This window comes from Acartia tonsa, chromosome 5 (assembly GCF_053477335.1).
Source record: "Acartia tonsa isolate MP-2025a chromosome 5, ASM5347733v1, whole genome shotgun sequence".
Taxonomy (NCBI): domain Eukaryota; kingdom Metazoa; phylum Arthropoda; class Copepoda; order Calanoida; family Acartiidae; genus Acartia; species Acartia tonsa.
In genome coordinates, this window is record NC_137264.1 from 24,029,256 (window position 1) to 24,166,702 (window position 137,447).

General features: G+C 32.3%; 1 protein-coding gene across 1 annotated transcript; it reads left to right on the plus strand.

The window, feature by feature from the left end:
- The first annotated feature begins 6,676 nt into the window (after positions 1-6,676).
- LOC145319100 (uncharacterized) lies at positions 6,677-71,747 on the plus strand. Its single transcript, XM_080160955.1, has 10 exons — positions 6,677-6,843; positions 33,297-33,354; positions 33,897-33,947; positions 34,250-34,545; positions 34,689-34,759; positions 34,973-35,125; positions 35,552-36,572; positions 69,331-69,588; positions 69,790-70,547; positions 70,825-71,747. Exons 2-10 carry the CDS (start codon positions 33,298-33,300, stop codon positions 71,469-71,471), a joined length of 3,312 nt encoding a protein of 1,103 aa, XP_080017081.1. The 5' UTR covers positions 6,677-6,843; position 33,297; the 3' UTR covers positions 71,472-71,747.
- The last annotated feature ends 65,700 nt before the right edge of the window (positions 71,748-137,447 follow it).

Consider the following 137,447-nt stretch of genomic DNA (forward strand, 5'->3'; position numbering starts at 1 on the left):
TCTAGTGTTTTACTCTAATCTATCCCTCTAGTGTTTTACTCTAATTTCTCCCTCTAGAGTTTTACTCTAATTTCTCCCTCTAGTGTTTTACTTTAATTTCTTCCTCTAGTGTTTTACTCTAATTTCTCCCTCTAGTGTTTTACTTTAATTTCTCCCTCTAGTGTTTTCTGTAAATTCACAAGTGAGGATACACTCCATACTACATACCTTTAAACCAACCTGTGCATATAAAATAACCAACACTTCAATTACACAACTCTTATCTGAAAGTCCTATTTGGATATTTCGTGCCTGCTTACAGGCCTAGGCATTCCAACCATTTTGAAGCCGTGCTTTTAATATTAACAGACAATAGTAAAGTAATAAAAGAATATTTTTTTTATACATAATATATAATATTATTGATGATGGCCATTATGTCGACGTAAATATAAAGAAAAAAGATTATCTATCATTTGTCATTGGCAACTTTTTTCAAATATCTTCAAATTCCTTATTTATTGACAGACTTTAGAAATATATTTAATACATAATTATAATAATCTAAAGTAGAGTCTAATTTGTAATAATCTATGTAATAAAACGGCCTGCCCAAAATTACACATACTGTTTTAATCTTATAAAACTTGATATTTTGCGCTAATTATAGACATATTTCTCCACGTTTTTTTTTGTAAAGTGACCGAAAAAATGATGCGAGTTTATGTGAACACCTTCCTTATATTTTGAGTGTAAGATAATAAAGTTGTTGATAAGGCCAGCGATACGGGGATGTGTCAGTTGATAAAAAAAACCTTAGTCCCCTCTTCTTTTCTTAATTATAAAAATTATGCCTTTTGATTGTGTAGAAGAATTATTTATTGTTATCAATAAGAATATAAATTTATTAGATAAATCCCCTTCTTTAGATATCTATTTTTTTTAAAAACGTTTATTATGCATAAAGTTTCCAAGGATCGTCAAATTAATAAACAAGAAAGTTTCCATCAATGTATACAAGTGTAACACATGAACGGACGGAAAGACGGTCTTGTTCTAGCTACAGACAGGGTACCTACACTTACCAAAGGAAAAAAATAAGGTTTTATTTGATTTTATTACTATAATGACTCTTCTAATTAATTTAGAATATTAGAATTGTTCAATTGATTTAAAACTTATCATGTAGATTCCTGTAACAGTTATGGACAATTTAGAAATCGAAGCAATATCCAGTATTGAAGTATTTTTTTTCGTTCCTACTAATAAGTAATGCTGTAAAAAAATAGTTTTTACTCTATATTTGTTAATGTTCGTAGCATGATTTGTTCGCTTTTGTTTATATTGCCATCTTCGTTTTCACAAAAAAATACTTTTATCCAAAAACATGAAGAATTTAATAATTGATGGTTAGCATATTCAGCATATATATCATGGTATATATTCAATTCCGCTCATCATCATAGATTTCATATTCGCCAAAACATATTATACTTACAATAAAATAAAACGATCTTTGTCTGTCTGTCTGTATGTACCAATGTCTCGCTAATCGCTGAACCGATATGGTTTTTCTTTACAATGTTTTTCTCTTAGGTCTTTGGAAAGCTAAAAGCTAATTGTTGGAAGGGTACGTAACACCACCCTCCCAAGATAAATCAACAAAACTAAAAATATATATATATCAGCGCTTAAAGGATATCTTTGCTAAACAACTGATCTTAACATAGCTTGAAAAAAAAAACATTCTACGTGCCCATAGATGCCTCTAGGGGCGTAGAAGTAGTAAATCTAAAATAATGGGTTTGATGAAGCAAAAGGCAAGAGGAAGCATGGCATGTTCCATTTTATTAATATGAAAATAATATGAAACATATGTGGCAATGAATGTACACCTTATATCATAAGAGAATCTAAACATCAAAGAGTCCAAACAATACTACAGGAAAGTATTATAGTGGTCAACAAAATTCAATGTTAAGAATGATTCAATTAGCACAACTGTACCTACAAAATGCGCATCATTGGATTATTAATACAAGTATCGTATCATAGGCAGTTTTTCGCAAGTAGTAAAATGAAATATTATGGGATTATTTTTAAATTTGTTGGCTTAGAAAACTATAATTTTGTTATTTTTTGTTGAAAACTGTCTATAATAAGATACTACACATGATTTTGTAGTATGGCTAAGAACCGGTTTTATTCCAGCGAAAAATAATCGGATATTGAGCCAAAATAGAAATAATGGTGAAGCCTCTAGAGGCTATGGACAAAGAAACTAGTCAAAAGATACAGCTTATAAGCAGTCTTGGTAAGCGGAATCTACACACAAAAAAAACACAGATAACACTATTGCAAAAAATGTGCAGAAAAATTGTATGTATTTCATAAACGTATGTAATAAGATCTAAACAACAACATACATAAATTATAAGAATGGATATAGAATATTCCTGGATATTATGACATTGGAAACATTGTCGTCAATTTAGGTTGCTACCTTCTACATAATATGTTGATTAGTTCCTTCATCCAGAGAATGGGATAAAGGGGTTGGATGGGGCGGATCGTTATTTTAGTCAGCTATAAGTTTTACTTTAGTAGAGTACGTGATAATCTGGTGTAAGATCCATGTCATAATAAATCCATTATTATAAGATGATAATTTTACAAAGATGATCGCTCACATATTATTATTAACGTATAAAAATTTCCTCTTTATGCCCATGATACAGGGATTTGTCAATGGAATTTAAACTATATGCTTTTAAAAGAAGGGACGATTTCTATTGGGGAAAAAATCCTAATTCTGGACATATAATTGGCCTCGCTGTTAAGGATATCCAATTCGGATAAGCTTTTGGCGAGACAATTCGGTACAAAAACACTCGACTAACATTCTAACTATCGATTCCACCATTCTCCCTGAAAAATTTCAAGGAGGAAGGTAGCACAAAATAGTGTGTCACTCCTGTGCACGCAAGGAAATACAAGCCTCCCCCCGACCCCATCCCCTCAGAAAAAAACGTCCTTGTGTGCACGCCCCTATCTCTTTTCATTCTCTAACTTTTCCACTCCCCTATTTCACACCCTTTTTATATGTTGAAATAATTTAAATATTCTTTTTTAATTGGGTTATATATCACTAATTATCGTTGGGGCGTCACCCAAATAGTAAAATGGGCATTCAGACGCCGATTTTATTTAGTCTTAAATTAGAAATTAAAGTCGAACTTTGGGAACTAAAAAGATTTTATGGGGTGGTATTAACCCTTCCTCTCCCTCCCATTTCCGACAAAACTAAGAATTTAATATAAAGAAAAAACTTTCACAAAATTTCCTTTGGTTAACCCCCCCCCCCCAATCGTACCAATAAAAAAACTTGGACGTTCTTGCATAGGCGTCCAAGGGGGGGGGTAATGGGCCATTTGGCACCCCCAAACGATTTTGGGGGTGCCATAGGCACCCCCAAAATTTTGTGAACAATACCCCCCCCCAAAAAAAAATTACCCCTACCTTGGGGGTGCCGTAGGCACCCCCAACGATTTTGGGGGGGGTATATACCCCCCCCAAACGATTTTGGGGGGGTAAATACTCCCCCCAAAATAGAAAATCTCTAACAAAAAAAATTTTTGCGCGCTTCGCGCGCATTTTTAATACTAAATTTTTTATAAAATTTAAATTACCCCCCCAAAAAAGTTTACCCCGGGGGTAAATTTTGGGGGGGGTAAACAAATTTTACCCCTGCCAACAGATTTCAGGGGGGGTAATTACCCCCCCCAAGCAAATTTTACCCCCGGGGTAAAAATTTTGGGGGGGGTAAAAAAAATTTGCGGCGCGCTTCGCGCGCCATTTTACCCCCCCCAAAACCAAATTACCCCCCCCTTAAAAAAATTTTACCCCCCCCAAAATAAAAAGCTTGGACGCCCCTGCGTTCTTGTTCTGCTTGCCTACAGAAAGTAATTGATAAAGAGTATAATTATAATACTAATTTTTCCAGCTGAAAATTGTTTTCTTTTTGGATTAAAAAGTTGAACCTACAAATTAGGTATGTGATTTAAAGTTAGTTTCATGTACGCCTGTCTTTACAGGACAATGAATTACGTAGTTATCAAATCATAGATACTTGCTCAGAACAAAATATAAAATATAACCCTCTCCAAAAAGTCAGAACCTTGGACACGCCAATAATTGTCAGTTTGTTGTTGAAGCGTTACTTATTGACAAAACTCTACTTATTGCATTTCACGATTTAAAGCAACAGTCAAATTTTTTTAGGGATCTTACACCCCCAATCACGGTAAACATAAAGACACTGATAGATTTGAATCAACCATCCAATATTCAATAAGTGTACCCAAATTTGTTAAACTAACAAATAAAATAACGTGGTTCTAAGATTTGGGCACCAACCAGTGTAATTTACGGTCCAACAAACAGACAGACTGAACCGAAATGTAGAAAAGCTTAAACATCAATAATTTATAATACTAACTCTTTTGATTAAGTATTGATAAGTTATCAAAATCAGCACGAATTTTCTTAATCTTTTAAACAATATACACATTAGTCCGGATTGCACATACAGATCCAGGCCTGTATTCAATGATTGTAGCAACGCTATTCTATGATAGTAAATGTTCGTACGTCATTCCGTTTGATGTACGATTCGAATTGTCTATTTTGTTAATTTGAAAAGAATTGGTGTCCTCTGATTCAAGAATAGGCTTGAATGAAAGCACCAGCGTAGCTTCTTTACAAATACTTATCAATTAAGCAATTCCCCCTTAGCTCTCTTTCAACATACAAAAATTTAATGAAAAAACAAGCATGACAAAAACCATAAGTAGCGAAGCAAAAAGGAATTATTGTTGGGCAAATAGACAAAGTTCAATATAGCAGATGTTTCATGGTCATAAAATAATAAAAAAGATTATTAGAAAATTGTGAAAATTCATAAATATATATATATTTATATATTTTAGCCGTCTATTTTCAATGGTAGCTGATAGATTCACTCATCCCAATATCGTTTATAACACACTGACAGACAGACAGATGAGCTGTCTTGTAGAGTAGCTTTACTTCTGAAAATATTTTGTTTTGCCACAGCTGTAGCATTAAGCCCCTTGCATTTGTTAATATTTTTGTTTGATTTTTAAGCTTTGCTTATTGATACATTGTATCATTGTATTAGCAAAGTTTAAACAAAATTTAGTTTATGCTTATAAAAATTGAACCATAAATGTGTTAAAAATTATTAATGGTATTATTTCTTATCACAAACTTTCTCCTCAGTTTCATACCCATTAAGATTTAAATTATTCAAAAATTTTAGCATAAGAAAAGTAGGGTTGGTAATATTACATTTAACTAAAGTTCCCAAGGATATTATGCCAGCCAACGAGAGAACGTGTTTACTAACATTACATATGTCTCAGACAAATATATGAATCTTTGCTGAAAATTGCAATCCTTCAGTTGTCGAGATCATATGAGACAAACAGGAAGACAAATATCCTTGCCAATGCAATGGTGATGGTAATATTTTTTTCAGGCGCGATTTTTCTTTGTAGGGTGGTGCATATCCCCCCCCCCCCCCAACACAAAAAAGATTTCCTGAAACTAAATCGGTCTAGCAGTTACTGAGATATTTCGGAACAGATAGACAGAAGGATATCTTATCTCTTATAAAGTATTGTTTAGGATACATACTTAAAATTCTTGTTTTGTAATAAATGTAATGTTTTAGAAAGGGGGTGAAGGGAGGGTGGGTGGGTTTTGCCTATCTGTCGAAGTAATAACAAGTCAGCGCATCTTCAGGTCAAACAACGAAAGTCCTTCTCCCAAATCCCCCATCCCCCCCCCCCCCCCCCAAAAAAAAATAACCCAAAAATGTTGCCTATAGTTGTTGGGTAGCGCTGACTAAGCGGGACTGTACAAACTATATTATTTTTTCGGTGACAGTACGGCAGACTAAAAAATATATAATTTTTGAAATAATATCTTTTAGAGGAAAATTATTCAGTTGAAAACTTAATTATATTTGTAGTAACTATATTTTATAACAAACAGTTAATTAATCTTTGCTTTTATATATTTTTTGCCTAGTTAAAAAAATGGTTTGTTGCATGGCGTGAGAGTACAACCATAAATTTTGAGTTATCATAAGAAGTTCTGGCTTGGCGTATTTTTTGTGTTGTTGCTCCGGTGAGCTCCGTGCGCTGAAAGCAAATTCTTATAGGTGAGAATACGGGCCAGTACACCTGTTTATAGGTGCAATTCGGGTGTTCTTATAAAGCGGTTTATTTTTTTTATCTATAATTAGCACAACTTTTTTTTAGGAAAAGTAAAATAAAAATGGAGAATGTCTTATATATTACTGGACGTTTTATACATTATATTTATGTCGGGGTGGGGTGAGGGGGTGGGGGAATGAATAATCTAGAAATGGGGGTCCAGTTTCACTCCTAGAATGGAATGTTGATTATATTTTTATTGCTTTGTTTATTACCTGCGTATACAGAAGAATGCTTCCACCTTTTTTGCTAATTTATAAAATTGTCTTGCAAATAGAAACACCGTAAACGTCTGAGACGAACGTAACCAAGTATATGCCCCCTTTCTTAAATCCTCCCACTACTAATGCGCCCCCCCCCCCTCTCCCCATAATCAAATCAATCAAGTTAGTTCAATATTAAATTTGAGGGAGAAAGGACGTTAAAGTGTTCTATTAATTTTGGTTTTAAAAGAAAACAGAAATATAAAAAGTGATTTTGAATATATAAAAAGTTAACATTTGAAAACTACAAATAGTGATTTGATTAATAAAAAGTGATGTTTTCATGATTAGTTTTACAGGTTTGTACATATTATAAAAATCTAATTTTTATAAAATTTTTTGATTTTAATTAAATATTAAAAATTATTATCATAAAGATTTTTACTTGACTTTGAGTCATAATTGTACAGTAATTTCGTTCTTTATATTTAAAAAAAAACAGTAAGGTTAAACCCATTTACGATAAACAAAACTAACCCTTATGTAGATTAAAATTACAAGTGGAAAAGTTTGAATACAAAAATCTAGTGAAACCCAATAAGATTTTATCAATGTCCCGAAAGATTTAAAGCCAACGAATTAGAGAGAGTATTTATAAAACTTAAGGAACTAGTATAATTTTCAGTCTAATGTCCCCTCCCTCTAAATGCTAAAATGTGACTTTTTCTCTTAATATGCAGGGCTCTGTAGGTTACAATTACTGGTTGAAACGTTTGGACACTCAACTAAATTAACTAACCAATTAAAATTAAATTAAAGTCCCCAAAGTTGCGAAGCCAACAAATAGGAAAACGTTATTATAAAACTCTGGAGCCTAGTTCAATAAACAGCCCAATGACCCCTCCCTCCAAAAGCTAAAATGTTATCTTTTTGGGTATTATTACAGAACAGCTCGATAGATTATTATTTAAAGTATTAAAAATAGATCTAATTGTTTATCTATAGAAAAGCTTCGTTTTTGAAAACATCAATTTCTTATGTTTGAAGTAAAAACTTATATAATAAAATCAAGTTTACGCCTTGACCAATAGATCAATAGAATCAATAAAATCAGCTAGAATAAAATATCTAAACCTGCGAATAAGAAGTACTTAATCATCTTAGAAATCACCTTAATGTAAATCCATCAATAGCTCTGTCATATGCAAAGTATTGTGAAAATTGATAAAAAAAACCAATATTTTTAAAATGGACGTACGGAATTTTTAGTGATAATTATAGAGTTGTTTTTGAATTATTTTAACGCGTTTTAATGGTCTTAAGTATTATTTACTTTAATCTGTGCTTAATCTATGTCTGCCCTATTGTACAATTTTTCATATAATTTTTATAAAATTATGGATAGTTTATAGAATATTCATTAGAACTCAATTTTAATAATAATAAATTTTCCAGTGTTTATTCAATCCAGCCAATAATAGCCTAAATTATGTAGACTAAAATACTCAGAAATTATTCAAAATAGTAGGCGAATATATGAATTAACGTTTAAAAAGTTGATTTGCTTGATATTTACGTCGATATTTTGACCAAGTATTTAAGTTTTCTATTAGAATCTTATTCCAACAATATTTAACACTATTCTAATAATGTTATTATGACTAGAGTATTAAAAGACTAGCAGCTACGCTCCTAGCATCTAGGACTTCTGTTTTTGAATGAGTAGGGAAAGTAGGAAAATGTTCTAAAATCAAACTTGCTTATAAAAATTGAATAGCCCAAAACCACCCAGGAACCTCTAAAAAGCTTCTGTAATTGGAGAACTAAATTGGATATCAAAATCTTAAGCTACAGATGAAAAAAACCTTATGTGTGTAATTGTGCCTTTGGTAACTCCAGGAGACGCAAGGATTGTAGATTAATTTAAGCTGCATTGTCCTCTCTCTACCTTTGGGACTTTTCTTCCCAAAATTGCTGTTTTTAAAAATCAGTTTTAATTTTAGATGAACATTGTATAAATTTGATAATACCAAAAATAGGTGAGTTATTACCTATTATTATGTATTGAATTTTATTATAAAGTGAGAAAATTTTAGATTAATATCTAGTGACTCCATCCCTAGATTCTAGGGACTTCAATTCATATAAATAGAAGGACCCAAGACACCCGCCACCCCCGCCACCAACATGTCACAGCTACTATTTTTTTGTTTCAATTGAATTTTTTGTATTGGGTAATTTTGTGGGACCGTTGACCTACCCCTATAAAAATGGCCTAAAACCTGTTCCAGAGCAATAATAAAACAAGAAGGCGAGATAACTTACTATAGAATTGTAGAGTAGCTGCGCTATTTAAAATTATTCCAAAGATCTTTTATCTTAATTATAAAAGTTAATAATCTGACTTTAAAAAAAAGCCCATTCAAAGGGTTATTGGAGTATTTTTATGAGCACAGCTACTGTATAACTTATTATTAGGACGTTTGTCTGTATATACAACGTTCTTCACTCTTCTTAAAAGCAATTGTAGAAAAATATAGATCTAAAAAAGAATATAGGTATTATAATAAATTTTGTGCTATGCAATATAGGCTTCGCTCGTATGGACAAATTAATCCTAGTTTTAATGTCCATTACTTAAAATGATCTACATATACGAGGGGCAGGAATAGATATTCCTACAAACGAAATAGCTAAAAACCATCGGTTGGTATCCAAAATACTTTAAATCTTTACTGTTTATTTTGTGATTCTATATCTTTAATAATATTATTTGTTAGGTATATCTTATCCTGTATTGTACTTAAAAAATCCTCAAAAACAGCCTGAAACCTGAAAAGGACTTATTTTAAACCCACTGAAAATTTTAAACCTTACAGCACAGCTGTTTTTAAGATCTTAATACACCCAAACAACGGACTAATTAAAAGTTTTTATAACATTTTTCTCTATATATGCATATACTTATAAATTATAAAATGCTTTAGGGTCTTAATAGTTTAACAAGTACTTACTTTAAAGTTAAAAAATACAGGAATAATATCTCGAATCAGTTTAAAGAAATCGATTTTATCTTTTTTCATAAGTTTTCTTACAAGTATACATATGTATTATAGTTATGTCATATTCAGTGATTTATTTACAATACCTTTCATACAATTGAAGATTTATTCTTTAAAATTATTTTTTTTGTTGAAAATTTTGATAATAGTATTTTTCCCAAACAATTCATTGGCAAAACATTTCCACTAAGGTTGCAAAATTGTTTATGATTATTTCCGAGGTTTAATTTTACACATCGTAAGAATACAATATAGTTTTCTTGACCATTAGTATACAATCCTTGAGTCAGTTTACTGACATAAGATATGGATCTTTGCATATAAAACTATGGTCTAAAATTGGACAGAAAATTTGCAATTTTTTTGCACTTGCTGTTTTTCCCCATAAAAGAAAGATTGATGTTGCCAGTCTGTCTGTTTCTATCGAAATATATTTCTTACCACATAATCATTTTGATTTTTCTGTTGAAGAAAGATTCTTATAGGTTATGGGCAGGTTTTAGTGTATTTTTTCCACCCTTCTAAGATAAATTAGCTTTAATTTTTTTCTTCTCCTGAAGTTTTATGAAGCAATATAAAGTTTGATTTAAGCTACAAAAATGTAAATCATTGATTTTACACATTTTTTGTCATTACCCTTAGTACCGTGGCCATTGTTTGAGGTAACAGTTTGATTGTGTCCTTAATCTTACTGAAGGCTTATAATACTGAATTACACCAATTTGTGTGTGCTGGCCCTAGGAGTGTTTATACGTTGGCGCTAAAATCATATATCTGTCTGTAATACGCATTTTTAAATCATGCACAACTCTGCACAAAATCAGTAACAACTGCAACTAATCTTTATACCCCTTATCCACAAATAGCACAAAAATAGAGAGCAAGTGAAAAAAGACCTGAAAAATATAGATAAATTCGCAGATTAGATCATTAAATCTTAAGCAACGTGTTTTAAATTTAAATTTATATTTTTTTATTTAACAATTGGTTTGGAACTGTCAAAAGAGCGTTCAAAGGAATTTCAGGATAATATATTTTTAAACGTTCAATTTTATTTATTTAGCTAAATTAAAATATGATAATTTGTTGTTTTAAATGCACGTATTGGTATAGGGTTAAGGGCCCCCCACCACAATAAACCTATTATGGACTTTGTAGGTAGTCTTTTTTTAGACGTGCTAAAGTAATCAACTAACTAGGACCAATTGACCATTAGGAGCGCAGCTATTTGCGCTTAAATATTGTTTTTGGATATAAATAGTCTATTTGATGGTTGGATTGAATTATATGCGTAATTTGTTGGGTTTCTATCTGTATAAATATCCAGTAAGATCTCATAAACGGTTTGACCAGTTATTTCAAGGAAGCTTAGTATTAGTCCAGGAAGGTTTTAGGCTTTTTAGTATGGGTATAGGTAGTCAATTCTGTTGATAAAACCTCCCACCTTAAAAGTAATAATGCGAACGGACAGACATTGTCAAACAAAGTAATTTACAAAGTAGCTTTGCTACATATATCCATTGTTAGGCTAATATTGTCATCAGATGAACTGAAATTTAATTTCCGAATGTGAACACAGTTTCCTCGGTGTTTCCTCATCCTATCTCAATATTTACTACTAACTTAAAAAAATCTAAATTTTAAAAATTAAAATTTTGAATGAATAATGTATAAATCGTTTATACATTCAAATTTAGATATTTTTGGAAGTTTTTTAGCTAGTAGTAAATATTGAGATAGGATGAGGAAACAACGAGGAAACTGTGTACACATTAGAAAATTAAATTTCTGTTCACCGGTCATCAATATAACTATGGACCCCTTTGGTGAACTTTTTTAGTAACGCATCTACTTATGAATAAAGCTTTTCTATTTCTAGACAAGAACAAAAATACCTTCTATATTGACAAATTTAAGAAATTAAATACATAAATAAATTTGCTAACTGATAGTATATTGGCGATAAAAGATAAATTTGCTTTTTTTTACATGCTTATAATTTTATTTTTCCTTTAGATTCTCTCTATTTTTACTGTGTAATACTTTACTGTTTTATTTCATAAGAAATATTTTTATCTTGTTTTTCTGCGCTAATTATTAACATACAGATTATAATTTTAAAGTATTTAATGGATTATCAAAAAAATCTAAATTTTGGATGTTTATATAATATTGAGATTATTACAAAATAGCAATTTTTGTGACGTGTATCTTCTGATAGAGATTTAATTTTAAAGGAAAACTGTTAAGCTTCCTAATTTTCAGCCAGTAGAAACTTAATTACTATGGTTCTATTTTTTACTTGAAAAGTACTCCTATATTTCGGTTATACAATATGTATCATATGGAGTTCTTTTATACTAATCTAATCCCCTAAGATAAGTAAGTCTATGCAGTAGGGCTTATTTGAGAGATAGATACACCTAATTGGTATTATAATAACGTTGTATAAGATAGTGAAACCTACGTGGTATAAGACATAATTTTTATAAAATATTATACACATATTTTATATTTTACTGCTTGTAACATTTTTAACTGTGATATTGCTATCTAAAAATATTTGTCTACTTTTAGTTTTATTGAAAAAATGGCGTTATTTGATGATATTATGGTGTTTTAATGACCCCCCTTTGATCAACTAGGTTCATTATATATATCACAAAAGGTGTGCTTAATCAATTCCGCAGAAGACAAATTGGATGTTTGTGCTGTTGTAATAGTTTGCAGCCCAGTTAAAATGTGTAGATACTTGTGCAGAAAAATGCCTTATTCAATGCTAAAATTTTTGTTCCTATATGATACTTTTACTAAAAAACCATGTTTTTATTATTGCTATACTGAATATTATTAAAAATTTAATTTAATTCTGCTTTGTTTTCTAAAATAATTTTCCCTGTCTATTATTAAAAGTTCATAAATATCAATCTATTCATTAATAAACAATAAATGTATCTATCTATCGGTCCATCCAATATAAAATATAAGTATATTTTTTATGTTGATCCATTAATGAAGTATAAATAAGGTCTCATTTTTTACTTTGACCATTCGACTCCTCCCCTATTACATTAAGCTCATTAAATAGGAATTTTGGTACCGAAGCTACTTTTTATGTCTAAATGCCAGTTCGTATGTTCAGTACACCAGTAGCTCTGCTTATCCGTCAGATGGCCTCATTTTATAAAAATTTCCTTGACAAATAATTTTCATTGTAACTAACATTCACCGTTATATTAAATCAAAGATTATACTAAAAATTATTGATCGTCCCTTTCCCTATCACTGTATCCCTTTGAAAATAGTGTCCCTACAATTCTGCATAATATAACATCATGTTCAAATAGTGTTTTTTTTTCGCCAAAATAAAACGACACTATAGCAAATACCGTAATTAATGACAAAGCGAAGGGCGCATCTTTTGCTGTTGTGATGATAAACGATTCTGGTGATTTGCTGATGTGTTACAATTGTTGAAATGAATGAACACTCAATGAAAATGCATTACTAATTTTTTTACAATTTTATCATTTGTAAGAATCCTTAAATAGGCTGAGGAAGAAAAATAGGAAAACAATATGAATAACAAGATCAATTATGTTCATACAAGTAGCACAGCAAAGACACGAAAACAATATGATATATTTATAATTAACAACTTAGTAACTTAAAACCAGTAGCAGTAAGTAAATTAATGGGTTAGAACGTCATGGCATAAAACCACCCAAAGGCATTAATAAAGCATCCTTGAAAGTTTGATCGATTCAGACCAGCAGTTTTAAAGATCGTTAGATTCAGACAAAAAAATACTGCTTTGTATTAAAAGTCTTGGATCTTGGAAAGAATACGAAGTATTTTCACAGTAGCTTTTCTCCTATTTCTAGCAAGGTGTTCTAACCCTGCGGGGTAATCCTTAACATTTACCTAACCTATTCTGAAATAAACTATCAAAAGCTATTGTGAAAGTACGACGAAACCCGCTACTTCGTTTTCTTTCCATGATCCTAAGTCTTTACAAAAAACATCGGTAATGACTACTATAAAGATATTTCCTTTCAATTTTTCTCATAAATAATCTCTAATCGGAGCACCTGCAGACAAAATAATTTAAAAGTAGCTTCGCTACTAAAAAGATTAAAAACACATTTAGAATCTAAAACTGTGTTTCATTATTATTCATTACCATCAGAACAATGGATAGGTATTTTTTATAAATAATTAGTAAACAAAGATTTTTCTATAAATCTATGCTCAGGTAACTTTTTCTTTTATCCAAAGGGGACAATGGGCTGTTTATTACACTACTCCCAAAAGTATTGTTATCCGCTTGCTTTACAACTTTAGGTGCACTATAAACTGCTTCCTTGCAAGTCACAATTACTAGTTATCGAATTTTTTCGCCATGACATTAAAGGTTTTAAAACTAGCAAAACATGAATTATAATTTATCATCAGTATACTTTCCCCCATCCTTGATAAGAATCCCAAAAATAGAATAATGAATTAACAGATAAATGCATTAAAAAAAAGAGCAAAGCCCCACTCTAATTATTTTTTTAAAAATTTTTCTTCAATTTTCATAAGTTTTCTATCATTTAAAGATATACAAACAACTTTTGTATATCATTTTATACCTTATTTTTACTATAAACAGTATTTATTCCTGATAATATTTCTATTTCTGAAATAAAACTTTATTTGAACTTGTCTATCATTTCAAGAAAAACTATGACGCCTCTAAATTTTTACCCATCAAACTATGACAATTGGATTATTTTCATCATTGATACCATAATGTCATTAATATCAATGAAGAATTTTTTAAAAATTGGATAAGGAAAAACTATTATTTTTATTAGTGGGAAGTAAGGGGTAGAATAATATTTCTTCTGATGGAGTATCCTTCCATCAAAACTTCTAAATATGTTTTGTGAGCAAAGCTTTTTACACAATAAGTTTGTTTCCATATGTCTGTAACGGATAGCAAAATCATAATCTTAGTTTAGACCCTTAAATTTATATACTTGCGGGGTGATTGCTGTAACAATTGAGTATAATCTTAAGATTTTAGCAATAGGTATATAATAATCACTAGAAAGACTAAGTATATTTTTTAAAATGATGATGTTTTTTTTTGTAATTTTGACATTCTGATAAGTATCCTTTTAGTTTCATTTCGAATTGGTGATTCTCATGATGATATTTTATAAGCATAGCAACTCCAAAAGTTTAAATAATTTACAGACTGCAATTTCACGTCAAATTCATCTAAACAAATCTTTTGTTCTCTTATAAATGATTTTTAAAAAAATTCAGGAAAATGAATGTGTTATTGTCTAATTTATTGAGCATTTTTTCTACGGATGTTTCCAACCTTGTTTTTAATATGAACAAAGGTGGAGTTTTGATTGTAACCTAATTTGACAGCAATAGGATTAAGTGCAGTGTTCTTTTTAACCAACTGTAGATGAAAATTTAGTTAGTTTGTTTATACAGTAATAGCGGCTACGCCTCTAGGGGCAATTGAGGGTGGTGGGTGGTTAAATCTCTCTCCCACTTTCAATTTATTTTTTAAAAGAAAATTTGGGAGGGTGGTGTTATCTAACCCGAAATATTTATAAACCCACCCCGGACCTATACAAAGCTGCATAGTAAAGGAGAATTATATCGGTTTATCGGTTAGCGAGATCCTTCGATACAGACAAAAAGCTTACAACTTCATAAAATAGGATACCTATAACAATGATTAATACATCTAGTAAGATTTTTTAGTCTCATTGTATTTACACCGGATTGCTCTAACTCTTTTTTTTCTTACGTAGCGCAGTAATAGGCGAGTTTTAGAGTTAATCTTCATAACCTATCACATTATGATATAGGTTTGTAATAATATTGAACTTCAATGAAATATAAATGTAAAATAAGTTTTTTGAAAGAGCTAATAATTGAAAAATGCATAATACGTTTAACATGTGCTAAGTACTGCTAGTTTTCTTGGGGTGGTAAAACAATAAAGCAAAGAAATTGTTTTAATGGACGCGAGAAAAAACTAAAGCATTTCTATACATGAAATTTATCCGCGATGGTATGTTCGAAATTTTGCTTCAATGGCTCTTAAAATCTGATTAAAAAGTGTTGGTTTTCATATTTTTCTTTACATTTGAAAAATGTTTAAATTTTCTAGCAATAACAAATCTAAAGTTTTATTCAAATCAAAATAATTCAATTCTTTTTTAAATGTTTAGGGCTTTTAATAGATGATAAGAAAGATACGAAAAAAACTAAAAATACTTTTTTTTATACCTAGAGTAGATTCTTACGACAAATTTGAATTTAAAAGAAATATGTTAGAGAAATGCTACAAAATTTTCAAAAATTAACTTTCAATGAGAGTCTGTCCGACAAACAGACCTAACCCTATGTATAAAAAGAGCTTCACTAGAAAATGCGCGACCACTTGAAAACAGAAGCGATAATGTTTAAGTATAAGAAATACGACAATAATGAATGAAAATTATGTATTTTTAATAAATCCTTATAAAAGATACAGTTTTATATTCAACATAGTATAATAATTTTTTATGTTGTAACAAATGAACGTACGGACATAGGCAAGTTGAAGCGTAGCTGCGCTACTAACAATTTACCTTGTACGTGCATATTGTCCCAAGTAAGGGTCAAGTTATTTATTACTCATTTATTTTACAAACTAAATTTTCTCCGCTAATTTTTAAGATCCTGTTCAAAGATTGCAGGGAACAATATTAAGATTTTTTTGCCACAAACTTTTCTGCAAAAATTGCAATTATCTCTTATTATATAAAGTAGAAAGCTTGTTAGTTTCTTTGTTTAGATCTCATTCCCAATAAACAATAAACCGATTTAGGTTTCTAGGTTAGGGAAGCTTACATTTGTCCAGAGATGGTTTAAGGCTATTCTATTTTTTACAAGTCTTGTAATGATTTTAGGGCATATACTGCTTTTTCTCTCCTAGATGCTAGGGTTGCAACCGCTATTCTAAAATATTGAATTTTTTCTCAATATCTAAGTTACCAACGTTCAAGTATTTTTTCTGGGGAGTCATAATAATATTTTTTCCTATTTTCATAACTCAAACAAACAAGGATGACAACATATAACATGTCCATAAGAAGCGGAGCTGTATTTTGTTTTAATTAAAGATTCGATAAATGTAGTATAGATATACCTTTTAAAGAATTTACACACCTATCGAGAATTCATTTTTTTATTTGTTCGAGCTACGAAAAAGAATATGCGATGATAGGCTAATTAAGAGTCCGAATTTGTACAAATTATTTATTTGCAATCCTACATTTTTCGATCTAATTGGCCTATGTAATCGAAAATATAGATAAATCCTAGTTTAGAGAAGCTACGTTGTCCAAACAATCATTTATAAATTTAATACTGTAATTTAATAATTTGCCCACAGAATAGCTGGGTAATATCAGGGGGAAAGGGACAGGAATAACATTCTTGAGACAATCAAACATTTGATTTTATGGATTTGACTGGATGTCTTTACTAAGCGTGTTATCTTAACAACTTAAACTGTAATGAAAATGACGTTATCGTTAGTAAGTCAGTCAGGTCTATATTCATTTAAGCCCTATTGTCGACAATAATAACATCAATTCGTGTAACCTGCTTTACATAGAGGCTGTAAGAATCACTTATAACGTCTCTTATATGATACCAAGCGACCTTCAGAAAACATTTTACTTGTCTGTATTTTTTTCTATCCGTTTACCTCTGAGTAACGTACTAACCATTAGGCCAAAAAAGTGCTCATTTTAGTAGACCTACATTCGAGTTTTTTTTGGGTGTTCCATAAATTCATCAAAAAAAATTTTTTTGAGGATTAAAATAAAAATATACTAGCAAGAAAAAAATTAAGTTTTTCATTTGATTATTTTAAATGATAAAATCATTTTTTCATTCTTTTAAAAAAAAATTTTTCTCGAATATTTAATATTTTTGAAGATTTTTTTTGGACACCAAGTTTTTTTTAACTGTCCTCTGGTTAAAAATAACCATCAACCCCTTGGTAAATCATGTACCTTGTCCTTTGTAGTATATTTTTGCAATTTATTCTAGGATTTGGTGCTCAATATAGACGTACTTACAAATTAAGACGTGATCATTGAGATGCTCTGCTTTTTACATTATTCTTAAAATTACTGAAAAATCAAGTAATTTCTTCTATTAAAAAAGGCAAAAAAAATAAAAATGAACGTATAAACTTTATGTTGAGGAGTTGTTAGATTTTAAACGGTCTTAGCCTAAACTTATTAAAGATACGCCTCAAAAAATCCTAGACTCAAAATGTTCCAAAAATATTCAATAAAATTGACCTCTTAAAAACAAAGGAATCCATTTGACCGCATAATAGGGATCTTAATGATCAGGGAAAGAAATGGTTAGTATAAAGAATCGTCGTAGAATAAGACGGAAAAGATTTTTAAAATCATATTATCTAGGCGGCAGGGGCGAAGAAGGGGAGGGGGATTTTCGGATTAACTGTAAGAGAGATCTTTTTGAGCAGACAGACATACAATTTTAAGTTCTACATCTTTATATCTATTGATTTTTCTATGAGACTTTTATATGGTTATTTTGCACTTAATTTATGAGAACACCTATTCCCGTCCCTGAGATCTTAACGTTATATACAAACATATCTTTTTATTGTCCACACAATCCACATATCTAGATTAAATCTTAAACTACTGGGTTTTTAGTAATTTTAGCCTTTTTTGTTGAAATTCATTAAGAAGTATATTTAGATTTTATGCCCAATGGCAGTTTGGGGTTTTTAATTAATTACTTTTAAAACTGAGGGTTAGAGGATATCCATAAGTAGTGCAAGAATAAAACGATTGAACGTTACAATCGGTCAAAACCCAAGACCGTTCATAAGGACAAACAACCCTTGGTATAGAGATATCTTGGGATGGTTTAAGGTTATTTTCTGCCTTCTCTTTTAGAAGCAAGGCTACTATTAAGTTATTTAATTGCAAATTTTTAACAAATTAAGTAAATTGAATAAAATGGTAAAAAGATAGAATTCTTTAATCTAATCTAAATCACAAAGGAACAAGACAATTGATAAAGAAACCCCAACTGATCTTAATCTTTGTCCACTTTGTTCTACTTTTTAAACAGAGTGCACAAATAATGACAAACAAAGTAAAATAATGAGTATCTACGTTTATAACTCAATAATAATAAGAAAACATTCTTGTAAGGTTAAAAAAAGTTTATACCTACGTATTTTGTTAGTTTAAAAAGTTCTAAAAAAAATCTAGGAACAGTTTGACTGACAGTTTTTATTTTCATTGATTTGTTTCATTTTGATATAGAAATCTACACAAAAAATCATACTCATATCTTGTATAGCAGCTGAGAAATTTCCATTCAGATAACTTACATTTATTAATTAAATACTATTTTCTTTTTTTTAAAACCAACTGTTTTTTTCTTATTAAAATTTGTAGGAAGGAAATTTGTCCATGCTAAATCTAAATCTAATACTTTATGTAAAATTTCCTTGACTTTTAAGTCTCAATTTGTGAATTGCCTATTTTTGTATTGTTAGAAAATAGGGGTTACTAACATTGATTAAAGTCACGTTATAACAGCAGATCTGCAGTCTTTTCCAGCTTGCGAAGATGATGTGATACTATTGTGTAAGAATGTTTATAGAAACCGCAGTAAAACTGTTATTGCTTAAAAAGTCATTCAGAAACTGCACGAACTTTTTTCTGTGTAGAATAGCTACCCTTAAATTTATACTATTGTCCGTCCGTCTGTCTATCCTTGCTGTAGTCGGCTTTGGTAACTAAGTATGAATTTATATAATGATGACAAATCGTGTTTTAACAGTCAAAATAAACCAACATCGTTTGTTATGAATTCGAAATGGGTTTACAAAGCTTCGCTACTGTATAATGTTATTATTCTTGTTTTTTTAATCACAGAAAGGAAGTTGTAATACTGAAAACAAATACAAGATGAAAATATTTAATTTTAATTTTATTATTGTTGGAAGAATTTGAAGACTGCTAGTTTGTGACACCCAATCATATTAAAAAAAAATATCCAACGTTTCAAGAAAATTATATCAGAGAACAAGTTATTAAATCTTTGATCTGTATATACTTTGCAGTCCATTATCCCCTTCCTCCCTGCATAAATCGGCATAATATTAATTGCATGTTGTTATTTGATCATCTATGACCATTTCAAAGTAGTTTAGTCATAAATAAACCATTAATTTTTTTTATGAAATATTGTCACAAATTTTCGCAAACCATTATTACCTATTTAACGACCATAAATTTTGTTAAGAATGAAAACTTACTTTTGTCATTATAATGCTTTTTAAAATTAAATTAGTCATTTATTTTTTGGGGGCTTTTTAAAAGAAAAGAATTAATTTCAAAAAAGCATCAGTAGAAAATAGTCTATTTGATGGTTGGATTGAATTATATGCGTAATTTGTTGGTCTGGTGGCAGGGGTAAGGTTTCCCCCCCAAAAAAACATTTTCCCCCAGGGTAAAATTTTTCGGGTGGGGTAATTTAAATTTTATTAAATATTTAGTATTAAAAAAGCGCGTGAAGCGCGCAAAAATTTTTTTTGTTAGAGATTTTTTATTTTGGGGGGCTATTTACCCCCCCCAAAATTGTTTGGGGACGGGGTAATTACTAGGGTTGGGCCGGATACTTTTTTGGCCGGATACCGGATATCCGGCTGATTTCAAATGCCGGATATCCGGTTATTCGGCCAAATTACCGGATATCCAGCCGGATAACCGGCCAAATTACCAGATATTAAAGTAGTAAAAAAAAAATTTCTTCAGAAATCTTATATAAATTTACTTATTCAGAAAAAATGTTCTTCTAGCTTCAATAATAAGAAAATTATAGCCATTTAAGATTTTAAAAAGCAGAGATTTTTGGTGTAAAGTATAAAAAATTATAGAGCCGGATAGTTTCAATATCCGGTATCCGGCCGGATATTGAAAATGGCCGGATATCCGGCCCAACCCTAGTAATTACCCCCTCCTAAATGGTAGGGGGTGCCTACCGCACCCCCAGGGTAGGGGTAAAATATAAATGGGGGGGGGGGGTTAATCCCCACTTTACCCCTCCCCCTTGGACGTCTATGCAGGAAGGTTTTAGGCTTTTTATTATGGGTAGAGGTAGATCAATTCTGTTGATAAAAACTCCCCCCTTAAAAGTAACAATGCGAACGGACAGACATTGTCATACAAAGTAATTTACAAAGTAGCTTTGCTACATATATCCATTGTTAGGCAATATTGTCATCAATATAACTATGGACCCCTTTGATGAACTTTTTTAGTAACGCAGCTACTCATGAATAAAGCTTTTCTATTTCTAGACAAGAACAAAAATACCTTCTATATTGACAGATTTAAGAAATTAAATACGTAAATAAATTTGCTAACTGATAGTATATTGGCGATAACAGATTAATTTGCTTTTTTACGTGCTTATAATTTTATTTTGCCTTAAGATTCTCTCTATTTTTACTGTGTAATACTTTTTATACCGTTTTATTTTATAAGAAATATTTTTCTCGTATTCATTCGAATCCGGTGGATAGGAACCGGTTCTCATCCATACGAAAAAACTATGTCTAGCATCGTACATTCTATATCCGCGGAAAGCCGTTTATAATACGATGCGAGAAATAACTATTATATTATTTTTCTGCGCTAATTATTAACATACAGATTAAAATTTTAGATTATTTTATAGATTATCAAAAAATCTAAATTTTGGATGTTTATATAATATTGAGATTATTACAAAATAGCAATTTTTGTGACGTGTATCTTCTGATAGAGATTTGATTTTAAAGGAAAACTGTTTAGCTTCCAAATTTTCAGCCAGTAGAAACTTGATTACTATGGTTCTTTTTTTTACTAGAAAAGTACTGTAAGTATGTATACCTATCATAGGGAGTTCTTTTATACTAATCTAATCCCCTAAGATAAGTATCTATGCAGTAGGGCTTATTTGAGAGACAGATACACCTAATTGGTCTTCTTAGATGGAGAAACATGCGTGGTATAAGACATAATTTTTATAAAATATTTTACACATATTTTATATTTTATTGCTTGTAACATTTTTAACGGTATTATTGCTATCTAAAAATATTTGTCTAATTTTAGTTTTATTGAAAAAATGGCGTTATTTGATGATATTATGGTGTTTTAATGACCCCCCTTTGATCAACTAGGTTCATTATATATATCACAATAGGTGTGTTGAATCAATTCCGCAGAATACAAATGGGACGGGTTATTTTGTGCTGTTGTAATTGTTTGCGGCCCAGTTTAAATGTTTTGATAGTTGTCAGAGATCTAAAGGAATAATACAATGGCCCATAAATTGATGTACATCCCAATAATGATACACAATATTACCCGTTCTGTAGATTACAATTAGTGGTTGAAATGTTTAGACACACAATCAAATGAACCAACCAATCAAAGTTTAATAAAAGTCCCCAAAGTTGTTAAGCCTACGAATAAGAAAACGTTATTATAAGACTGGGGAATAGTGTAAAAAAGAGCCTAAATGTCCCCTCCCTCCCCGGAAACTTGTGCCGAAAAAATCCTTAATTTTTTCCCTCCTATATGATACCTTTTATTTAAAAAAAAACTATGTTTTTATTATTGCTATACAGAATATACATTTAATTTAACTATGCTTTGGTTTGTAAAAATAATTTTCCCTGTCTATTATTAAAAGTTCATAAATATCAATCTATTCATTAATAAACAATAAATGTATCTATCTATCGGTCCATCCAACATAAAATATATGTATATTTTTTATGTTGATCCATTAATGAAGTATAAATAAGGTCTCATTTTTTTATTTGACCATTCGACTCCTCCCCTTTTATATTGTGCGCATTAAATAGGAATTTTGGTAGCAAATCTACTTTTTATGTCTAAATGCCAGTTCGTATGTTCAGTACACCAGTAGCTCTGCTTATCCGTCAGATGGCCTCATTCTATAAAAATTTCCCTGACAAATAATTTTCATTGTAACTAACATTCACCGTTATATTAAATCAAAGATTATACTAAAAATCATTGATCGTCCCTTTCCCTATCACTGTATCCCTTTGAAAATGGTGTCCCTACAATTCTGCATAATATCACATCATGTTCAAATAGTGTTTTTTTCCGCCAAAATAAAACGACACTATAGCAAATACCGTAATTAATGACAAAGCGAAGGGCGCATCTTTTGCTGTTGTGATAATAAACGATTCTGGTGATTTGCTGATGTGTTACAATTGTTGAAATGAATGAACACTCAATGAAAATGCATTACTAATTTTTTTACAATTTTATCATTTGTAAGAATCCTTAAATAGGCTGAGGAAGAAAAATAGGAAAACAATATGAATAACAAGATCAATTATGTCCATATAAGTAGCACAGCAAAGACACGAAAACAATATGATATATTTATAACAACTTAGTAACTTATAACCAGTAGCAGTAAGTAAATTATTGGGTTAGAACGTCATGGCATAAAACCACCCAAAGGCATTAATAAAGCATCCTTGAAAGTTTAATCGATTCAGACCACCAGTTTCAAAGATCGTTAGCTTCAGACAAAAAAAAATACTGCTTTATATTAAAAGTCTTGGATCTTGGAAAGAAAACGAAGTAGAAGGTTTCGTTGTATTTTCACATTAGCTTTTCTCCTATTTCTAACAAGGGGTTCTAACCCTGCGGGGTAATCCTTAACATTTACCTAACCTATTCTGAAATAAACTATCAAAAGCTATTGTGAAAGTACGACGAAACCCGCTACTTCGTTTTCTTACCATGATCCTAAGTCTTTACAAAAAACATCGGTAATGACTAATTTTTCTCATAAATAATCTCTAATCGGAGCACCTGCAGACAAAATAATTTAAAAGTAGCTTCGCTACTAAAAAGATTTTTAAAAAAATTTAGAATCTAAAACTGTGTTTCATTATTATTCATTATCATCAGATCAATGGATAGGTATTTTTATAAATAATTAGTAAACAAAGATTTTCTATAAATCTATGCTCAGGTAACTGTCTCTTTTATCCAAAGGGGACAATGGGCTGTTTATTACACTACTCCCAAAAGTATTCTTATTCGTTGGCTTTACAACTTTAGGAACCTTTATTGAATTTGATTGGTTGTTTCATTAAGCTAAGTGTCCATAGGGGTTATTTTTGGTATCATTATTGAGCATGTACATCAATTTATCGGCCATTATCTTATCCCTTTAGATCCCTGCCTTAATCTTTTTAAAATCAAAGTAACTTCTATAAAACTTAGCTTCCCTTTCTATATCTTTCTGTATATATGTTGCAAGGATATTATTCTCATTCATTTTACACAAATTCTAATAAGTAGTTATATCTTGCAAGTGAAACAGCTTATGGTGTCTATTAAAAATTTATATTTGTATTGTATGACGTAAATTTTTATTAGGCACTATAAACTGCTTCCTTGCAAGTCACAGATTACTACAGTGTGTTTTTTTTATGAGAACTTTTTTGAAAGCAATTTTACCCCACTTATAGTTATCAGAATTTAATGATTAACGGCTTGTTTTCTTCGTTTTTTAAACCATTTATAGAACATCAAAAAAATATTTCAGTTTTTATTAAAAAAGTACAGTAAAATCAAAAATTCAGAACCTGGGTGTCAACATCTAAAAACGATTTTAGCGGATTTTTCTCATGCTCAAATCTTCTACCCTTTGCAAGAATGGCTGCAAAACGCTTCAAAGTTGGGATACAGAGTTAAAAATTGATACAGATACCTTTGGGGATATGTACTAGAACATATTAAAGTTTGAAGGCCATATCTTAACCAGGGAGGGAGTACTGGCCCCCCAAAGTGGACTACTGAAAATCCAATTTTTCCTTGCAAAGGGTAGAAGATTTGAGCTTAAGAAAAATGCGCTAAAACCTTTTTTAGATGTTGACACCTAAGTTTTGATTTTTTGATTTTACTGTACTTTTTTAATAAAAACTAAAATATTTTTTTAATGTTTTATACGTTTAAATGGTTATAAAAAACGAAAAAAATAAGCCGTTAATCATTAAATTCTGATAACTATAAGTGGGGTAAAATTGCTTTCAAAAAAGTTCTCATAAAAAAAAACACACTGTAGTTATCGAAATTTTTCGCCATAACATTATTGGTTTTAAAACTAGCAAAACATTAATTATAATTTATCATCAGTATACTTTTCCCCCATCCATGATAAGAATCCCAAAAATAGAATAATGAATTAACAGATAAATGCATTAAAAATAGAGCAAAGCCCCACTCTAATTAATTTTTTTCAATTTTTCTTCAATTTTCATAAGTTTTCTATCATTTAAAGATTTACAAACAACTTTTGTATATCATTTTATACCTTATTTTCCCTTATTTTTACTATAAAAAGTATTTATTCCTGATAATATTTTCATTTCTTAAATAAATCTTTATTTGAACTGGTCGATCATTTTAAGAAAAACTATGACGCCTCTAAATTTTTACCCATCAAACTATGACAATTGGATTATTTTCATCATTGATACCATAATGTCATTTATATCAATAAAGGATTTTTTTTAAAAATTGGATAAGGAAAAACTATTATGTTTAATTAGTGGGAAAGTAAGGGGTAGAATAATATTTCTTCTGATGGATTATCCTTCCATCTAAACTTCTAAATATGTTTTGTGAGAAAAGCTTTTTACACAATAAGTTTGTTTCCATATGTCTGTAACGGATAGCAAAATCATAATCTTAGTTTAAACCCTTAAATTTATATTCTTGCGGGGTGATTGCTGTAACAATTGGATATAATCTTTAGATTTTAGCAATAGGTATATAATAATCACTAGAAAGACTAAGTATACATTTTAAAATGATGATGTTTTTTTGTAATTTTGACATTCTGATAAGTATCCTTTTAGTTTCATTTCGAATTGGTGATTCTCATGATGATATTTTATAAGCATAGCAACTCCACAAGTTTAAATAATTTACAGACTGCAATTTTACGTCATATTCACCCAAACAAATATTTTGTTCTTTTTTAAAATGCATTTTCAAAAAATTGGAAGAAATTGAATGTTTTATTGTCTAATTTCTTGAGAATTTATTCTACGGATGTTTCCAACCTTGTTTTTAATATGAACAAAGGTGGAGTTTTGATTGTAACCTAATTTGACAGCAATAGGATTAAGAACAGTGTTCTTTGAAACCAACTGTAGATGAAAATTTAGGTAGATAATTTATACAGAACTAGCGGCTACGCCTCTAGGGGCAATTGAGGGTGGTGGGTGGTTAAATTTCTCTCCCACTTTCAATTTATTTTTTAAAAGAAAATTTGGGAGGGTGGTGTTATCTAACCCGAAATATTTATAAACCCACCCCGGACCTATACAAAGCTGCATAGTAAAGGAGAATCATATCGGTTTATCGGTTAGCGAGATATCTGGATACAGACAAAAAGCTTACAACTTCATAAAATAGGATACCTATAACAATGATTAATACATCTAGTAAGATTTTCTAGTCGCATTGTATTTACACCGGATTACTCTAACTCTTTTTTTTTCTTACGTAGCGCAGTAATAGGCGAGTTTTAGAGTCAATCTTCATAACCTATCACATTATGATATAGGTTTGTTATAATATTGAACTTCAATGAAATATAAATGTAAAATAAGTTTTTTGAAAGGGCTAATAATTGAAAAATGCATAATACGTTTAACATGTGCTAAGTACTGCTAGTTTTCTTGGGGTGTTAAAACAATAAAGCCAAGAAATTGTTTTAATGGACGCGAGAAAAAAATAAAGCATTTCTATACATGAAATTTATCCGCGATGATATGTTCGAAATTTTGCTTCAATGGCTCTTAAAATCTGATTAAAAAGTGTCGGTTTTCATATTTTTCTTTACATTTGAAAAATGTTTAAATTTTCTAGCAATAACAAATCTAAAGTTTTATTAAAATCAAAATAATTCCATTTTTTGTTAAATGTTTAGGACTTTTAATAGATAATACGAAAGGTACGAAAAAAACTAAAAATACTTTTTTTATACCTAGAGTAGATTCTTATGACAAATTTGAATTTAAAAGAATTATGTCAGGGAAATGCTACAAAATTTTCATAATTAACTTTCAATGACAGTCTGTCGGACAAACAGACCTAACCCTATGTATAAAAAGAGCTTCATTAGAAAATGCGCGACCACTTGAAAACAGAAGCGATAATGTTTAAGTATGAGAAATACGATAATAATGAATGAAAATTATGTATATTCAATAAATCCTTATAAAAGATACAGTTTTATATTCAACTTAGTATAATGGATTTTAATGTTTTAACAAATGAACGTACGGACATAGGCAAGTTGAAGCGTAGCTGCGCTACTAACAATTTACCTTGTACGTGCATATTGTCCCAAGTAAGGGTCAAGTTATTTATTACTCATTTATTTCACAAACTAAATTTTCTCCGCTAATTTTTAAGATCCTGTTCAAAGATTGCAGGGTACAATATTAAGATTTTTTGTGCCTCAAACTTTTCTGCAAAAATTGCAATTATCTCTTATTATATAAAGTAGAAAGCTTGTTAGTTTCTTTGTTTAGATCTCAATAAACAATGATCCGATTGAGTTATCTAGGTTAAGTAAGCTTACTTTTGTCCAGGGATGGTTTAAGGATATTCTATTTTACATATCTTGTAATGATTTTAGGGTATTTACTGCTTTTCCTCTCCTAGATGCTAGGGTTGCAACCGCTATTCTAAAATATTGATTTTTTTCTATATCTAATTTACCAACGTTCAAGTATTTTTTTCTGGGGAGTCATAATAATATTTTTTCCTATTTTCATAACTCAAACAAACAAGGATGACAACATATAACATGTCCATAAGAAGCGGAGCTGTGGATTGTTTTAATTTAAGATTCGATAAATGTAGTATAGATATAACTTTAGTTCGAGCTTCTAACGAAAAGAAAATTCGAATATATGCTAATTAAGAGTCCGAATTTGTACAAATTATTTATTTGCAATTCTACATTTTTCGATCTAGTTGGCCTATGTAATCGAAAATATAGATAGATCCTAGTATAGAGAAGCTACGTTGTCTAAACAATCATTTATAAATTTAATACTGTAATTTAATAATTTGCCCACAGAATAGCTGGGTAATATCAGGGGGAAAGGGACAGGAATAACATCCTTGAGACAACCAACCCATTTGATTTCATGGATTTGACTGGATGTCTTTGCTGAGCGTGTTATCTTAACAACTTAAACTGTAATGAAAATGACGTTATCGTTAGTAAGTCAGCCAGGTCTATATTCATTTAAGCCCTATTGTCGACAATAATAACATCACTTCGTGTAACCTGCTTTACATAGAATCTGTAAGAATCACTTTTAACGTCTCTTATATGATACCAAGCGACCTTCAGAAAACATTTTACTTGTCTGTATTTTTTTTCCTATCCGTTTACCTATGAGTAACGTACTAACCATTAGGCCAAAAAAGTGCTCATTTTAGTAGACCTACATTCGAGTTTTTTTTGGGTGTTCCATAAATTCACCAAAAAAAGTTTTTTTTGAGGATGAAAAATAGCAAGAAAAAAAATTAAGTTTTACATTTGATTATTTTAAATGATAAAATCATTTTTTCATTCTTTTTAAAAAAAATTTTTCTCAAATATTTAATATTATTGAAGATTTTTTTTGGACACCAAGTTTTTTTTAACTGTCCTCTGGTTAAAAATAACCATCAACCCCTTGGTAAATCATGTACCTTGTCCTTTGTGGCTTATTTTTGCAATTTATTCTAGGATTTGATGCTCAATATAGACGTACTTACTAATTAACACGTGATCATTGAGATGCTCAGCTTTTTACATTATTCTTAACATCACTGAAAAATCAAATAATTTCTTCTATCAAAAAAGACAAAAAAGAAAAATGTTGTATATGGACGTATAAACTTTATGTTGAGGAGTTGCTAGATTTTAAAATTATTGGAATTCCCGTGCAAGGTATAAAACCAATAGGACAATTCTTACGTGGCCAAATTAACGAACAAACGGTCGTAGCCTAAATATAGTAAAGTTACGCCTCAAAAAATCCTAGACTCAAAATGTTCCAAAAATATTCAATAAAATTGACCTCTTAAAAACAAAGGAATCCATTTGACCGCATAATAGGGATCTTAATGATCAAGGAAAGAAATGTCTAGTATAAAGAACCGTCGTAGAATAAGACTGACAGGGTTTTTAAAATCATATTTTCTAGGCGCAGGGGCGAATAAGGGCCCCCCCGGATTTTCTAAATTAACTGTAAGAGAGATCTTTTTGAACAGACAGACATACAATTTTACATTCTACATCTTTATATTTCCCTATTAGGCTTTTATATGGTTATTTTGCACTTAATTTATGAGAACACTTATTCCCGTCCCTGCGATCTTAACGTTATATACAAACATATCTTTTTATTGTCCACACAATCCACATATCTAGATTAAATCTTAAACTACTGGGTTTTTAGTAATTTTAGCCTTTTTTGTTGAAATTCATTAAGAAGTATATTTAGATTTTATGCCCAATGGCAGTTTGGGGTTTTAATTAATTATTTTTCTCGTATTTATTCGAATCCGGTGGATAGGAACCGGTTCTTATCCATACGAAAAAACTATGTCTAGCATCGTATTATAGCCAGCTTTCTACGAATATAAAAATGTACAATTATAAGATTAAACCCAGTTTTTTTTAGCCCGTACCTTCGGCACATAGGGGCTAAAAAAACTGGTTTTAATCTTATAATTGTACATTCTATATCCGCGGAAAGCTGTTTATAATACGATGCGAGAAATAACTATTAAAACGTTCGGTTAGAGGATATCCAATAGTAGTGCAAGAATATAACGATTGAACGTTACAATCGGTCAAAACCCAAGACTGTTCATAAGGACAAACAACCCTTGTTATAGAGGTGACTTGGGATGGTTTTAAGCTAATTTATGCTTACTCTTTTAGACGCAAAACGTCTAGTAGGTTATTTAAGTAAAATTGAATAAACGTACTAAAAAGTTAGAATTCTTTAATCTAATCTTAATCATAAAGAAACTAGATAATTGAAAAAGAAACCGCAACTGACCTAAATCTTTGTCCACTTTGTTCTACTTATTTAAACAGAGTGCACAAATAAAGACAAACAAAGTAAAATAATGAGTATCTACGTTTATAACTCAATAATAATAAGAAAACATTCTTGTAAGGTTGAAAAAAGTTTATACCTACGTATTTTGTTAGTTTAAAAAGTTTTTAAAGAAGTCTAGGAACAGTTTGACTGACAGTTTCTATTTTCATTTATTTGTTTCATTTTGATATAGAAATCTACACAAAAAAATCATACTCCTATCTTGTATAGCAGCTGAAAAATTTCCATTCAGATAACTTACATTTATTAATTTAAAACTATTTTCTTTTTTTAAAACCAACTGTTTTTTTCTTATTAAAATTTGTAGGAAGGAAATTTGTCCATGCTAAATCTAAATCTAATACTTTATGTAAAATTTCCTTGACTTTTAAGTCTCAATTTGTGAATTGCCTATTTTTGTATTGTTAGAAAATAGGGGTTTCTTGTATTAATCAAAATCACATTCAAACAGCAGAATTTCAGCATTTTCTAGCTTGTGAATATGATGTGATACTATTGTGTTAGAATGTTTATAGAAACCGCAGTAAAACTGTTATTGCTTAAAAAGTCATTCAGAAACTGCACGAACTTTTTTCTGTGTAAAATAGCTACCCTTAAATCTATACAATTGTTCGTCCGTCTGTCTATCCTTGCTGTAGTCTGCTTTGGTAACTAGGTATGAATTTATATAATGATGACAAATCGTGTTTTAATAGCTAAAATAAACCAACATTTTTTGTTATGAATTTGAAATGGGTTTACAAAGCTTCGCTACTGTATAATGTTATTATTCTTGTTTTTAATCTCAGAAAGGAAGTTGTATTACTGAAAACAAATACAAGATGAAAACATTTTTTTTAAATTTTATTATTGTTGGAAGAATTTGAAGACTGCTAGTTTGTTACACCCAATCATATTCAATAAAAATATCCAAACTTTCAAGAAAATTATATCAGAGAACAAGTTATTAAATCTTTGATCTGCATAATCATATACTTTGTAGTCCATTATCCCCTTCCTCCCTGCATAAATCGGCATAATATTAATTGCATGTTGTTATTTGATCATCCATGACCACCTCAAAGTAGTTTAGTCGACATAAATAAACAATTAATTTTTTTTATGAAAAATTGTCACAAATTCTCGCAAACCATTATTACCTATTTAACGACCATAAATATTGTTAAGAATGAAAACTTACTTTTGTCATTATAATGCTTTTTAAAATTAAATTAGTCATTTAGTTTTTGGGGGCTTTTTAAAAGAAAAGAATTAACTACAAAAAAGCATCAGTAGAAAAATTAAAACTAAATGATAGATTTTCTTTGGCTAATTTTAGATTTTAGATCTTTTGAATAAAAGGCATGTGTTCTCTGTGTGTTAAATCTAAAAGCGTATTTTCTTAGATATCAAAAATATTCCTAAGGTTGATAAAACATAATCTGTTATATCTTAAAAGTCTAAAATTAGCTTTCACGTCATAACGTGGAATCTATGTATCCCTTTTTGAGTGAGGTAAAAACAGGGAGAGACATAGGACTGTAAATTCTACTGACACCCAAAGTTTTATAACCACATTATCTTATTGTATTGATTTCTTTGGTTGGTTCCAAAATAGTAATGTCCAAACTTTTTAACCAATGATTTTAATCTACTTAAAAGATAATTTTATTTTTCATTATTGGGTTTGTACATCAATTTGTTGTATGATGTCTTATCCATTAAGATCCCTGGGTAAAAATGTCTCAAAGTCGGATTAGTCAATTAGTTGCCACTGAAAATTAAAAGATCTGCGTCCGCGAATATTTATAATTAATGCAAATAAATTTTTTTCAGCAAATAAATTTGCAAGTATCACATAATTTAAGTGTTAATTAAAATCGAAAATGCCAAAACATACCATGATTTTGCTTAATGAAGAATGATCAGGGATCTTAAAGGATAAGACAATGATCGACAAAATCATATACATCTCTAATGAAGATAACAATTTCAACCCTTCTGTAGATTAGAATTATTAATTGAAAAGTTTGAACACAATTAGTTTGGAACCAACTAATCAGAAATCAATAAAGTACTAATTTTTTTCGAGACGAGGAATAAGATACCGTTATTAGAAAACTTTGGGTACCAGTGTAATTTATAGTCGATGTCCCCTCCCCCTCTGAGAATGTTGGAAGGTCTTAATGATTTACAAACTGACATTAAGAGTAGCTGTGCTTCTGAAAAAAATATTAGAATACTTGTCTGTCCATCGGACAGACGAACAGACACAAAAATAAGGATTAGGCCTAATCTAATATCTTTTTAAAGCATATCATGACCGAAATCAAATTGTATTTTGGGTTCACTTCAAAGAGCGTTTTTTAAATTTTTTCGATGATTTTTTACTTAAAGGACGGAAAAGTGGTATTTTTAATGACATTACCTGCCAGAAATAGGCAAGTTCACAAGTGTAGTGCCACACTCAGTTTTATTGAATTTCTAATATCCCTTCATAAACAATAAATAAAATTATGTTTATACTTTTAAGTATAGTATCTTGAAAATTCTCTTTATGGAGGGTTTTTCAAATAATCAAGGGTTTAATTCTTGAAATGGGATCAAACATACAAAAGAGATATTTCTTGTAAGGAATAATTTGTAGTGCAGAAAAGACTAAATTTTTAGAATTAATCATTTGGTAATCTTCTGTGATAATTATTTTATTATTATATTAGAATAATATCATGTCTATAATATATCAGCCTTTAACACATTTTAGTCAAATTTATAATGTTATGTAGTAAAGCAAAAACATATATTTCAGCCATTACTTTAAAAAAAAGCGATATAGTCTTTATAAACAATTTTCTTTATAAATAATTGTAGAGTTGCTATGCTTTCCAAAAAAGGGCGACAACAAAAAAAAAAGATTAAAGGGAATAGGTAGCATTTTTAGCTTTTGTTATCAATCAGAGATATGGAAAAGTATCATAAAAATTTAAATTAAACTTTTTTTATTTTAAAAGCAAAATTACACTAGAAGCTATGAGGGAGGGGACAATAATATTATATTAACACGTTATTTTTTTGCTGGCTTAAATAAGAAGCTCTTTATAGTGCTAATAATACAAATGACCAATGAAAGACCAATGCACAAACTAAATTACCAATTGCAGTCCAGTATACATTTTAATAGACCAATGGTTGGCCAGTATGACGTCATTTTTTATGGGCACTATAAAAAGCATCCTTAAATAAACTTTTTATTTAATCTTGATTATTTGGCTCAAACTAGTGTTGTCTAAATTTCATTAAATAATTTTAATCTAAGGAAGGGATAATTTTTCTTATCAGCATGAGGGATATACATCTTTATATTAGTTTATCCCTTAGAATAACTATATATATAATAGAAATTATAATTTACTTTTTTGCTCAATGTAATGATTTTTTTTTGTTTCAGAATGAGCGTTTCTGCGCGGATAGTTGAATTTGAGACGAGAAACAAAATTATTTCAAAGGCAGGAAAAATATGGATAAGTAACAAGGGCTCGGCAGCCGCGCGTCAGCCGCCTGTAAGCCACCTGACGGAAGTCAATCATTATCAATTCTAAAAATCAGCTGGAAGTCTAAACCTGACCCAAACATGGTAATCCCTCTGCCTTAGACTGCAGATACCTAAATTTTTTTAAAAAATGGGAAAGGAGGGTGTTGAGATACTTCACCCTTTAGATATTTAAAAAATGTTAAGGCTAAGATACAAAGTACAATATTATGCAGTAAATATCCAGCTTGCACCTATATTCAGGGGGAGAGGGGACATTGGGCTGTTTATTACACTAGTCCCCAAAGTCTTATAATAACGTTTTCTTATTCGTTGGCTTAACAACCTCGGGGACTTTTATTGAATTCTAATTGGTTGGTTCATTAAGTTGAGTGTCCAAACGTTTCAACCACTAATTGTAATCTAGAGAAGGGGTAACATTGGGGATGTACACCAATTTTTCGGCAATTGTGTTATTCCTGTAAATCCCTGATCTTATTCCAATATTGTGAATTGAAGGATTCTGTGCCAGATGCTTTTACCTTCTCCAGAGAGGGGGATGCTGTAATCCAGGAAAGTTACGAACATTAAAATATTTGATATAGAAGATCTAGATACATACATCAGGTGGAACAATCTGGCCATATAATATTATTGTTTAGAAAGTGTACAGATTTTGGTACGAAAGGGAAGTTATTTTTTTATATCCTATCAAAATTGTATCAATTATGTTTTGTTTTTTTAGCAAAGATTTTTTTTTAGTTTGTGAATTAAATGAAATCTCCAATAATATTTGTCAGGGGAGTGTTAAACTCCGTGTTTGTGCACGCCTTTCTTTAAAAATATTTTAATGTTCCTAACTGTAAAAAAAACAGGATCCTGCTAGCCAAACCATCAAGGGTAATACCAACAGTAAACTTCGCAATAAACACAATTTCACTGCTTTAAATGACAATAAAGATGATACGTTGATGCATACGAATCATAAAAACAATCATAATAATAAAGAAGGAGTGATAAAACCTAGCCAAGATATGCTGGTGCATGCTAATGACGCCAGTGACCGCATGAACAGTGAGCAACGACGACTTTTGGATGAGGAGGACATGGAAAATGCACAGAAAAATTTGGGGGGAAGGCATTTTGTTGAAAGTCCGGCAGCTGAATACAGGGATGGATACTTCAAAAATTCACTTTATTGCAATTAATTTTAAATTTTTAAATGGTCCAAATATTCATCATAAACATTTCTTTCTTTCAAAATTTGTTTTGAAATATATTTTTTTTGAAAAACTAATTAAGTATCGAACCCAGGGTTTTGGATGATATACTTGAGGAGAGCATTGATGAGGATGGGTGTGAGTCTAGTCATAATAGCTCAGGTAAATATAGGATACATAGACAGACAGACAGACTTATGTACGGACAAACAGATGGATAGAAAGACAGACAGACAAACAGAAAGACACACAGACAGAAAGACAGACGGATAAATGGACAGACAGACAAACTGACAGAGAGATCAAATATAAAGGTACATAGATAAACAACAAACATGCTTTCTGTGTATTTTGACAAACAAAAATATTTTTAAGGTCGTTCCTCAACAACAAGTGAGTCAACCCACAGCCTCTCCAGCCCCCACCAGGCAACCAGTCCTGTCAGCCTCAGTCAAAAACTGTCCCTGGATTCTGGATTCTCTGACAGTTCAGAATCTAAGGATGCCAGCATCAGCATGAGCCTTGCAGGTATATATTCATTTTAGTGCGTATTCACATTTGCAAAATGTTTTAAAATAGCAAATTTACAGTGTAAACTATCTGCAGTTATGTTCGCCCTTATTTACATCTAAAAATATATCTTTAGCTATTGAAATTCTTGAGGCTTTTTTTTTGTATAATAGCTATTTCATAAGTGTATTTTTATTTGACATACTTTCGCAATAATTAAGTAATTGGTGATTTAAAGTTCCTAAATCCCTTTTTTCTAGTTCCTAATGTGATTTCTAATTTATTTATGTGGGGTTTATCTAACCCTAATTAAACCTAATCTAACATGTTTTGTTCAAAAAGTTTGGTTGTGGTATATATTTGGTAGCACTGATTTTGCATAGGAAGTTTTGATGCAGGTTAACAAACTTCAGGATTTAGACTTTGAAATGACATTTTTTTCAGGTACAGGTTCAGGCAAAGCCTCCAAAAAACTTGGAGACAGGGACAGCAAAGCTGGAGGCAATAATGGAACAGGACGCAAGATCAAAAGTTCTGTTGTCCACGAGACCCATGCCATAAACAGTCTAAATAAACTCCAGCATGTTAGTAAAGTTTATTTTTATTCAGTAGCAGACGTGCTGCAGGGGGAAGGTGGCAAAGAGGGAAATAATGAGCAGGGGGTAACCCTACCCGGCGGGTCGGCCGCCAGTGACAAAAATAACAAAAATGGCGGCCGTTTGTCACATGACCAAGAACGGGAGTATGCCAAGTTGGACAGTTGCAATACACAGCCAGGAACGCCAAGGATATCGGCCCCGGCTTCAGAGCTTGACTTTCTAGACCTTATGTTGGAAAACTCACCTAATCTAGACTCTAAATTATTTCATAATAGCGTTAGGTTGAAGAATTCTTTAAGAAGATGCAGGGAAAATGCTAACGGGGGCTCAAACCCTAGATCACAAACGCCAACTCAAAGCTTCCCAATAACCAACGGATCACTGTACTCCGACCTTAGTTTGAGCAGGAAAGTAGCGGACAGCCAGCGGGCTAAACGGCGGGAAGAACGTGATTCGTTCAACATAACGGCAACCAGCCTGATAGGCAGCAGTTGCAACGAAATGGACAGCTTTGACAACCCATTGGATGCGTCCCAGCTTAACAGCTCAGGCGAATGCTATAGCCCAACCAGATCTAATATATCCAGCAGCTTTTTAGATACTAGTTCAACATCTTTTTCGCCATCAACCAGCTCAAGTAGCTCAAATTCAACATTTAACTCATCAATAAGTTATTCGCCCAGCGATTCGCCGCGCATGTTCCCGCCAAATTCTCGACAGCCAATGAGAATGCTTGAAAAATCCGCCATGTTTTCTATGACTCCGAAATCTGTGACTTTGAACAATAACTCAAATAGTGATATTAAAATTAATAAAAATGAAGGAAATGGGCTGAAAAATCAAGACTTGGCTCTAAATTTGGATAGGTGAGTTTGTTTATTTTTATATAGGTACTTAAATAAATGTATTTTATATATAGAAAGGTAGAAGTTTAGAACTATTTTTCAGATTTATTTATTTATTTAACTTGCATAACATCTGTATTTATATAGTATTGTATATATTATTTATACATTTATATAAGGAAATTATATAAATATACTTTTATAAAACTATTTACTAGTTAGGTTTATGAGTTTTATCGTTATTGTAAACAAAAAACGGACGAACGGACAAAAAATCGTAGAAATAAAGTAGGTTTGCTATTTAAAAGCTGGTTCAATAAACTTTAGCTCAAGCAATAAAAAAAAATTAACAAATAAGTGTTAAATTTTCTTTTCAAATTATATTAACAGTCTATTTTTTGAAATTTTATTTGTATAATTTAATAATTTTTTATCTAAAATCAATGGTGAAGTTCTAATTTCTTTTTTTTACAAACCAGAAATTTAGCAATTTAAAACAATGAAAATATTTAACAAATGTTTCATTTGTAAGTAACTTCTAATTAATTTTATTGTCTCCATTTTAAGATTTGTTTTTAAGATGTTTTTAGTATAAGACGATTTTTAGAGTATTATTTTCTCTTTTCTGTATATTGTTAGCTTGAAAGCATATGCCCGCAAACAGTTATTACTCATTTGCATTCAGAGTTGGGACTTTCAGACAAAGGTCTTGTTATAAAAAGGTTGGTTGTCTGTCATAGTTAGGATGTCATCAACCATTTTAAAGGGTTAACATACAATCTTATAAATTAACATTCATACAGCTTTTTTTGCACTAGAAATCCTGACCAAAGCTTTATTAGGTTTATTATGAAGTAAAAAATATTTGATATTTTTACGTCTATTAAAATATGATGTTTTGCGATGGGTGATTCCATAAATGGTTAGTTTAGCTTCTATTTATTTACTGTTTATCTATATCTAAATATATTTATCAATCTATACCAGATTAATTATGTTATATAATTATTTTCAATCTATTTAATTTTAATCTATCTAGGTATCTATTTAGATAACTATTTTTATTTTGCTAGATTTTTCTCTTCTTTTGTCAGTGAAAGAAAAAATTGTAGTTTGAAATTATCTTTTGATCTATCCATTTCTCTATTTATTTAAGGCACTCCTTTTGTTATCATCTTAAAAAGAGACAAACATTAATGGTTGAGGGATAAGTATGCAGTTTTAATTTCGAAAAACTAGCGGCTGCATCCATGGCATATAGGGGCTCTTTTTGTACGACAGGGGAAGGCAGCTAATAGCCTAAAACCATCCAAAGACTTAAATCTAAAATAAAATAGCTTTTAACCAACATCCTGAGATCTATTTTAAGCTTATCTAATAAGGAAAACTTAAACGGTTTAGTTGTTCATGAGATCTTAGGGGACAAACAAAAAAAAAACTACTTTATAATGGGATCTTAAATAAATAAGATTACTGAGGTAATACGGTATATAAATATTAGTCAGGTATGCTATTGAAATGGCATGTAGATAATATGTCATTCATGACCACTTTTTAATGCCATTTCAACCTAGAACATTGAAATTGCATGTCGACAAAATGTCATTTACATTTCCCTGCATTTCTGATACAAACATCAATGTCAATTACTTTTGGATTACTCTTCAATTTTTCATACCTTTTCTTGTTACAAGTACTTGTTTGTTTGTTCTACCCATCAATCCATCTTTCTATCCATCCATCTAATTGTTCATACCTTTTTTTATCAACATTTATTTGTTCATCTCTTTTATGAACTTCAATAAAAGCAAAAACCTTAATACAATCAAGAAAAAATAATAAAGATAGCCGGAAAAATTCAATATTTTACGCATAACTAAAACATTTTAATTAAAATTATAGCCCCCCCCCCCCCTCTCAATTTTCAATTTGATACCAACCCCAAAAAATAGTTTAAATACCTTTCCTGATTATATAAGAAACTTCACCATAAAGAAGAACCATATCGGTTCAGCGGTTAGCAAAATCCTTACTACTTTATATAATAGGATAGATTTCAAAAAAATATTTCATGGTACTCTTGTCACTTATGCTATTCTTATTTTTTTGCATAACTTTAACACTAATTAAACCATTTGTTACAACGTTCTGTAAAAAAAACTAACAATTTCAAAATCGCAAAATTAATAATCTATTAGGTACAGTAAACTAAAAATAAGAAGAGGAAAAAATCTTTATTTGTGTAATATTGTCTTTAATGTATAAACATACTAATGGCAAACTAATGTAATATTAAAAGGTGTTTAAATATTCCTACAAATTTTATGATTTTGCATTATATTAACAATAGCGATGGTGCTCCTAGTATCTAGGGGCTCAGCATTCGAAGGAATATGGAAGGGCAAAAAATAGCCTAAAACCCTACCCAGACTTATTTATAAAAATAAAATAGTCTAAAACCATCACAGGACCTTAAAAAAGCTTCACTGTCAAGGAGAACCATATCGGTTCATCGAATCAGAAATGCTACTATTTTGCTTCTTTCTTTACGTCAATTTCCATTTTCCAATAATATTTGCTATTTGTCAGTATTTTTTCGCATAAATGTTTGCACACCCACATCAGCCCCTAATGGTAGTTTCTCTTGGCAGATAAAAAACACCAGATTTTATTTCTAATTAAGGCCATGTCTGTCTGTACGTCCGTCTGTCTGTTTGTCATTGCCAAAATATTTTTGACAAATTTGATGAGACATAAAGCTGTCAGCCATAATTTTTAATCTTTTCATCTTGTAAATGGTGAAATTTTCAAACATGAAACAAATAAAAGAAGCATTATACTTTTACAGAAATCATCTAATCATTCAAAATTAAATCAGCAAAGTAAGTCGGATCATGGAAAGAAAACTAAGTAGCGGTTTTCGTCGTATTTTCACAGAAGCTTTTCTCCCATTTCTAGTCCGTGCTGAGATCTCTAACCCTGCGGGGCAAATTTCCTAATCCTGAGGGGCAATCATTAACATTTACCTAACCTAAAATAACCTATAAAAAGCTACTGTGAAAATACAACGAATCTCGCTACTTCGTTTTCTTTCCATGATCAAGTAAGTCATATTGTTAAAAAAATAGGATATTAATCCGGTGTTAAGTTGCTTGACTATGTATTTGATTGTAAGTAAAAGGAAAGGATTGGAGATTGTAAGGAAGGTGATTAATAAAAAATTTACAAATATTTTAAATCAAGCCTAAAATTGTATTACGAAAATATATTTCTATACGTATGTTTTTCACAAAAATATTCAAGCAACCAAATAAAAAGTTAAATTTTCTTTGTTTAGTCCCTTTCGTGACATCATCTCTTTAGGGTCATTTCGTCGTATTTTCACAGAAGCTTTCCCCTGGGGGGCCAATTGTCTAACCAAAAGCTAATGTGAAAATACGACGAAACGCCCTTTAAGAGGCGATGTCACGAAAGGGACTATACCTAATTTTTCTTCTTTAGATACTTCTCCCTACCGAAAAATATTCAGCCAATTTGCTTATTTTCAAGTGTGATGACTAATTTTTAACACCCCAAACGGAATAATAATTTGAGTGTGTGGCTAAAATAGCTAAAAAAATCATAGCACCTTTGAAATTGTTTCTATAGACAAAAGGCCAGGTCCTAATAACTAAGGGCGCATTTTTTAATATGCAAAGAAAAATATTTATGAAAATTACATTCTTTTCTTTAATTTTGTCTCAATAATGAGTATTAAAAAATTTAATATAGTCGAAAATTATCTTTAAAATCCACTGTAAGGTTATGAAGAAGGGTTTCAAATTAAAATAACATTTTTGAATTAACTGAAATTATTTTGCTGAAAATTTTCCAAGCCAATAATTTTTTGGCACCCAGTTCTAAAAGTGGTTATCTATGTACAATGACAAACAGCTAAAAAGCAGAAGGGTTTAAAAATTAACAAGCATGATAATACTCATATACTGTAGAGAAAAAGAAACTTAAATAGAGAGGAGTAATTCTTTTTCAAACACATATAAATTATTTAATGATAACGTGATTAGAATGACAGTATTTGTATAGTATGTCAGCTATGACCACTTCTATGTAATGCAACAAAGTCAGGAAGGAAGGGGACTTTGGATTGTGGATTACAATGGTAACTAAAGTTTTATAGTCATGTTATGTTTTTCGTTGGCTCAAACTTTGGGTACTTTGGGTCTGTTCTAAACTAATAGTGTCTAAACATTTCAATCAAAAAGGGATAATTTTGTATAAAATCATTGAGGATATCTATAAATGTATCGACCAGTGTCTTATTCATTAAGGTCCCTGCATGTAAAGCTGTCATAAACTTTGAATGTATATCAAATAATATCATTGACTGGCAGAAATGATTCAAAGATGAGTGTACAGTTGCTATGCAACTTAAAAACAGGGGGCAAATTTTTTTTTTAGGGGGGTAGTAAGAAAAAAAGAGGGTAAAAAAGAGATCTAATAAGGACCTGGGCTTAATTTAATTTTGATGGTATGGAAAGATAGTCATATTTACATCATAGTTACAGGAAAGCTACATGTTCCATGGAATACACAAAATTTTGGGTATAGTCCCTTTCGTAACATCGCACCTTATGGGGCGATTCTTCGTATTTTTTACAGTAGCTTTTCTCCTATTTCTAGCCCCTGCGGGGGGCGCTAACCCTGCGGGGCCAATTACCTATCCCTGTGGGGCAATCACCTAACCCAATACAACCTAACCTAAGATAACCTATAAAAAAACATTTTAAAAATACGACGAATCGCCCCATATGGGGCGATGTTGATGTTACGAAAGGGACTTTTCCCAAAATTTTAATGTAAGTACTGTTTCTTCCTATTCGTTTCTGTAGATGAAAGATCATGTAGCTTACTGTGGCTTAATTCAACACTTTTGAGTTCAATTTGAGATATGGGTGAGTTATCACATCCGCACTAGTAATACGAAATAATTATGTATCTCTCCCTTTTTATGCTTTTGTGTCTTAGAGAATATGAAACAGTATATTGATGTAATCATGTGCAGAATTGAATGCACACTACATTTCCAATAAAAATAACTGATCTTGCTAACGCAAAATTTCGTTGCTTTAACATATGCATAGAAGGGTAACAATTTGTTATTATGAAATAATTTGTAAAAAGTTAGAAATATTGGCTGTAATTTTAATATATTTATCATTTTAGTTTTAATCTACATTACCCTGTTAGACTTGGTAGCATTCTGTTGCAATAAATATAATTAGTAATTTGGCATTAATAAGAGTGGTCTTGGCTACATATTTTAATATTCTAACTAAATATTCTAATTGCTACTTAACTTCATCAAAATTTTGTTGATAAAATAACTGCACAATCCTATCATATAGAGTAGCAAGTTTTGCTTGTTCGTCTGTTAAGATCTCGCCTACCAAAGAACTGATTGATCAGGATGGTTTTATTACAATTAATTTTAAAATCTAAATAATTTTGAAAGTTTAGGTTCTATAGAAAACAGAGCCCCTAGATGCAAGTCGCAGTTACAAGTTTTTGTAAAAAATTGTAGATATCGAAATTTAATTAAAATAACTCAATTTTTGTTAAAAGCTAAATATGAAAAAACTTTTTTCCATTGTATTATATAAGTAAAATATTAATTTGATACAAAATAAATAGTCCTTTTTAAGCAGCTTAACGCCATGTTGTGCCAGGTTATAAAGGTGTAATGGTTGAAACACACCAAAAATGTTATTTTTAAATGACTTCCTTAGTGGCTAAACTTACGGGAAGGAACGTTGCTCTATCACTCTTAAAAACACATAATTTAAATGCAAAAAAAGTCATGCTATGATAAAATGAGACATACAGATATTATTTTAAAGTTTTAATTGGCATGCAGATTCTATCATTTTCAAATAAATAGAAAAGGGAGGAAAAAAACTTTTTGTGGTATTTTTTACAGTGCTAGGTTAAAGAATATTGGTGACCTCAACGCAGCAATGAACAACGTCGTTCTTGTCCGTATAAAACAGCAGATAATCATCAACAGCCGAAAAACTAGTCCTATTTTAAAGAATAATGTCATTAGAATATATGTATGTAGATATTAAGTCAGCCATGACCACTTTTTTATAATCTAAAAAGTCGACATAAATATATGATTTTAATAGTGACATATTGATGGTATATCAGCTAAAAATAATGTTATAAAAGGCTGTACAGTTGACATAAAGTCTTTTTAAATTGCTGCCAATTCGAAAGAGTTTTTTATTTAATTTTGCTAAAATATAGAATTTGTCTGTGTTGTCCGAACATTTTCTAGGGTCGTTATTTTTATATTTTTATGCTTAACTTACAATGAATAAATTTTGCAGGAACCCCCCAAAATAAGAATGGTATGTATCCATTTCCGTATTTTATTACATCCGCAAATTGTTCATGTTGGGTTAGGTAAGGTAAATGTTAATGATTGCCCCGCAGGGTTAGAAAATTGACCCTGCAGGGGCTAGAAAAAGGAGCAAAGCTAATTTTAAAATCAGATGAAACCCGCTACTTCGTTTTCTTTCCATGATCCGATATGACACAATGGTAATGTTGAATGATGTGATCAAAATATATGTGTTTCTTGTTTTTTTTGTACATTGCGGAATTCAATGCACACTTTAAAAAGAACATGAAAAACTACAATTTTTATGGGTCTAAAATGTTTATTTTTTGAAGGATAAGCATTTTTATGTAGAGAACGGCAATAATAATGTGTTTTTAAACTTTAGATTAACGTTTGCTGAAAGTACATCTCGATTGAAATTCAATATAATGAAATGTACTGTAATTACATTATTAGACAGCAATAAATTCATAAGTATAGATATATAATCCAGATAACTACCTGTTAGGGACATTTTCGTCTGCTAGCGAATTGCTTAATGCTCTTTTGTAGCGACTTAATATTTCTCACGCTATTGGCTGATATTCAAAGACCTAGTTGAAAGTCTGCACATGGTCCACTTACAGTTATTTAACCCCTTCCACCTCTATTATTTTACTTTGATATAGGCGGCAGCAAATAAATAAAAAAGCTTCTAAGAAATTTAACTTTAGCATTTTAACAGTTGTCTTTATGGTGATTTTGTTAATTTAGATTCGGTAAGCGGTAAGGCCTCAAAAAGGATAAAACCTTCAGCCATTTCAAAGATCTTACAAAACAAAACAGAGAGACATACATCCTTTTATAATAGTAAAGTTATGAAATCGCCTAAGCTCGAAAGTGTTTGGTGTAAAACATTTTATTTAGAATTTTATTTGTTTAATACAGAAAAAATTTACCAACTTATATTCATGATTTCTATTAAGGATCTAGTCTAGTAGGGATATGACACTGGACAATAGATTGAAGTACATCTACAATTATCATCCCCATCAACAAAATTGTTGATTGAGAAGCTTGGGCTCTGCTTGTTTGCTATGACCAATCAGGATTTGACAATGTTTTTGAGTCAACAAATAAAAGATCATTAATAGAACTTTGACTATCATTATAATTTACAGTTCTATGTCCTCTCCATCCATTTATGCAAAAGAAAGTAATAATTTAAATCGCTCAAAAATTTACGAAAATCAGTCAAGCTAGTTTCAAATAAGATAACTTTGTTGATAACATAAACAGGATGCTATTGTTGGTCTAATATTTAGCTGTTCTCTCTTACCCTCTCCAGAAATTTTCTGAGAATGTGGTTCCTTTCAATCGGTATAGATTATTCAGTAAAATTTTCGTGTGTTGACTAAAATGTTTATACCCTAGCATATTTACTTGATAAATATACCCCGTACAGTTTTATATTCCCTAACTACTAACGGATATATTCAATTAATGGATACACAACTTCAATGTTTTTTGACTGAAAAAAGGTTTGCCAATAAAACTATAAAACTCTTAAAATTTTAGATTTACCTTCTGAATATTAGATATTATTTGTAGAAAAAGTTGGACATTGCTAGTTTCAATCAGAATTGAATAATAGTTTCCTAATGTTTTAAGCCAACGAATGAGAGAAAATATTTAATTCACAGTCCAATATTTTGCACTATTTTGTATCCACATTTTGTTAGAACCATTATGCACTACTGATGTTTTACAACCCCATTTTGTGGATGATAAAGGGTTGTAAGTGTGCGAATATTTACTTGGAGGGAGGGGTCTCAGGGCTGTTAAATACACTAGTCCCCAAAGTTTTAAATCAACGTTTTTTTGTTAGTTGGTTCAACAACCTTGTGGTCTTTTATTGAATTTTGATTGGTTGTTAGATTAAATTGCGTGTTCATACATTTCAAAAACTAATTAAAATTTACATAAGGGTTAATTTTGTGTATTATTAATTAGGATGTAACGGCCATTGTCTTATCCCTTTAGACCCCTGGAATATTTGTCTGTCTTGTTTTTCAGGGAGACAGGGATAGGACATCCTTACAATTTTTTAAACTATCAACTATTCCGTCAGTCCAAAATAATGATTCTATTAAATACTGCATTATTTTCTCCAATTTTAGCGTTTATAGCATGCAAATGTGTAAATTACACTTTGTCTCAATAATGCTAAGTTTTCTTCCCATGCTGGATCTGTCCCATAAAAATAGCCTTAAACCTATCCAGCTTTTCTAAAAATCTTTCTGATAATCGGGTCAGCCATTTATGAGTTCATTCTGGGCACACAAATACAAACGGAATACATCAAACTAATTGTTTTTTATTTGTCATCGACACAATATAGAAGCAAAGTTAATTTAAAATTTAAATTTTTTCTATTTTTCTATGAGTTTACATATAGTCTCCGACAGACTTTTTATGGGTGTTTGTGTGTGTGTGTGTGCGTGTGTGTGTGTGTGAAGATGGTATTCAGTATTAATATTAGGATAAATCGATTCAGATGATTTATCCTTTTATTTTTAGATCCATCTCTTATACACACGAAAAGACAATCGCACCACCCCCACCCCCCATTATTTTCGGTCATTGGGGGTAGCTCGTACCCTGCATGGCTCCTCATACACTTACTTTACCTAACCTAAGCTTTGTTAATAATATAAATATTAAAAATCGCTGCATACAAGATTGTATTGCTAATAATATAAACGTGTAGAACCATATATGGGTAGGTGATAGCTATAATATGGTTCCTACAAATAATCCATCCAATAGAATTACAGAATATTTCATATCAAAGCTAGTCTGCTAACGTGCTGTGTTATAATGTAACAGAGAGACTTTAGGAATAATCTTATTATAGCTTGCCCAGCCTTTAAAAGAAATAAAGGAATGGGCAATGGGAATAAAAAAATGACCACTACTAAAAATAGTAAAGTTAGGAAATAATATATGCTATGGGAAAGCTATTTTTGTTATATTGAAATAACATATAAAATTAGCTTGTTTTAAGCAAAATATCTGGGTAATGGCTTGCCAAAATACTTTTTTGATTTAAAGCTAGATTACTCATACTTCTGTACGTGTGAATATTCGCCGCCATATTTTTTCAAAGTGTCAATTTTTGGCTGCAAGCACACACAACCAATAATTAAGTTTTTCTAGCGGTCAGAACCAATTAACAAAGGTTGTAAAATAAAAGAATTTTTTTCTATACCTGCCAACTTTGCAATAGGGTAGTCAAATACATTTAGAAACAGTGTCAAAAAATACACTTTATCGAGTATATTCCATTAATTACAAGTAGTTTAAAGATTACGTATAACCCAATAAGGAAGGGAAAATGATCTGTTTATAACACTAGTCCCCAAAGTTTTATAATAACGTTTTCCTATTCGTTGACTTAACTTGGTTGGTTGATTAAATTGAGTGTCGAAACGTTTCAACCACTAATTGTAATCTACAGAAGGTGTAATTTTGTGCATCATCATTGAAGATACACATAATTTTATCAGTCATGTCTTTTTCTAATGTCATGAAATTTGTCGATTAAATGGTATTGAATAAAAGTGATCAAGGCTGACGTATTATCTGCATAAGATTATTTTAACAACTATATGACTACAGTCATTAAGTTTTTCAAGTCTTAATTAATATTTCTTTAGTTATTAACTTTTAGGTATACTATCTTGGATAACAAGTGTACCTTAGGGGCAAAGACGAATTTTTGGAGCTTTTGGGAAGTTTTTTGGATAGTCTTAGGGCTTTTTCGTGTTAATTGGAATTAGGTTTTTTTTCTATTTCTCATCAATTTTAAGGCCTAAATAACCTATTTTTGTATCCTTATTTTAACAGCTGTTTTTTTACAGAGAGATATAGAGGGGACAACGGGCTGTTTATAAAACTAGTCCTCAAAATTTTATAATAACGTTTTCTTATTCGTTGGCTTAACAACTTTGGGGTACCACTAGAAGGGATAATGTTTTTAATCATAATTGGGTTTGTACATCAATTTGTCTGCCATTGTCTTAACTCCTTTGATCTCTGGTTTTTTTACGTTTTATCCAAGGCCTAAATTGTTTTTAAACAATTATTACATTGTTTTCTGTTTTTAATAAAAAGTGTTGCTTAATTTTATCCAAGAAAAGTGCCTCAATATTCAAATAGTCAAGAGTGGGAAAGAAAAAGAACCTTAACCCATTCTAAGTCTTTCATCTTAAAAAAATAGGCTAAAACCATCCAAGGACCTGTGTGAAGCATTCCTGGAAAGGAGAACTTGATCAGTATAGTAGTTATTAAAATCGTAAGCTTCAGACAATCAAAACCTTACTACTTTTTATTATTGATATAAGCCACTAAAATTGAAAATTGCTATAAAATATGCATACAAAACTGTAATCTTAGTCTGTCCCATTCTATTAATAATTATTTTAAGATTAATTATTCCTGAGCCAGTCTATATGCCTTATCAGTCTAGTCTCAATTAATCTAAATTACTAATATTTCAAAATATATGTATATGTATGTACATTAATTTTTAAGCCTTTTTGGACATATAACCCATAAGAAATTTACACCAAACAAAAATCATATATGATTAAAAGCAATCAATGAAGAGCCCGACTACTAATACTTTAATATTAGAATACCATATTGTTATTTCTGTAGAAATTCAAATACCTATCTTATATATGAGCTGAGTAAATCCTATTCTTGGTTGGGTTTCTTAAATGTTATGTTTTAAAATCCATTTAAAGAATTTATTCTTGTCCTATAAAAATCCAGGGTTTAATATTTTTAAGATTGTCATGCATATAAGTCTTAAAATGGTGTTTGTTAAATTCCGCTAATTTATTACAGTATTAAATTTCAATTTTGCAAAATATTCAAATCCTGACCTTTAGCATCATTCTCATTATTAAACACTAAAAAAATGTTTCCTATTTTGTTTTTCGCGGCTATGACATTATGTGGAAGTGAAAGAACGTCTCTAAAAAGTTGTCATGTAATCATTTATAATACTTTTTGGGGTATAGGTAGCTTTTAGTAGCGATGCTACTCTACTATTACCGTTTAATAGCGTTCTGTCAATCTGTACGAAGTATGCAAGCAAGTTCTAATAGTGTATGACGTCAACAACATGTCAGTTATGATTACTTAAAAAAAATTGCAACCTTTTCAAAGCCATTGCTTGTTGTTATAGGGATGCCCTACTTATTAACATAAATGTCCTTGGTAATTTTTTTTTGGGAACCATATAACCTTTTACATAAATGTTTAATTTTTTTGTATCATAGCTACTCTAGAATTAGAGTCGGTCAGTACGTCATTAACGGATAGTTATCATTGTAGATTGAATCATGTTAGAACTGTTCTCTATGCATGATGATTCCTGTAACAAAAGGAATGATCTTGAAAGAGTAGGAACTCTTTAATAATCCAAAACATCTAATTTTCAATATATAATCTTTTTATTGACTTTTTATGTTGATACGATACCAAGCACAATGTACTTTTTTGTTATTTGTTGAACTTTGCTGATAGGGATATTGTCATCCTTGTTAAAGACGTACATAGATAGAAAGATAAAGATCTACCTAAATACTGATTTAAAGTTATAATTGCCCCCCTCTGATGGGAAATACATCAAAAAAGTCTTAAAGTTCACATTTTGTATAGCTTTAAATTAGAGGCATGGGAAGGGCTTAATATTTTTAAAACAAACTTATTAAAAGCAAATCTACTCTATATATGTTCTGTAGGCCCGTAGGAAAGTGCATATTTTATATTTTAAATTTGTTAAATTAAATTTACCTTCTGTTTTATTTTACTTTTACAGTTAATTTAAGCCTTTTTTCATGTTGAAAAGTCATAGAATAGCTTAAAAAAAGATTCTCATACCATTGACTTTGAATTAAACCATTAAATATATTGAAAATAGAAGCAATTCATATTAGATGTGATATCAACCTAGTGAATGTTTGTTGACAAACATTTCTATAAAAGTATACATAAATGACATATCATTAACATACTGCAACAAGGGGAAATCTTTTTATACTAAGACATTAAGACAATTCACTCGTGATCTTAGGCATTTTTATAAAAAAAATTGGTGGATTTAAAATGTTACCTCTTACCTTACTTTTATTATTTAAGGGAGAAATTAAAACAAAGTGTTATTAAGTTGGGAGGGCTATGGGTTAAAGAAACAAGAATAATTATTTTTTTTAAAGCGTGGCAAAAATGAACCAACAATATTCCAGAAAATGAGGACAATATTTTACCTAATCCGTAATTTTAATTGTATGTGTATATTTATTTTAGTGTGTGTGTGGAGTAAGAGATATAAGTTTTCCGGAATTTTAATGTAGGGAGGAGATTTGAAATCTGCATCAAATTTTAAGGATATTTTATAAAATTCGTTTTTTGTATAATTCTTTATCTAAAAGCGGAAATACAAATTAAGTTAATTAATTTTTGCATCCGTGATTGGTGGATTTAAAAAATTAGCGCTCTGATTGGATGTCGTACATCATTCAACCAATTAGAGCACAGGTAGTTTAAAATCCACCTATCCTATTGGTCAAAATTAATTAACTTAATATGTATTTCCGCTTTTAGATAAAGAATTATACAAAAAACGAATTTTATAAAAAATCCTTAAAATTTGATGCAGATTTCAAATCTACTCCCTACATTAAAATTCCGTAAAACTTATATCTCTTAGTCTGGAGTTACCTTGTGTAGATTTGATACGAGTGAAATTGCTAGACAGATAGACAGACGGACGGACAAACTCATATATTTAGAGAAACTGTGCTTTTAAAGTGGAAGGCTATTTCCTTTTACCGGAAGGTAGCACAGATTGGTTACACTAACTTTACTAATACTTACAAGTTATAAATATAGCTTTCGTTTTTATTGGCGAATCTAAAAAATAAGCGTTTATTGATCGCATGAAAATTACGTCATAATTGGTGGTTTAAGTACAATTTTTACTTTTACTGTGCAATACATTACTGTTCTTTTTCATCTGATATAAAAGATTTAATATTTACCCTTAATTTAAACGGTGTATATATTGTCTTTAATTTTATTTTTCTGTAATTTTTTGGCAAATTTTAAGTACAAAACTGTAAAAATTAATCATATCCATAGGTTATATTTTCTGTATATCATAGTCTACTTTAATTTACATTTTTTTTACCAAGTTACACTGCCATAGACATTTATACTAAATTATTTCCTGGATTTTTAAAAAGACAACATGTACCTCTCTCTGATCAAAGATCGTATCAGATATATTACAATTATAGGCATACAGGGATAGAGCAAACGCAGTTACTTTTTCTTTCCAATTGAAGAATTGTTTTATATAGACAGCTTTCAATAGATATTAAAATGAAAAATTATCACATTAAAACCTCTGGGCTAACAAAACTGATATTGATTTTATTATTTTTATTTTAATTTTCGTGGAAGATTGTCTGTAATGCAATGGTATACATGATTTTAAGTATGGCTGAGATCCGGTTCTAGTCCAGCGGATATTGATCGGTTTCGAAGCTGTACTGGAAACACCATACTAAGATTTTTAGAATCAAATTCTATTAATTGTCTTGCTTCTTTGGTAAAATGTCCTTACTTTTACACCAAAGAAGCAGTATATAATGTCAAAAATATTACTTTTTTCTCTACCTTATTCCCTGATTATTACGTTATGTATGATTAATTAAAAAAGGGTGACCTATAAATTTTGTGATAATTAGTGCCCTATTCATTAATCCCAAGCAATTTAGGGAGGGGTAAATTTTATACCATAATTTTTTTAAATGGTCGAAAATTTTATTTTTGATGTATGTCAATTAATTTCGATTTAATTGGTATTATCTATCTAATTCTAATGGTTATTATCTATTACTTTGTGAAATTTCTAGGCTATAGGTGCTGTATTTAAAAATATTCCAAAAATAGCTTTTTCATATCCTTCTTTCCCTGCGACTGAGGGGTGTAGGCGATTCATTACACACCCCAAATAAATGTATGGGGTCTGGCCGATTTATTAGATATCCCCAAAGTAGCGTATTGGAAAAACAGCCAAAAAAGCTTTAATTAATATAGCAAAATATTTCTATCAAGTCATTTTGAAACTTTTCCAATAAATTGTCCTTACATGTAGTATGCTATTCTTCAACCTAACTGAATGATTAGTAGGATGTCATATGCTGCTAAAAAGCTGATTTTTTCGCGGTAATGTATGGACATATGAATTTATAAAAAGTGGATGGATTGGCTGATTATATATTTTGTTGCATAGTCATCGATGTTAAGGATCTATTTTCGGATGCACAGCTACTCTACAGCTTCATATGTAAGCCCGTCAGTCTCATTTTCCCCCTAAAACTTAAGTGACTTTAAATTTAATCAAAGCTTATTATTGAAATTTTCTTATCTTTTTAACATTTGCCTTTTTTTCTTTTCTAGCCCATACTTTCTTTAACCATATAAGGCTCTACTAACCCTTACTCAACCTAACCTTACATAAAATAAACAAAACATTAGATTTACTTTACTTTTCTTTCAATGTGTGTCTTAAAATACTTTTGGTTTATATGGCTTGCTCAAGCCTTGAATGTTGTCATCCTTGTTAAAATATTCCATAAATAAAAATATGTTAAGAACGTAAAAAAAAACTATTTATATTCTTTAAATTATGTTTTTTAATGTTTAAAAATACCTTTAATCAAAAATGGTAATATTAAACATGTATCTTATTTGTTGGTGCAATATTGTAAATTTTTCAATGGGGCTCATAAATAAGACTATAGAAGACGTTAAGGATCTTCTTATGTTTGAAATCCTGCCTTTGGTAGCTTGTGAAATAAAAATAGCAGTTTAGAAATTAGTTTAAATGTAATGAAAAGTAAAAAACGTATTCGAATGTTTCTACACTAAATTCTTTTATACTATCAAGCTTTGTTGCTATAGCTAACTAGGGCAGAATACCCACCCCTCTCCGCGAGGGATGATCGGAATCTTTTGTATCAAAATGAATTCCTTGTTACCAGGGCTCGGCAGCCGCGCTTAAGCAGTGTATAAGCTGCCAATAAAAAACTTTTTAGCTGCTTCATTTTACCGAAAATTTGGATTTACATAAAGTAAAATGTTAAGATTTTAAAACTACTAGATATCAATTTTCTTCGGTTTTCTCCTTTTACGAGCAGTTGCCGAGCCCTGCGTCTTACCGAACAACTTTTTTCCTCAATCATTTTACAATCAAATTCAATACATCAAAAAAAATGTAGAGAGTTATTAGAGTGTGCGTTATCCCTTAAATAATCTCTTTCACATATACACTGTTTAATTGGAAGCTAGTGTTGACATAATTAGGTCCAATGGTTGAAGTCGATCATATGAAATTTTGAAAAAATGTTTATACTGACATATTAAAATGATTTTAGGTTTTTCTTGTACTTTGAGGCTATCACCGCAGATTAATCTATATAAATCATAAGCTACCATGTCATTAACATTATGAGAATAGCGTAAAATAATATATTAGGGTTTACATTTGTATCAAAGACTTAATGGCTCCATAAATAAAAGGCAAATTAACTTTTATATGCCAGCTATGAGCACTCTAGTTTATAATATCTAGTAGTATATAAATTTTATAAACAATATTAAAATGAGAATTTAAAATGTATTTGATTCGTGAACACGATAAATAGGTGTTAGGATTATTTTAAATTTATTATTGAATATAAACCAGAAATAAAGATTTATTCTAAAATAAAAAGTAGATGAAAAATCTCTAAAATAAAAAGAAGATAAAAAATCTTGAATAAAATGCCTAGAGGTAGCAAGTTCGAATCTTTACAACTTTCCGTCATTATGCCAAGGATTTTAACATAGTGCTTACTGCTATCAGGTGTTTAATATAAAAAGTAGAGAAGGAAGAATGTCTTATCCTATAAACGGGTGAAAAATATTCCAATACACAGTTAAGACTTTCAGACAAAGATTGGGCAATCAAAGAGCTGATTGACTTCATGCGTGTTCATCAATTAATATCCAAGGCATTTGGCTAAATACACATACCTTTTTTCTTCAGAATACAAATCCTTGTTTTTTTTATATTTAATTTAGGCAATAAAGTGGCCAAAAAAGCTGAAAATTGTTGAAATGGCAACAATTGTAAAACATTTAAAAACTCATTGCAAAAATGCGAAGAATAAAATAGGAGTTCTCCAATAAAACAACTAAAAAAGAAATCACAAAAATATCAAAGTCTTTAGAAATCAAAAACTTAAAATCTACAAGTTAGATACTATGACTTTTTGAATATAATACAATTTTAATTATTAAAAAGGAAAAATAGCATTAATATTCCAAATTTTATCCTTTTGAAAAATGTTTTTATTATTTTTGCTACAAGTCTAGCATGTAATATTGTCTATATTGAATAAACACTCTACAGATAATAAAACGTGCCTATAGAATTTAGCAAAAATGTGAACAGTCATTGAGATCTTAAGTCGCATCCTAATAGCTTTTTTATATCAATGTTATTTTCACCATCTTAACCGATTGGGCACTAATTTTCAGCCTACCAGTACAGCTACATGGTAAATGATAACACATTTGTTAAATATCCAATAACATTACAAGAGATAAAAGTTGATTTTATTGATGACTTACTGACAGGCCTTAGTTATATAGTAGCCGCGCTATTAAGGCTATAACAAGCAAACTAATATGTGAAAAATTATTTTGAATTTTGAATTAAAATATTATCAAATATACGTCAATATCCTCTGTGGTAAAATCGTTACATATAGAGGTTATATGACGTGTAAGCGTATCTACTCTATAATTTGATCCAAATATTTGTCTGTATGTTAGAAAAAGGCCGTTTAGGCCTAAATATATTAAAGCTTAGGGAAAAAATCAGGGATCTTAAGGGATAAGACAATTGTTGAAAATTGATGTATATTCTCACCTAAATTTTTTTAAAAATCTGTACACTGTTTGTTTTATCTAGCAAATCAAGCCAAACTTTTAATAAAAGTATACAAAGTTTTTAAGCCAATAATTGAGCATTTCTCATTGTATTTTAAGAAAATGCCGATACATTATTGATTGTAACCTCTCGTTTATGTATATGGATTACGAATTTCAATAAAAAATCTTTTAAGTTAAGTAAGTTATCAACGAATATATCATATTCACTGATTCGTTTATTGGCACTTGCTTAAACAAACTTGCTATTGCTGCCCAACTTCTGGACATAACTGTCCTTGTGCCATTACAAAATATGATGTAATAAATATTATATATTTGAAAATATGATGTAATAAATATTATTTATTTGAAAATATTATGTAATAAATATTATATATTTGAAAATATGATGTAATAAATATTATATATTTGAAAATATGATGTAATAAATATTATTTATTTGAAAATATTATGTAATAAATATTATATATTTGAAAATATGATGTAATAAATATTATATATTTGAAAATATGATGTAATAAATATTATTTATTTGAAAATATTATGTAATAAATATTATATATTTGAAAATATGATGTAATAAATATTATTTATTTGAAAATATGATGTAATAAATATTATATATTTGAAAATATGATGTAATAAATATTATATATTTGAAAATGCACATATTCCATAGTAAGGAAGAAGGAAAGGAAAGATTAACAATGTTATAAGCTCAAATATTAAAAAGGGAACCTCTATAATATTTCTTTTAGATAATGGGCTTTTAGATATTATGTCAGCTATGGCTACTTTTTATTAAAGCTTTACAGTCTACTATAAAGGCCTCTAGGGGCATTCAAGGGGGGGGGGGGGAGAATCCGACCCTTTTAATTTAAGATTTACAATAGAATATAAAAAAATTTTTGGGAGAGAGTCATCTTTTATAATATTGAGGGTAAAGATACCCTCCCCAAAAATAGTTCAAAACCTTCCCTAGACCTATAAGAAGCATACTGCTTTATATAATAGAATATAAAACTTTAAAAGTGAAAATGCCTTATGTTAATGTAAATTAATGCCCTTTTTTCTTATCTTTATATATTTCTTACATCCTTAGATAATAAAAGAAGAACGCAGAGTTTCCTTTGAAGCCACCCAATATCCGTTGTTCATGGGTGGGGAGGAGAAGGGGTGGGGTGGTAGGGAGATTTACATATTTAAAAAGATTGGTTATCGAAGAAAAAATATATTATTGTAATTTGTATTTATTATTCCTAAGGTTCAGTAGTTTTCGATATCTTAAGGCCGCAGACATAAAATTCACTTTATATAATAGGATTGTTAATATAAATAAATATTGTTTATTAGATCGCCATTCCCTTTATCCATGCAGGGTGTTAGTTCCGTCAAAATATGACAAAATTCTACAGTTTTAATTCCGACAAAATATGACTAAACAATTTGGTTTTAGTGAATATGACATACACACACACACACACACACACACACACACACACGCACGCTCACACACACACACACACAAGATTATTTAATACATTGAATATTGTGAAAAAAGAACGGAAGGGAGAGTAACCTGTAGGTATGATGGGTGGCCCACTTATTTACTGTATATAAGAAGTTTTGCAACAAATTTGCTTACAAAGTTTGTTTGGACTTATGCATTAGTATTCTACTTATTTAGTTCTAACACTCTACAATTGTTAATGTTCGTTTGTCCCACCGTTTCAGGGCTTTGCTTTTATGGATGTTGTCATCCTTGTTTGTTAAACGTACAGGTAACTTGGCCTTAACCAAAAAGATTGTTTTAAAATCCATATCTAAAACTTTTGATAATGCTATAAAAATAGAGAAAACCATAATCATAGGCCATACTACAATATTATATATTCTAGTGCGTTCTTCTTTTTTAGTAGCCATAGGTAGCAACATTGTTTAATTCAGTTTTAGAACATTTTTAGATAATGAAAACGACCATTATAAAAACTGAAGATGTAGAAAATGATATAAACTTTGAATGAACTATTGTATCAATACCTATCAATAGTTCTTAAGCTTAAAAATATAGATTTTTTATTTATTTAACAAAATAAGGGTAAATTTTAGCTTTAAACCCCTTTGAAGTGATGTAATATTGCTTCAAAATGGGTTTAGAAACATCTTTTTTGAATATTCGATCGTGACAATAATCTTGTGTGAGACTATTTTTACTATGACACATACATTTCTTAAAGTAGTCCATATAGGTGTGCCTTCATTTCCGCAACGTGTTTCATATTCACAAATACAATTATTAGCGAATAATTATGAAGGACTGTTTAGAGATGAAAGTGGAGCATAGGGGTAGGGGGCGGTTTTGGCTTTGTAATTATTAATAATATTATTAATGCGAGGAAGTCAATGTACATTCAACATAACATATTGTATCATAGACAAAAGGAGAGCGGTAGTTCAGCGCTTCTCGTGGTTTTAATCATCCTTGTTTTAGATCTGTCTGACTTCTTCCAGTTTAAACATTAAAAGTTTTGTCTCTCCGATACTGGATGTAATCATCCAGTTTTTTTTGTATAATTCAGGGATCTTAAGGGATAAGATCTTCCATTCCATAGATTTAGAGCATAGTTGTAAAAGTTTGGGCTTAATTGGTTTGTACATCCCTATTAAGATTTGTTTTATGTCCTAAAATTTTAAAGCTCAAAAATGAGATAATTTCCTTATAAAACTTTGGAGACCAGTTCAATTTTCAGTTCAATTTTCCCTAAGGTCTTTATTATTATGACAAATAAGCTAAAACATTTGTCTGTCATAATATCTATCTCTGTGTCTGCCTGATTGTCTATTAAAATGACAAATGGTCTAGCACATATATTTGACATAAACATGACAACTACATCTAAAGTAACAGGGACAAACACGTAGATAATCGAGTCAAAAATATCAACTTATATGTAATGAAGGAGCATGATTTTGTCCTTTTAGGCAGTGCTTTTTTCGCAACTTATTTTTAGTTATTTGTAATTGAGTGAATTTGTAGGTAATATTTCAGTGGAATTCATATTTTAAATAAATTTACCTCTATCTCTTTCCAAAACAAAAACTAAAAAAAAATATTTTTAGCAATTTAGTAAGCTATTACAAATAATGTCTTTTTGTGATAGAATCGAACACCAATATTACTACTTATATATTTATTCACAATATTTTGACACAATCGACACTCAAATACACACACACACACGAACACACATACACACATACACACGCACACACAAACAAAAACATGTGTAGGGTGTTATGATTTATATATTTGGGGTGACAATAGAATTTACATTAGACTGCAGTAAAACCCCCTGAAATCATCTATCCACGTACTTATGGCGTTAAATCGTTGCTTCTTGCTGGCCATAATAACAATGCAAATATCAAGAATATTATAATACTAGAGTTGGCTCGATATTACTATTTCATAATTCATTCTTATTCTCGCATAAATCACATAGGTATATAAAATCAATTATTTTTTATGCATTCTAATTTTATGAAATTCTGTAGTATAGATATTTTCATACTGATAAAGCTATATATACGACGTTCAACTTCTAACACAATATATTTATTGCATTACTTGAAAGCAAAAGTCTGAAACATATTTTTTTTAAAATTGGCAATGCACATTTAAGGCCTAAAAGCTATGCAGACGACAACCTTGCAATTACTCAAATTAAAACATCAACAGACGTTTTAAAACTCAAGTGTTTACTCTCTAAATTAGAAAAAGGTCTCGGTCTATGTATCAATTTTAACAAAACCAAAATCCTAGTTTTTGGCACTTTTCCAGAAAACCTTTCTTCAATCGGTCAAATTGTAGACAAAATAAAACACTTGGGAATATTTTTAAGTTTTGACCTTGAATATACAAGACAACAAACTTACAAAGAATTATGCATTAAACTTGAGAGAAAAGCTTGCAGTATGCCTATGCAATCTGGATTTAACATCTTAAAACGTCGCAACCTGTGTAACTCCCTACTATCCTCCCTGGCATTTCACATCTATAGAGTTTTTCCACCAGGACAAGAAATTTGCCAAAAAATTTGGAAAATTTCTAATAAATTTTTATGGAGTATCAAGAAACCTGATGGCAGTTTAGCATTTAGATACAAGATAGCATCACACAGGATAGAGCTAGATTTGGTTAATGGTGGGCTAAAAATGCTGCGACCAGAACAACAGTCCTTTTCTAATTTTATTAACAGTTTCATGAATTGCCTCAAATACTCTGCCATACACAAAGATACCACAATTGGAATTTTATTTGCACATAAACATTTACCTATCTCCTCCCTGCTAAAAAACTTTAGTTACCAAACCTTATTAAAACATTTGAGTATATTTAAAGCAATTTACCCCTGTAATGGTGGAGAATATTTTGAAAAGTCAATTGCATATTTCCACGACATTGAAACAAATAAAAAAACATTTTTTCATTCCCCAATTTTAACTTCACACTTTTCAAATATTTCAACTCCTTTCAATAAAAAAGATGTAAATATCTTAGAAAAGGCCAACAAAATAACCATTGCATCAATTCTTGAGACTCGCGAAATTAACAACAAAACTATTTTTTTGCCCCAACTTAAAGCCAATCTATTTCAAACAATCCCTGACCTAGCTCTAATAAATAAGTTGAACGAAGTTGTCAAAGCTGCCAGATCATTGGTACCACTTACAAGCTTTGAAAAAAACCACATCCGGAAATTGAACAAACCTTTGAGTGCCATCCATAACGAGAACAAGAGTATCTACTCTCTATTCTTCAAACAATTAAACAGAGAGAAAATTTGCCAACAACACCCTGCGCTCAAAACAAGAATAAGAGATAATCTATTTGTACCTGACCAAGAACTGTTGACAAAAAGCTTTATAAAAATCATCAACCTACCTATCTTGTTACATTATAAAAATTTTTTTATTGAGCAAATCAGCCGTACTTTAATAAGTAAAAATAAACTTTTCAAATTTAAATTATCCAGCACAAACTTATGTTTAAAATGTAATACAGAAAGCACAACTGAACACAAAATTTTTGAATGCCTGTTTCCAAAATTTTTTAGCCATAAACTTGCACTGTTTCTTGACGTTAAATATAATGAAAGCAGGCCAGAATTTATATTTCTTAAAGATACATTTTATCTGTATAATATGTACTATGAAGATTTTTCAACCAATGAGTATATTCAATTATCACACCTTATATTAGCTGCTAAAGATAGATCAATGAAAATCAGTAAAGAAGAAAAATTTTTAAATTGGAATGAAAATAATTTGTTTGCACACTCTCTATTAGTAACTCAATTTACCTTTAAACTTCTTGAGAAAGCAGGCCTAGAAAACGACCTCATATCCAATTTCTCAAAATTCCTAACTGCATAAGTCATAATATTATATTATTAAAATTACCATTTGTAAAACTATCTTGTTAACTTAACCCAAAATCTATAACCTTACTATTAATTTTTTTCTTGTATATTGTTTCAAAATGAAATAAATATTTTAAATGTAATATACTATACATTATACATATGTATAATGTCTTAATTTTCGTAACGATGCTATTCTTTAGATTAATTTTAGTATGTCCGTTTGTAAACAACCATTTTAAGTCAATAAAATGACAACCATGACCAATTATACTTAATGTTATTTAGTCGACAATGTCAATGATGATATTTAAAGTATGATGATTATATGTCATCCATATCTACTTTTATTAAATACCTTATAGTAGACCAAAAATATTTCTATGTAAGCCACGACCACTTTTTATGTCATCTATATTAAGAGATATAAGTTTCCCGGAATTTTAATGTAGGGAGGAGATTTAAAATCTGCATCAAATTTTAAGGATTTTTTAAAAAATTCGTTTTTTGTATAATTCTTTATCTAAAAGCGGAAATACAATTTAAGTTAATTAATTTTGGCATCCGTGATTGGTGGATTTAAAAAATCTGCGCTCTGATTGGATGTCGTACATCATTCAACCAATTAGAGCGCAGGTAGTTTAAAATCCACCTATCCTATTGGTCAAAATTAATTAACTTAAAATGTATTTCCGCTTTTAAATAAAGAATCATACAAAAAACGAATTTTATAAAAAATCCTTAAAATTTGATGCAGATTTCAAATCTCCTCCCTACATTAAAATTCCGGAAAACTTATTTCTCTTAATATAGATGACATAAACACTTAGAATTCCACCTTAAAAGAATACAAACAATTTTAAAAGGGCACATCAGCCGTGACTAATAATACAAAATTATGACAACTTAATATATTCACGTTAAACAGTTTTTTTTATGAGGATATGATTGTCCTTGTTAATTCCAATAACTCAAATTTAATACCCATAATTAAGCTAAAATTAAACATATATAACACTCTAAATTGGCGTATAATGTCTTTCAAACAGAGATAAAAGAATAGTTTAAAGGCTCAAGAATTTTTTTTAAACACTAAACTTCGACAGTTAAATATCCTTCTGCAAGGACGTCCAAGAGTTTTTATTTGGGTAGATAAAAATTATAAATCTTTATAATCTTTATATCATACCTATAGGCAAGGACGTCCATGCTTTTTTTTATTTAGGGTGAAGGTAAAAAATATAATTTTTGGGAGTGCTTACGGCACACTTAAATTCATTTAAGGGGGTAGGGGTTAAGTATCCCCTAACCCCCCCTTCTCTGTCTTTCTGTTCATTCATCCTTTTGTTTTGCTAAGCATTAGCATTGCTTTAAGTTTAGCTTTAGGCTGAAAAAATAAAATTATTATTGTTTTGTCATTTACCACTTCCTTTATCCCTGTAAAGAAGCGAATAATCAAATGGTTTTTGCTGGTACTATATATCCTGGAAATATAAAAATTAATGTCACTTTTTCAGACACCCATGGCTTCGCACATAGCATTACAGGAAGTTAACATTTGTACAGACTTTTTAAAACATAAGTGTTTTTTTACTTCTTAAATCAATAATTTTCCTGATTATAGATCTATGGAAATATTTCGAAATTGATTAGAATCAAGTAATGTTTGGGCTAGTTGAATTTTAAAGAGCATGATGGGGCTTTCCCTTAAAGTGCCTATCGAACACTGAACCCTCCCCCCTTATTCATTAAATAAGTTTAAAATAAGGGGAAGTATAAACAAATAAATGAAAAACTACACCTTCCCCCTCTTATTTTCAATTTTTATATATTATTTTCAGTTTTATAGGGTTTCTGTGCTCGGCTAGGCACTTTGATGGAAAACGCCCAAAATTTCTTTTTTGAATAGAGTCCCGAGGGTAGGGGTGCAGCTGCTTCTCTATTTAATAAGGAAGCATTACATGTAAACCGACAAAATGGTATCATAATCTACACCTTAATATTCAATTACTTTGTTGAAACTGTGCTTAATAACAAAATTATTGGGGAACTCATAACAAAACAAGGATGATAGCATTCAGAAGTAGCAGAGCATAGGATATCAAACAGACAGACTAACGAACATATATTATACAGTTATATAGTGACAGAAGTGAATATTATTTATTTAGAAAGAAAATCTATATGGTAAATATTTCCTAAAATTGATTTATTAAGAGCATAATTAAATTTTAAGTCTTGATTAAAGATACACATTCCTATTACATTGTGTCTAATTGTACTAAGAATGTAAAAAAAACATTAAAAATGATAACATTATATAAAAGTTAGTGCAAAAATAATCATACTAAAATTGTACCTGTTGTCTGAAAATCATCATGCAAAGTTTGTGATAGATAGAACGATTCTTAAATGACAAAATGCTATCCCTTACTGACGTAGTGACGTACAGGAATATCCTAATTCTAAAGTTGCTGCGCTCCTAATAATCGGGGAACACATAACAAAATAAAACCATGTTTTTGGTTATTTAATCTGTTAAATTTTGAGTCGTTCCTTCCGCTAGGGTGTTACTCAGTTAGACAAATTAACGTTTATTTAAACTGAAGTTTGCCATGAATTAGCTAAAAACAAATATGTTATATGTATGTGTACAGTAAGATCTCGTATTCGGCTTAACCGATTGGTCCTTTTTGGGAACATAAAATAAGCATCAAGAATAGCATTACAGGTTCATTTTTAAAATTTATACTAGCGGCTACATTAGTTTTGAAAAGATAATGTTAAAATTTTGCTAGAGAGTATTTTTTTCTAGGAGCTATTTCTCTTAAGAGAACCATATCGGTTCAGCGGTTATCAAGACCCTTCTGTAAACACAGACAGACAAAGATTTTGTTATTTTATATGCGTATATGCACTTCTGAATTCCTATCCCGAGAACCCTGGGTAATGCTAGCGGAAATTGTAAGTGACTGTTGGAACGGATATTAACTCAAATTCTGTTTATTTAATATCTTAATATGAATAATCATAAATGTAATACACTGTATGTCTAACTGAATGTCTATTTGTCTATCTAGAGTGTTAGCTACCCAACTATCTATTGCCCTTTCTATCTATCTTTGTTACTAATCTATATAACTTCTGTCTGTCTGTCTGTCTGGCTGATTGTCTGTCTACTCTATTGTATTTCTATTTGTCTCTCTATCTACCTGTCTGCTAGTCTTTCTATATTTATCTATCTATCTATTTATCTATCTATCTATCTATCTATCTATCTATCTATCTATCTATCTATCTATCTATCTATCTATCTATCTATCTATCTATCTATCTATCTGTCTGTCTATCTATCTAGCTATCTATCTGTCTATCTATCTATCTAGCTATCTATCTATCTATCTATCTATCTATCTATCTATCTATCTATCTATCTATCTATCTATCTATCTATCTATCTATCTATCTATCTATCTATCTATCTATCTATCTATCTATCTATCTATCTATCTATCTATCTATCTATCTATCTATCTATCTATTTATCTATCTATCTATATATCTATCTATCTATCTATCTATCTATCTATCTATCTATCTATCTACTCGTGCTTGACTGTTTAGATTTGGCCCAACGCCTTTGAATTATCATTCATAAGTGTATTCATATCTCTCAGTGTTAACACTTTCTAAACAAATATTTAATAGCGTAATATGTGATTATTTCTACGCAGTTTCTCTAAAACACAATTAGAACGGTTGACTTATAGTCCCATAATTTTAATTTTGGTTGAATTTTCTTGATTTTACTGTGTTGCAGTGTACTGTTCTCTAGGTGTAGAAATTTTGTCAGATTTGAGTTTCTACTTTATTATATAGAAAATATTTTAATCTTTCTTTTAGCCCTAAAAAAATCTAATACTAAGAGGCTTTTCTAAACCGAACCTAACTTTACCTAACCAAACCTTTACAAGAAAAATCTTAAATACGTTTTTAACAATTAAAATTTAGGAACTTTTATGCTTTTTAAATTACTTAGTTTTTTTAAATATTTATTTTTGTGTTTGTAGTTTTGAAAGGTACAGCATATCTGTATCTATTTGCTATGCTATACATAATTTTTCAAACAGTAATAAGTATTCATATAAAAAAGGTTATTTTAAAGAATATTACTAAGATTTTTGTTTAAAATTTTTTATTAATCTCTTCTTATCCCCCTTCACCCTCTTAGAATTATTCAGGGATCTATAGGGATAAAACAATGGTCGATATATTGATTTACATCCTCAATGAAGATAAACAAAATTATCCCTCTTTTACATTAAAATTTATGATTAAATGGTTCAAAACTCAACTTAATGAAACGAATAATCAAAATTCAATAAAAGTCCCCAAAGTTGTTGAGCCAACGAATAAGAAAACGTTATTATACAACTTTGGGGACCAGTGTAATAAGTAGCCCAAAGTCAAAATGTTTGATATTTATTTTTCACCAATGCCTGTTCTTTCAAGTATATACCAATGTTGGCAGTATAACATAGCTTTTCTAAAAATATTCCATAAGACCACATAACAAGAATTTTAAAAAAAGGTTTATCTCGAAATAAACCTCATATTTTGAGTTTAACTTTACTATTAAAAAGATTAACTTACCTGAAAAGAACAGTCGACTAAAACACATTATAGTTAGGAAAATGTTTCGTTCGTTGAAGAGATCTTAATGGACAAATGATATGTTTTAAACCATATTTATGTATACTTATTTCCATGTTAGCTAACCCAATAAAGAATAAAGATGCTACAATTTTATTCCTACATTCAAAATACATAAAAACGTTTCTTTAATAATACTAAAATCATGTTATGTTATGTTGATTGATTATGACAAACCTATGTATTGAGTGTCCAAAAACAACATACTTTCATGAGACTTTTGAGAGATTTTATTAGACAAGAAAACACATCTGTTTAAAGCATATCTTATTTTCCTTGCAAATATGCTAAACATTTATGTTGTCATATAATATATAAACTCTTTACGCGTAATATACACATACGCATAATGATACAATGAGTTTAGAATACGCATTCATATATACGCAGAAATACATACGCACAGTGTGTCAGTTTCAGTCAAAATGTAATAAAATGCAATGCTAATAAGAAAACAATTTAAGAATAAGGAAATTAATTTATTTTTTGCTTTACTCTTTATGTTTTGACACAAATTTTGTATAGCCTCAAAGGCATTACAGACTGAGACCAACAATTTTGTCTAAAATGCAATCGTTATGACAAATAAAATTTGCCTTTTGGTACATGTTTAATATAATAGTTTTTAAAAAGAAGTTTAATTTGGCCATTTTCAATCTGTTGTGAATAAAAAAAGGGTTAACCATGTATTGTTGATTTTTAAAGATGGTTTTTGAATAGTATGTACTACATCTAGCATACTCCCTCTCAGGGATAGGGTACAGGATTTTGAATTGTATGTACTACATCTAGCATACTCCCTCTCAGGGATAGGGTACAGGATTTTGAATAGTATGTACTTCATCTAGCATACTCCCTCTCAGGGATAGGGTACAGGATTTTGAATAGTATGTACTACATCTAGCATACTCCCTCTCAGGGATAGGGTACAGGATTTTGAATAGTATGTACTACATCTAGCATACTCCCTCTCATGGATAGGGTACAGGATTTTAAATAGTATGTACTACATCTAGCATACTCCCTCTCAGGGATAGGGTACAGGATTTTAAATAGTATGTACTTCATCTAGCATACTCCCTCTCAGGGATAGGGTACAGGATTTTAAATAGTATGTACTATATCTAGCACACTCCCTCTCAGGGATAGGGTACAGGATTTTGAATAGTATGTACTTCATCTAGCATACTCCCTCTCAGGGATAGGGTACAGGATTTTGAATAGTATGTACTATATCTAGCACACTCCCTCTCAGGGATAGGGTACAGGATTTTAAATAGTATGTACTACATCTAGCATACTCCCTCTCAGGGATAGGGTACAGGATTTTAAATAGTATGTACTTCATCTAGCATACTCCCTCTCAGGGACAAAGCACACTTACATTTACCAAACAATTATATCAAGAAAATTTTAAAAAGTCTTGTATAATATTGGAATTCATTATAATTAGCATTTAAAAAAATAATGCTTCCAATTTTATCAGAAATATTTCAGAAACTACTTCTAGTGCCTTCAATTATAAAATGTTTGGATTAAAAAACGTATGTAGATAAGGTTTATATTAGTTTCTAACAACCAGAAACAAACCATTTATGAAAAAACAATGAAGAAAATCTATGACTTGCACTGATTTTAAAATTGTGCACTTAAACGAAAAAGTATTATATTTTTTTATTCATTCAGAGAGACAACCTATAACTTTCACTTTTTATCCGTGAACTATTCCATATAAATTCAAGTTATTGAATTGTCTACTTTTCTATATCCCTATCCCCTTATTTCCTAATCCTTATCCATGTCTCGATATCCCTGGTTGCATCTTATTCAGTTCAAGGATAATGGCAGCTTACAATTTAGGCTTATATCACGTGGATGCCATATGTAAAATTAGCGGCTACGCCTCTAGAGGCCTATAGAAGCACTTGAGGAAAGAAGGCGTTGTTAAGTTGTCCCTCAACCTTAAATTTTAGTTTTTACTAGAGAAAAACAGAAAAAAATAAGGTGATAATATTTCCATGGATGATCTATCTTGAGAAGGTTTAGGAAAACTTCCCCAAAATTGTTATAAACCTTTCCTGGACCTATAAAAAGCTTCAAGTTTCTAAAATTTGGGATTGATTAATCAGGAGAGGTTGGGGTTTTAGTGTTCCAAAGACCATTTAACATATTGCGCCTTTCAGATTAGAATAAGGTGACATTTTTCTGCCTCCTAATTTGGACTATCATTAATCAAAAACCTTTTTTTATGGAGCAGCCCTAAAGATTTCTCTCTGTTTAAAAAAAACAATGTTATACTTCATTCAACGAACTAAGCTTTGGTAGAATTTAGCAAGCAAAATTTAAAATTTTATATACAGACAGCGTAAAGTGCCTACAAAAATGACGTCATACGATAAAATTGACCAATGAGAGGCCAGTAAGAATTTTACCATTGATCAATTACAGTGTATACTGGCCTTTCATTGGTTTATTTTATTGTATTTTTTTGTCATTTTTTTGGTTGCACTTTACGCTATCTATTTTATTTACATTAATTTTTTGACAGAGTTTGTTACAAATTTTGTTATTGTTGCACTACTTTTCGACATTTGTAACACATTGTTTGAGTACATATTTTCAATTTTAATTAATTTATCTTTAAATGCGTATAATAACAATTACTTTTAATTGGTAAAATACAGGGATCTAAAGGGATAGGACAATGGCTAATAAATTGATGATACAAAAATTACCTCTTCTGTAGACTACAAATAGTGGTTGAAACGTTTGAACAGTCAACTTAATGAAACAACCAATCCAAATTCAAAATAGTCCCCAATTTTGTTGAGCCAACGAATAAGAAAACGTTACTATAAAACTTTGTCCACAAGTTGATATTTTTGAAAATATGTTAGTCATTGCCACTTTTGATAATGCTTTAAAACAGTCGAAATTATCAAAGGTCAAAAGAATTCGACAGTCCATGATTTTTTTCTCCTTGTTTCGGTGTTTAATATATTTCATTGATTTAAGATAAAAGTGTAAAAAAAACTTGAAATGCTGAAAAACGGCCCTCAGATAAAATGTGAAATGGACAAATCGGTGCCTGATAAAATGGATTAAATGTACTTTAACGGACACTCTGAAAGTGTTATTTGTTATATAAAAGCTTTTTAGCATTTTTATAGTTAATTTAAGGTATTAAATAAAAGAGATCAAGGCTTTTTTTTATTGCTGTCATGAACTTATTGTCCTTACCACCGAAAAGTAGCTTAAAACATCTCCAATTTGAAAATAAATCTTCTGTTTTAGAGATGTTAATGATACAAAAAATAGTTTCTTTTTAAGGTTCTAAATATTCTTCTTTATTTTAGTTAGGTCAAAAGACATTAAAGAACAATTAATTTTTACTGCTTAACATTTTTTAGTCCAGTATAAACAATTTTAAAGTCTTAAAAGCATCCATATATTATACAGGATGAATCTTGAATCGCTAAGCTACTCTAAAATCTCTTTTGTCCGTCCCTTAGTCCTTCTGTCCCAAGCAAAATCATTTAGTTATTTGACTGCAAGTTATAGAATTTGAAATATCAGTTGATAGATTATTGTATATATTTAGATAATTTAAAGCAAATAAAAGCACTATTTATTTAGTAAATAAAACAGAAAAATTTTACAAAGTGGTTTTATCAGTATCCGAAAATTCACCAAAATATAAGAGATAATAATCTGCAGATCTCTCTTCCCCCAAATTTTAACAAGGTTCTAAAGACAGAGTTAAGCCTAACACATTTAAATTGAGGAGTTATTAAATTACCATCCATTGTCCCCTCCCCTCCATCCTAATATTTACGCTTCTGATATCAATTACAATCAATATTTACATTAAAGCCAGTTGGGGACTTGAACACACAAAAATAAAACCTGCATATTATTGTACAATAGCGTGTTATTTGTTCTAAATCCTATCATATAAAGAAGTAATGTTTTTTGTTTGTAGCTTAAGATATCGATAACTATTGAAACGATTAAGTTCTCCATAATAGTGAATACCACTCATTGATCTAAAGGAAACTCGAAAGAAAATATCCTTTTTTACTTGCAAACAAGTTAGAGGCAAATAGTTTTAATTATTACATACTGAAAACAATCCATTTTGTATTAATACAGGTTATTGTTAAAAGATATGAAGTAAATTTTTATGAATAATGTATAACAGTATAAAAATGATTAACTTTGGTTAATTTATAAGATCTTCAACTTTGTACTTAAGTTGATGTTTACTATTTATATATATTCAACAGTTATCTATAAGATAAATTACTTGAATTTATTGATGTGTAATCATTTCCGAAAATTGTAACATTCGCCAAAAAAATTTGGACATAAATAAGAGAGCTGTTTTATGATAAGTATGTTAAAGGCAATTTTTCTGCTTTAAATATGCGGTTCTGGTGATCTGATAATATGATGCATATGCAGAAATTAATACACACCAAATTTATTTATATACATTATACTTGAATTTTAACTAGATGCTATATTTATTTTATTTAGGAAATTTAAACTAATATAATCTTTTTAAGCGTGTTTTTGTATATATTGTAGTGGCAAATCTACTATAAAACCTAAGCTGTCCATACTGTCAAACCAGTGAGGGAGGGGACATTGTGCTGTTCATTATACTAGTCCCCAACGTTTTATAATAACGCTTTCTTATTAGGTGGCTCAATAACTTTGAAGATTTTAATTAAATTTGATTGGTTGGTTTATAAAGTTAAGTGTCTAAACGTTTCAACGTTTCATTATAATCTATTAAAGGGGTAATTTTCTGTAACATCATTATGGATGTACATCCATTTATTAGCCATTGTCTTATCTCTTCAGATTCCTGCTGTGAAACAGACAAAAATCATGTAAATTATAGAGTAGCTATTCCAATGAAATCATATTATTTGCTTTAAAGCTTATCATCATGATTTTATTGATAAAAGATTTAGATATTATCGCATTTGAATTTGATAAGTTTTAATCTTCTTATCTATATTTTCATATTTATATTCATAAATTTGAAAATGTATTTTTGAAAAACTTTTTTCATTAAAATCAAATAAAAATATAAAATTCTAAAATTGTACTTTCTTTTTTGTATATATCTAACTATCAATCAATAAATTTAACATCATTTTATTTTCAGTGTTACTGAAGTCCAAAACATCAAGGAGAAAAGTACACGCAGTGTGATATCCTGGCTGGGAGAGTTGCGGAGTGTACACGAGTGTGAGTGCACCATCATGCTGCAGAGCAAGCCAGTCAGACGGGACAGTACGGGGTCGCACAGGACGGATGGGCTGACCGCTGACAGCCAAGAGTCTGTGACCTCTCTGAGGAATAGGATTAGAGGTGTCCAGGATAGGGCTCATATGATCTCAACAATCTTTTCTAATCTGTGCAGGTAATAATAAGTTTTAAAAATATGTATTTTTAAAAGAATTAAGCAAAATAATCTTTTTGTAGTTTTCAAATATCATATCTCTCTCACTCTCTTCCTATCTCATTCTCTGTCTCTTCTTTCCTCTCTTAAAATTATTTATATTAATGTTTTTCATTTAACCTTAATGTAATAAAAATTCTTAGCCTATTTTCTATATTACAGAGAAGTAAGCCATGAAAATCAAAGCCGCAAGCAGTCAACAGCCTCTGAAAACGGCTGTAAAGTTCTACCCTACATTCACTCTCTCATTCACCAAATAAACCTGTTTTTCCTGGAGTGTGAATCACAAGACTGGCGACTGGGCGAGCTGCGACAATTTCCCGGCCTTAAAGTTGGCGGTAAAAGCAACTGGCGCCTGAAAGAAACCCAGACAAAGCTGCTCGACATTTGTGAAGAAGTGAAGACAGGCCTGATTGTGGATAAACACGAACTTGTTAACAAAGTCACTGCCATAGGGTCACTATTTTCTAAAACAGTTGAACTAATCCTGGGCCTGCAAGTTGGCCGTTGTGTGGCACGGCTGACCAGTGCCATGAACAAGTCAGAGGTTGAAGCTACCCTTGGAGTTGTTACATCCTTAGCTTTGGAGGGAAATAACTTATGCCGGATTTTAGTTGCCGACGGAGCGGTAGCAAGTATACTCTACCTTTGCCGCGACCAGGCGGCTTCTGTACAAGTCAGAACTGCGGCCCTGCGGGCACTAGGTTCTATCTGCTGTGTCCTGGAAGGTATACAAGAGTTTTGTAGTCAAGCTGGACACCTGAGCGTGCTGGGTATCCTTGTTGATAGGGCCAGAGGTGAAGGTGAACGGCGGGAGGCTGCTGGAGTACTGGCGCAAGTTACTAGTCCCTGGATTCATGGAAATACGGGAATTCCAAAGATACAACATTACATCAAAGACACCGTGTTTGCTTTAAAAGGTAATTTTAATATTTCTAATCAACAGAATATAATTGATAAACAAAAGAGATAAATATAATTCTGTATGATTTTTGTGACTTGGATTATAAAACTTTAGTTCTTTAGTTACAAAGCTGCTATATAAGTCTTAGTCTGTCGGTCTTTTTTACTACAACTACTTGTTCATCCTCTCTTTCTTTCACTTTACCTTTATTGCTCTTGCATTTTCTGTTTAACTTCTATTGGACATAGTAGACCTTGTTAAACATCACAAAAATGATTTATTTAAAATTTTAGACCTGTTAAAGAAGACCAACTCCTTGGAGACCTTTCTGCTATGCTCCGCCGCCTTGGCAAACCTGTCCTCGCTGCACACAGACAGCATGGCAGCTTTGGCCAACACAGGCGTCCTATCTGTCCTGCTATCCCACCCGGCCACCGCATCTGCAAGCGTGTACATCCAAGATCAGCTGGTGACAATTCTGGCCAACATGGCCAAAGACGCGTGCGCTCGCGTTGAGATGCTGGAGTGCCAGGGCATTCATCATCTGGTGCGCATCTTGTCCAACAGCTGTTCTGGGCAGTCACGTGACACAGCCCTGCAGGCGGCCACAGAGCGGACGGTCAGCAAGGCGGCCATTGCACTGGCACGTCTCTGTCAAGATCCCGTTTCCGCAAATACTGTTGTCGACCTGGGCGGGCTCGAGCGGCTGCATGACTTGGCCCAACAGCCGCTGCCGATTGAAACGGACAAAAAGTCACGAAATGCCAACATAGATACAGTGCAAATGGCGGCGGCTGCCGCCATAAAGACAATTAGCATTTATTCAACAGTTAGCTTGTCGCCGATTGCAGCCAAAAATGGTGGCTTAAACCTTCAGCCGCAACATTTAGACTTTTATCCTGCGGACACGCCGCTTTCCAGCCTTGAAAGCTTTGTTTAAAGAAAAGCAACAGCTGCTAATTTTGCCTTTGGGATTTTGTCGGTGATATTTTTAAAAGACATGTTAAATTTACAGAAAAAATATATGATAGTGAAATAAATGATGTATTTTGAGCTCTAGAGATAAATGCAAAAATCAAAATTTAGCAAATTTCTATTAGAATGAAAAGTTTGAGTCTTTTGTTATAAAATGATTCTGTAATAAAATTTATTTTTGTGATTTTTTTATTTTGTTGTTTTACTTTGTATCTGGCATTAAATAATATTATATCAAATATTTTTTGTTTTTTTATCCAAGAAAAGATCTTAGAAATTTATCAAAACTTTAGAACCAACAATTTAATCTTAAGTAGAACTTTTCCTAATTGTTATTGGGAATGTCGAAAAAAAATTAGATGCCTGTCTTTCCTCCAATTTTGACGAACAGAATACCTCATTTGAAGGTTAAAATTATTAAGCAAGTTTAGTTTTGTGTTCTTTTTCACCATGGAAGTAGGGAGGTAGGACTCAAATATACACACATTCAGCTATTGGTAACAAATACATATGCCTTGTTAGATTGGTTCTAGCACTAATAATTTAGATTTACATAATTTATTTTTTTTTTCCTATAAACAATTGGGAGAGGGGGGTTGGCATTAAAATGTTGTCCTATCTTTTGAGATTCCTGATTCTACGTCATGTGTGCACAGAAGCAATACCAACTGACATATACTAATTGTAAAGTAGCAACGCATTTAAAAATCAAAAATTTTTGTCTTTTCTATAGCGTACTTTATGAAACCAGACATTTTTAGACCTTATCTACGACAGTCGATTTCTCACTTTTTAACTTAGTCATACTTTGATAATAGACAATTTTTAAAGTTCTTATTAAAGTTTTTTTAAAATAAATAAAAAGGAGGTAATAGCCTAAATCCTGCCCAGGAACAAAACTAAGCTTCTCTGAAAATTTCAGACTAATTACTTTTGCAATATTTGACAAATTTATTAAGATTGTTTGTGGCTGGTAATATTAAATAATCCCATAATAAGACATGGCTTCGAAACCTATTTATATTCGCTGGATTGGAACCTGTACTAAGCCATTGTGAAAAAAACATGTATCGTATTATATACAATTTTTCACAATAATAAGATAATAGAATTAATTCTAGTTTGTTTGTCAGGCAATAAAACCGATATTAATAATCTTTTAATAATTATTTTTATTTAACTATCTGCGGAAAGCTGTCAATCATACAATGCGAAAAATAACTATTCTACAAACAAGGGAGGTCTCTTCGACCACTTGCAGACGCTTAGACATGCGGACAAACCCTAGTTATAATATCTACTGCTGCGCTTCTAAGAAAGGGAGGTGACATTAAACTATTAATTACACTAGAACCCAAAGTTTTTTAACCAAGTTATCTTGTTCGATGATTGCCTAAAGACTTTTGTCTCTAATTTGATTGGTTGGTCCAAAATTTCAAACCAATAATCTACAGAAGGGCCAATTTTAGTTCTCATTACTGGGAAAACAATTTTATCCTCCAATGTCTTATCCCTGAAGATCCCTAAAATACACAACACATAGATGGTAAAAAATGACATCATTGTTAGATAAAGTATGTCTATACAAACTAATCACTAGTATAGAATAGCAATTGATTGGCATGTACACTTGAACCCGACAAATTTTCAGAATGTAATTAGCAAGTTTCATTTATCCTTCTATAAAAGGATCTGTGTGTACCGATATGGGTCTCCTGTACAGTGGAGCTTCAAAGGTCCTGGGAAGGTTTTAATATAATAAAAATGATACTGATACTTGCTGACGTATCTCTTATGTAATAGTTTTTAAGAGACTTTAGGTTTGCCGTAATAAATATATTCGTCCTTGTTTATTTATCTTTAAGTTTTTAGTAAAATTTATAACGAAAGCCTCTTTTAACTTTCTATATTAATGCTATTAAAATAGATTAATAAACATTACAATTATTAATGATTTATCTATCTATACATCTAATTATCATTGCTTTATTAATGAAGTTTTTACAATATAGTCAATATTACAAATTAGCAAAAATGAAAAAAAAAATAGACTAAAAAATGCACCTGCAAAATGGGACATACTGCTTTTTAGTTTATTAGCGGATACGCCTCTGGCATATAGGGGCTTTGTATTCATAAGGGGTGTAAAGAAAGGGGAAGAATAGACTAAAACCATCCTAAATCTGAAATTAAAGTACCCATAAGCCTTCCATAAAAAGGAACTCATTTCAGTAGTTATAAAATTCTTAAGCTGCAGACAAAAAATTTATGTAAAAGAATTAAAATCTATAGATAATCTGTTTTCTATTCTTAATTCACTAGAAGTATGTTAAAAACACCCCTAGGCTCTAAAAAGGGGAGTGGACAAAAACTTAAAAACATTTTTGTTGATAATTAATTACCTTGATTGCGGGGGCGTGAATACACCCCCAGGGAAAAAGAAAAATACAAAAAAGCTAAAATTTGTAAAATTTGTAAACTTTCATATTATATCCTATTAAATAAAGTAGTAAGGTTTTTTGCCTGTAGACTTATTAGGTTACGATAACTACTGAACGGATTGACTTTTCCAATTAAGGGAAGCTTCCCATAGTTCCTGGGATTGTTTTAGGCTATTTTTCTGCCAAACATTTCCTTTTCGAATACAGAGGGGTGCAACCACTAAGTAGCGCGGCAACATAAAGAAAATAGAAATAAATATACTTTATTTTTAAAGAGTGAAAGAATTTTTATCGCTGGATCGATATGGTTCTCCTTTACAGTGAATCTTTGTATAGGTCTAGGGAAGGTTTATAACTATTTTGGGTAATGGTACCAACATGAGGATTCAAAGTAAAATTACTTCTACCAATACTTTCCAGGGATCTAAAGGGATAAGACAATGGTTGAGAAATTGATGTACATCCCCTATGTTAATACACAAAATAACCCCTTTGTGAATGAAACATGTGGACACTTAACTTAAAAAAACAACCAATGAAAATTAATTAAAAGTTCCCAAATTTGTTAATCCAACAAATAATAAAAAGTTATCATAAAACTTTGGGGACTAGTGTAATAGACAACCCATTGTCCCCTCTATCTCTGAATACTTATAGAAAATACTCATAGAAATGTTGTAAACGTTTTTATTCCTAAATGTTGGGTAAAAAATTAGACTATAATTTTATATTTTTTAAAGATCACTGTATCTCTGAAAGAATAATGTTTACATTAGTGAAGACAAAGATTTCTACATTAATCAACTTTTGCCAGGAATAACTAGGTATATAAGTGTACCTCTAGCTTAATAGGGTGATATTGCAAGGTTTCAATGTAAAAAATCCATGTATAAAAGTAACAGGATGTCTACTGTATGTGTGTTTTTCTGTGTGTACCGAAGAATCTTGCAAACCTCTACCCAGAAAGGGTTCTACTTTACGTTGTAGCTTCTCATAAGTTCTGGGAAGTTTTATAACTATTTCGGAGGAGCTTATCACCAACCTCCCTTAAAGGGCGAATATAGGTTCGATATGATATGAGCTTATATCAAAGGTGCAATTCCATAGATTATAAATAACTTAAAAATATTGACATATTCAATTGTATAAGTCTATTTATAGCTTAAAACCCGTCAATCTCGAAAAAAAAATTTGGAATTAGTGTGGTTCCCTAAGAACTCAAACACCCTAGCATCACACAAGGCTTCGTGGCAAGGTTGAATTAAAAAGCTTTCGTTAAATGATAGTCGTAATAACGTGGAAACCAATTAATCAGGGGTAAATATACCCTCCTTCTACCTTCATAAAGTAAATTATTTAAAAGTTAAAAAAAAACATCAAATAATGTAAAAAGTAAAAAAAATTAATCGATAAAATTTTCTTGGAGGAAGAATGATTTCAAATCCCTGTTTTTTAGTGGCCGTGTGTGTGTGTGTTGAAAATGCGTACATAAGGGTTGTTTATATCATCATGAATTAATCAAAGATCTCTGTACAGAAAATAAACTTTAAGACGTATTATTTACCCTGTCAATACTCCTGACGCCTTTCTACGCAAATTATTTTTATGCTTTTTAAAAAATTAAATAAACTAGTATATAATCTAAAATAATAAACATTTAAATTATCTTTTAAGGTGCGTGCCAATGTAATAGTCAATCAAACTTAAGCAAAATAGTCAAAAAAAGTCTTGTAAAGTACTAAAATAAACAATTTTGTCGGCAATCTCATTTATTATATGTTCAATTGAAACAGAAAATTGCAAAATCTACTTAAGAATTTTTTTGAATTTTTAAATTTGGCATAGATATTCTAAAAGTATGTAATGGCACCTTTGATATAAGCTCATATCATATCGAACCTATATTCGCCCTTTAAGAAATTGCCCTTAGACAAAAAATAAATGTGTTGTCACTAAATAAATTTGTTAATATTCGTTTTCTGCTCACCTAATTTGCGATGTAGTAATCCTTGTTAAAATCGAAGCTTTTCTATGATAAAGTTATGTTCTTTCGTCCTTACGTACGCAGCGGTTAGCTCTTTACGTGAGGCATGTTAGAATTTTTCGTTTGTTCTACCGTTTGATTTAGTAGCTTTGTTTTTATGGATGTTATAATCCTTATTTATTAGGACCAATGCTAAATCTTTCATGCACTATAAATTAAATTAATTTTATGAAAAAGGAAGATTTATTGAAAATCAGAAATCCAAGTATAGATGACATTTTTAAATGCAATTTAAACAAGGACAATTGACATCCGAAATAGGTGAGAATTTAGAACTATAACAATAGTAACGGATAGCTTTCAGCATAATAAACGTAGTATCACTAAAGCTACGCTTAATCTATCTTTTTTTATTTTCAGCAATTTCAAATCAAAATCAACCATATTTTGAAAAATATAATGTTTATATAACTTTAAAACCGTTGCTACTTTATAATTGGTATTTTACAAGTGTCCTTTCCTCATTTTAGATTTAAGTAGCCGTGTTTCAGAAACTAGTCTTAACCCAATCCATTCCTACAATTACAAACCAACTAGTTTAGTCTTTTAAATCAGGGCTCGGCAGCTACGCGTCAGCCGCTTTTAAGCCTAAGGAAAATCAACCTGTTTTATTTTAAAAAGCAGCTGGAAGTCTAAACCTGAATTAAATATGGCAATCTCTATTTTCAAAGATATTTAGGATCATGGAAAGAAAACGAAGTATCGGGTTTTGTCGTTTTTTTTACAGTAGCTTATGTTAGGTTATTTTAGATTAGGTTAGGTTTGGTAAATGTCTGTCAATTATTGCCCCACATGGGCTAGAAATAGGAGAAAAGCTACTGTGAAAATGCGACGAAACCCGCTACTTTAATTTCTTTCCATGATCCAAACAGGTTTAAGTTAGAGGCTAAATAGCGGCTGAAGACCTTGTTTTTTTGCTGACTAAAGTTATCTAAGGACAAAGTAAGTTAATGAGAAGTCTCGCGTAGAATAAGCATTAAGATAAAAAAAATTAGATGCATCACTAATTTATTACTGCTTTTTTCCTTATAGTGTCACAAAGAAAGTTTTTAGGAGCGCAGCAACTACAAAATATACCTTACTTCAAAAATAAAGATAAAAAATAATCTCCTCTCAAGTCGAAATACTAAAAAGGTAGAAGAAAATTATTATATGGGAGTTAAAAGAGTAAAGTTATTTTGTGTTTAGTTGTCTTTTTTTCTGGAGCTTTTAACCTTAAAAAGTGTCTAAAAATGGCAGAAGGCCTTTCAATTTTTAAATGTGATTAGTAGGATTAATCCAAAGGTTTGAACCAATAATTCTTTATTCATAAGGGGTAATATTGTTTATTATTATTGCGAATGTAAATCAATTTATTGTCCATGTCTTATCCCTTAAGATCCCTGAGTATTAGTCTTTTAAAGATATGTTTTCAAAACTTTTTGTCAACTAACTTTGCGGGGAAAATTCCTTCGAGGCTAGAGGAGCAACCATAACCTGGCGAAAAAGGCATGAAATTAAATTAATTCAACTTTCGTGGACCAATTAACACAGTTAGGGAGTTGAATCCATTTTTATAGAAGCAGAAATATAATATATGATTATGGTTTGGACCCTCTAAAACTGTAATCTACCCTTCCACTTTCCCCTCTCTTGGTAAAGATATCTTCAACGCCGATACGATTTTTGAAATATAAGATTCCACTTTTGTCTCTCTTGTTAAAGATATCTTCACCAAGAGAGGCAAAAGTGGAATCTTAAATTTCAAAAATCGTATCGGCGTTGAAGATATCTTCACCAAGAGAGGGGAAAGTGGAATCTTACATTTCAAAAATCGTATCGGCGTTGAAGATATCTTCACCAAGAGAGGGGAAAGTAGAATCTTACATTTCAAAAATCGTATTGGCGTTGAAGATATCTTCACCAAGAGAGGGGAAAGTGGAAGGGTAGATTACAGTTTTAGAGGGTCCAAACCATAATCATAGATTATATTTCTGCTTCTATAAAAATAGATTCAACTCCCTAACTGTAACAGATAAAGAATGTTTGCGTTGGCTTTATTCCAATGAAAACAAGGATAAAGAAATATTTTCTAAAAAAACATAAATATTCAAGACCAAATAATCAAGATAATAAATTAATTTCCGATTCTGAAGATTAAAATTGTTGGAAACAAGTTTAGACACTACTAGTCTGGAACCAACAAATCATAATTAAATAAAACTACTTAAAGTTTTTTATCCAACGAATAAAGTTATAACAATCCAATGTCCACTCCCTTGACACCTTCCCTTAATAACTAACTAAATAATACAATGTTACATATGATATCAAACATTATTTTTCTTGTTCTAAAACTTTGCCAGAATACTTTTCTATATTCGTTGAAGCAAGCAAATTATAAAACAACGATCTTGGCAGAAGGTTCATCTTTAAGTTTTTTTCATTGTCCCATATGATTTAATTGGGACCCCTTTTTAATCCAGCTTTTCTATAATAAGGGTCCGTACGTCCGCCCGTCTGTAACGGATAGATCTTAACGATAATTAAGGCATATTAGAATTGTACAATCGATTTTAAATTTCCCATGTTGATTTATGTAGTAGTTAGGTAAGATTTCTATAATCGTTACCACATAGTCTACTTGTCCATTTAAATTAAGTTTCTATAACAACAAGGTACGATGTTTTTACCTGCGTTTATTGCCAAATTTGACCTGCTTTGCCTAATAAGTTTGATCTTAAGTTGTGGGGAGGGGGGACTTTTGACGGCTCAATGTATTGCGAAATTATGATACCCAACAATTCCCCCCCTGGGGCATTTTTAGAGTATATAATTTATCATGAAATATGAGTAAACATTGCAGGCAATTATAGATTTTAATAGAGCTCCCACAACCATTGTTTTATTGATCCAGTTATTGATAAATTAGGAATTGATAACAGATTTTGTTTGTATTATTAATAGTTTCGAAAAATCTTCTTTATTGTTTTCCATTTACAATATCTAATATAAAAAACCTAATTATTGTTTTAAAATAAGGAGTTTATCTATCTATCTAAAGATTTCATAATTTGCTGATAAAATGATTACATCTCCAATAATAATAAACAAATTATCTCTTCTGTTAAGACACTGCTTTTTTTAACACACCAAGAAGAATTTTATAGTATACTGTCCCAGGGATCTAAAGGGATAAGACAATGGCTGATAAATTGATGTAATCCTCAATGATGATTCACAAAATCACCCCTTCCATATAATTAAAATAATTGGTTCAAATGTTTGAATACTCAACTTAATGAATCAACAACTCAAAAAAGTCCCCAAAGTTGTTCAGCCAACGAAAATGAAAACGTTATTATAAAACTTTAGGGACTAGTGGAAAAAACAGCCCATTGTCCCCTCTTTCTCTGCTAATGTCCTCTCCTCCACTAAAATTAACAAACTATTTTCAGACGCTCTAATGTAATAAAAATCTATTATTTGAAGATGGTATGAACAAAAAGTGCTGCTAATTATTATAAAAACTCTAAGTAAACAATACACTACAATGGCAAATATAAAACTATTAATTATCATACCAGAAAAGCTAATAAAGCAGGCTGCAGGATATAGTAAAAAGAGGGAAGAAAACTGAAAAATTATAGACACCTATATTAAAAATGGTAAAAAGTTATGGTAATTTAAAACTATCAATATACATTTAAGTGCAGAAATTTAGTAAAAGTAGTGTTTTAATTTATTTAGGTTTTAGATAATTAATTGTAAGAGTACCTTTAGAGTCAACGCTATTTGAGAATTTTAGTGCATATGCATATTATTTTTGATTTACAAGAGATTAAGAAATATTTTTCCTTCTTTTAAATGTGAAATTTAAATTTAAGGGGAAATTAACTTTTTTTAAAACTTGACACCCATCATTGGGGTGGGTGTAGACCCTTGTCAAGAGGTTTGGTGAAAATCAAGAGGGGTGTATCAAACCCCCTTAATTTTGCAAGAGGGGGAGAATTTCTGCACGCCTTCTATTATGTTTCTTATATTTTTAATTCTGTCAAAAAGAAAGAAATTTTTATATTATTATCGGCAGAAGCATCAAAAACTTTTTTTATTTTATTGTCTATAGGATCTGTATTATGGTTATTTTTGCAAAATTTCTGTCTTATTTTACTTAAATTGCTACAAACGTTACTTTTCAATTAATAGGATATTAAAAAAGAAAATTTTACATGCATTAAAACATGTTTTATATGAGTTATTCTTTTTTTTATTTAGCATTAAAAAGAATTTGGACAGGGGCTTTTTGCCAATCAATCCTTCTTTATCTTCAAAGTATCAATATAAAAGTAAGAATCATGAAATTAGCACTGGATATTCTCCGCAGTTCAAAGTATAAACTTTAAAAAAAAATACCAAATACTGAAGGTAAGTTTGTAATGAAATATCAAAATTCAATTATTTTAATAGTTAGTTTAAACATTTCTCCAAATTTTTTATCACTAAAAATTAGTTATACCACCATCTTATGTATTATATTCTTAAACCAGCTAATATTGCGATCCAAAATTCGTAGTACACTCTTTTACTAACTTTGTGTGTCTATACACAACAATCAGCTCATTAATGAGTACCTCATAAATCTTACACCAACCCTTTTATCTAATACTGGGTTCACCATAAAAATGTTTGTTTATTTTTTAAAAACAAATATTTTATCCTTATTTTAAAATTGGGGTAGGGATGGACTCAGAGAGGTAGGGGACAATGGTCTGTTAATTACACTAGTCTCTAAGTTTTATAATAACGTTTTCTTATTCGTTGGTTTATAAACTTTGGAGATTTTAAAAAAAATTGACTGGTTGATTTATTATCTTGTGTTAAACGTTTCAACCACTTTTTCACCTATATAAAGGGTAATTTTGTGTATTATCAATTGGAATCTACCAAAATTTTTAATCTTTTGGGGGCCACACTCTACTATTAATTCATACATAAAATATATATATACATAGTAGACATATACAAATATATGCTGTGCAAGCGATTTTACAAATGCAATTCTACTTGCAAAATAGCAAATTTCGATTTTTTTATATTTGTAAAGTATAAAAAGCTTCAATCAAAAAAAAACTTACCTACTGCTTTAGTAGCAAGGCAAATCTATAATCTAAGTATCCGCCTGTCCTTCATTCTTTTCTTCTATAATGCTGTACAGTTTAGTTTAATACTTTTACATAAAGTAGTAAGGTTTTTGTCTTTGGCTTTGGATTACAATAACTACTGAACTGTTAGGTTCTCTATTTTAGGAAAGATTCACGTTTGTTCTGGGATTGTTTTAGGCTATTATCTTCTAATCCCTCATCAGAAAACATAAACCCAAGATGCTAGAGGCGCAGCCACAAAATAGACAAGAGTGTTAGCCTTAGGATTAAACACTGCACAAATGTTCAATACTAAAATTGTAAAAGTATTCTTAGCTTTGTGCACAAGACTCTATAATTTTGCTCAGGGGATATGGAAGGTGTCATGTGTGACGTCATAATAAAGGATGTGAGAAGAAATAGGAAAGGCAACCCTAAAAAAGATGGATTTCCGTATCTCATTTTGCTAAAATATTTGAACACCCTAGAACATAACAATAAAAGAAAATAATTGACAACATGATTATCTCATTGATTACTCACAACATACTTTGGGCCAGGGACAGACACACATTTTAGCCAATATTACTCCACTAGCGGTTACGCTCCTAGAGGCCTCTTAGGGCACTAAAGGTAGGGGGGGTGGGGGGGGGGGGGGTTATTGCAGTACAATTTTGAACGCCTTTAGTTATGAGGCGCTCTGGGTAGAGATTCCAAACCATTGTTACACTTATATATGATTAGAAGAAATTACAACAAAAAAACAATTTGTTGTTTTTTCTAAATAATTACTTTTTATCTTGAACCAACGAATCAAGATGTAATTGGTGTACCTAAAGTTCTTAAAACAACGGATGTTTGAGCTTATTTTCATTAATTTCGGTACCATTTTAATTTACATCATGCTAGGGGGCCTTCTGTTTCTTTTGTAGGGAATATTCGCAAAATAACTTGGTGTAAATAATGCATAAAATTTTGCAGGACAGGTTTGCAAAATAAACAAGATCATATTCAAATTATGTCCAAACATAGCGCAGCAATAAAGAGCTACCATCATTTCTAATGGTTTGTTAAATTCGATTACATATATACAATTTAAAAAAAAGGTTAAAGTATTATATAGTAAGAAGGTGGATTTAATTCGAGACAATTTAAATTTTTCTTTTTTAAAATTGCAGTTCAAGACCCCTATTAAGGGCCCCTAGAAGGCTTCTAGGGGAGAAACCACTACTGAATGAAATAGGGATAGGATTAAAATCTTCTCTGTCATATTATCAATTTTCTAAAAACAATTCTCCCTCTAAAACCAACACACATCAATATGTACAATTAACCACCTAACATCGGTTAAGGGACCAACAAACATTCATAGGAAAACGTGATCACTCTAAAAAATGTAAAAAAAACAGTCTTATCAACAACACCAAAAATATTTGAAAGATAAAGCTACTTATCCTTTTATTCCCAATTATAAAGTAGCTTCGCTACTAAAAATGTGAAATTATTTTTTCAAAGGATTTGTATTATTACTAGTGATTTTGTTTTAAAACTAGTACCCTCAAAAATTTAAAATCAGATCCAAACAAAGATTTTTGTACAATAATAAAAAATAAAGCTATTTATCCTTTCATCTATGCATTTTTTTAAAAAAGGATTTGTATTATTTCTAGTGATTTTTTGAGTGTCTAGTACTTCACACATAGTGCTAAAGAATGCAAAAACTATTTGCGCGGAAAAAATGTGCCATGACAAGGTTTTTACCAAAGATAGGGTCTTGTATTCAGAAATCAGAGATATGTTGATTTTATTGGTATGCATGAAAAAAACAGAGAGAGATGGTACTCTTTATTACACCATTCCCCAATGTTTTATAATAACATTTTTTTATTCGCTGGCTTAACAACTTTGGGGACTTTTCTGAATTATAAGTGGTTGGTTCATTAAGTTTCAACTTTCAATCACTAATTGTAATCTACAGAAGGGATAATTTTCATAGGTTAATGTAGTAGGCTTTAAGGACTTACATCCAACATTTGTATGCAAAAAATCCTTTGATTTTAAAACCGTTGTCTAAAAGTCCTTATTGTACATGGTAATGGGTTTTAAATTATAGACAATGAGAGAAAGGTTGTGTTTTAGTTTTCCGATGTTTTACTATATTATAGTACATAACTCCATGATTTTAAGTGCTTCTAGACTTATTCAATAGTTGAAAAAAACTTTTGTGTCGAATTGGCTCAAAAAGGGCTTGGCTTATGCAAAATATGTGCATTCCTATTATCAAATAAACAGAAAAGCAAATTATTAACACAGCACAAACTTTTCCTTCTCATTAGCTTCACTTTATCTGTAAACACAATTCTAAACTATAATTGGTATTGTGTCTTTTTAGTAGCAAAGCTACTCGAAGATTCCTATGACATATGCGAATCTATTTTATACATTGTTTTGTCCGTCTCTCTGTCGGGCATGAATCAAAATATGTAAACGTTATTTTTTTATTTTCTTGGAGTTTTTTTCCACATTATCTCTCTTTTTTTCTATGTTATGAGAACTAACATCTGCTCTATGACTCGCTTTGTCTGTTTGTCAATTACTTGATTTTTTGTGCTTCGCTACTTATGGATGTTGTCATCCTTGTTGCGAATATGAAACCACATTCTGATGTTAGAATTTGGGGGAAAGTGTATGCAATTTAAGTAATGGTACATAAATATAAAGAAGTTATATTTCATTACAAGAAAAATATGTCTATTTGTCAAATTTTAATAAGAATAGTTATTTCTCGCATCGTATTATAAACGGCTTTCCGCGGATATAGAAAGTACAAATATGAGATTAAAACTAGTTTTTTTAGCCCCGAGGTGCCGAAGGCACCGGCTAAAAAACTGGTTTTAATCTTATGATTGTACATTTCTATATTCGTAGAAAGCTGGATATAATACGATGCTAGACATAGTTTTTTCGTATGGATGAGAACCGGTTCCTATCCACCGGATTCGAATGAATACGAGAAAATTAATTATTTGATCATATTCGCTATGACAAGGCTGATTTTTTATGATTATTCTAATTGTTTCGGAAATAATGATAAGGCAATAACGGTAAATTTATATACGTGCCCAATGATGATAAAACCAGCCTTTCTGTAGATTGAAGTTATTAGTTGAAAAGTTTGAACACTACTTGTTTGGAAACAACCAATCAATATTCGATAAAGGTACTCGAAGTTTTTAGGCCATCGAATGAAATAACGTTATAAGACTTTGGGTACTAGCGTAATTTACACTTCAATATCCTCCCTCCCAACTTCTTTTACAATTAGTATGCGTTAAATTCTGCATATGATCACATTGCCATATTTTTTTCATTTTAGAAAAAAAAATTAATAGCAAATTGATGGCACTGAATTAGCAATTCAAAATGGGCAGTTTATGCTGTTGTAAAAATAAGCAGTTTTGATGGAAGCTTTTTTACAGTGTCTATAAAATGACGTCATGCAATACAAATGACTAATGATAGGACATTACACATACTAAATTACCAAAGGCAGGCCAGTATACATTTAAATTGACCAATGGTAGGTCAGTATGGCGTTATTTGTTATATGCACAATAAAAAAGCTTAGTTTTTATGATCTAAATATGTGATACATATGCGAAAATGAATACACACTGTTAAAATGATTTGTAATGGTTTGTTTCTATTTTATAATCAGGAATGAATAGAAATATCATTAAAATTTCAAATAAGAAATATTTTAAATTTTATAGTTTCAAAGATATTTTAATTGTTAAATAATTTTATAGGGCTTATTATTCTATAGATTTACTACAAACAACTTAAATTGCCTTTATCTGGAATTCTTACATGTGTTTTGTATAAAGTTGCACCTGTTTTTTGGCAAAGGTATATCCTAGTTCTTAATTATATTGTAATTAACCTGACATAACAGCATAATATTTATCAATGAGTTGAGATTCGAACCCATGCCGTTCTTATTAACTATACATTAATCCGGTTTATAATGAAAAATTTATGTATTAAAATGATTGAAATATATGAATTAGCAAAATAATAAAATTTTATGGTATCACGAGTTTCTTTCATTAAAATTGAAACAACTTAATGTTTAAAGCAAAGCAACTATATCAATCACATTTTCAAAATGAAAGTGTAGCTGTACTCTTTCGTTATCTTTTCTCAATAACTTTAGAATTCACAGATATAGTTTTCATTGAATATAATCGTTTCTTGCTTGTGTTTTGTTGAGAATATTGCAATTTTTTTATGTAACGTGGACAAATATGTCCATACGAAGCGCAGTTATAACATGCTAGCAACAGTAAGACAGTAAAGTGTATTTATGATATGACATATTCATATATTCATTGACTTAAGAGACTATAATAAATATTAAAAAACGTCGATTAAAAAAGATAGAGTTAATTTTATTAACTTACTCATCTATGGAATGACGTTCGGACAAACAGAAAACCATAATGAGATTTAGCTACGATTCAAGATTAAACTTTCTGTGGATATAAGTTACCTTGTTCAAATGTTTATTGATTAGAAATGACGTTGGATTTTATATGTTTATGTTCGGTTAATCAAAGAAATTATTATTCCAGCTGTTTTCAGCTTGAGGACAAGTGTTCTTGAAAACTAATGGGAGAACAGGGTAGACAAGATTTATAATAATATAATTATTTTTATTATAATCATTTAGTGTGTCATAAAATCACTGCAGTGAAAAAGTATGTATCTTCAATTCTTATTTATTTGAAATATATCTCGGTGAACATGGTTCCCTCTTCAGTCTTATTCTGTTTAGCAGGATTGAGTAAATCTATTATTTAAAAAAATATAGATAGATAGATAGATAGATATGTATTTCAACATAAGCATACAAAATAATAATAATAAAATTATTACACATATTCACATATTTTTATGCATAGTTTGGTACTTTCATAACCTGGGTTGGCCGTTGCATAAGCTGAAAATACCAATATATTTTTTTTAAAGTGGGGAAAATTCCCCCCCATCGTAAGAATAGGGAAAATAGATCAATATTTTTTTTAATTCTTTTAAACAATAGGTCTAAACTTAGTAATTTTTAGGGATAGTAAACGATGATCTTTGATAAAATCCCGATTAGGATAAACAAAATTAACCCCTTCAAATTTAAAAAATGGGTAAAAACATATCATGATTTAATACGTCGATTAAATTTGAGTAAACATATCCCTGTGTAACTGTGTTTATACATATTTATTACATTCTATGGGTGGTGATTAAATTTTATGCCCAATAACTCAATAGGTAATTAGTTCAAAATATAAAGATCGGCTACAGTTAGATTTAGGACGGCCGGCTGGGGCTTTTAATCTAAATAATAGTTACAAAAAAGCAGCCAGCTGAAACAAATTGTCCATTTGTCGTACTATTTTTAAGCTTCTTAGCCTGTCAAAAACTGATACAGTTAATATTTTAAGCATATGATAAGAAACATTTTGTATGTCTTCTAAAAATTCGCATCTACCTAATTTCATCCCCACTTATATAATAACATCACATATTAAGCCCTCTGTTAGATAATTAAACTCCCAGTGACCTTACCGATTAAATAGAAAGGCATCGTTATTTGTTATTCATATGAATTAGATATTAAATAACAATTCCTGCTTCTTTTAATTAATTTTACATACACAAAACGAGAAAAGGCCAATCCCATATAAAAAAAACGTTTATATATTAATGTAAAAAAGTTTATAACTAAAGGAAGGATTTGTCAGAATAAGGGCAGTGAGGTGACATTGGGTTGAAAATTACTGTGGAATGTTAATTTTTCTTACCAAGTTATCTTATTTGTTGTTTGATAAACTTTGGGTACTATCATTCAATTTGATTGGTTGGTTCCAAACTAAAAGTGTGCATACTGTTTAACCAATAATATTAGACTACAATAAAGGATATTATGTTTACCATACATTCATATCTATTTATCATCCATTGTCCTTGATCTGGAGGTAACAATCAACCTCAGCATGATGTGCATTTTTGCACCAATTAATTCCCCTTGTCGAATTTAGCATGATTAAAATCTCAATAATGACCCAGTAGGATAGGGACTCGAAACCGACATACCTACAAAAAAGAGTAGGCTTGTATTTGATTTCAAGCAACTTATGTTCACGATTTTAAAAAAAGAACTAAAAAGATTGAAAACTAAAACTATTAAACTTTTCCTTTCCAAATGATGTGAAACAAACATAAATAAAGAGTGTCTTCGCTACTAAAATGAAATGTTAGTATTTTTACAATAAAATATGAACATATTTGATATAATATAATTTATTAACTGATATTGAAAGCATAAGATTTGTTAATAGTTTTTTTTTAGAGCGAAGCTTTTCTACATTTTGGGTCGGTTTGTCCTTAACAGATAGATTATGCTTAATTTAAAAACTTTGCTATGAGATTTCTGTAACAGCAAAGTATAATTAAAAAATCCCAGCTACTTAAAATTACCAGAAAGTCAGTACGTTTATTTTAGTTATATTGATATTTTGCTTTCTTGATACAATTTTTTTGTATGACTGTCTAATTTGTTGGTATTATTGCTTTTATTGATGTTGTCATTCTTGTTTTATCATTTTTCAATATACTATCCTTCTTTAATTCTTCCCTATTATTCAATATTTCTATACAGGGCGACTAAAAGTTCTTCTTTTTATTATCAAAAATTACAAAAATACCCTCACCACAACCAAAGACTTTAAACTCAACCCCCCCCCCCCCTCCCCTTTTAAAAAGCTACTAAATGAGGATTTTGATAATTTGAGAGGTAAAGTTAGTTTTTCTCCCATTGTCCTCTACCCAACTCACTGTGGAAATGTAATAGTTAGAATTCTGTTAATATTTTGACAGTATGAAGATAGATTAAGACTACACACAACTGCAGTCTTCAGTGTTCATGCACTAAATTTAAAGTTATTGAAATAGCTCAAGATTCTACTTTTGAGAGGTAGCTATTAAAAAATGACGTCATACAATACAAATGATTAATGATAGGTAAAATGTATACTGGCTTATTAATGGTATTTTATGACTAATTTTGTTATTGGTACTATAAGCTGCTTCACTTATGGCTGCTTTGTAAATGCAAATATTTTCAATGCATCACTAACCTGTTCTATATATTTATGCATGTTAGAATCGTCCTGTCAATTTCAAACATTGCATTACGATTCCTGTAACAATGAGATTAAATATTGAAAGTTTGGTAACTCTTTACTCTATATTTATTTTTGTCTGATTAATTGATAACTAATTTAGTATTACTTTTAAAATTGATTATATCGAGAAAACACTTTCTTGAAAATAGATATGATCGGATAGCCTGATATCTAGTTGCCGAAAGTGTACGCAGTTTCCTGGGTGTTTCCTCATCCTCGCTCAATATTTACTACTAGCTACAAATCTTCAAACTTCCCTTAAAAAAATCAAAATTTGAATGTGTAAACGATTTATACAATATACATTATAAATTTGAATTTTTTAAATTTTGATTTTTTTTTTTGAAGTTTGAAGCTTTTTTAGCTAGTAGTAAATATTGAGCTAGGATGAGGAAACACCCAGGAAACTGCGTACACTTTCGGCAACTAGATATCAGGCTATCTATGATCGGGATCAGAAACACGTATTATGAAAAATAGAGGTTAGATAAAAGTATAAATATATCAGGGAGAGAGAGGACAGTGCTTGTTGAAACTAATTATAACATTCCAACATTGTTTAACAGCTACATTTCTCTCATAGACATATGTATATTCTTTCTTGGTGTTACTTGGTGTTCTATTTATATTTTATCTCTTTGCTTAAATTATTTTTTAGAAAAATCATTTCTTTTTGAATCGTAAGATGAGCTACGTTTCTAAGCTTAGGCATCATAATTTTACTTAGCTTGTATGGATTCTGTAATTTGTTTTAGAATTACAGAACACTTTTGACCTAGGTATGAATCAGTTATTATGTGATTTTTCTCTAAAAATATCCTTGAACCATTTTTACATTTTTGTATATATTGTATCTTGAAGCTACTTATTTGTTCTGCAGCTACTCTGTAAATAGGGCCGGTGCGAATGTCTGTTTTGGCAAAGGTTCTTTCTGAATTCGTTAAGATAATATTTTGGGAAATAACAACGTCGATTATATTTCTTCACTTCAATAATCATTTGCTACCAAGGGCAAAACTTAAATAAAAAGTATTAGAAAAGATTGATTTGATTTTATTAATCCTATCACTGTATTCCTTTGTGTAATAATTGGCAGAAAAGTTTGTACATTGCCAGCTTAAACCCATTAATCAAGAAGTACCCAAAGCATTTGAGTAAATGAATAAGAGAGCATGCTTATAAAACAATGGGTATTAGTACAATGTATAGTCAAATGTCCCCTCCCTCACTGGAATTTGGTGAAATATCCCTTCCGCATAAATTCTCATCATTTCAAATTCTTAAAGTAGCATAAATTATTCTTCTAATTAACTTCACTTACATTATCATACCATTTTTTAGTAGCGAAAATACCCCATAATTCAATATATGTTTCTATCCGTCCGTAACGCCAAGGGGGAAATGTGAATTTCTCAGCTACTATTCATAATAGACAGATGATTTTTTTTGTAAACGTTCTCTTCGTGTTTGAGGTTCCTGTATTTGATTTACTTGGTACGATAGTCTTCGGTAATTCTTTAAAAGACATCAATATAATAATAAGTTTTCGAGATTTTATGATTTATCCCAAATTCGGTTCCTTTTTTCTCTTAATCACAACCGAACATCTGCTATGTAACTTACTTTGTTCACTTATCTATGACTTTTTTGGTGCTTCGCTACTAATGAATGTTGTATACTGTGTTAATTTGATATAATCAAACAGTTGTATTTATTCGCGGAAGCCATGGCACTCCAGTAGATCTAAGTAAGTAAGGTCATAGAACTCAACATAAATCACAACTTAATCAATACAAAGTTATTTAGATCTTTGTCAATGTTAAATTTGTATAAGTAAATCTTTGATACAGGCCGTGGCGTGCGCAAAGATTTACAAGTGGGATTTAGTTATTGAGAGTGTGAAAAACACCCCCCTTCCGCACTCTTATGAATACAGGGATAGGTTGACCCCCCTCCCCTGAGTTCAGAAGGGCTTAAGAGTTATATTAGCAACAAAATAAATTTTGGTTAAAAATCATTTTTAATTGAAAATTGGTTTTGGAACTGACTTATAACAGTTCTAGTTGCTTTCCCATTAGCCATTAGGTGAGGGCGGAGGAAGTACGGAAAATAACAACTTATAAAGACAAAAAAGTAGAACCCATATTCGGAACGGCAATTTCCGAGTTCTTAACAAAATAAACCTTACTACCATATAAATGGATAATAAAGGTAGTAAATCTTATAATTCTATTAAATGGATATGGAGAAATAATGATTTATTTATATATGTGCTATATACATACTATACCTACGACATACAAATAAAGATGCAACTTTATGCTTGTTTATGGTTTAGATAGGGAAAAGGAAGGGATAGCCGAGGGAAGGGGATGTTAAGAAAAGTGAAGTGATGTGAAGAAAAGTCAATTATCTACCCTTATAATAAAAGGTTTTCATTACAGACAAACAGATACAAAACTTTTTAAGATAACTTTGCTTCTAAAAAAAACTTTCACTTGACCTAAGAATCGCTAAAAGTATGAGAAGGAGATTAAAATTTAAGTTCCCATATTATACTGCGGATATCAAGATTTAGTAAGTGTTAGTATTTCATGAACTAAAATACGATAATAAGTTAATAACCTTTATTTGGAAGAAAATAAAAACGAAATAACAAGATAACACGTTTTGGCAGAATAAAGTTTAACTGCGCTTTAAAATAAAAAAAAATGCTTGATCAGAAACAAGAAGCAAATTTAGGAGTTATTGTAAAATATAAGTGAAAGCATGCATAGATTTAATTCTTTTTCAATTTTAGATTTTTTGTATATCACCTAATTACAACATAATTTTAGAGGTTTTAAAACAACACTTGAAAAAATTCACTAAATAGGGATAAAAATTCTTTATAAAATCTATAACAGTTATTTATCGCATCATATTATAGACAACTTTCTGCGGATTTAAAATGAAAAAAAAACAGGTTTGTTAGCTCCGAGGGGCCGAAGGACCGGGCTAACAAAACTGGTATTAATTTTATGATTATTATTTTAATATGCTTGGAAAATTGTTTGTAATACGATGCTATACATCATTTTTCAGTATATCTGAGAACCGGTTTAATCTAGCGGATATTATTCAGTTTTGTAGCCATACTGAAATACATATTCCCACTCGTGGGTTTAATGTGTAATCTTAAAATAACACCCACATGTCATGAATATTATCAAAAACAAGTTTTATGATTGGGTACCGTTTTAGGTCAATACCAATAGATTCTTTTAAAGACATATACTCCAATTTTTGTATGTAACGAATTTTTGTTTCATTTTACTCCAACCTTGAAAAAAAGCTTTAGAAACTACAAATGATAGATCATTTACAGCACATTATAATAAACTAATAGCTGCGCCTCTAGTATCTAAAGGCTCTATGTTGAAAAAATAGCAAAAAACGCGTGGCTAGAGCTAGCTGCACAACAAGAACACACATCTTTGTAGAAAATATATTTCGCTTTATTCAAGCCTTCTCAATACTATAAAGTAATAACCATATTTGCAAAAATTCTTAAGAAAACAACAATGTGAAAAAATATAGCATAGATTTATATTTGAAACTAAAGCAGCCTAAAATTATTTGAAGCTTTTCTAAAATGGAGAATTCAATCGTGTCAAGTATCTATTGAATCCTTAAGGTAATATGAGGCATTACGAGGGAGTGCATCCCCTTGTCAAGAGGGGTGTAAATGGTTATTGAAGGGTGTAGGAGGGGGGACATCTAGAGGGGTGTATAAATGTTGCCAGGGGTTAGAAAATCGCCCTTCTGCACGCCTCTGTTTTGAATGTATATTACACAAGCAAGGCATCTAACAATCTCGATGATAATTTTTCCGGGGGAGCTATACATATGAACATCTAGCAGGACTGGCGTACACCCTATATTTATAAAGCTCAGTTTAAAAACTAATATTAAGCAGTTGTCCTATAAGCGAGACTCCAAAATTAAGAAACCTAATTTTGCTTTGAAAAGTTAATTATTGGTATTTTGAAGTTGATGAGCACACACACACACACATACACAGACTCATATACACCCCAGCATACAGACAAATAGACATCATATGCATGGGTATTAGAGACTATGTTTATACAATATAGAAAACATTTTAATGTATTTATATTAACATTTATTTATTTACTTTGGGACTTTTATTGAATTTTGATTGGTTGGTTTATTAAGTTGAGTGTCCAAACGCATTAACCACTAATTGTAATCTATAGTAGCGGTAATTTTGTGTGTCATACTTGGGGATGTACATCAATTTATCGGCCAATGTCTTATCACTTTAGATACCTGATAACTTCCCCTAAAACTATGCAACTAGCCTTTTCAATGAAACATAATTATTTATGATATGTTTCTGTTTTTCTGTTGGTTCGGGGAAAAACCAACAACTAAAATTAGCTGTTTTACAAGAGATAACTTTATGGATATTAAAATTGGATTGGTGTAGAAATCCTAATTTCTCCTGGAAGTTATAAGAAGAAGATTGACATCAGGGCTATAGATTAAGGTAGACAAATTTAAAAGCAAAAAAACTTGAAATTAGCGCGCGTAAATTGCCATTGGAGAGGTTTTCGGTTACAGTCACGTAAAAAATAGAACCTATACTGCTGTTATTTCTAGGCCTTTACTTTATAAGCAAAACTAGCGGCTTCGCCCCTAGCCTCTAAGGGCTTTGCCCCAAGAAATGATAAAAAAAGTTAATGTGAAATTCGTAAAAAAAAATAAGAATATCTAAAATAAGGATATCTCCTACTAAAAAAAAGAACCAAGGATATCTCCTACAAAAAAAGGGGGGGGGGGATTTTTTTGTTTTTGAAGAAAATAGCCTAAAACCACCACAGGACTAGTGGGTATATTCCCTGAAGAGTAGAATCCGATCGGTTCAGTGGTTACTAAGATCTTAAGCTTCAGACGGACGGACGGACAGACATCAAGCTACTTTGTATTATAGATTTGGTAGAATGTAGTGCTCATAAACAGGCTCATGCACTGTTTGTATTTCTTATGAAGGATCTAAAAGTAAAGGGTTGGTTGTTTTTTTTTGCGTTACTGAACGAAATAGCCTTGAGTAATTGAACAACACGTCCCGGTTTAAAGGACGATATTCAATAGGATTGTTTGGAATATGGGTTTCCTTAGCCTTAGGGACAGCAGAAAGTGTCATGTCATAAAAATACGTCTAAAAGGAAGAGTGAGAGAAGAAGTGGGATAGGAAACCTTAAAAAAAAGTTGGATAATAGGCGTGTTTTTTGACGTTACACATAAAACTTTCTGCTGTCCCTTAGCCTTACATTGACATAAAGAAATATGTAAGACTTAGGAAACCATAACTTCTTAGTCAGGTCAAGAAATTTTATATGATTAGTGTTTGTGGATGTTTTGTTGTAAAACGAATGCTAATAAAAGGATTTACACCCATAACCTTAATTATAGAGCGGCTGCGCTGATAAGAATTTCTAAAGTTGTCAACCTTTATAGATGTGCCTGATAATTGAGGTTGCAGACGGAAACATTTGACAGGATAAAAATTGAGCAATATCATAATAGACTTATGTCGCATAGATTGATAATAGCACAGCTACTTTATAATTGGGGCATACCTACTGTCTGACAGTTCTACTGTATAACAGACGTCATCAGAGCCGACACTATTCTTTTGTTACTAAATTGCTCATCGAAGTTGATTTGTAGGTCAATCCATATATCTACATTCTACATTCTACAAATAAATCTTTTTTTCTATTATTTTTTATCCAAGACTAGTAACTACGCCCATCTTAGGACTCTTTCTTAAAAGGAAAAGGATGAGGGCAGCCTTAAAATGGTCTAAAACCACCTAAAGTTTAAAATCTAAAAATAAAATAGCCTAAGACAATCGCAGGATCAATTTAGATATTAAAATGATAAGCATCTGACATTTAAAAAACTATTTCTTTATATAATAAGATAAAGCCCTCACATAAGTTATATAATAATAAAAAAAATACAGACATACTAGCCGACTTGAAAAGTATATTTGCATGAAAAGTATGAAGTTAAACGATAATTTTTGATGTATTTTTAAATATATGATGATTTGTCTGGTATTTCATAACATTTTTTTTGAGGAAAAAGAGGTATTAATATTTTACTACCAGAGTGGCGTGCGGTAAGGTGGTGTAGGAGGGTATCAACAATAAGCCCATTAAAATTGAAATAAGGAAGGTCTTCCACCCCCAAATGATTTCACAAGCTCTTGTTGAACCTCTGTGACGTCACTGTAAACAACAAAAATTTGCTAAACTGTGCAAAAAAGTGGCATTTAGTCACTTTTTTATAAAGCTTTTTTTTAGTTTTCCTGATAGAAAAATCATCTATACTATAAAGTAGTAAGGTTTTTTTTAAAGATCTTGAAAATTTCTAGTCCGGAAGCTTTGACAATGTCTTTTGGTGGTTTCAGGCTATTTTATAAACTTCCCCTAAGCAACTTGTACTAATTATATAGGAGCTATGCAGGTTAAATATTGATGTTTTCAATTTAGCCTAATCTTATTTTCTTTTTGTTGATTTCCATATCATCTACTTTCTTTACTACTTTAATCTACGCATATTTTTGAAAGTGTCTCAACCCTGGATTTCAAAGAAATTTGTTAAACATTGACACCAGCAGTTGAAACCATAAACAAGGTTTAATCTCAACGTGCCTAACAACAGCAGAAAACCCCACCCCATATTCTAAAAAAATAGACTGAAAGCAGGGGTCAGGAAGTTTGTTTTATTAAAAGTTATTTTATTAAAGATTTGCCCTAGTTTTTAGGGCAACTCCGTATGGTAAGGGAACTGCAAGTTTAGGCCATGCTGGAATTTTTTTTAAACTGTATTTGTTTACAAGTATGATCTTAGATGCAAAAAAATCTAAATTTCTGTCAATATAGTTTAAATTTGATGCCAAATTTAACTGGGCGTGCCTACCCAATATACCCAGGAATTTAAAGGGATAAGACAATGGCCGATAAATGAATGTATATCTCTAATGATTATTACCCCTGCTGTACATTTAAATTAGTGTATGAAACGTTTGTACACTTAATTCAATGAACAAACAAATCAAAATTCAACAAAAGTTCCCAAAGTTGTAAAGCCAATAAAACGTTATAAAAGTTAGGGGATTAGTGTAATAGATATTCCAATGTCCCCTCCCTTCCTGTGCAATATACCAGAGGTTAGGACAAATATTCTGGTAAACAACAAAATAGTAGGCAAAGTAAAACTAGAAAAAAACATTTTGCAATTAATATTTATCCCAATAAATATTATTATACGCAATGCGTAAAAAAAGGGACTACCTTTATTTTTCTACATTATTGCAGGGATACCCATTTTGGGGTCCTAAATGGGAGTCAAATATTCACTTATAAAATATAGATGCGTTATCTAAAAGTGTCTGGCGAATCCCATCTCGCATTTTAAAAATAAATTAGGTAAATTGAGAGTTAATTTTTTAAATAGTGAAGCTACTCTATAATTCGAAATGTCCATCCGTCTGTAAGAAATAAGAAGAGGAAAACTTGAATTTTTCAGTTGAGCATCGAGATAAAGTAGTTGAATTTTGTTGTTGTAAATTCCCTCTACCTATGATTCCCTCCAGAATATAATTTGTCTCTCTGTCGAACTTTCACGATCATTGTACAACTACACCTTATCTCAATTCAATTTTTCAATAAATTTTTTTTTGTGCTTCCACATACTGAAATATAGATATGCCATCCTTGTTTCTTTGTTTCTAAAACCTGTTAGGGGGACCCTAATTCTAAAGAGCATAAACCTGAACCTTAACACATTTGATATGTGATAAAGTTCCAGTTATCGTAGTGCATAGATGGGAATGACTTGAAATGCTACCTTTCCAAAGTAAAATTGACCTTATTACAGAAACACCCTAATATTTGAGATGCTAAAAAGGTGTTCAATATTGAAACTGATTTGTAAAATGCAATCATGCCAACGTTATTTGCTACAATACAGTTTTACATTAGATAAGCAATAATTTATTTCGTCCTAATGTCCTGGTATAAATTAAACTCAATTGTCGGTTCCCACAGCCCATAAAAACTCGAGAAGCGAAGGGTCCGTTTAAAAAGATGATTAAAGTCCCTTTACAGATTATGACGTCATACGATAAAATAACCAATGAGAGGCCAGTATAAATTTCACCATTGGTCAATTACAGTGTATACTGGCCTCTCATTCGCTATTCTATCGTATGACGTCATAATCTGTTGAGGGACTTTAATAATCTTCGTCCGTTAATGTACAATTAAACGCTCTAGTATTTAAAGAAAATTTACACCCATCAGAAACCTAATGATTAGGTAATAAAAAATATTTTATCAAATGTTTATAGAAACCGTTTAGAGGTCCTGATACTCCATTTAATATTAATACTTAACATTTGTAGTAGAAGTCTTTATTAACGACTTTAGGTCATTACAGCAAAGACTCAAACCATTGACCAAGACCTGTGGATAAGGAGTTCTAAGATTTTTGTTGGGGAGTGGGGAATGGGGTTATCTGATGGTGTTAATCAAATTTGGAGAGTGTGAGGCAAAATGGTGAATGGAGGAGAAGAAGAGAATAAAACAATTTTATGAAGTATAAAATGTCCTAAATGCACTTGAAATGTATAAAAAAAAATTAACCTTTTAAAGTTTTTAAAGAGATTTTGTAGAGGCAAAAAAAAATATGTAATTCACATCAATAATTGCACAAGCATTAGATCATTATTAATTCTAATTTTATTTGATAATAAAAGGACATTGAAAAGAATCAATAATCAATTGTTAATTATTACTCTATTCTCTCTCCTCCATATTGGCTGCCCATCAATCATTATTAAACTGAGATCACAAATTTTTTACCGGACCTCGCCACCCTCTGTTGCCCCTACCCCTTATAAATTGCCATTCTTTTTGGTTAGGGTGGATACAACATGGGTTTATTATTACTTGGATCTGACACCAGATTTTCATATAATAAAGTGGACCGTGTAGCGGGCTAAAATAACGATCCATTCAATCACCCAACCCTACCTCATCCTTTCCCCTCCTTATTGATGAACAGATTGACTAATAAATGCGAAGGAAAATAGAAACCTAAATTGATGACAATTTCTCTTGTCATGATATCCACGTATTTTCTTCATCCATTAGATACAAATGTTTTTTAAAACAAGAATGTCATTGTATAAATAGCTAAGCTATCCTGTGGTATAAAGTTTTTTTTGGTCCTAAGATCTCGATAACTACTGATCTGATTGGGTTCTCTATTTTGGGTAAGCTTCATATAGGTCCAGTAATGGTTTTGTACTGTTTCATTTTCCGATTCAAATCTTTGGATTGTTTTAATCTATCTTTCTATCTGAATAAGAAGCCCTAAAGGTAGCGGCACAGCCTCAATAAAAAATATACAATATACTATAAAGCACAATCAGGTAAAATTGGTAACTTTTAATCTAGCATAGCATCTGATAAAATATTTTTTCATAATCTAATTTAATTTGATAAGAAATCATAAAATAGATAGATTAGATTACATGTCTATTGGTAATAGGAATCTTCTTTAATGTAACTTTCGCAGACATTTGGTAAATTTAGTATAAATGTTAAAACATCTTTTTGTTTTTAGATACTATTTTGTCTTTGTCTTTCTGTTTACAGCAAATCAATCATGAATTTCTTTTCAGAAATTGATTTTCTCTGTAGCTAATGTGTTGTTGAATTTATTTTTGAAAGTTGATACTAAAAAGACAAAATTTATTATTTTTCCAAATGTTATCCTTATCTAAAAGTAAAAGGAACTGTGTCTGTCTGTCCCAAGGGATCTCTTCAACCGCTGGACCGATATGGTTTTCCCTAGAATTATTGTGCTGCTTAGTGTGTTAGGAAAAAAATACATGTTTCAAACCAATATAAATGGCAGAATTTCTAACAATATCTTTGCACATATAACATAACATATGCTGTTTTTGCACGGATTATTTATGCATGCATAAATAATACACATATGGTTAGAGTGTATGCTTATTGAATATTTTTGAATTATACTTTTAGTAATGTACACTTAAGAAAGCTTAAAAATTGGGAAGTTTAAGTCAAAGAATCAAACAAAATTTTTTTATAAAGTTACAAAATTGGATGAATTTTTAAATGTCAAAGATTCTTTTTTAATAATGATAATAAAACAAAGTTATTGAAAGAACAAGCAAAATTTGGAACAGTTCTTTTTTAAAAATGTAATTTTGATTCCCTCTACTGGATGTATAATATACAAATAAACACTTGAATACACAACATCATCTAAATTGAAATATAAATGTTGTTGGTCATCATGTAACATCATGATCAAGACCAAGGGACAAAAAATTGTACATTTTGAGTTTCATATTAAAAAATGATAATTTTGGAAGCAGATGTGTGCAGAAGGGGAGTGTATCAACCCCTTGGCAAAATTTAGGGGTATGGATACACTTCCCTTAAGAAGGATTTTTACACCCAACTATTTCAGTCAAGTAAAAAAGTCACACGCCTTTCCCAATATTAAGGGGGCATGAAAAAAATTGTGTGCTTTGCGCAAAACTGTATGTCTGTCTAAGTATATACCTTTTTACCTACTGAAAAACAGAACAACACAGAAGTGCTATGTATTGGTCATGATGTATGTAAGCATACATACATACATACATACAACAATACAAAGATGTGCAATGCATATTATCCCAAGGTTTAGTATAATCAAAGTATCATAATCTATAATACAAAGTAGCTTGTATTCGTCCGTCTGTCTGTCCCTTAAGATTTCGGTAACCAATAAACCGAATGGATTCTACTTTTCGTGGAATATATATACTGGTCCTGTGGTGGTTTTAAGCTATTTTTTTTGGGGAGAGGGACAACCCCAACCCCAAAAAAAACATAAAATCTCCCTCAATTTTGTTATGTGGTGGTTGCAGCTGGTGCTGATGCACCAGAGGTACATACTTTTTTTTTAAATTACCTCTTCGGGCTAAGCCCCTAGAGGCTAGGGGCGAATCTGCGAGTATAATATAAAGTAGTAAGCTTTTTTGCTTTTTTTATGTAGCGAAGGATCCTGTTAACCGCTTAACCAATATGGTTCTACTTTACAGTGAATCTTTCCATAGGTCCTGCGATGGTTTTAGACTATCTGTTTTTTTACAAATAAGTTTGGGTATGGTTTTGGGCTAGTTTTCAGCCCCTTAGAATATAGAGCCCCTGTATGCTAGGGGTGCATCCGCTACTAATATATAAAATAGAATCATGTACGTTTGTCTGTATGTTATTTCTATTTGTAATATTCTTTAACACACTCTTATTTTGTTGGAGTAAAAACTTGTAACTTTTTATTAAATCTTAATTGGTTGGTACAAAATAACAGTGTCTAAGCTTTGTACCTACATGTGCACCCAAAAATTTTGACATCCCCCTTAAACTAAAATCGAGAAGTGTGTAGGGGCTTTAATACAAACAACAAGAGGGGTATTATTTTAATGTCATGGGAGTGGATACACCCTCCTGGATATTCACATCCTAGCATCCTGTTTGCTGGAAAATTTACGCGTGAAGCTTCTATCTTTTTTTTCACACCCTGATTTGGGATGTACAAGTACATCAATCTGTCGTCCATTGTCTTATTTCCTTAGGATATTTGATATTAAAAATAGTATGATTATATTACAAAACCCATTAGCAATTTATTAGTGTTTTCCATACATTATAAAATAACTTTGAATCCTTCTGGGACAAAAACTATGTATTTGATATCATTATCAATTCAATAGCTTTTTAAATATCATCTTCTAGAGGATATATATGTACTTGACTATACATTGATACTACATAGTATACATATTTTTTTTATAAGTATTAATTAAAGAAGCTACTGTCTGTATGTCTTTCTGTACTTCTGACCGTCTGTAATTGAAGTGTAGATAATTTACTTTCCTTCACTTCCCCATCACTTACCTTTTCTTACCTTCCAAACCTTTTTCCCTTCCCTTCTTCTATTAATCCCTTTTTATTAATTAAAAAAGAGGAAAAAATAAATCTGAAAATAAATCCACGGTGAAAATGATTCAGTTAAATGATGTTAATAACGTTATAGTTATCAAAGGTTTATTTATAAATTAATAAATTTATAATAGATAGATGTATTGTAGATATATAAATAAGATAGATAGATAGATTATAGGGTTAAGAAGGTGCAATGTAAAGATGACATTATTAAATGTTTGATAACAATAGTAAATTATATGTTCATATAAACCAGCAGATAAATAATTAGTTAAAAAGGTTAATCGAAATACAGTGCTAAAAAAACTGGGTGCCTACCCTCACAGTGCCGATCGAAAACGTAACTTCCCCCTCACTTTTGGAAGAATTTGAAAATAAGAGGGAGTTTTTTCCTGTGCCTATTCCATGCGGGACTACCCAGTACCCAATATAGCCAAACTTAACCTGACCTAAAGAAATAATCAATCAATCTCCTTATTCTGATTATTATTACTTTTTTCTTAATAATTATGGGAATTTCTGTGCTTGACTAGGCCCCTTGAGGGAGATTATCTAAAGCTGTGCTATTTTTTAGTTAAAAAAAACACCTTAGATTAATATATACTACTAAGTGTTGCGTAATGATCAGTTATTCTACGTGTCTTAGGGATAAAGAGATATTAAATAAGAATTGCTTCAAAAAATTATTATTATTATTAATCTAATAATTAAGTTGCTTTAATTTTTATAAAAATACATTGCCGTTTAAAGGTATTGAAGAAAATTACTTAAAGACAAAGGTTTCTTAAAAGAATAGCTAAGAATTATATATACATTTTATTTTACAACTGCAATCATCATTCAACATACCTATGTACACACATACACACATAAACGTAACAATGCGCACAATACTCTTTAACAAATAAAAACATTATATTACCAATATGAAGCTTACATCAAAACCTCCTAATCGTGCAAACAATTTGTGGGCTCTTAATAAACACAGCCATCATATATCTTTCATATTATAAGATTAAATTGACCCTTTATTCCTGATATGTTAGAATACTGTTTGAAAAGAAGACTTTGCAAAAAGTAATGTCCACAATTTTTTATATTAATATCAAAATATAGGCAACTGAAACCTAGAAAATTATTTAATAACTGAAAATATTTAGATACTCTATAATAAAATGGAGCAATGATATTCAGGGGGCTAAGGTAAAGAAAGGGATAGTTCAATGTTTACAAATTTTAGCCGCTTATGTTTTCAGTGGCCTTTTTCAAAAGGGTTCTTAAGGGAAAAGCTAAAAGACCATAAATAAATGTACATTCCCAGTGATGACAGAAAAATCAACCCTTCTGTAGTTCAGAATAATTAATTAAAAAGATTGTACACAGCATGTTTTAACCAACAAATCAAGATTTAATACAAGTACTCAAAGTTTTTATAAGCTAAAAAGTAAGGAAACTTGATTATAAAACTATGGGTATCAGTTTGATTTACAGTCCGATGCCTCTCCCTCCAATCCATATCCGAGTTTTTATATTATGAATGGATATTACACAAATGCTACTTTGCAAAGTAGCATGATAATGCTAATTTTATTATATGCTTCTTCAAAAATACATACACAGATATAATTTTATAAATAGATTGATATATAGAAAGATAGACCGATAAATAATAGATGAATACACATGTAGACACATAAACATAAATATCCAAACGAATATGTTGAAGAAAACTTTAATGTTATATTTTTATGAATTGATTTATAATCCCTCGGCAAAAAAAAAACAATAATGTATTTTGGTAATTTGATTAGACTAGATTAGATTTATTATTCGTGGGTGTACAGTACATACAAAGAAAAAACAACAATAATAAATGAACCAAATGAATACTATATCCATTTATAAATACAGTCAAATTTTATTGATTTGGTTAATTTATAAAAAAAAAATTCTTCCCTAATGGCAGTTTCCTAAAAAGTAGGAAGTATGCAGTATTGTGTATTCACACATTGTTTTCATACAGGGTATATAAGCGTAGCTTTCCTATTATTCATATTTAATATTGAGGTCGTAGAAAAAGATTAAGAATGATAGTTTTAAAGTATTCGGTGATTTAACTTAAACCAATTTATTGATCACAGACACACTGTCGCCCCCCCCCCCCCCCCCCCTCCTCACTATCTTACTAAACCCAATTTCAAATAACGGTCGTTTTTCTGAAGTAATTAATAATAAGACTGACAAAAATATCCATGTTTTAGAGAAGCGTCACCACTAATAGTATATTATATTTCAAAATTTGATATGTTCTTTATTAAGCAATAATAGATTAAATTAAATTTTTCTATTTTGCCATGGTCAAAAATCAATCATTTAATGCATTTTGGAGTAATTTAATAACATAATGTTTTTTAAGTATTTTATATCATTTTAAAGCGAAGCTTTTTTACATTTGGTACGTTGGGCCATTCGTTCATTTAAGGAAAAAAGCCCATTCTAAGCATTCTGGTTCAAGTTGGCTATGTCTTATTTATTTAAAATCAAAGTTAGTGATTCCTGGGACAATTAGGGATGGTATAATAAGGGCAACTTGCTTTTAACTACTTGTAAACAAGAGAACTGTAAAGTAAAAGTACTTAAAAGATGACAGTTTGATTAGATTTGTATTACTATATAATATACTAGCGACTTACGCCCTTAGAGGCCGCTAGGTGCCCTTGAATTCAATATCCCAATTTTTTTATTTTAGATTTTAAAAAAAAACTATTTTTTTAGGGGCCTTTGGTGGAACCCTCCCCCAAAATAGTTATAAACCTTCACAGGGCCTATGAGAAACTACCCTCTAAAGGAGAAATATATCGGTTCAGCGGTTTGTGAGATCCTTCGGTAGAGACAGATAGACTAGACACTTTAGTACTTTATAGATGGTGACTCCTTACGGGTCATGAAATAAGACATAATATAATCCTAGATTAGCTGCGACACTTAAAAATTTAGTTTGCTTTAATCTGTCCATATTAAAGGCACTATTTGATTGGCTTTTAAAAGTAATATACACTTTTTTAAAAACCTTTTCCAAAATTAAATCTAATAATTTTTAAAAGCGAAGGTTTTCTGAATTTGAATAGTCCTAACGCTTTCAAACTTGGCTTGATCATTGCTGTATTAATAAGGTACGTTTTTGAAAGCGTAGCAACCCTATAATTGTTACAAGAAAGCCTGTATATTCATTTGGAATATATTCATCTTAAAAATTTTAAAAACAATTTTTGTAAATAATAATTAATTATCCTATACATATAAATTTTGAAATAATGATTCTTAGGATAACAAGGTACATAATGTCATAAGCAATATTAGATACTAGAAATAAAACAATTTATGAAGCATAGAATGATGATTTAAGTTTGGAGTATCTCTTTAGGAACTTTTAGTTACATCTAACTTTCTTTCAAATTTGCATCTTAAAAAGGCATAGTCAAAAGTGGAACCTTTTTTAGAACTTTTAAAAAAATTGTTTTGAATTACTTTTGATAAAGTATTAGAAGTAGAATAGAATCACCATAATTATTTTGTAAAAGCGAAGCTTTTCTTCATTTAAAGTTGGTCCTTCTGTACTTAAAGGATAGCTCTAATCGTTAATTTAGGCATGTTGTAATTGTCTTACTGATTATAATACTCTACATTCTTTACCAAAAAATATATATATTTTATAATGAGTTATAATCCTTAAATTTTTAACTTTCGTATCCGCGGACAATTCAATATTTGACTGCTATTAAAATGTCTTAATGATCAATCTAAAAATACTCTAGTAATAAAATTTTAGAGTTGCATTAGGCATTTTTTTTTATCAATTATTCTCCCACTCATGGCTAAACAAAAATGTTCCAAAACACCAGGTACAAGTACATGCATTGTCCAGGACAATTTTTTCCAAGTGTCGTAGGGGACGGCTAATACAATAAATATATCATTTTAGATGTATATATTCCAAACAACTATCTCCTACAAATAGCAAGGACCCGTTAGCTAGCAGCCGATAATTAGTTTTATCTAAATTTACTTTCTAAATTAGGCTGTTATCCTAATAATCATGAAAATGCTCTACATTTTATGCGACTGTCGCGGGTTTCACATATAATAGCTCAAGAGAATCTAATTTTAGATAAAGAATGCTTATTCATCGTCAAAACTGGTATTAATAATTATTATGATTTTAATTTTATTATCTGTAGAAAATTTTCTAGACTACGATAAAATACATGATTTTTCTGTAGGACTTAGAACCGGTTCTAATCTAGCGTATATCAATATTAAATAAGTTTTAAAACAATGGGGGAAAAAATGAGAAATAACCAGTTTTGCAAAAGGAGAAGAATTGTTTTAGATTGTTTAATAACTTTTTTTTCAATTTTCATTAATAAATGTATTAAGTTTTTTAGAAAATAATGAAAACAATAACTAAACTAAAAAACTATATAAAGCTTAAATTATATTACATTTAATAGGGATATTAGTTTTATGGTCGCTGCCGGTTCGAGAGATTACTCTATTTTTTAGATACAAAAGCATTGGACATGAATATCAACAGTCATATAACAAGTTAATAACCCATTTGATTGTACACCCTTTCTTTTGGAGTACTAACATCATCAACGGCAATCTTAATCTTGTAGAAGAGTTTCGCTAGTGAAAAAAAGGTATGACAAGCAATAAAAGGCACATAAATAAACAGCTTACTTAGCCTTTTTAGATACTACCTAGCCATAGACATGCATAAATATTATAGAAATAAATATTTTTATCAAAAGCAGGGATTTAGCAATGATGTAATATACTTGTTACCTCTATTTAAATGATCGGAGCTCTTACAGTGGACCTTGTCTGTCCGTATCAGTCTTTCCTTAAGTCTTTCTGTAAGTAATGCTATTTTTCTATATTTCTTTCTTATCTAGCTTGCGGTTCTAATAACATATTATTGTATCTAGAGGGATAAGACAATGCACGGTAAATTGATGTACATCCCTAATAATCCACAAAATAACCCCTTTAGTAGATTACAATTAGTGGTTGCCACGTTTGGACACACAGCTAAATGAACTAACAATTCAAATTTAATGAAAGTTACCAAAGTTGTTGAGCCAACGAATAAGATAACGATAACTTTGGGGACTATTGTAATAAACAGCCGAATGTCCCCTCCGTCTCTGATAATTGGACGAAATAACTTACTTTTATGCTACAAACATATGAATATTAACATTACTATTTTAATTTTGTTATGATTTATTCTATGTTTCTGCTAATTTTTTCCCTGAAAGTATTTTCAAAATAAAGCTTAAATTAGGCAAAAAGCCAAATAATAAAGATGATTCTATAAGACATTATAGGCTCTTTAATCTGTTTGTCTATTATTGTCTATTTCACCATCTGTTCTCTTGTATCTATTTTCTATCTGCTCAACTGTCTGTCTGTCCATCTGTCTCTACGACTCCATATACCTGTCTGTCAGTCTGTTTAGGAATGTCCTAAATGCCTGTTTAGGAATATCCTAAATGTCTGTTTAGGAATGTCTGTCCTCCTGCCTCTATTGTGTCTGTCCACCTGTCTGTCTGTCTGTTTGTTATCATGTCTAACTGCACACCTTTTCTGTCTGTTTCCTGTCTGACATCGTAAAAAAATATTTGGTTACAATCTAAAAACACTTTTTATAAACTTGACAGGTAATGAAGTCTTTACAAACAAATATCTAGCATTATTAGGCTTCTATGTTTCTATCTATCTATTCTTTTTATCTACAATCCTAAATTTAAGCCTTGGGTTAATTTATGGCTATTTTTATGCCCCCTTCTTACCCCTTTGAATACAAAACCTCTGGTGCTAGGGACGCAGTCCTTATATAAAAGTAACAGTATGTGTCTGCCTGTAGCTAAAGATCTCGATAACCGCAAGAACGATGTGGTTCATTATCTACATATATTAATTTCTATCAATGTTTGAAATGTCTATTTTATTTAATATTGATTTGAGTAATTCGATACTAGATTATTTATTAAAGCTTTTAGTCTTAAAGTTTGAAAGTAAGTATTTAATATCATATAAACATTGAAAGGTAGGGCTCAGTAACCACGACTTCAAACTTATCTAAGAGGACTTAAACTTTTTTTGTTTATTCGTTTTTCAGCTAGTTTTCATCTATTACAGAAAATTGTTGGTAAAATGAATATAAATAAATGGCATTGTTCTCAATATTTGCCAATAAAATATTGTTGTATTATCCTCCCCCTCCCCCTCAAAATGGTTCAAAAGTACTAATTTGCTACTTTAGATCAGATTTATTATTCTTGGGTGTAATGCACATACATTAAAAAATATACAATAATAAATTAATTAAATTAATATTATATACATTTATATATTCTAGTTATATTGTTTCTACAGTCTACACCAATGGATAAATGATTGGAAGGCAATAGCCTCCTAATTTGCTGATAGTTGGATGCCAAATTAATCTCAATTGGCATAAAGAGGTATTTTTATATTACAGCAAAGAAAGTTTTTTTTAATTTAAAACGCTAAAAATATATTAAACAGTAAGCACTAGCGGCTGAGTCTCTAGCCTCTTAGGGCAGGGAAGAGCAGAAAAATAGCCTAAGATTATCCCATGACTAAAATCCAAAATCAGAATCGCCTAAAACCAACCAAGCGCTAAATGGAAGCTATCCTAAAATCGAGAACTCCACCGGTTCAGTAATTATTGAAATCTTAAGCTTCAGACAAAAAAAATCACCACTTTATATAATAGAATATTTATGAATTCGCAATGAAGATTCGTTTTTTGATAAAAATGGCTAATTTTAAACTGTCTATATTTCATTTTAGAAGCTAAAACTGCATGGAAATATTGCTATGTTAAAAAAATTATGTTTTGATGGGGCTCTTCAATATTAAAATGCCTAGCCTAGTTTACACTGCATAATATAAATAGGGTAGACCAAGGCTAAAATAAGTTTTTTTTTAAATAATATGGTTTTCATACATAAAAGTTACAGAATGTCTCGCTGTCTTTCCTTCTCTTTGTCTGTATGAAGCAAAAGATTTCCCTAACCGCTTAACCGATATGCTTCTCCTAAACAGTCAAGCTTCTTATAGGTCTAAATGCAGATATATGTAATTGCTCACTATTTCACGTTTTTTCATGATTATTTTCAATTTTTTAGATTTTTCCATTTTCTTGACGATTTTTCAAATTATTTCTCCCAATTATCCTAAAGTGTGATTAGAATGCTGATATGTGTAATTGGTCCACTGATTTACTTGAAAGAATTTATTAGGCACTATTGAAACTTTTGGGGTTCATACAATCTAAAGAATATTACCACCTAGCTAAAAATTATAACAACTTTGAGATTTATATACATTTTTGAAGAAAAAAATACTTTTTGATTTTGATATAAACTAGCAGCTGTGTATTTTGCATGTAGAGGAGCTTATTTTAAAAAGTAGCCGAAAACTATTCTTAACCTAGTTTTAAATCAAAGATAAAATAACTTAAAACCATCTAAGGACTTTAAAAATTTTAAAAATCAATTGGTTCAGCGGTTAGCGAATTATAACAGACTAGGTGATCTGTTTTTAATCGGTTCATTAGTTATCGAAATCTTAAGCTACGGACAAAAAAACCTTACTACTTTATATATAAGGATAAACATAACGAAATCTTATTTCCTAAAATGATAGGATTAAAGGACAACCTTGCAAGATTGCACGTTCTTAGAACATTTTAGTTTTTTCATATGGAAACTTTAACTGAATGTGATATATATAAGTACTTAAATCTTAAGACATTTAATGTATTAATATTACACTTCATTTATATCAAAGTGGCTCGATATTATAGTGTGACTAAATGAGAAAATCTACTGTAAAACCCGGCGTATTGGTTGCAATAGTCCTTTGTAAATTAATCAGATTAGCTAGATATCCTCTATTTAATTTATTCTACAGTAATTTAGCTGATCTATTTAATTTATTATGTACTTGTTACCAGGGAGGGAGGAGACAATGAGGGTTTAAATAATCTACACCCCTTCTATCCAGAAATTTATCAGCTAACAAAAGCAATAAATTTCACGTAGAAGGGGATGAGGATATAATTTACAGCTATTTTCTCATCCCTAAGTCCCTGACATGTTATTTAGATTGCAATAGAATGATTCTATGAGCCTCTTACAAGAAGTTGAGTATGTATCAATAGCTATAACTTGTCTATTTGTTGTTTAAGCATTACGTTTACTAATGTCATTTATGTCATATGCTTTTCAAATTTTTTTCTGTTTCTTACAACTTGATTAAAATTATTCTTTTAAGCTTAACAAAAATAAGAAATTATACAAAGAAAGCATTTTAATTTGAAGGGTTGGTCTGTCCGTCTGTAAGTAAGTACGTTTATTCGTTACATTTAGAATGTTAGAATCGTCCTATCAATTTCAACTGCAACTGTTGAAAATAGGTAGAAACAAGGTAGAAACAAGTCCTTTTCAAAAGTTTCATTTAATAGAAAATAAAGTTGTATTCTATATATTATCTCATTAAATTGGAATTAAAATAAGAGTTTTAGAACGATGGAGCATTTATTTAATTATGTAAATACTAAATATATCTTTAGTAATGAGCTTCCAAATAAGTGTTTGTAAGAAACAATGAAATAATTTTTTATCAATTCTAAAATCCTTTAGTGTTTAATCGATTGTATAATTTGTTTATCGTAGCTACATGGATGTTGCCATACTTGTGTAATACACTTCTGAGGCTGACATTGTGAAAATTTGTAACGCAAAAGCAATAATTCAAAATATATTCCCAAACTTTATAACTTTATAGGTGTAGTATTCATTCAATACTAACAATTATGAGAAATTAGCAAAATATCTTCATTTTGAAGTCCGTCTGTCCGTCCGTCATAGTCTCTCATGTTGATTTTTTTTCAAAAACTTTGCATTTATGATATCAACATAAGACTGTTTTCATAAAGTCATTATTAGAATGCTTGATATTCGTAAAAATGTGGTATTAAATTCAAATATATGCAGCTCTGTGAGAGCCGTTTGTGATATCTTAATGAGATGCGTACAGACATCCCAGCTGTCTAAATTCAACTAATATTTAATTTTGGTTTCAAACTAAAATCTGAAATAATTTGTTATATTTAAATCCAAAATTTTTATTAAGCTTTTCCAAAAAATTTATATTGATCAGTCAGACTTAAAGGGAGTGTGAACGTAAAAATTTCTCATCTGATTATCAAATCTTAACATTTACTAAGCACATTTCACTACACTGATCAATAGACCGACTCAGAATTACCACTTTTTTAAAAATTCAATGGGCGCGCTATTCCAACCCATTCCTTTTATGATATAATGACCATTGATACCAAAAAAAGTGTTCTGGTAGCTTTTTTTCAGCAATATGTCAATTTTGATTTTCATAAAAAAGGGGAAGGGTCCCCCCTGGGGAAGAAATTTTTTTTTTCTATCTAATCATGGCTTTATATACCTTCCTAAATTCGTCTTGAAGAGTAGATTCAGGATCAAAAAATGGTTTTTCAAAATATTGACCCTGGCAAAAGTTATCCTTAAATAACTGTCAAAATCAGCTGATTTTGCTAAAATGGCCAAAATTGTCATTCTTTTGAGGATAACTTTTGCCAGGGTCAATATTTCTAAAAATCGTTTTTTGATTCGTAATGTACTCTTCAAGACGCATTCAGGAAGGTATATAAAGCCATGGTTTGAAAGAAAATAAAATTTCTTCCCCAGGGGGGACCCTTCCCCTTTTTCATGAAAATCGAAATTGACATATTGCTGAAAAAAAGCTACCAGAACACTTTTTTTGGTATCAATAGTTATTATATCATAAAAGAAATGGGTTAGAATTGCGCGCCAAAATTTTTTGCATTTTGAGTCGGTCTACTGATCAACCAAAAATGTCCTATTCACAAAAATATCCAGAAATAATGCCTTGATTTTATGGTATTTTGAGAGGGAAAAAGGAAAAAACAGGAAAAATCTGAACGTTTTTGATTCTTATAATGTTTGTAGGGATATTTAACTTGTCATATATAGTTGAAACAATTTACTTACTGTTAAGGATTTATTTTATGCTATAAAATTGCCAATTCGTTTTTTTATAACGTAGTAATTAGGTAATAAAGACATATTTTAAATTCGTTTTATTGACAAAAAAATACCTCACTGTCTACAAAGGGTTGAATCTCATAGGTTATATAAAATAATAATATCCTTTTTTATTGTGTTGAACAATAAATAACCCACTTTGGAGAATTAGCTTACACTTTTATCAGACTGTTTATAAAGAAATATTGCGTCTTTATTATTTACAAATTTGTAATTAAAGGTGGGCGAGAGATGGGCCATTTAAAGTTAATTGGATACTAATAAAAAACCTGTTTCTGGCTTTGTTATTGTATTTGGTTTTCAATAAAAAAATATTGCTTATTTTATCAATTTCTAAGTAACTATACATTGGATTAAAGCAAGGATTACGTAAAAAGTCAGCTTAACTGTTAGGAAAAATCTAGAACTATGTGAAAAAGTTTAATTTTAGCTATAATGGGAGAAAAAAGCAATTTAATGCACATTTTATATAATACGGAAAATTTCTTCCTTTCCCCGTACCTTATAAAAATCGTCGGAAAAAGCCGTTTTTTAGCAAACAAAAGCGCGTTTTGCTCTATCTGTGAGATATTATGAATGAGATAATGTTAAGATTTGATATTAAGATGAGAAAAATTTACGTTCACAGTCCCTTTAAGTTTAAAAATAGAATAGCCTAAAACCTTGCTTTGACCTAAGTGAAGCATCCCTACAAGTGTAAACTCATTCAGTTCTGTACTAATTAAAAAAACCTTACTACTTAATAATATACATTAAAGCGGCTGGACCACTAGCATCTGGTGGTTCTGTATTACAAGAGGCAGAAATAGGTTACAAAAATAAATTACAAGTTTTAGGACTTAAAAATAAAAGTATTTAAATAAAATAGTCTAAAACCAGCACGGGACCTATGTGAAGCTTACTAAAAATAGAGAACCGAATTGGTTCAGTAGTTATTGAGATCTTAAGCTTCAGACAAAAAGGCCTTTTTGCCTAAATGTAGGTAAATTTTGATTGGTTTGTATAAACATATTATCTTTATTCTATTTGACAAATTGTTAAAAATCAATTTGTAAGATACACGAAATCTTAATTTGTACAGATTCACACGGTCCACGGATAAAGTGAAAAGTACATTGTTATATTAGAGAGGGAGAGGACATTGAGCTGTTTATTACAATAGTCCCCAAAGTTTACTATAACATTTTCTTATTTGTTGGATTAACCACTTTAGGGACTACATGAATTTTGATTGATTGGCTCATTATGTTGAGTGTCCAAACGTTTTAACCACTAATTGTAATCTGCAGTAGGGGGTAATTTTGTGTATCATCATTGGGGATGTACATCAATATTTCGGCCATTGTCTTATCCCTTTAGATCACTGAATCCCTATACTGTGTATCCTCCTACAAAATACTTCCATGGACCTATGAGAAGCTACACTGAAAAAGAGAACCATTTCGGTTCAGTGGTTAGTAAGAACCTTTTGTATATATACTCAGACTGACAGTAACTTGCATATAAAGTGATTAATTTACAGAAGGTTCAATTCCTGAAAAAGTAATAACAACATAAATTTTAATTTTGGCGAAGAATCTTCATATTTTCATGAAGAAGGGAACTTCAAACTAAGCTTCTTACAATGATTTTTTAGAGGTAAGATTTTTTTCCAATTATGTATATTTTGTTAGCTGAGAAAATGTAATTAGATAAATGTTTGAAAGATAAACAAATTATATACTCAAAATATAAGATTAGTCTTTTTTATCGTTACGTTCGCATTTAATTGAAACTTGAATACTCCTTCGAAAATTGAGAACGTACTTCACTAAATCGCTTTGTTATTAGGTTCATCAGTAATGCTCTGTAGGCCATAGAAATTCTATGAAATTCACTCCGCTGCCAAAAGAGTTAAGATTAATTTCAAAGATCATCCTTGTCAATTAGTATGTACTGGATATAAATAATTTTTACTTCTATAAATGTTAGAGGCAAAACGTTTTTAACTGGTTCAATAATAGTGTATCGTTTTGAAATAAATGGGGCAATTAGGAAGTTACTAAATACTCTTTTTTATTAAAAAAAAATCTTTTTTTTTTTAGAAGGCTGAGTGCATTTTTCCGTCTAGAAGATGATTAAACAAAGTTTTTTTTTTAATTGCTTTCCCGTAATTTGGAGGCAGGGAGTTGTAATCTAAATTTTGTGTTCAGTAAAACTTCGAAACCTATTAATATGCACTAAATTAGAACCAGTTCATAGCCATACTGAAATATCATGCGTAGCATCGTATTACAGACAATTTTTTCCAAATATTAAAAAAAAAACAATTTAATATAGTTTTATTAGCCCGTTCCTTCGCCCCCTCTAGGCTACAAAACTGTTTTTTTTATCTCATAATTTTTTATTTGAATATCCGAGGAAGGCTGTCTACAATACAAAGCAATAAATAACTATAATAGCTCCGATTATAAACTTCAATCAAACCATCGTGTTATCCGCTGGACTAATTATTTAACAATTTTCAGGGAAGTTTAGTATTGCCCCAGTTCAAGTTTAAGGCTATTTTTAGGATAATATGCCACGCCCTTTTGAAGATATTGCCCCGAGAAACAGATACTAGCCCCCACCTCCTTCCCTCCTCCCCATACAAAAAAAAATATTTTTTTTATTTGTTTATTGAAAAATAAATGTTTAGGGGGGGGGGGAGGAGTCAGGATTGTTTTTGTGTTTGTACTCTATACTAATAAAAGATTTATCTTAATATGTCAAGAACCTCAAATATAAAAAAGTATACTAAAAAACTTTCCTTAATTATTGTAATTGTATTGTTCTACTATTGTTTACCAGAATACTTTTCATTTTCCATTAATTGTTTTCTGATAATTAGTGGAAAAAAAGGAAAAACTTTTTAGCCGACGTCGCGTCTCGTGTACAAGCCATTGTCGGAAGGGACAGGGAAAAAAATAATACAAGGATGACAACATCCATAAGAGTGTATCTTTTAAATTAGACGGTAGGAATAGCATTTAAGGACATTATTTATGAATAGAACTTAATTTTATAGATGCTTAGTTTATTATTGCCATACCTTGTTGTTGTAGGAATCTTTGTTCCAAAAAAATTTTCCCAAAAAGTTTTAAATGCGTCCGTCCATAACGGTTAGCTCCTTTCGTCGTTTATTTAGACATATTAAACTTGCCTTATCGATTTCAAACTTTACATGATGATTCCTTTAATAGTTGGGTACGATTTAGAAAGCGTAACAGAAAGTCCGTTCGTCCAGTTAAAACATGCTGATTTTTTACGATTTTTTATTTGCTATAATTATCCTAGTGATCGTATTTTTGAAATAATGATGCTTAAGAGAACAATGTACAATATCTATAATCAAATCCCAAAACTAAAAGTATGTTAATCTACTTTATCCTGTATTTACGCATTTTTGCAACAAATTTATGAATATTTTCTTTTGGTCTTAGAAATTAATGATCTACTTATTAGGTACTGACACTCTACGATAGTTATTGTTCGTTTGTCATAACTTCAGATGTTAGAGCTTTGCTTTTTTGGATGACGTCATCCTTGTTTGAATATTTTTCTTATTCTGTTAAAACCTGATGGAAAATGCATTTACTCTGTTGATAAAAGTGTTTTTGTATTGTTTCTATAATGTTGAATAAAAATAGGACGATTTTGTCTAATTGTATCAAAGCTTCAAAGTTGAGAACATTGTCTGTCTGGTTTTTGTCTCCATGTCTGTAGTTATTTCTATCTGCCTGTTTAATGGATATTTTTTTCCTATTTCATGATATATATCATAAACACATTGTGGTATCCGCCTAGGTTAAATGGCAGACACCCGAGTTCAAATGACTACGGCAGTGCGAACAGACGTGGACACGTATATTATAGAGAAGCTACGCTTCTCTAGCAATCACTAAATAATAAACAGAGTCTATTCAGATGTTCCTTTATTCAGGGTCTAAGGTTTACTGAAGTTATATACAACAAACAATAAATACACAGATTGGAATAAGTAATCATAAAGCAGAATCAATATAAATACATATACAATAATCAGATTGGGCAATAATGATCCCCCATCCCTGGAAAGGGTGGGGGAACCAAACAATACAGCTTAACCATAATAAGGCTGTCAAAATCTATCATTAATTTTAAAGCATAGGGAGGGGTCAGGCTGACCCCTTCCCCAGTACTCGGGGGAGGGCCCTCGGCCCTTCTCCGAACCAAGGTCAGGGTTGCCATAGAACATGGCTCACGGCTGCCGAATACCACAACTCTCCCCTCGGAAGGCTGGGAGGGGGTTTCCCTGCCAGACTTCCGACAGTGGTTGAGGCCTTCGGCCCGCTCATTAGGGGCTATTATGTACAAGAGATAATGATTCAATGGAATCCTAGTGGTGATTTTCAGGGCTGATGGGCCCCCGACAGCCTGGCCTCCCGAGGGGCCGCGGGGCTTTCCAGAGTGTGGCCCAGGCCTGCCTGGGCGGTCATTTCCACTATCGGCTGACTTCATGGATACCATCTCCTCGGCTGCTTCCCGGCCAATAGGAATGGCATCCCAGTCCACTGAAAAGTCCCGGGACTTGGCATGGGTGAGCCTGGCCCTGGCCAAGGCCTTACGATACAAGGTTGGGTGATACAGGAATACTTGTGACATCGCGTTCAGGGCGGCTCGTACACCTCCTTGTGCAGCTGCCAGGGAGATGATGGTTAAGTCTCCCAGCAGCTTGAGGATCAACAGCAACAGACACAGTATGGCTGCGCCATCTCCCCACTCGTGAATAGCCTGTCTGAACCCAGCCCAGACATCCAGGGTTTCCTCCCCTTCCTCCGCCAGTCGGTCAATATTGTAGGACACGATCCCATGGTCTCCGGTGGCTGAACAGCTGCCTTGCTGGACGCATGAGCCATACAACAGGCCGGTCAGCATGGCGGCCTTATACGCCGGGAACGCTAGTAGCTGCTGCCAGTCATTCAGCTCGGCCTGAGAATACAATCCTCCCGAGCTAAAGTCATCCAAGGGCTCGGTCAGCAGCTGCTTGGGTGTATCCAGCGGGGGCGGCCTCTTCTTAGGTGCAGGAGTTAGCTCTATCCACCCTTCCTCGGCGTGTCTTGGTGGTGTGACCGCTATACACCTTTGTCACGGCATCTACAAATCCTGTGGGCTCCACCGGCACCTTGTCCCAACATTCATTGCTCTCCCTTACCACGTACTTATTACGTTGGCAGGTAAGCTGGAGCAATACATCTCCCCTCAAAATAGAGAACGTGCTCCCCTGGACACGCACTGGATGGGCTGGGTCTAGCTGCTGGAGCTTCCAGCAATTGGCCGCTACTTCTTCTGCTGCTGCGCTTCTCATTCGAGTTTCCAGGGTAAATCCGATGTAACCCGCGTGTATCTGGGCCTGGAGGGGGACATCCACGTCCCTGGCCGATACTCTAGGCAACGCTGCCGCGGCCGGGTCGGCTGCCACGAACAATGCTGGGTGGTTGGTGGCATGGGCCTCAAAGTCGCAGTTCACTATCGAGGTGGGGGTAGTCATGTTGATGAAGAATTGGGCCTGATGGTCAACCAGGAACGCATCCATCACCAGGCTGGGCTGGAGGCTGCGGATCAGCCTCAAGGGGCAATCTCTCCCCAGGTGGTCCCACACATATGTGGCCTCTCCAGTGACACAGGACAGCTCGGACTGGGGACACTCTAGGGTCAGGTGGTCGGACTGGGACTCCACCCGTCCGTTCTCAACTACGTAGGTCTCTTCCTTGACCAGCAGCCGTCGCTCCTGGAGCACTAACTCATTTCGGTACAGCTGGCCTTCAAAATGGACGTCCTCCCCTTCACAACCCACCCCCTCGGGGCTGTTGACCAATGCGCCTACCATATCGAGGGTAAAGAACAGGGGGTGGTTCAGCTGGAACGTCAATGGCTTGGTCTTGCCTGGCAGGGTGTAGACTCGGCTCCGGGCCAGGTCCCGGCACGTTTCTGGGTCAATCTTGGTTGGCCGCATGAGGGTGGGGACCGAGGTCACCTTCAGGTGGCCCCAGACTCCACACCTAAATGTCCACTGGGACACTGTGAGTTGACAGCTATATCCCGTGGTCTCCCGAATCTTGACTTGCTGCAGGACATGTACCTCATGGCCCAAGGGCACCTCCTGGTGTAGCGGCTCCTTGCTACACATCTGCTCTTTGTTGAAGGCGGTGACATGGGTGGGGTTGGCACAGTCCCACCCTACTAAGACATAGCTAGTTGTAGGCCACACAGCTGCTAGCAATAGGCCCCACATAACCATCCACCAATGGGAGAATCTGCCAGACAGCCAACGTCCTCGCGCGCGCATCTGGGGATCCTCGGCTCTGGCCACAACTGCTTCCTGGTCTGGACACTGCTGGACTGCTCCTGGCTAGATATAAATTTCCATTGAGTGTTATCTTTGGACGCCCGGGGCGTCCCGATACCCTCCCCAATGACGGACTGACAGGCGACTGGCGCCTGTCTGGGCGTCGGCTCCCCTAGCCCCAAGGTGGCCCTTCCCTCGTCCATGGCATGCCCAGTGGCATGGGGCTGTAGTGCGTGTGGCACAGGCTCGCCCTGTATTACATCCCTCCCCTGCCCTAGGAACTCTGGTGCTTGTGGCACAGGCAAGTCCTGATAACCCCAAATCTCAATCTCCCCAGCCTCTGGTGCGGGAGGCACAGGCAAGGCTGGAGGGTTACAATATTTTGGATACAATGCATTTGTCAATTTTAACTTATCCTGGCTCAGTTGAGGGTGGTAGACAGCTGGACTCTCTCTGCTGGCAGGGGGCTCTAGATGAGGGACAGCTGGACTCTCCCTGCTGGCTGGGGGCTCTGGATGATGGATAGCTGGACTCTCCCTGCTGGCTGGTGGCGCTGGCTGACTGGGGGTGACGGATGTCACCCCTCCCTCTGGGGCTGCAGGCTCGTTCCAGGGTCCAGGTATCTCGGTGGCGGCGACGGTTGTCGCCCCAGGCACCAGTGTGGGGGCGCTGGATAGCACCCCCCAGTCTTCACAGGTGGCGGCGGCGGTTGCCGCCCCCGACATCAGCTTGGGGGTGCGGGATCGCACCTCTCGTCCTTCCCAGGTGGCGACGCCGGATGGCGCCCCATACATCGACTCAGCTGCGCTGGCTAGCGCCTCTCGCCTCTCCCGCTCGGCGGCCGCCAGGGCCTCCCCGTACACTGTCTCGGTGGCGCTGGGTAGCGCCCCTCCGCTCTTGCTGGGGGGACTCGGTCTGGCAGGCCCCATCATGTTGAGGCTGAATGGTAGAGGCCGCAGGACTTCTGGCTCCGCAATGTTGGTTGGCTGCACGAACTCCGGTCCCAAGTGGTTGAGGCTGAAGCCCAGGCCAACCCGGTTGGGTTCAGCCGCTCCTCCCAGCACGTTGATCCTGGCTGGGATAGTCCCAAACTGCGGCATTCCTTCTGATTGGCCCACTGCGCTGGGGGCGGCTGCTTGCTGGAGTGTTGCTGGGGGCGCGCTCCCTTCCATGTTGGCTACCCGGCTGGGCTTCCCTGAGTGAGCGCCCTTGTCAGCTACACGTCTCCTGCCGGCTACCTGGTCCCAGTCAGCCTTGCACTCGGCTGCCGTATGGCCTGCGTAATGGCAACGTTCACATTTGGCAGGACGGTCACGGCGTGGCTGGGTGCGTCGCTCTTCTAGGCTGACCTCCATAGGCGTAGGACAATCTCTGATTCGGTGGCCCTTCCCATGGCAGCGGTAGCAGCGGCCTGGAATCTTGGAGGCGTCGTCTGGTGCAACCTTCCCCATCTGGTGGAGACCCGGAGCCAAGGCGCCAATCTCCATTGGCTCCGACTCATCGTACTGGGGCAACTGGACGCTGGCCGATCCCGTGAGCCCGTCGGTGGCGTCCACTAGGCACACACCCTCCTTCAGCTGCTTGGTGATCATGGTCACGGTGAACATGGCTCGCCTCGTGTACTCAGGTACCAAGGCGATCTCATGTCCCATCATAACGCGTTTCACATTGGCGTTGCGGATGCCGCAGTTAAGTTCATCGATGAGTAACTCCAAGTCTTCGTGGCTGTAGGCCTCCCGGTACAGCGCACACTTGGTGGATATGTAGGCTTGTATGGACTCCGTCGAGTGTTGCCTGTAGTCTCTGAAGGCTTGCTTCAGGGTCTGAGACTCATAGGCTGGACGAAATAACATTTCACACTCGGCCTTGACTTGTTCGTAGGTCAAGGCTTGGCCTGCCTCTCCAAACAGATGAGAGGCCATCTCCGCCGCTTGCCCCGCCAGGGTTAGTAAAAGGGCGTTGCGGCGGTTCAGTGTGTCATGGGGGGGCACACGGTAAGCCGCCCATGACATCTCCAGCCTCCGGATGTGGGAGTTCCAGGACTGCTTGGGCGGTCCTCGGTACTCCGGCAGGTTACTCAACATCAGCTTGTGGTACTCGGCTGGAGCCGGCTGGGGATCGTCCTGGAGCCATCCTTGGAGCTGGTCGCCTCCTTGCGCTTGTGGCTGCTCCATCGGGTCAAAGGTTCAGCGGCGGAACACTAAGTTTTAAGTCAATACTATAGGCGGTTTACACTTATGGTTTCTAGCCTAGCAGCCAATACCGTTTATCACTTGGTTGGTAGTTTGAACTACAAAGATCTAAAATAGGTGTACACTAGGATACTTGTCACTAGCTTCTAAGCTTTAAGGTAGGCTGGTAGGTGTAGATAGTTGTTGAGGGTCTGAACTGCTGTCAGGAACTGATTTGGTTTTCCTTATCACACTGTAGATAGGAGGGAGGAGCTTGCAAGTCCTTTTTTCTAAAAATATCTCTGTTGTATGCTATAGAGTAGCTCCTCTCCTGTGTGTGTGTGTGTGCGTGAAATCTCCTTTCCTTGCAATGCGCCTACGCGCCGTCAGATTGCGCACACAGGTAAAACGCGCATCTATCCCTCAATCTGCTCTCTTATTGGTCCGCTTTGTCCGTTGAATTTTCGTTGCGTCCCGAGCTCCGCTGCGCAACCCGTGAATTGCGCTCCGTTCTCCCGGTCGCTATCTCCGCACGGTGGACGGACTTATCCAAGTGTGAGAGAAGGGGGAGTGCGTGAGGGGACGGGGTAAAGCCGTCCTTCCCCCGATGGGGAGGGGGGTGCTGCAGGTTTGAGGTGACTGGGTGGTGAGGTAATTGTGCTTCTTCCTTAATCCTTGGCTTATTCTTATGTCACCTCAATTGTATTTGCTTCAATTTATGGTGGGCCCCTCCCCTTCCGTTGGGATAAGGGGGTGTATTTGTCGTGCTGTAGGTTTGGGGTCAGATTGTTTACCAATGCATTGTTATCTTACATCTAGGTTCTATTTTTGGCTTTATCACAATACACAACAAATTTGTTTACCAAGCCCTGCCCATAAATCTATTGTTCAGCTTTCACACCAGGGTGGTAATCCATAAAATCTGATATAATATCTGTTTTTCTCAATGGGTGGCTGCGCTGTAGCCTCTCAGGATACTTGGAGTTGACGTAGTTTTTCTTCTGCTTGGTACACTACACTCGTATTTTCGCTCACAGCTCGCAGCTATTTTGCTTGTTTCAGCCAGTCGGCGGCAGGGAATGTCCCGTCCTGCAGCGCCGTGGGTCCGAATCTGGTTGGTGGCGGCAGGGAATGTCCCGTCCTGCAGCGCCGTGGGTTCGGATCCTGCTATCTTTTGCAGTAAATGTTGGCCTATTTTCAGCCGTTTGCAATTATTTGGCCTGTTTCAGCCCGTCCGCAGGCCTGTTTCAGCCCTTGAGCGCTCAATCCTCTGTTAGATTTCGGCGCTCTTCGCGGTTCTCCGTCAAGTTTCGCTGCTCTCCGCAGTCTCTCGTCCGATTTCGCTACTCTCCGCAGCTCGGGTTCCGCCACTCTCCATGGTCTTTCGCTTGGTTTCGCTTCCACAACTGCCGGATACAGAGTTAGACCTTGCTATCCAGGGTGGGTAATTCAGGTTGCTTGTGTCAGTTTTGCCAGTTTCACTGCTGGGAGTACCTTAGCCTCAGCTGCGCGTCTGCTCTACACTTGTGGTTTGCCGTAATCTCACACAGCTGTCACCAAAAGTTGTGGTATCCGCCTAGGTTAAATGGCAGACACCCAAGTTCAAATGACTACGGCAGTGCGAACAGACGTGGACACGTATATTATAGAGAAGCTACGCTTCTCTAGCAATCACTAAATAATAAACAGAGTCTATTCAGATGTTCCTTTATTCAGGGTCTAAGGTTTACTGAAGTTATATACAACAAACAATAAATACACAGATTGGAATAAGTAATCATAAAGCAGAATCAAAATAAATACATATACAATAATCAGATTGGGCAATAATGATCCCCCATCCCTGGAAAGGGTGGGGGAACCAAACAATACAGCTTAACCATAATAAGGCTGTCAAAATCTATCATTAATTTTAAAGCATAGGGAGGGGTCAGGCTGACCCCTTCCCCAGTACTCGGGGAAGGGCCCTCGGCCCTTCTCCGAACCAAGGTCAGGGTTGCCATAGAACATGGCTCACGGCTTCCGAATACCACAACATGACCGATTAAGCTTTATTTTTCAGAAGCTTTACAAAGTGTCATTAAAGATTAGCCATAGGACGTCATAAAAATGAGGGATGAGAGGAGAATTGGGAAAGGAAACCCCCTAAAGAATGAATTTCTATGACGTCACACGGCTGATCTTTTGAGACATTTTGTAAAGATTCTACTTTTCAAGGAAGCTTTATGTTACTTTTGACCAAGATTTCATATATTTTAGTGTAAAGTTAGTTAATAATTTTCCAAACCCACCAACAGGCGATACCCTACCCTCTTTAAAAAAAATAAACTTTTACATAAACCCAAATAATGAGTATCCACTATCCATATATTTCATATTAGCCTTTTTACCCTTTTGTAAAAACACTTTGTTTTTTGTAAATAATTAGTCTTTAGTTAGATTTAATGGAGGGATACAGGGATACAACAATTAAAGAAAAAAATCATCCTACTATTTATTTGAGTAACCTTTTTTATATCAGCTTGTTTAAATTAATGGGTATAAGGGGTGTACACTGTACATTAATTTCTCTTCTTTTGTCCTTTCCCTCTCTGATACTAATAGCACTTTGGTAGGCTGAATACCGAAACATAAACAGACTGAGAACTAATATTTTATCATCTAACCGAGAAAGTAATTTTTGGATTCTTTTCTCAGCAGTAGTTATTCAAATTGATTTATTGTTACCTACATCAGATTATCATGTACTCTAATAGAGGGAAACTTGTAGGGGATTTAAATTACGATCACCTTTACCCCATCCCCTCCCCTCCTACTAGATGAACGAAGTAACCAATAAATAAGTTTCATGTTAGTTAGCTTAAATGGCGAGTTTGTTTTCCCCAAGTCATAATTACACGTATATTCTACATCAATTATTATTTATTTTAATATCTCAAACATCTAAACAGTAAGTTACACAATCTTGTTATTTTCAAACCTAACTTAGTGGGTTATGATGGAGGGGTGGGGGGGGGGGGGGAGATGCATTTATTTAGATTTCATCCATTATTGACGAGGAAAAATATTATTTAATTTCTCAAAAGTTTTGGGTATAGTCCTTTCCATGACATCGCTCCATATGGGGCGATGATTTTCTATAGCTCCTTCAAGGAGCTATAGCATAGCCTCTTATCATATGGAGCGATGTGATAGCCCCTTTTAAGGAGCGTTCATATCGCCTCTTATGATAAGAGGCTATGCTATAGCTCCTTCATGGCCTCTTAATAGCTCCTTTGAAGGGGCGTTAATATCGCCTCTTATGATAAGAGGCTATGCTATAGCCCCATGATGGCTCCTTTATAGCCTCTCCATCGCCCCTCCGTAGTCCCTTACCTTAATTTATATAACAACCCACTTGATGGCCCCTACATCGCTCCTCCATCGCCCCTTCTCTAAATTTATATTACATTGTACTTTGATGGCCCCTACATCGCTCCTACATCGCTCCTTCATCGCTCCTTCTCCAAATTTATATTAAATTGTACTGTGTTGGCCCCTACATCGCTCCTACATCGCTCCTTCATCGCTCCTACATCGCCCCTTCATCGCTCCTTCTCCAAATTTATATTACATTGTACTTTGATGGCCCCTACATCGCCCCTCCATCGCTCCTACATCGCCCCTCCATCGCTCCTACATCGCTCCTTCATCGCTCCTTCTCCAAATTTATATTAAATTGTACTGTGATGGCCCCTACATCGCTCCTACATCGCTCCTTCATCGCTCCTACATCGCCCCTTCATCGCTCCTTCTCCAAATTTATATTACATTGCAACTTGATGGCCCCTACATCGCTGCTACATCGCTCCTTCATCGCTCCTACATCGCCCCTTCATCGCTCCTTCTCCAAATTTATATTAAATTGTACTGTGATGGCCCCTACATCGCTCCTACATCGCTCCTTTATCGCTCCTACATCGCCCCTTCATCGCTCCTTCTCCAAATTTATATTACATTGCAACTTGATGGCCCCTACATCGCTCCTACATCGCTCCTCCATCGCTCCTTCATCGCTCCTTCCACAAATTTATATTACATTGTACTTTGATGGCCCCTACATCGCTCCTCCATCGCTCCTCCATCGCCCCATCGCCCCTTAATAGCCCCTTACCTTAATTTATATAAAAAAGCCCCTACATAGCCTCTCCATCGCCCCTTAATAGCTCCTTACCTTAATTTATATAACATAGCCCCTACATAGCCTCTCCATCGCCCCTTAATAGCCCCTTACCTTAATTTATATAACAAAGCCCCTACATAGCCTCTCCATCGCCCCTAATAGCCCCTTACCTTTATTTATATAACAAAGCTCCTACATAGCCTCTCCATCGCCCCTTAATAGTCCCTTACCTTAATTTATATAACATAGCCCCTACATAGCCTCTCCATCGCTCCTTAAAAGCCCATTACCTTAATTTATATAACATAGCCCCTACATAGCCTCTCCATCGCCCCTTACCTTAATTTATATAACATAGCCCCTACATAGCCTCTCCATCGCCCCTTAATAGCTCCTTACCTTAATTTATATAACATAGCCCCTACATAGCCTCTCCATCGCCCCTTAATAGCCCCTTACCTTAATTTATATAACATAGCCTCTCCATCGCCCCTTAATAGCTCCTTACCTTAATTTATATAACATAGCCCCTACATAGCCTCTCCATCGCCCCTTAATAGCCCCTTACCTTAATTTATATAACAAAGCCCCTACATAGCCTCTCCATCGCCCCTAATAGCCCCTTACCTTTATTTATATAACAAAGCTCCTACATAGCCTCTCCATCGCCCCTTAATAGTCCCTTACCTTAATTTATATAACATAGCCCCTACATAGCCTCTCCATCGCTCCTTAAAAGCCCATTACCTTAATTTATATAACATAGCCCCTACATAGCCTCTCCATCGCCCCTTACCTTAATTTATATAACATAGCCCCTACATAGCCTCTCCATCGCCCCTTAATAGCTCCTTACCTTAATTTATATAACATAGCCCCTACATAGCCTCTCCATCGCCCCTTAATAGCCCCTTACCTTAATTTATATAACATAGCCTCTCCATCGCCCCTTAATAGCCCCTTACCTTAATTTATATAACATAGCCCTACATAGCCTCACCATCGCCCCTTAGTAGCCCCTTACCTTAATTTATATAGCATAGCCCCTACATAGCCTCTCCATCGCCCCTTAATAGCCCCTTACCTTAATTTATATAACATAGCCTCTCCATCGCCCCTTAATAGCCCCTTACCTTAATTTATATAACATAGCCCTACATAGCCTCACCATCGCCCCTTAGTAGCCCCTTACCTTAATTTATATAACATAGCCCCTACATAGCCTCTCCATCGCCCCTTAATAGCCCCTTACCTTAATTTATATAACATAGCCTCTCCATCGCCCCTTAATAGCCCCTTACCTTAATTTATATAACATAGCCCTACATAGCCTCACCATCGCCCCTTAGTAGCCCCTTACCTTAATTTATATAACATAGCCCTACATAGCCTCACCATCGCCCCTTAATAGCCCCTTACCTTAATTTATATAACATAGCCCCTACATAGCCTCTCCATCGCCCCTAAATAGCCCCTTACCCTAATTTATATAACATAGCCCCTACATAGCCTCTCCATCGCCCCTTAATAGCCTCTTACCTTAATTTATATAACATAGGCCCTACAAAGCATCTCCATCGCCCCTTAATAGCCCCTTACCTTAATTATATAACATAGCCCCTACATAGCCTCTCCATCGAGCCTCTTACCTTAATTTATATAACATAGCCCCTTCATAGCCTCTTCATCGCCCCTTACCTTAATTTATATAACATAGGCCCTTTATGGCTCCTGTACAGCCTCTGTAATTGTATTGCCCCTTCATTATAGAAGGTAGGGCATTAAGGTAAGGAAGGAATGTGACCCTCTACAGTTTTAAATTTAAGTTTTAAAAGGATGACAAGGATGACAACATTTATAAAAGCAAAGCTCTGAAACGGTAGAAAAAAGTTTAATGAACATTAATAATGTAGAGTGTCAGAACTGAATAGTCAGAACATAAATTTAAAATTCGAAACAAAATTGTAAGTAAATTTATTGAGAAATTGCTTACATGCAGGAAAATGCTTAAGGACGTACTCACATTTTTTGGACTTGATTATAGATATGATTCGCTTATAACATTCTATTTTGTTGTCCTAGGAATCAGTATCCCAGAAATCAGATTAATCGGATAATTTTGATACATAAAAATTTGTTGTAAGTTAATAATTAGTATGCTTAAAATGGACGTACGGATATTCTGATAATGATTATAGACTTTCTAAATCGTACCTTTCTACTACAGGAATCACATGCCTAAATTAACGAAAATAGCTAACCGTTACGGACGTACGGACTGATCCTTAATATAGAAAAGCTTTGCTTTTAAAAAGTTAAAAAGATTTTTTGAGGGGATGGGGGTAATATTTTTCTTGGAGTGAATTTTCTGGGAGGGTGGAGATACCCTCCCTCGAAATAATCATAAACCCTCTATGAACTTAAAAGAAGCTTCACTGTAAAGGAGAACCATATAGGTTCAGCGGTTAGCTTTTCTACAGACAAAAAAAGATTACTACTTTATATAATAGGTTATGAAAAAGGAAAAAAAAGCAAAATAACAAGGATAACAACATTCACAAAAGCAAAGCTCTAAAATCAGGAGGTCAAACATAAATTTTGTTGAAATTAGCGTAAATCTATAATACAAAGTAGAATGATGTCTGTCCATCCGTCTGTCTGTCTGTCCGTCTGTCTGTCCGTCTGTCAGTCCCTTAAGATCTCGGTAACCACTGAACCGATTATATTCTACTATTCAGGGAATATACCTACTGGTCCTGTGGTGGTTTTAGGCTATTTTCTTGGGGGGTGGGATACCCCCAACCCCCCAAAAAACAAAAAAATCTCCCCCCATTTTTTTTTTTTGCTGAAGATTTTCTTGGTCCTATTACGAATTTCGCCAAAAAAAAATTTTATCACCTCTTGGGGCAAAGCCCCTAGAGGCTAGGGGCGAATCTGCTAGTATAGAATATAGTAAAAGGGCATAATTTTATTTTTAGTATTTGATTATAATACTAAACCTTGTTGTCCTAAGAAACATTACTCCAAAACCCAGATGAATGGGACAATGATATTATACAAAAAAATGGACGTACATACTTTCTAGTAATGAATATAGTATTGTACCCAACTGTTACAGAAATCATTCTGCAAAGTTTGAAATCGATAGGATATTTATAACATGTCTAAATTAAAGAAAATGTCGTCTAACTGTTTGGACGTACGGACAAACCAATCCTTACTATAGAAAAGTTTCGCATTTAAAAAGGAAAATTATAATGAAAATATAATGAATTAATAAAATAAATATAAATAATATAATAACATAATGAAATAAAGAAAAAGAAAAATAAACTAAGAGAATGAAATTTTTTAGTTAAATAGAATATTGAATAAGGATCATATAATGGACAAACAGACAAAGTAAGTTATAGAGCAGACTTTAAGTGAATATGCTATTACTCAAAGATTATCACGAAACCTAAGTCTTTTGAAGCATAATTGAGAGACAGACAAAATAATTTATAGACTGGATATACATATGTCATGGGAATATTCACTAAAAATCTCAACAGTCTATCTTTAACAATAGCAGAGAAAACCACATGCTTAACTTAATGAGAAGAGCAATGACGAAAGGACTAACCCTAATTGTAGAAAAGTTTCTCTTTTAACAAAAAAAGTATTTTTTTTGGTCTGAAGCTTAAAAATTTCATAAACTGACTAAATTCTCCATTTAAGGGAAGCTTCACATAGGTCATGGGATGGTTTTTTGCTTTTTCATTTTCAGATTTAAGCCCCTAATTGGTTTAGGCTATTTTTCTGCCTCCTTACATTAAAAAGAGCGCAGCTGCAAGTGAATAAGAAAAGAGAAATATAAAAGAAGAATACATATTATCCTATTATATAAAGTAGTAAAACATAAACAAACGTTGGAGTGGACAAACCTAGGAATGGGACAATCGTCGGAGTGGACATTGCTTATGTAAAACGCAGGAGTGTCTTTTATTTTATTTATAAGATAAAAATCTTTCAAAACAAAAAAAAAATCTTGAATATCTTTTCTCACAGACTGAAATTTTAAAATCAGTCTGACAGTTTTCCAAAGTAGGTAAGTTCTATCGAAAGGCAAAGGTTTGAAACAGATAGAACATTTCATTAAACTAAAACATATTTTTTTCTCACATTGTTTACAACTGTCAAATATGTTTTTTTATATGCCTAACCCCTGCAGGGGGCTTATTTGTATATTTATATCTTAACCTAACCTAACCTGTGTAGAAATAACTAAACAAATGTTGTTGAAACCTAATTTTTAAGATATTATAGACACTTCTGCGTTTTACTTATATAATGTCCACTCCGACATTTGTCCGAAATATCCTGCGTTTGTCCACGTTAGTAAGGCTTTCTGTTCTGAAACTTAAGATCCCAATAACTACTAAACAGATTGGGCTTTCTATTTCAGGTAAGCTTAATATTTGTCTTGTAATGGCTTTAGGCTATTTTATTTTAAGTCAAGGGATGGTTTTAGGCTATTCTATTTTAAGTCCTGGGAAGGTTTTAGGCTTTTATTCATTCCCCTTTGAATACAGAGCCAATAGATGCTGGGGGCGTAGCCGCTAGTCGATATACAAAGTTTTTTTTGTCTGTAGCAAAGGATCTCGTTTGCTGCTAAACCGATATGATGTATGTCTGTCTGTCTATACCGTAGGATCTTGCTAACCGCTGAGTCCTGAGATGATTTTAAGATAGTTTATTTTTTTTCCTTATAATAAAATAACAGGATATTTGTCCATAAAAAGCGAAGCAATATCTTAATTTTTGTTGTTGGAACTGTTATTCAGTTGATTATACCAAGGATCTAAAGGAATAAGACAATGGCCGATAAATTTTTATCCATCCCTAATAACGATACACAAAATTGCAACACTACAACCAAAATATGACAAAAGTCCCCAAAGTTTTGAGCCAACGAATAAGAAAACTTCATTATAAAACTTTGGAGACTATTGTAAAAATTGCCTAATGTTTCCTTTCTCCCTGAGATTATACAGACTATCCTTAAACTAATATTTACATTAAAGTAACAGGATGTTTATCAGTATCAACTGAACCGATATGCTTCTCCTTTACATTGAAGCTTATTTTACTCGCAGGAAAAGTTTTCATTTTGGGGAGGGGACCAACACTTTCAGCCCCCGGAAGGTATCACTTCCCTTAAATTCTTAACCTTCCCCCTCCCCCCCCCTCTCCACCACATCTATTCATTAAAGTACTCCTAGGGTCATCTATGGGATTAGCCGTTAGTGACTTAAAAATAATTCAAGTGCAATGATATATTTACCAAATTAATACGATAATTTTGTATACATTTTTTATGAAAAAAAATTATTTAGCCAAAGGCAGCCAAAAAATAAGCAGCAAATATTTCAAAAATGCTCTGATAATCAGAGATCTACAGGGATAAGACGATTGTCGATAAAATGATATATATACATATATACAGTGTGTTTTTTTATGAGAACTTTTTTGAAAGCAATTTTACCTTACTTATAGTTATCAGAATTTAATGATTAATGGCTTATTCTCTTCTTTTTTTATAACCTTTAATAGAAAAGCAAAAAATATTTCAGTTTTTATTCAAAAAGTACAGTAAATTAAAAATGTAAAACTTAGGTGTCAACATCTAAAAATGGTTTTAGTGCATTTTTCTTATAATCTACCTTTGCAAGAATTGCTGCAAAACGCTTCAAAGTTGAGATATAGAGCTAAAAATTTATATAGATACTATTTGTGACATGTACTAGAACATTTTGAAATTTGAAGGCCATATCTCAACCAGGGAGGGAATACTGGCCCCCCAATGTACTCCCTCCATTCTTGGAAAGGGTAGAAGATTTGAGCATAAGAAAAATGCGCTAAAACCATTTCTCGTATTCATTTGAATCCGGTGGATAGGAACCGGTTCTCATCCATACGAAAAAACTATGTCTAGCATCGTATTATATCCAGCTTTCTACGAATATAGATATGTACAATCATAAGATTAAACCCAGTTTTTTTAGCCGGTGCCTTCGGCACCTCGGGGCTAAAAAAAACTAGTTTTAATCTCATAATTGTACTTTCTATATCCGCGGAAAGCCGTTTATAATACGATGCGAGAAATAACTATTTTAGATGTTGACACCCATGTTTTGAAATTTTGAATTTACTGTACTTTTTAAATAAAAACTGAAATATTTTTTTGCTTTTCTGTTAATGGTTATAAAAAACGAAGAGAATAAGCCATTAATCATTCAATTCTGATAACTATAAGAAGGGTAAAATTGCTTTCAAAAATGTTCTCAAAAAAAAACACTGTATATGTATGTATGTTTATATATTAATTATTCCCATTGATGATTCACAAAATTACCCCTTCTTTAGTTTAGAATTAGTGGTTGAAACATTTAGACACTCAACTTAATGAACTAAACAATCACAAAACAATAAAAAGTCCCCAAGGTTGTTAATCTAACGAATAAGAAAACGGTATTATAAAACTTTGGAGACTAGACAGCACTCTTGGATAAGCCAACTTATAACACTTTGGGAACTATCCCAATCCTCCCTGGCGAAATGACAATGAGATTTTTTGGTAAATTTGTGGCAAACTTTATTCTTAATAAATTAGCACTTGCCAAAATTATACTGGAGAGATATTTCATTGAAGAATAAATCTTTTTTTTGCCCAAACTTTTCGTCAGCCAATAATAACAGAAAAGTTAAACATTGTAAAAATAATATAGTAACTTAACTCGAGTTGTCAACGGCAGAAATTAGGTCCTGAGATGGTTTTAGGCCTGGAAAGGTTTATAACAATTTTATCTGTATTTCTTAAAATAAATTAACAGAATCTTTGTCTGTATGTATGAATGTCTGTCTGTACCGAAGGATCTTGCTAACCGCTGAACCAATATGGTTCTCCTTTACGAAGATTCCTATAGGTCCTGAGATCGTTCTCCTTAATAGGGTAGCTTCTCATAGGTCCTGGGGAGGTTAATAACTATTTTATTTCTGGGATACTGATTCCTAGGACAACAAAATAGAATGTTATAAGCGAATCATATCTATAATCAAGTCCAAAAAATGTGAGTACGTCCTTAAGCATTTTCCTGCATGTAAGCAATTTCTCAATAAATTTACTTACAATTTTGTTTCGAATTTTAAATTTATGTTCTGACTATTCAGTTCTGACACTCTACATTATTAATGTTCATTAAACTTTTTTCTACCGTTTCAGAGCTTTGCTTTTATAAATGTTGTCATCCTTGTCATCCTTTTAAAACTTAAATTTAAAACTGTAGAGGGTCACATTCCTTCCTTACCTTAATGCCCTACCTTCTATAATGAAGGGGCAATACAATTACAGAGGCTGTACAGGAGCCATAAAGGGCCTATGTTATATAAATTAAGGTAAGGGGCGATGAAGAGGCTATGAAGGGGCTATGTTATATAAATTAAGGTAAGAGGCTCGATGGAGAGGCTATGTAGGGGCTATGTTATATAATTAAGGTAAGGGGCTATTAAGGGGCGATGGAGATGCTTTGTAGGGCCTATGTTATATAAATTAAGGTAAGAGGCTATTAAGGGGCGATGGAGAGGCTATGTAGGGGCTATGTTATATAAATTAGGGTAAGGGGCTATTTAGGGGCGATGGAGAGGCTATGTAGGGGCTATGTTATATAAATTAAGGTAAGGGGCTATTAAGGGGCGATGGTGAGGCTATGTAGGGCTATGTTATATAAATTAAGGTAAGGGGCTACTAAGGGGCGATGGTGAGGCTATGTAGGGCTATGTTATATAAATTAAGGTAAGGGGCTATTTAGGGGCGATGGAGAGGCTATGTTATATAAATTAAGGTAAGGGGCTATTAAGGGGCGATGGAGAGGCTATGTAGGGGCTATGTTATATAAATTAAGGTAAGGGGCTACTAAGGGGCGATGGTGAGGCTATGTAGGGCTATGTTATATAAATTAAGGTAAGGGGCTATTAAGGGGCGATGGAGAGGCTATGTTATATAAATTAAGGTAAGGGGCTATTAAGGGGCGATGGAGAGGCTATGTAGGGGCTATGCTATATAAATTAAGGTAAGGGGCTACTAAGGGGCGATGGTGAGGCTATGTAGGGCTATGTTATATAAATTAAGGTAAGGGGCTATTAAGGGGCGATGGAGAGGCTATGTTATATAAATTAAGGTAAGGGGCTATTAAGGGGCGATGGAGAGGCTATGTAGGGGCTATGTTATATAAATTAAGGTAAGGAGCTATTAAGGGGCGATGGAGAGGCTATGTAGGGGCTATGTTATATAAATTAAGGTAAGGGGCGATGGAGAGGCTATGTAGGGGCTATGTTATATAAATTAAGGTAATGGGCTTTTAAGGAGCGATGGAGAGGCTATGTAGGGGCTATGTTATATAAATTAAGGTAAGGGACTATTAAGGGGCGATGGAGAGGCTATGTAGGAGCTTTGTTATATAAATAAAGGTAAGGGGCTATTAGGGGCGATGGAGAGGCTATGTAGGGGCTTTGTTATATAAATTAAGGTAAGGGGCTATTAAGGGGCGATGGAGAGGCTATGTAGGGGCTATGTTATATAAATTAAGGTAAGGAGCTATTAAGGGGCGATGGAGAGGCTATGTAGGGGCTTTTTTATATAAATTAAGGTAAGGGGCTATTAAGGTAAGGATTATATAAATTAAGGTAAGAGGCTATTAAGGGGCGATGGAGAGGCTATGTAGGGGCTATGTTATATAAATTAGGGTAAGGGGCTATTTAGGGGCGATGGAGAGGCTATGTAGGGGCTATGTTATATAAATTAAGGTAAGGGGCTATTAAGGGGCGATGGTGAGGCTATGTAGGGCTATGTTATATAAATTAAGGTAAGGGGCTACTAAGGGGCGATGGTGAGGCTATGTAGGGCTATGTTATATAAATTAAGGTAAGGGGCTATTAAGGGGCGATGGAGAGGCTATGTTATATAAATTAAGGTAAGGGGCTATTAAGGGGCGATGGAGAGGCTATGTAGGGGCTATGTTATATAAATTAAGGTAAGGGGCTACTAAGGGGCGATGGTGAGGCTATGTAGGGCTATGTTATATAAATTAAGGTAAGGGGCTATTAAGGGGCGATGGAGAGGCTATGTAGGGGCTATGTTATATAAATTAAGGTAAGGGGCGATGGAGAGGCTATGTAGGGGCTATGTTATATAAATTAAGGTAATGGGCTTTTAAGGAGCGATGGAGAGGCTATGTAGGGGCTATGTTATATAAATTAAGGTAAGGGACTATTAAGGGGCGATGGAGAGGCTATGTAGGAGCTTTGTTATATAAATAAAGGTAAGGGGCTATTAGGGGCGATGGAGAGGCTATGTAGGGGCTTTGTTATATAAATTAAGGTAAGGGGCTATTAAGGGGCGATGGAGAGGCTATGTAGGGGCTATGTTATATAAATTAAGGTAAGGAGCTATTAAGGGGCGATGGAGAGGCTATGTAGGGGCTTTTTTATATAAATTAAGGTAAGGGGCTATTAAGGGGCGATGGGGCGATGGAGGAGCGATGGAGGAGCGATGTAGGGGCCATCAAAGTACAATGTAATATAAATTTGTGGAAGGAGCGATGAAGGGGCGATGTAGGAGCGATGGAGGAGCGATGTAGGGGCCATCAAGTTGCAATGTAATATAAATTTGGAGAAGGAGCGATGAAGGGGCGATGTAGGAGCGATGAAGGAGCGATGTAGGAGCGATGTAGGGGCCATCACAGTACAATTTAATATAAATTTGGAGAAGGAGCGATGAAGGGGCGATGTAGGAGCGATGAAGGAGCGATGTAGCAGCGATGTAGCAGCGATGTAGGGGCCATCAAGTTGCAATGTAATATAAATTTGGAGAAGGAGCGATGAAGGGGCGATGAAGGGGCGATGGAGGAGCGATGGAGGAGCGATGTAGGAGCGATGTAGGAGCGATGTAGGGGCCATCAAGTTGCAATGTAATATAAATTTAGAGAAGGAGCGATGAAGGAGCGATGTAGTGGCTATCAAGTTGCAATGTAATATAAATTTGTAGAAGAAGCGATGAAGGGGCGATGTAGGAGCGATGTAGGGGCGATGTAGGAGCGATGTAGGGGCCATCACAGTACAATTTAATATAAATTTGGAGAAGGAGCGATGAAGGAGCGATGTAGGAGCGATGAAGGAGCGATGTAGCAGCGATGTAGGGGCCATCAAGTTGCAATGTAATATAAATTTGGAGAAGGAGCGATGAAGGGGCGATGTAGGAGCGATGAAGGAGCGATGTAGGAGCGATGAAGGAGCGATGTAGGAGCGATGTAGGGGCTCAAAGTACAATGTAATATAAATTTGAAGAAGGAGCGATGAAGGGGCGATGTAGGAGCGATGGAGGGGCGATGTAGGAGCGATGGAGGGGCGATGTAGGGGCCATCAAAGTACAATGTAATATAAATTTGGAGAAGGAGCAATGGAGGAGCGATGAAGGGGCGATGTAGGAGCGATGTAGGGGCCATCAAGGGACTAAGATATATATAATAGTGAAGGGGCCATGAAGAGGCGATATTTAATTAAATAGCCCCTTGGGATAAGAGGACATATCATTACCTCTTTAGAAGGAGCGATTATGGAGCGATAAAGGATCATTTAATCGCCTCTTAGGGCAAGGGGCTATCAAATCGCTCCTTTCAAGGAGTCATAACATCGCCTCTTGTTATAAGGGGCTATTAAATCGCTCCTTTCAAGGAGCCAATACATCGCCCCTTGTCATAAGAGGCGATCAATTAAAATCATCGCCCCATATGGAGCGATGTCATGGAAAGGACTATACCCAAAGTTTTTGATTATTTCTATTTAAGGTAGACAGACAAAGTAATAATTATTTCAAATTATTCTGTACTACTAATTAAAAGCGAAGCTTTATTAAAACTTGGTTTCAAGATAAAACGGTGTGTCTTACTTTAATCATAACAAATGGAAGTACAACGTTTGCTGCTTGCCAATTTCTATTAAAGCTTCACATTTTTTAATTTAATTCAAAATTAATTCAATAAAAAAAAGTTGTCCATAATTATCGTTATTTGCAACAAAAAAGCTTCGTATAATTTGCCTTAAAACAATGTCATTAAAAAGCTGGTAAAAGGCACCCAATAGCAATCTCACTGAAAACCATGTTAATACGTCTTTTAAAATTTGGATGTTGTCATTCTTGGTAAGATTAGACAACAACATAATGAATCAAAAATAATAATAATTATTGTTTCCATTATTCATTAAAGTTTACTTAATTTAAGGGCTAGGCAGCTGTAACTGCAAAATGCTGTCTGTCTTAATTTGAAATATGTTTAGCCTCAACCACAGCTGCAAGTTCCTAAACAGCGGCTGCAGAGTTGCACTAGAAAATCTAACTAACGGCTTTAAAAGTAACCGCAGCCGCCAAAATTTTAAATCCCGAGCCACCCTATGAATTTAGAGTTGTTAAGGCGTTCACATCCCCATGGCAAAACCCTGTGCACGACGCTGCTGTCGAGCCTTGCTTAATTATAGTAAAAACGACAAAATTCTATATAAACTATTATACAATTTCCTATTATTCAATTAGAGCAAGGTTGTTTCCCTTCTTATTTTATCATTTGTTTCTGAGATATCACCAGGGATCTTAATGGACAATGGACGCTAAAATAGCTTACATCACCAACAATGATAAACAAAATTATCTTCTTTTGTAGATTTAAATTGTTAATTAATTAACACGTTTGTAAACGTTTTATAACCAACCAATCAAAAATTTAATTAAGTATTCCAACGAAAAAGACAACGTTGTCAAAAAAAAACTTTGGGTACCCGTGTAATTTTCAGCCCAATTTACCATCCAAATCTAGTTGTTACAGGAATCACCCACCGCACATTTTAGTTTTAAGTGTATGATATAAAAAAACAGGGTCTTATCAAAGGACAAATCAATTTTTAGAGTATATTGGTAAAACTAAAAATTCTGATTAGTAGAAAAGTTGATGATCGATTAATTGTTAAAACTTTTACATTGTTTTGACGCAAAGAAACGCATGAGGAATCAGAGACATAAAACTTTTATTGATTGGATATATTTCAATTTGTTTCAACTAATAACCAGCATTCTTCTTTTGTTTAACTTCCCTCACTCTGTATTCATATCTGTATGTTTATAAAGAGGGAAGCAAGTGCATTACTATTTAAATATTTTAAACTATCTAATATTATCTTGCACTTTATGTTTGCATTAGATCCTGCATCTAGCAGTATATTTTTTTTTGTAAATTATCTATTACCAATGCTTTAATTAAAACTTTGCTTTATGTAAACATTCATAATCTGTTTTGTAATATGTTGACTGAAATAAATATTTGATGTTGAACTGATCCTAAACTAGCCTTTAAAAATTATCTTAAAAACTGGTGATTATATTCAATAGGAGCGAAGCTGTTTGAAATTGTAAGATAAAAAAGCTTCTAAGATTTTATTTTATATTTTTTATTATCTATATTTTTAAATCATGCTGGAAACATAAATTCTAGAATATAAAATACAATACAAAACTCCATGAAATTATCAATCTATGCAATTATTAAACAACTTTGACAAGATTATAAAAGTTTATTTCAGTTTTTTTCTGCAGTTTTTCTTTATTGCCTGACATAGCAACATCATAAAAATACTTCCTTTTTTTGTGCCGTTAAGTCTAGAAAAATATTAAGCTGTTTTTTAAAAAATATTCTAGCTTACCTCAAGTTGTAAATCGGTTTGTATGTATGTAACTTTTGTCTGTACGATATTTAATTAGCTTTGAAATTGATTATTTGAAAAAAGTTTTAATAGTATCTTTTAAGGTTCAAATCCTTGCAAAATTTTCATTGTATATATATTTATTTTTATTTTAAAGTCATCTTTGTGTGTGTATTTTTTTTGTTATTGATTCTAAGTTAATTTTGTTTTTTTTTGGCTAAAATTTAAAAAGTGATTTTTACTTGTACAGATTTTTCTATTTCTCTATATAAAAATGGCAGCTTTTACTATGTCCGCTGCAACTAAACCTTTGAAAGGAATGTTCATACATATTTTATACAAAAAAAAACATTTCATGTTTATCTTCCCAAAAGTCAAAACAAGATATGTTTTCTTACAATCTATATTGATTAGTTAAAGTTTAGAACATATGTATAGTCTAAACCAATGTGCTCTAGAAGGATTGAGAATCTTGCAGGGAACAATGCTTTTATACAATAAACCCCATTCAATTATAGGTTCTATCCCTTTGATGCTGTTAAACTAGATGAATACATATCTCTAATTTAAAAGCGCAATTTTCACTCTTTGAAAAAGTTTGAGTTAGTATTGATTGATCTTTTATAAAAAAATAACAGAACATTCATTCAAGAAAATATCTTACCTTTCATTAAAAGTCTGCCCTGTAAAAGTTTAAAATAAAAATAAATAAAAAATATTGAAGAATTATATTGCTTTTTGTTGGCAATGTATGAACACCTGGAAAGGGGGTTTTGGTTCAACAGGATCTGAGTTCAGAGATGATAATATTCCAAGTATCAGGATTGTAGCAGAGTCAGGTAAATATAACAGTTCTGGTGCAACAGGATCTGAGTCCAGAGATGATAGTATTCCAATTATCAGGATTGTTGCAGAGTCAGGTAAATATAACAGTTCTGGTGCAACAGGATCTGAGTCCAGAGATGATAATATTCCAAGTATCAGGATTGTTGCAGAGTCAGGTAAATATAACAGTTCTGGTGCAACAGGATCTGAGTCCAGAGATGATAATATTCTGATTGTGGTAGAGTCAGATAAATATAATAGTTCTGATTTAACAGGATCTGAGTCCAGAGATGACAATATTCCAAGTATCAGGAATGTAGTAAAATCAATAAATAGGTTAATTTCTAGTGCAAAACAAGTTTTAACAAATAGGGAGTTTACCTCAAAGTGGCCAGTGAATCACAAAACCTAAATTTTTAAATAACTTTAAATTAGGTTAGGTTAGGTGATATTGGGTACAGTTAGCCTTCAGGGTTAGGCTCACTAC

What these genes read in the sequence shown, in the direction of transcription:
- LOC145319100 (XM_080160955.1), top strand. Translation starts at nt 33,298, where the DNA reads ATGAGCGTTTCTGCGCGGATAGTTGAATTTGAGACGAGAAACAAAATT. An exon ending in GAGAGGGGGATGCTGTAATC is followed by an intron (nt 33,948 to 34,249) that starts CAGGAAAGTTAC and finishes CTGTAAAAAAAA; the next exon opens with CAGGATCCTGCTAGCCAAAC. An exon ending in GAAAGTCCGGCAGCTGAATA is followed by an intron (nt 34,546 to 34,688) that starts CAGGGATGGATA and finishes AAGTATCGAACC; the next exon opens with CAGGGTTTTGGATGATATAC.